The sequence below is a fragment of the Schistocerca serialis genome, chromosome 12, assembly GCF_023864345.2.
Source record: "Schistocerca serialis cubense isolate TAMUIC-IGC-003099 chromosome 12, iqSchSeri2.2, whole genome shotgun sequence".
Taxonomy (NCBI): Eukaryota; Metazoa; Arthropoda; class Insecta; order Orthoptera; family Acrididae; genus Schistocerca; species Schistocerca serialis.
Window position 1 is genome coordinate 67,060,099 of NC_064649.1, and position 144,179 is coordinate 67,204,277.

Consider the following 144,179-nt stretch of genomic DNA (forward strand, 5'->3'; position numbering starts at 1 on the left):
TTTGTCATTCTGATAAATCTCGCAAGACAGCAATTTCCTGTTTGGTGACAAAAGTCTTCTTCTTTTTTTTTCTTTTGATTTTGTCACCGAAGGATGCAACATTGTAACATATTTACAATAAAACAAAAAGCTTTGTTTTTGAAAACCCAGGGTTAGTGGAGAAAATCAGAAAGGGAGCGGACAATAAATTACTGGAAAATAGGTGACAGAAAGAGAAGACTGCTTGCGTTTGATAACAGTAAAACCATGTTAATTACGTTGCGAAACAAAAAATTTGAAACTTTACTTTTAATTTCATTTTACTATATGCTGTTATTTCCACACCGTAATGTTAATATACTGAATTTAAACAGACTATCGGGGAAAAGTGATATAAGTAATATTTTATAAGTGATTTGTTGGCGCCCTTTACGGCAAAACACTGTAGTTTTCAAACATGATTCAGCGACATTTTACCATTATCGCTGGGCTTTCAACAGTATGAAAAAAGAAAAAAAAAGCGAAACACCGAAAGACACATAGGCAGATTTACTTTATTCTCGCTGTCGCTTGTTATTAACTACGTGCGTAAGTGTTTCGCTACATCAAAAAATTAACACCATACTTTTACATGATGTATTTCATAATACAGTTATTGATTTTATGAACATCAAATAATTAAAATGCGCGCCAGAAGCTGACAATACAAAATTAACACTGATTACTACCGTAGGTGCCGCAACATAAACATACGCACGTCGTAAACTATATTAATTAATAATTGTTACTTTGTGATTGTAGTCTTTCTCGGCGTATTCCGGCGTTGTCAGCCAAGTGGTGGCGTCGTCGCAATGTTTCGATGAGTTTCGACAGAAGATGATGGGTACGAAACTCATCGAAACGTTGCGACAAGACGACGCCACCACTCTGCTGATAACCCGAGAAGAATTTATCAATTGTTACTTTTCCTCGATTAACTGTTTCCACACGACATCATCACGAAGGTTGTGTTAGAAGTACTACGCATTACGTAATGTGCGTAATTTGTTCCACTGGTAATTTACTCTGAATCAATGACTGCAGATAAACGCTGTGTGTCTACTGAGGGAAAGGTATTCTTTGTTTATTCTGATATACTGCAAATGTTAGCAGTTGTAGTGATGAAGCGAGGACGATACATGAATTGCCTTGCGAGTAATCGCGTGCTGATTTTTATTGGTTATCGTGTATGATTAATACTTAAGACGGAGTATGGAAAAGCATGACTGATGTGTGCTTGTTTTTGTTTAATATTCCTTTACACAAATTTAGATTTACCTTAACACAAATTTTTAATAAATTCGTTATCAAATATAAGAAGTGTGCTGAACAGGAACGAAAAACGAAACAGAAACTAAAAGTAACAAAATTCTACATCATATGCATAAAATTATACTGGAAAAGAAGTTATGCTAGAATATTGGAACACAGGTCACATTTGATGGAAATGGACGGCTCATAGCGTAACTTGTGTTGCGGTAGATAACTAGAATTATGCCCACAATGGTCGCTTCGTTGTAGAAAAAGTGACTGCATGTACACCGTTACTTCCAAAAGTATTCTGATTTTAAGGCTGAACCTGTTTATTAAAAAATTCACGAATTTGATAGGAGGTGACAGTTATGCACATACATAAATAAGTTTTTATAATGTTTCACTATACATGGGGCATGATGACAATGGTTCGCTGTAATTACCCAGAATAATTCAGTTACGTTTGACCAGATGTGGCGAAAATGCATTGGAACTAGTCGACGAATTAACCACCCACATAAGGCATGGGACAGACAGAAAGGAAATCCTTCGTTTCCTTCTTTCTTCAGGATCTTCCACGTCTAACCACTGAAGTGTTTAGTTACACGTGCACCAACGTCTCGTATGTCGCTAAAAAGACTCGGACCACAGTATATGCTACATTCCCCGTCATGTGCTGGAAGCTTTCTGGCACTTTCATTCTTTGAATAGCGTCCGACACTGTTTCTGGTGATAAGACTACCAGCCTTCTCTTTCTGTTATCTACTTTCCAGTAATTTATTGTGCACCCTTTCCCTATTTTTCTACACTGTCCCTGGCTTTGCAAACAAAGACAAAGCTCATTGTTTTATCGGAAGTATGTTACATCCTTACGCGCCAAAGGAAACAATGACTGTTGTTACCAAACAGCAAACTGTTGTCTTGCGAGATTTATCACAAAGTAAGTTAGAAAATTCCTAAAACAACGTATTTTCTATGAGTCCGCATGTAAAATGTAGTGTATGGCGACCAGTGCAACACCGTGCACTATTTCCATCTGTGGCGACGGAGGCCTAGAAGACAACCACGGGCGCGTGTGACCCCAGCCACTAGTTTCTTAGTGGTTGACATTTCAGAGGAAGACCCGTTATAAAATTTTATCAGCTTTTGATAAATTTTACGTTGGAGACAAAAAGTCCAAGCTAAAGAATTTTACTATAGCGAAGTATCCCAGTTTATTCATATGAGCGAATAGTCGTACATCATTAATATTTCAAAATGCGGTACAAACAGAACTGCTATGCACATTGACATGAAACTTTCCTCAAATTCATGTGCGAAGTGTATCTACGGAATAAGAAGTTGAGTTTCATATGCCTCAACGGCATCTCTATGCCGAGAAATACCTTCTTGCCCAAATTTTTTAATTTAATTCATCTTGTTCGATGCGACCATGTCAGCCATAGTTACTTTGACATGGAATGAGTCATTATATCCAAAGAGAATGGTTCAAATGGCTCTGAGCACTATTGGACTTAACATTTTAGGTCATCAGTCCCGTAGAACTTAGAACTACTTAAACCGAACAAACCTAAGAACATCACACTCATCCATGCCCGAGGCTGGATTCGAACCTGCGATCGTAGCAGTCCCGCTGTTCCGGACTGTAGCGCCTAGAACCGCACGGCCACCGTGGGAGGCCATATCCAAAGAAAGCTAATAATGTGCTTATAAACCAAAACATAAGACCATGAGATATAGACTACGTTACTATAATACATTAAAAATTTGAACACACGGTATTTCAGAATAATATTTATTTAATGGTTTGTTATGACGTGGCCTTCGCGTTCCTAGGTCATCGTCAGATAGCTTAATACTAACCAGATAGCCCACACAGCATCAGCGAGAGTTGATAGTTGTACAAAGGTCGTTCTTCAAACATATGAGACATTTTACGAGTACTTATCGATACATATGCAAGCATTGTGTAATTCACAAAGAAGCTCTGAAAAAATAATCTTATACTCGAAGATTAAAAGTATAGGCATGTATAAGCCAGAAAGAAATCTTTGTAATGAGGGTGTGGGACTGTCATAACAAGCGTATTATCTTATGGTGAGAAAAATATTAACTAGTTTCTGCTAATTAATGGTTAAAAATGAAGCTGTGTTTCGCTGGTTTGGGTCCGATTAGCATTCTTTGACTGGGGCGTATTAATAGCCAGAATTTCTAGTAATGTTGATTTTCTGTCTTTGGTTCTTCTGTGGAGAACGTGACATTTAATGTCATACGAATGACATTCATTCAAGCATATTCGTCAAAAGTGGAACCTTTCTTTTTTAGTCTTGAGCTCCTTTCTTGTTCGGTCAGTCTAGTAGCTATAGGTCTACCTGACCTATAATTTGCCATACAGATTCCAATAAATCCTATAAATTCCCATATTTTGTACTGATGGAATCTTGAATAGAATGTGGGCAACAGTATTCCTAATGTAAAAAGTTGGAGTATATTTCCTGGGTTTTTAAGTGGCTGGCAAGTACTTGCTTATAGCTTGCGGGCTCATTTTTTATCAGTGTGGTTTAGTGCTTTCTGAAGAGGGATCTGCAGTAGCTGTTATCCCCTGTCTTTTCTTTCAACTTAGTTTGGTGTGAATTACGGTAGGGCTATAACCATTACTGTATGCCATTTCATTAATTATTTTCGCTTCATTTTCAAAATTTTATTTGGTTTGAACTATAGATAGCAGAAGATGAACCATGGAGTGCAAAGCCGCATGTTTGTGTTATGCGATGCTGGCAGATATTAGTGTGTCTGTAGATGTTACTGTCCTGTATATATAAAATAAAAGCTGTTGCTTACTAATGCCAATGGTAGGCCTAAGGTCTAAAATGTTGGTTGCCTCCTCCCAAATTCATTGTAAATTTACCGTAGTGTGAGTTTAAATGTTGAAAGAACTTATTTAACCGACTTGTGGTACCTATCCAAAAGCACAGTACATCGCACACGCACATACTTCAGTATTGTATTTGGATATGTAAGGGACCTTTATCTAAAAATGTTTCTACAAAATTACCCATGAACATTTCACCTAATAAGGGGCTTAGTGGAGATTCCACTGCTAACACATCCTATTGTGTGTACAGAGCCTGTTGAAACTGGAAACAGCTTTGCTTTAAGGCTGTCTCAGCTGTCCGTCTTGACTGTCCCTCTCCTTTGGATTCGTTATTGTTTTATACAACAATTCTGTTAAAATTCCCATAGCCTCTCCAACTGGAGTATTCCAAAATAGGCTGCTGACGTCAAGTTACCATAGCTTAGCACTAGGTGGAATGGGTAGATCCATTAGTTTTCACTAATGCAAGCGTTATCAGGAGAAAGAAAACTGGCGTTCTACGGATCGGAGCGTGGAATGTGAGATCCCTTAATCGGGCAGGTAGGTTAGAAAATTTAAAAAGGGAAATGGATAGGTTAAAGTTAGATATAGTGGGAATTAGTGAAGTTCGGTGGCAGGAGGAACAAGACTTCTGGTCAGGTGACTACAGGGTTATAAACACAAAATCAAATAGGGGTAATGCAGGAGTAGGTTTAATAATGAATAGGAAAATAGGAATGCGGGTAAGCTACTACAAACAGCATAGTGAACGCATTATTGTGGCCAAGATAGATACGAAGCCCACGCCTACTACAGTAGTACAAGTTTATATGCCAACTAGCTCTGCAGATGACGAAGAAATTGAAGAAATGTATGATGAAATAAAAGAAATTATTCAGATTGTGAAGGGAGACGAAAATTTAATAGTCATGGGTGACTGGAATTCGAGTGTAGGAAAAGGGAGAGAAGGAAACATAGTAGGTGAATATGGATTGGGGGACAGAAATGAAAGAGGAAGCCGCCTGGTCGAATTTTGCACAGAGCACAACATATTCATAACTAACACTTGGTTTAAGAATCATGAAAGAAGGTTGTATACATGGAAGAACCCTGGAGATACTAAAAGGTATCAGATAGATTATATAATGGTAAGACAGAGATTTAGGAATCAGGTTTTAAATTGTAAGACATTTCCAGGGGCAGATGTGGACTCTGACCACAATCTATTGGTTATGACCTGTAGATTAAAACTGAAGAAACTGCAAAAAGGTGGGAATTTAAGGAGATGGGACCTGGATAAATTAAAAGAACCAGAGGTTGTACAGAGATTCAGGGAGAGCATAAGGGAGCAATTGACAGGAATGGGGGAAATAAATACAGTAGAAGAAGAATGGGTAGCTTTGAGGGATGAAGTAGTGAAGGCAGCAGAGGATCAAGTAGGTAAAAAGACGAGGGCTAGTAGAAATCCTTGGGTAACAGAAGAAATATTGAATTTAATTGATGAAAGGAGAAAATATAAAAATTCAGTAAGTGAAACAGGCAAAAAGGAATACAAACGTCTCAAAAATGAGATCGACAGGAAGTGCAAAATGGCCAAGCAGGGATGGCTAGAGGACATGTGTAAGGATGTAGAGGCCTATCTCACTAGGGGTAAGATAGATACCGCCTACAGGAAAATTAAAGAGACCTTTGGAGATAAGAGAATGACTTGTATGAATATCAAGAGCTCAGATGGAAACCCAGTTCTAAGCAAAGAAGGGAAAGCAGAAAGGTGGAAGGAGTATATAGAGGGTCTATACAAGGGCGATGTACTTGAGGACAATATTATGGAAATGGAAGAGGATGTAGATGAAGATGAAATGGGAGATACGATACTGCGCGAAGAGTTTGACAGAGCACTGAAAGACCTGAGTCGAAAGAAGGCCCCCGGAGTAGACAATATTCCATTGGAACTACTGACGGCCGTGGGAGAGCCAGTCCTGACAAAACTGTACCATCTGGTGAGCAAGATGTATGAAACAGGCGAAATACCCTCAGACTTCAAGAAGAATATAATAATTCCAATCCCAAAGAAAGCAGGTGTTGACAGATGTGAGAATTACCGAACTATCAGCTTAATAAGTCACAGCTGCAAAATACTAACACGAATTCTTTACAGACGAATGGAAAAACTAGTAGAAGCCAACCTCGGGGAAGATCAGTTTGGATTCCGTAGAAACACTGGAACACGTGAGGCAATACTGACCTTACGACTTATCTTAGAAGAAAGATTAAGGAAAGGCAAACCTACGTTTCTAGCATTTGTAGACTTAGAGAAAGCTTTTGACAATGTTGACTGGAATACTCTCTTTCAAATTCTAAAGGTGGCAGGGGTAAATTACAGGGAGCGAAAGGCTATTTACAATTTGTACAGAAACCAGATGGCAGTTATAAGAGTCGAGGGACATGAAAGGGAAGCAGTGGTTGGGAAGGGAGTAAGACAGGGTTGTAGCCTCTCCCCGATGTTGTTCAATCTGTATATTGAGGAAGCAGTAAAGGAAACAAAAGAAAAATTCGGAGTAGGTATTAAAATTCATGGAGAAGAAATAAAAACTTTGAGGTTCGCCGATGACATTGTAATTCTGTCAGAGACAGCAAAGGACTTGGAAGAGCAGTTGAATGGAATGGACAGTGTCTTGAAAGGAGGATATAAGATGAACATCAACAAAAGCAAAACAAGGATAATGGAATGTAGTCTAATTAAGTCGGGTGATGCTGAGGGAATTAGATTAGGAAATGAGGCACTTAAAGTAGTAAAGGAGTTTTGCTATTTGGGGAGCAAAATAACTGATGATGGTCGAAGTAGAGAGGATATAAAATGTAGGCTGGCAATGGCAAGGAAAGCGTTTCTGAAGAAGAGAAATTTGTTAACATCCAGTATTGATTTAAGTGTCAGGAAGTCATTTCTGAAAGTATTCGTATGGAGTGTAGCCATGTATGGAAGTGAAACATGGACGATAAATAGTTTGGACAAGAAGAGAATAGAAGCTTTCGAAATGTGGTGCTACAGAAGAATGCTGAAGATTAGATGGGTAGATCACATAACTAATGAGGAAGTATTGAATAGGATTGGGGAGAAGAGAAGTTTGTGGCACAACTTGACCAGAAGAAGGGATCGGTTGGTAGGACATGTTCTGAGGCATCAAGGGATCACCAATTTAGTATTGGAGGGCAGCGTGGAGGGTAAAAATCGTAGAGGGAGACCAAGAGATGAATACACTAAGCAGATTCAGAAGGATGTAGGTTGCAGTAGGTACTGGGAGATGAAAAAGCTTGCACAGGATAGAGTAGCATGGAGAGCTGCATCAAACCAGTCTCAGGACTGAAGACCACAACAACAACAACAATGCAAGCGAATTAGGTATTTCGAATTTTGTTGACATTTGGGTTTTATTTTAAGTGGTAAATCTGCCTCTCGGAAAATTTGTGGGAACCATCTGAAACTGGAGATACTACGTGGGTATATATTAGGTAACCTCTACAATTTGGGAGCTATTATATTCATGCATGTGGGGTATTGGGAATCACTATCATAAAATATGGATTGGCTCTGAATGAATGCCATTATTATGATACTAAATGTGATTTTCTCTTTAGAGGAACTAAAGGTAGAAAGCTAACATTACTCAAAATTGTGGCTGTTAATAAACACCAGTCAAAGAGTCCTGTCCTGATCCGTAATGACAAGACACAGTTTCATTATTCTCTTACTAAGGTAGCAGCAGCCAATCAATATTTTTCTCATCGTTAGATAATATGCTTGTTATAACTGTTCCACACCCACATTCCAGGCACCACTTTCCCTCCTATATCTACCCCATCCCCTCTTTTTTTCAGTTGGTTCGCGTGACATAGTAATCTGCCCTGTTACACACTGTACAAAGTTTTTGCCTTATATATTCCAATACTTTTAGTCTCTGAGCTTAAGATTTACTTGTTCAGAGCTTCTTTTTGAATTACATTATGCTTGTGTTTTTGTATTGATATATAATCGTAAAATGACACATTTCTTCAAAAAACGATCTTCGTACCGCTGTGAACTCTTGCTGAAGTTGTGTAGTCCATCTGTTTACTATTAAGTTATCTGACGATAACGCAGGAAGGCGAAAGCCAGATCATAACGAACTATCAAATAAGTGTTACTATAGAACATCAATACTGCATATTCACGTTCTTAATTGGCCTTTGTTCCTCCAAGTACAGACTAGATATTATGTGAGTGAATTTTAATACCACTCTTTGACTTTTCTGTCTGGTGCGTATTGCAAACCGACGAGCAGTATTGAAGTATCGGACGAGTGAGTATTTTGTAAGTTACTGCCGTGGTGGGTGAGCTACAGTTCTTCACTGTTCTTGGAATTAGTTACTTAGTTTCATGTTCCATCGATCATATGTAAGTTTAAAGGGAATAACGGGGAGCGAATCATTTTACGTTAACACATTTGTTTGTAAATAAGCTTGTTTTCAGCTTGTTTGGTAGCTCCAAATATATGTGGCAAGAGCATGTCATTAATGCTTATTTTCCCCTTGGGTAGCAAGTCAGGTGTTGAAGTATGCACACGTGGACACAGAACGATTAGTCTATATTGACAGGCGTAGTCCAGTTGGTGCTGCTGTTATGGCCGTAGAGAAAACATCGGGTAGTAAAGTTTGTGACATGTCTGTGGTAAGACTGTTAGATGTGGAGAAAAAAATAACCAACACACAGACATGCATGCATGTTAAAATAAAAAAAATACACAGAAGAACGAAAAAATTTTTTAAAACTTTTTTTTCCTTGATAGGTGATCTTTATAGATTTTTATGAGATAAATCCAAATCTAGTCATAGTTTTTTTGTACCACCCACACCTTTCGAGCAGTATGATTTTTATTATGTAGTATAAAATCCTATGCTATACAGTAAACGGGGAAATTAGTGAAACGCTTTGTTACAACGTAAGCATGGTTTGTATTTACAGTAAGCTTCTTGAAATAGTGATATGTGTTAATAGAGATTTCTCTTGTCAGCTGGAATTGGTTTCTATTCTCTTTCTTTTTTTTTCTTTGGAGCTTCTTGTGTAGCTTTTTCTACGATTAGTTACTTGCTGAACTTATCGTTGGAGTGGCCAACAGTAGCCCCCCATCATGTTGGTGTTCCAGCGGCCTTGGTAGCGTTTTTCCAACACTTTAATGCCCTGGTGAAAACGCTCTCCTTGCTCCTCACTAACATCTCCCACATTGTCCGGGAAGTAATCAAGGTGACTGTTCAAAAAGTGAACTTTTAGGCTCATTATACATCATAAAGCTTTAAACTTCTTTCACATTGTAGCTATAATAGAAACATATTCTGGGTCTTTTTCATATCCTAAGAACTTTGTAACTACTTGCTTGAATGATACCCACGATTCTTTCGCATTTAAGGTCATTGTGGATTCAAAGTTAACATCAAACATAAATTTTCTAATGCCCGGTCTGAAAAAGACGCCTTCTTTTAGTTTAGCTTCTGAAAGGTGTGGAAACTTTTGGCAGAGACACTTCAAACACGGTCCATCTTTAGGCAAAGCCTTTACAAACTGTTTCATTAGGCCTAACTTTATATGCAGAGGTGGTAGAAGTACGTTGTTTGGATCTACAATGTTTTTGCGTAGAATGTTCTTCTCACCAGGTTTTAAAAACTCCCTCACAGGCCAGTTCTTTCTGCACCAGTGTTGATCCCTACGCCTATTGTCCCATTCATTCAAGAAACATGGAAATTTGGTAAAGTCACCTTGCTGGCCAAGGAGCATGCATGTTACTTTTAGGTCGCCACATATCATCCAACCATAAGCAGAATAGCCTATTTTATTTAGCACTATTTCTAGGTTTTCATAGCATACACTAAATCACCTTCTTTTTGAAAAAGCTTGGAAAATTGCTGCTCTCTCTTTCTATACGTGTATATGCAGGTTACAACTGCCAGAAACTTCTTTTCTTTTAATCTAGAGCCAAGCAATTCAGCTTTTCCTTTCGCACTAGCCAAATCGTTAAGCTCGGTCTGAGTAAACAATTTGGGCTCTAGACTTTCTGTATTACAATGGAATTCATCATCATCTGGTTCATCTAAAACAGATTCTACATCAGAAAATATTTCTGTTGGAATAGAATTTAAATCATCTGGTGGTCCAGGAACTGGGAAATCTGCACCATGCTCTACTGGTCGGATGGCGACGGAAGGTTGGGGAAGCTTATTACCTTCTTGTTTTTCAAATTATGTCCAGTTATATCAACACTGCAAAAGTAGCAATCATCGGAATGATTTCTTGGCTCCCTCCATATCATAGGACAGGCTTTTTTCTCCTTTTTGGACCATTTTCTCAGATCTTCAACACACATATTACATACCTTATGCGACGCCCAAGATATGTCTTGATCCCCAAGTTTAGATACAAAATATGACAGACAATACTGTTCCACAAAGTCTATAATGTTTCTTTGGTGTTTTTTAAACACAAATTCACCACAAATATAACAAAAACTGTCAGCAGAATTTTTACGACCACGATTAGACATTGTACTGAACACATGTACAGGAAACGAGAAAGTGAGGTTAGGTTGGCAGTAAACAAAACACCACATGTTAACACAAAACTAGAGTCGACCTCTTTTTGCCAGCAAGTAATGTTCAGCAGTGCTACCAACGTCATCTACATTCATTACAACTCCTTTTTAAATTATCTTCACTATATAAAAGCTGTTAAATTCTTTTAAAAAAAACCTATAAATTTAATAAATTTAACTGTAAAATGTGAAGAAATGGTGGGTGATACAGTTTTTAAGTATCATATTTAGATTTCCCACCCTAAAAAACATAAGGTATTTTCAGCAAAAATTTTTCCATCGTTGGCCTCTGTTATCTTTGCAGATACCCGTTGCACCCTGTATGTATCGTCAAATCCTGTAATACGCTCTTCTGGTATACCAGGAATTAGTTTCCCAGCTGAAGATTTATCTCCATTAAGAATGACATGCTGTGTTCTGTTTGCTAGGAACTCTTCAGTCTAATCAGACAGTTGGGAAGGTATTCCGTACTCTGATATTTTGTTCATTAGGTGACAGTACGGAGCTGTGACGAAGTTCTTCTGGAAGTGAATGAACACGGCGTGGACTCGGGCGCCTGCATCAACTGCTTTCTGGGTCTCGTGGACGAACAGATCGTTTTTAATTTCACATGATATATCTTTGCAGGATCCTCGTTCTATTCTACAGAGGAGATTTTCGGTCTCCATAAATGTCATCAAACACTCCCATGTACAGTCATCTCATATTATACAAGACTTCAGAAGTATAGACGTGTAGTTTTTCTCACGTCTGTTAAACTACCATTCTTAAAAACGGACGTTGTTACATCATGAAGCGGCTATTAGATATAAAAATTAAAGTTATTGTTGAAAGTCAGCTTACAACCGAATCACAGGCGTTTGTGGTGCCCTCGCAGCGAAGCATGCTGATCTTCAGACTAGTGGTACACACGCCTTCAAAGGTGTTCTTAACATAGTCTGCCCGTTTCCGATATTGCTTCTATAAGTTGTTCTACATCATACAGCACAGCACAGTAAAAGAAAGGTTTTGACAGACACATTAAACTGAATGCAATTAAGAGCAACGACGAGAAGGAAGGATTAGAGGTGATGAAATAGAATCAAGAGCTCTTTCTGACTATTACTTGTCCCGAAGAGTTTGAACGAGTTCACCTTGATAAAAGTAGTACGAAAAGGCTTAAGTTGTATCTCATACATTTTTTAAACACCAGTTTGTCGTTTTACGTGCCGCTATTACCAAGTTGTTTTCATGTCAAGCTGCTGATTGTTTTGGCGAATCTCTCCGTTTCAGACTAACTCTGACATCCTCAGTTACCTCCTAAATCATTTCTTGGGTTTGTTGCAAATTCTATCTTCCCACCGCGAGGTCTAAGAGCACCTTGCCACGGTTCGCGCGGTTTCCCCCGTCGGAGGTTCGAGTCCTCCTTTGTGTGTGTGTGTTGCCTTAGCGTAAGTTAGTTTACGTTAGATTAAGTAGTGTGGAAGCCTAGGAACCGATGACCTCAGCAGTTTGGTGCCATAGGAACTTACCACAAATTTACAATTTTTTTTTTTTACCTGTGTTCTCCTACAGCTTTTGTATCGCTCCCTCTACTACCATAGTAGTTATTCCGTGATGCATTGGAACATGTCCTGACATCTTTTCCCTTCTTTTGGTCAGTGTTTTTCCAAAATTCCTTCACTTTCGGGCTCTCGTTTTCCATGTATGACTTGCCTTGCAGATCCAGCGGAGCCGGCCGCTGTGATCGAGTGGTTCTAGGCCCTGCAGTCCAGAACCGCGCTGCTGCTACGGTCGCAGGTTCAAATCCTGCCTCGCGCATGGATGTATGTCATGTCCTTAGTTAGGTTTAAGTAGTTCTAGGGGACTGATGACCTCAGAGGTTATGTCCCATAGTGCTTAGAGCCATTTGAACCATTTTTCAGTTTTAGTCCATTGTGTATTCTGTGTCCTTACAAAATACAAATTGCGTTTTATAAGTAAGAAAAATTTGTTGATCGAGTAACTTCTGCGCTTTCTAAGTAACCAAAGCAATTACTTTTGACACAAGTCCAGTTTGCATGCAAAAACGTAAAAAATCTATATTATTATTGTTGGTGTTTTTTGTAATCAATTGAACGGTCTTCATATTGATCAAAGGCAAGAGATTCCTGTTATTATTGATAGCTATGAAAGTTTCTTATTAATAACAGAAACGTCAGATACATGTTTCAAGTAAGCTCGACGAAACAATGAAGTAATGTTTGATATGTCTTTGTTTAGTGGTATTTTGAATGCAACCCCCCTTTTTTTAAAAAGAATTTGAGTTTCCGAGCGCTATGTGATAGATCGTCTTTTTTATTTTTACAACATCATCTCTTTGTTTTACGTTTCAGATCAATAATTTTCGAATAAACCTGAATTAAATGTTGACAATTTCAATTTTGCTATACATGTTGTTTATTTTTAAGTAACTGGCAGGAAGATAACTATGTGGAACAAAAATGTTCTGTCCCTTTATATAGCCTTAATCATTTTCTAACCTGTTCGCCGCTACTGGTTACTCGGAAAATCTAGTAAGATACTGAACGCATACGCAAACAAAGCGACTCAAACAAGGGAACGCCCGATAGGTATGCAACACACCCGACGTAAGGGTGACGGTTACGATCTCAACTGACCGAAGCTACTAGGAAAACTATCGCAGTCTGCAGTTGCTTGTGATAGTCTGTGGTAGCATACAGTTGTTTTATAACTCTGCGTTACCCAGAACAGACCGCCGTCGTTGTTACTTCACTTGAGTTCCGTGATCTTGACATTTCCAGAGAGGTGCAGGTCCGCTTATTAATTGATGCACGCGGCGAAATAATCGCAATCGCGGCGGAGGTGCTTGACGGGGGTGGGCAGATGGCGTGAGCCAGATAGGCGTCTGCAGGAGTGAATTAAAATGGGGGGAGGGGGCGGGAGGGAGAGGTGAAGAAGTCGAAGAGCGCGGCGGTCACGGAGCGCCAATTGTTTCCGCAGCAAAGAAGCCGCGGGCGAGATTGGAGGATAATTCTCGAGGACCACCGGCGGAGGGGTCTCCCGTCCATACTCGGAGAACGTCTGCAGCTCCGCCGTCAACAGCATCCGGAGTGAAGTGGCCGTTACAGGTCTCATTTACTGCAAGAGAGTGTGTGTCATACCGGATCTGCCCATATAGAGCGCTATCTTGCGAGACAGGGAGATCCGCCAGATACGATTTGAATGGTGTGGTGGATTATCAGTTGCCCTGGTACACAGCTCAACCTGAGTGCGGTTTTAGGCGGTTTTCCACACATGTTCAGACGAATGCCTGGCTAGTCTCCAATCTCGGCCTGAGAAGATACAACTCACAAATAGTTCTAGTAAAAACAGAACAACTTAAATGTGTCATGCAGGTAACAGAAATATCTTTGGAAGTGAATGTTTATTTTGATTTTATCCAAACATGTTATGCCTTTTTATGCTAACAGAGGAGCCGAACGAACTTCTCCTCCCGTTTCCTTTCCTCCCCTCTTAGTTTAGGTAGAACTGTTGGGATAGGTGTAGGTAAATGCCAAAGCCTAAACTGGCGCGGACATATATATATAGGGTGAGTTACCAACGATTGCCGCCTATGATGATAGTAGCTGAAAAGTTTGTGGGACAAAAGTTGCATGGGACAACGGGGGCCATAATATGACGTTGGTTTTTTGTTGCTAAGTGGGGTCGAGTCAGATATATGAACGTCAATTTCGTTTTTTTAAATGGGATGCTATAGTTTGGTACTTATTTCCTAATAGAGGCTATCGAGACGAACCCAATGACGTGTAACACTAAGGCCTTTGAAGGTCAACGAAGGTCAAAAACGTGGCATGAACGTCCATTTACAGAAGGTGTTTGAGTTGATGACCATCGGTGTCAGTGCAGTGCTGCAATCTTATCATGGATTGAGTGGTATTCCTTGTCACTGCGGCACTTATCAAAGCATATGCTCTGACAATTCTCTCTCGTACATCGTGAAAATAGTAAATATTCGCAGAATACAGCGTATCTATATAACGTGCCATTGACATGTAACACCATTCGAAGGTTTCGCAATACAACAGTAATGGGAACGGTAGGACTAGTATCGTCGAATCAAACAAATGTGAATGATGTATTCCTTCGAAGAACAAGTCGATATGCTTCTCGTATACGGAGAATGCCAACGAAATTCAGTGAGAGCTAGAGACTTATGCGCTGAAAGATACCCTCAACGTACTAAACCTACACGTCGTAGATGTAAATGTGTGTATGATAAATTGAGAGCAACTGCATCTTTAACGCATCGGAAAAATATCCGCCAAGCAAAGTTACTAAAGTTAGACCAGTTAGGAAACACCGTTTGTCGGTTTGAGACCCTCAGAAAATTGAATTGACAGATGGTAGAGACGAAGAAGATTTAATGGAAACGTGCACGCTTCGTGAGAGTTTTGCTAAGCCAGCGTCGAGTATCACAGAAATGCTCAACAAACCGTAATGGGGCTATAACAAAGGCGCTGTACATTATGGAGACATCTACTCTGTAGGTAACAACAGTACACGTTGCCATACGAGTACCTCCAACAGTTCTCTCCGCATCTCGATTGAACTGTGCTTCTAACGTATTGTAATTTCGGAGTCACTACGGTCACTGAAGAGCGAAAATATGGTGGCCGTATGCTGAATACAGCGTTGGTCGACCTATCGACCGCAACAGAGCAGTCACAAGCGCGGCATGAATTCGACGAGTCCTTGCTATGTTCGCAAGAACGTGCGCTTACTGCACTGCTTTCGTGGTGCCTTCAGTTATTACCACGGGTCCCATGGTAGCCGAGGTTAATGTCCCCGATGGCACCATATCGCCAACATGGAACTGCATCCGTGGCGCGGTGCATGTATCGAGGCGCCGTTCGGCGGGATGACGTCGTCTACGGTCACGACCATCGGCTCTCGCGACCAGGTGGCACGCTCCCACTGATCCAAGGTCCAGTCGCCACGGGCCAGTGACCATTGCAATCGCAGTTGGCTATGTCGTTCGAACAAATCTGAACTCACCTGCTGCGCAGCCCCGTGCTCAACAGTGGAAGCTGAGCAGTGTGCTGCGAAACACTTCTCGATACACCAGCATCTACCGTCAGATCAGCCACAAATGTCGTCTATCCCGTCTTAGAGACACGGCGAGTCTCCGACCTCCACGCACTGTCATGAGACGAGGACGTCCAGCACGTCATCGCCTACTCGTGGTTTCATCGTCCTTCAACCACTTTCCCTAGATGCTCACGGCAGTACCACGGGAAGAACCGACTAGCTTCGTTGTCTCCGAGGTGCTCGTTCCCAGTGGCCGAGAAACAATGTTTCACATACTAAAGCCGCTTACGTCAGCGAGTTTCCTCACCAGCGCCCCGTATCGTCAGTAGAAGTATTTCCAATTTTTTTCTGCCCCGCATATACACTTTCATTAGCACGACATATGCCCGCAACCTGACAAGACGCTCTTCAATCTTGTGGTGGGCAGTGGTCACAATGTTTTGTCTCATCACTGTACGTCTTGTTCTTATAACGACAACGAATGTAAGATTATAGAAATTCGAGGCATACAGAAGCTTACTGACAACTGCTTTCATCTTTGGCTTAGGAAAGAGGTAAAATTCCTTTGTGAAACATTTCTCTCTGTCTATGTCTCTCTCTCTCTCACTCACGCCACGCCCGCGCGCGCGCGCACACACACACACACACACATTCACGAATTCACTGTGTGTTGGCTTACAGTGTGTAGATCCAAATGCAGGCTACGATAAATGCTTCATCTAGAAACTAAAACTATGCTAAACTCCCTCCGAGCAGGTCTCGTAAGACCCAACAGTACCGACCGACCGCCATGTCATCCTCAGACGATACGCATCGTAGAACACAGATTTGGAGAGACGTGTGGCCAGCACATCGCTCTCCTGATTGTTGCCAGTTTTTTCTGGCCGGCGCTACTACTTCTCAAATTGGCCTCACAAGGACTGAGTGGTTCACAAAACGGTTCAAATGGGTCTGAGCACTATGGGACTTAACTTCTGAGGTCATCAGTCCCCTATAACTTAGAACTACTAACCTAAGGACATCCATGCTCGAGGCAGGATTCGAACCTGCGACCGTAGCAGTCGCGCGGTTCCAGACTGTAGCGCCTAGAACCGCTCGGCCACCGCGGCCGGCAGGGCTGAGTGGTCCCCGCTTGCCAACAGCACCTGGCAGACCCATATAGTCACCCATCCAGATGTTAGCAATGTCCGACAGCGCTTAACTGGCGTATCGTCAAAAGCCAGACGAAATTCTTAGACCAGTGGTTTGTTGGTTTTCCAGCTCTTAGTCTGACTCACACCTAAAGGCTAAGCATTTTCCTGTGCTACTAATGCGACACGATCAACTGAAGACATTCGCGAAAAATGCGTAACCCTCAAATGCAGAGATAAGTAGATAAGTATTAACAGGGTGAGAGCAGTGTCCATTTTGATAATTCCCGTACCCAGGAACAGATGGCAACACTTATCTCCCAGGTTTTGCATTTGAGGGTTAGCCCATTATTCCGCGCATGTCTGCAGTTCAGCTAGTGATTTCATGACGGCTTTCCACGTTGCGGCACAAAGTCAGCTGTCAGAAAACCATCAGTCAGGAGCCCGCTCTGTCCCTGCCGACCGACTGCAGCCCTGGCGTCGCCTTGAACCGCGGACGGCTGATTGCCGCCAAGGCGAACTGCAAAGTGTTTCCCGTTGACGTAGGCACGGCCAGCCCGCAGACTGTCTGCTGTTTCTGCAGTGCCTGGGCCCTCGCGTACTACTTTAAGTACACAGCGGAGGATGAATTATTCCATGTAATGGATCCTGTCAAAAGTGCAGCTGTCTGTTTCGTCTACATTTACATATTTAAACATAAACGGTGGACCCAAACTCGAAGGCGTTTGTACAGGGATATTTTCACCTTTGGTATCCAGTGGTTAGATCATAAACTGTCCGCAGGCCCTGTTGGACACATCGGTACAGACCGACCGCCGTGTCTTCCTTTGCCAATGCCACCAAGTAACTCCTCAATTTATCGGCACCACGAAGCTGGGGACACCCCGTTCCAGTCTTCTCACTAAGAAAAAGTCCTGACAGTACCGGGAATCGAACTCGGGCCTTCCACGCTGACAACTCTTCTACAGAGGAAAATCACACAGTGGGTGTTGTTTTGAGAGGCACTACAGTATTCTAGAACTGGTGCGTAATTTTTTCCCACCAAAGGTTAGAGAAGCTAGCCGTCAAAGTTACAGTAGTGTCCTCCATTTGACGTCATATGACTGAGAAGCACTCGCTGCCTTTTCATGTTTCCGAGTGCAGTTTCTGATAATATTACAGATATATTACAGTTACTTTTGTTTGTGATAAAATATCTTCAGGACCGTAAAAAAGACGGTAGTACGCAACACCGATATGTACGACACAAAATACAAAGCTCTACAACGGCCTTCAGACAGGTACAGTACTACTGTGATGTGGTTGCCGTCGCTGTGGGTAGATCTGAGCACGCGCTTCAGTTCCGTTTAGTGAACCCAAACACCAAATGTGTATCGAGTAACACTTTATCAGAAAACCTGCCCGTACTACCGGGTATCCTTACTGACGTACAACAGACAATGCCGAAAAACAGAAATGCGAGACAGAATAAAGCAGTACTGAACGCAAGCTCAAAGGCGATGAGTAAAGTTGGTATTACTGCTGTCAACAGCACGTATCGTGACTTAGTTAAACGAGTTTCCTTCCAGACAAGACACGCACCGCGTACTATCGACATTTTGCACTGTTTTGCTGATATTATCGGTGCAATATAGAAATAATTTATAATTTTGGGTAATAAATCAGAAATCGCTAATACCAAAACACTCAGAAAAAATCCGTGAACAGCCCCCTAGGTCGAACAAGCCAATGCACAGCACATGGCGGAGGGAACCTCGTACACATATTATTCATTTTTTGGTTTATTTGCGTGCTGAGCGAGCGAGACGTGATTAAATGCCACTGTACTCGAAATTGTTCTTAGCTTATTCTCGTTACCCGCACGCCAGATACACAACAGAGGCAGCGTAATGATCGACAACTCCTCTTAGAGTGCAGGTTCTGCGGCCTGAATTTCATATGAGGTACTTTCTGCTTTCAAAAATCACTTTTTTAACACAGTTCAGTATAGGATAGGCATTATTCTTTCGGATAGTATATTCTGTTGTGTTTTGATGTAACGGCTATAAGTGGGGTTTTCATAAAAGTACCGAGAAACGCAACTAAGTGAGAAATCTGTAACGGACACTCGAATGAAAACGAGACAGATGGAAAAAGGAACTAAATTGTACATTTCAAAAGCAGTTGTGATAACTGTTAAGACATTTGTCCCACTGTCAGACGAGACGGCCAATGCCTTCATGGAAAAATGTTGGCGGTTCGCTACGGAACCATGACTCTACTAAGACGTGCTCGTCTTCGCCCGAAGCAAATTGAGGGAAACGAATGTCTTTCTTCAGGGTTCCAAGAACATAGGAATCAATACGGAGATGGTTCGAATGGCTCGGAGCACTATGGGACTTAACACCTGAGGTCACCAGTCCTCTAGACTTAGAACTACTTAAACCTAACTAACCTAAGGACATCACACACATCCATGCTCGAGGCAGGATTCGAACCTGCGACCGTAGCAGTCGCGCGGTTCCAGACTGAAGCGCTTAGAAACGCTCGGCCACTCCGGCCGGCCGCATACGATCTGGACTGTATGGAGGATGTGTAAGGGCTTCCCAGCGAAACTTTTGCAGCGTCGTCCAAACAACATTGGATACACGTGCAACAGAATAATGCTGTTTGTCAACGTTCCTGAGTGTTTGGACTTAATGGCGAGCTTCATTTTCTTCGAGGTGTCCATGTACCACTGTGCGTTAATTGTGGTGCCGTGTTCCATATTGTCAATGAGCGGTGGGCCCAATAATCAAAGTAAAAGGTCATTATGATTTTCCCGCAGCTGACGTGCCTGTTCTTTCGACTACAGAAGTTCCGCTGGGAAGCCCTTACACATATTCCATAGTGTCCCTATCTCTCCAATTCCACACTTTTGGAGCCTTGAAGGAAAACATTGGTGGCCGTCGATTTGCTTCGGAAGAATAGGTGCACACCAGAGTACAGTCGTGGTTCCGTAGTTAACTACAAACAGTTCTCCGTGAAAGCATTGACTGTATTGTTTCACAGTGGATAAATTAATAAACAGTTATGGTGATTGCTTCTGAAATAATAGTTTACTTACTTGAACTAAGACAGTCTTGGTAGCAAATTGTTTCATATATTAACTGGCAACAACGCGTTGCGTTTGCAGCCACGACTGCCTTATTTCAAGAAGTTCATGGCCAGTCGCCGTAGAAGGCGCCCAGCATGGAATGGAAACAATTTTACAGATTACTTAACTTTCTTCCAACTTCCATTTTCATCTGACTGTCCATTATTATTATGTGCTTAGGAGGATTCCAGCGACGTTCGAGTTTCTAATAAACTTAAAATACTTGTGCTAAATCTGTCTCAAAGCAATCCAAAAGACCAATACTAATTGCAGAAATAAGAAAAAAATTTTTTTGAGAATGTTTCGTTGTATGAAAATTGAGGCGTTTTTATGTTGTTTCACTGGGTTAACGTATCGTCGTTAATTATGTTGTTTTGAGACGCAACACAGTATTCTAGAACTGGTGCGTATTTTTTGCCCACAGAAAATTAGAGAAGCTAGCCGTCAAAGTTAAGGGTAGTGTTCTCCATTTGACGTCATATGACTGAGAAGCGCTCGTTGCCTTTTCATGTTTCCGAGTGCAGTTTCTGATAATATTATCGTCGACGAAAGTTCCTTTGTCTGCAGAAAAGCGAAAATAGTACTACGTTCTCTCGATAACTAATGCAAATGGTTTTTTTTTTCTCTTAGATGGTAAACAGAATTCAAATGAAGCTAAGAAACGCAACCATACTTTCTAAGATACTGTTGAAACTGCGCGGGATTTTACCATCGCGCACGTTTGGTCGATAGGAGCTGCTACTGCTGATGAAGGATTTGAACAGGCTAAACATCTAAGATTATCAGTCTCTCATTCCTAGGACGTATTTTGTGTACCCGATCAAACTACGTCTAGAGATACTCTTGTGCGCAAAAAATTATAATGTTTTCTAAATGTTTGCATATCGCTTATCTGATGAGGAGTACACTACGAGTGCCATAATCAGATTTCCCAGAAAACTTCCCTCAGTGGAAGAGAGGTCAGAAAAATCGGACACGTACGGTCTGAGTTTTTCGAGGTACATCTCAAACCTCCACTTGGAAAAATTAATAAATTACTGTGCTGGTAAACCCCTTACGTTATTTGATTTTCAAACAGCTGTGCAAAACTGAACGTACTCAGACATTTCTCTCTTTACTTATTCTGATCATCACTAAAACTGACACACAATATTTTTAGCGCAACGCAATTTGACTTTCAATAATCCCTACAAAAGAATGGCCCTGACTAACAATAACCTATACCTTTCATGAATCACTTACTTCACAAAAATCTTCGTTACTCGAACTACTGCAATACAGCTAAATAATTCTAACTACTGAAGGCACTATCTACTGAAAGGCATACTTAGCAAATGAAAGATTTTGATAGAGAACAAACAGCGTATTAAATAGTATTCAAAAGTCATTATATATATATATCCAGTCTTACAAATTTCGTTTTTCTAACTGACGCACGTCCAGATCGTCCGCTCTCAAAACTCCGCCATCTCATTCCCCGCGTCCACCACTGCTGGCGGCTCACCTCCAACTGCGCAACTCTACGCGCTGTTCCCATCCGACTGCCCAACACTACAATAGCGAATATTCCAACAATGCCAACCAGCCACAGACTGCACACAGCACAGCCAGTGATTTTCATACAGAGCGCTACGTGACATTAGCAACATAAAAACCTAAACACCCTACTTACACGTCATGTGCCTTTTAACGAGTAAGCAACCGAAGCGGTGGCAGGGTGGCTGGCGTCGCCGTTTCACACTTTTGCGTGCAGTGCTCGAAACGTGATTATTATTTTTATTTTTGTTTTTCGTTTTAGTAGTCATGTCCGTAGAAAATGACTATTCCAATGTTTTCTAATGTGTATTGAAATAACGTAGTTACTATACGTTTAACAATTGTATATCTGGTGACTGAATTTAAATCATGAATAAATAAATGAGAAAATTGTTCGAAATAATAGCTTTCCGTGGAATTCCTGTAGTTTGATTCATAATCAATTGTAAGCGCCAGTTGTCAGTAAGATGATCCGCTATACGTAGTTTGCCGGCCGGAGTGGCCGTGCGGTTCTAGGCGCTACAGTCTGGAGCCGGGCGACCGGTACGGTCGCAGGTTCGAATCCTGCCTCGGGCATGGATGTGCGTGATGTCCTTAGGTTAGTTAGGTTTAATTAGTTCTAAGTTCTAGGCGACTGATGACCTCAGAAGTTAAGTCGCATAGTGCTCAGAGTCATTTGAACCATTTTGAGCTATACGTAGTTTACCGCGAAATTATTGCCAACGTATGAAATCTTCAGCAACGTTACCGACTTTTCTTTCCAGAATGATATTCACACGAAGAAATCTCACTGTGGCAAACCTGCCTTCGCAGGAATTGCTGAGTTTCGAATGTTTCTACGATCGGTATCATGCAACGGAATACATAATATCTTCCTGCAGAACAAACCCAAGAATACAATATAAGAATTAACTATAAAATGAGAATTGAGAAATATTTTAACCTCTTAAAATACCATACACAGACGTCTTACAACTATATGACACTTATTACGAAACCCAGTTGTAATTTTACAAGTAATATAGCTCCCTAGTATCCCCTAACTTGGTAAGAAACATTGATATAGTAGCCTTATACGGAAATGGGTAGGTAAATGAAAAAAAACAGTTAATTACATAAATAAAAACAGTAATCGGGTTTCAAACACAAGGCGCAGAGTTTAAAAGCCGCGACGCTAAGCACTGTGCCACAGCTTCCACTGAAGTATTTACTTGTAAAAAGTACCTCGAAAACGTTGATCGTCGATGTATCAGAAAAGGTCAAGTTCCACGGGTAAGCCGAGATACGTGTTCGCTTATTTTGACCCCTCTTCCACTGAACGAAATTTCTGGGAAATGGCGTTATGGCACTGCCGTGTTCTCCTCCTGTGGCGGGACGTTAGTACCAGTCCTGTATTCACGTAGTTGTGTACGGAAAACCGCCTAAAAACCACATCCAGGCAGGCCTGCTGCTTCATGAGTCCTCTTTGGAAAGGTACGAAGTGGATTAGATTCGGGCCAGGCTCACCTCCCCGAGTCCCGTAATTGGCGCGTTAATGCGCTCGTCAATACGGACGGGTTAGCAGAAACTGACGAAAGGGGATTTGAGGTATATTCTGCGATCAGTTCAATTGTAATAAATGTTTCTGTCGTCTCGAGCTATAAAATTTATAGTTCTTACCCTCTGTACAAGTGAAGTATACGTCTACTGCATTGATCTCAGTCACAACAAATAATCTAAAATGACGAAGTTCGAGTTATTGTTAGGTTATATGTTTTGGGTATTCCAGTTAGCATGATTATCGTCAATCCGCTAGGTATCCGAAAAGTTAAGCCTATCTATTGCACTGGGAAAACCAATAAAATGTGTGTGTGTGTGTGTGTGTGTGTGTGTGTGTGTATGTGTGTGTGTGTGTGTGTGTGTGTGTGTGTGTGTGTGTCGTCTACAGCTTATTTGTGATATTGTTGTGCCTATCTGCTACTCAGCATCTACGGTGAGAAGCAACCTCCCTTTTCATAATATTGTTACATTCCATCGTGGATTTTCCATTAAGAAATTACAGAGTTATTTAGCCTCTATTTATTTTAATTTCACGTCGTTTTACTTCGTGTAGGAGCTGTCCTAGTATGAAGGTTGAAGGACGTTTCTCGGGAGAGAAACGTAACCATCACGAAACCACGACGAAACGAGTTCGCCTGGAACTGTTTTTTATTCTTTCAAAGTTACGTACCATCTCTCAATGTCAAGCTCAATTTGTCACAGACATAAGAAACTGTAATGATACATTGCTTACTTTCGCAATGAAATGTGTTCGTTGCCTCCTTTTCTGTATATTAACTGTTTGCAAATGTCGTCATCAATGTGGGTCAAACATCGTCAGTAGGGAAGCTATGAAATAACATTAACAAGATACTTTTTTGTACTCTGTAATCCAGGGGGCGGAATACAATCCACGTGCTAATCCCTATCCATCTAAATTTCCATATGTCAAGGATACCATAAACTACTTGCGCAAACAAGCTGGTAACTCGAATGGCTGAGTCTCACGCTACCGATACGAAATGATCGCACTTCCATACGAAGACAGTCCAAGCACTGATTGTGCAGTAGAAAATTACTTTAATCTATTTCAGTAATTTTCTACGCGAAGAATACAAACGTAGCTTGTTAAGATTCTGCTTTCTATCGGAGTCACATATCGCTGAGAAACTACTTTGTCTTACTTAATGGAAAAGAACAGAACGAAACTAAATGCAGTTCAATAGCGCTGTAATATTTCCTTCGTTAACAGCCGAGAAACAGTAGCGCATTTCTCTGGTGTAACGTGGAAGACGTGTTGTCCTGTCAAGAACTAAAAGTATCTCTAATTCATGTCGCGCGCGCCTCTAAACACTGCAATCCTTACTACATCAGGACTTCGGTGGAATGTAGTTCACAAAGACAACGCTTGTAAGAATGGTGCAACGACAACCTTGTATTGCCGCCACGCGTATTGTGCCACAGTTGTAAAATGCAAACGTCATTGTTCGTCGGAGATTGTGTAACCTTGGCAAAAGCAACGGGTTATCAGTCATACATGTAGACTGGGAGACTCCTGAACAACTGGTTTTAAACAAACGTACATAGCAGCTCTCAGGCCATCACACCCATTTTTCTGAGGTGATAACTGAATGAAAAACCTATTAATTATCATTAAGTAGTGTGGTGCATCCTTCATAAAGTCTATGTGACCCTGTTATTGGATGAGATGTTCTAAAATAAAAAATAAACTCAGAAAGAAACTTGCTTCTCATATTTCATCCAATGGCGTATCATTGGAGGAACCAATAATATTTCTGTGCGTTATTGTATTCCTCTACAGTAAGATTATCATGATTGTTATGTAGCACCAAATCAGTTCAGAGAAAGGGTAGTAGTACTGGCAGCTAAGCTAAGATGTGTAATTGCACGTAACTTAATCTACTCATAATACATTCTACACAAGTAACGGCATGCAGTGTGGTTCATGTCTGAATCACATTGCTCTACCGAATCTCGGTAAGAAGCAAATCAGCAAGTAAACATACTTTGTTACTTTCATTGAGTAATGTCCTATGACATTATGTACTGAGCCAAATTATACATAAGAAATAAAATGTTTATTGCATAAAAGCGGGCAGTAGGTATAATATGTGATGGCCACCGAAAGTTATCTTACAGATACCTGAATAACGATTTCTGTATGGTAGCTATTACTTCGCCTCCACGACATTTGTTGTAAATTAACTACAAAAATTCCGAAAATACGTAGCTATGATATCCATAAGAACAATTCTAACATAAATCACTTACTTTTCTATTCATAAAAATGACTTTAGCTCAGGAAGTAGTGAATAATATGGTATCAGCGTGTTTAAGTAGATACCTACTGATATGAAATAATACAAATAGTAAATTTAAATTTGACGGCAAGCTAAAAAAATTCTTCCCCTCGAAAAATTCTTAATAATCCTATAAACAACTTACAAAAAATTTGCAAACATACTTGTGAATCTAGACTCAACTGTTTCACTGTACACAAAACTCGTTTCCAAGCGGTCAAAAAGCATCGACACTGAAATGCAAATACATGCGCTCATGCGGTAGGATTTTAGGATTTACAAACACCTTCCTCCCCCCCCTCCCCCCCCCCCAACACACACACACACACACACACACACACACACAGTCTGTGAAGGAACTGTGACTTTATAATGGCGGATGACAAACTGTCCTCTGTAACCTTGAAGCAGAGGATCAAAAGTGCACAAGTAGATACGAAACTTGAAAGTAATTTGTTATTTAGTAGATATCTGTAATTACTGCACATGAATGAAAAATCACCTCATTTATATGTTTAGCGTCTCAGTAATATTTCTGTAATTATTTTTGTGGTTTCTTTAAGTTACACTTTTCTGGTTATAATATCATGAGTGCTGACTGGGGAAGTTTTGAGGTAAGAAATCCACTTTCAGTAACACTTACGCTCAATGCATTTCAAAGCCTGTTGCACCATTATTCAGGTGCATGTTTTTGGATGTTCCGGGAAAGTAGGAGCTGGTTAGCTCACATATACACTGTTACACGAGATTGACGAAATGAGAATAAATAACGTGGATATGTGGCAGAATTGCCTATCACGTGAGCCTTCGATGAGCAGGACTTACTAGTAATGACGTAATTTGTGGTCCGTTATTTGCGAACTCGCAAATCCGAAACATTCGTAAATGGGAGTATTTGAGAGAAATGCTACCCTGTTACCGCGAAACGTCATTGGAAACATTTACAGAATAACAAAACACAATTCACTCCACTAAAAAAGCTTCGTTCAGGAAATAAACTGAAACCAAACTAGCTGCTATCCTTTACTGACATTCAAAGTGCAGCAGCTAGAACTACCAGAAGCGGAAAAAAAAGCGTTTAATGAAGTTGTCAAAGATGGAATCGGTGATGCGTCAATTGCAGCGTTGTGTGAGTGGGGAAAGAAATTCAGAAACCAATTACTGGGCAACTGCTTCTGAATTCCTTGAGCTCGGTTTTTGTGTATTCTGAGGCAAATAACAGCTTCCCGCGCTGTGCAAAAACTCCTACTTCTCCTTCACTTACAAGCTCTACGTGCAGCGCTTAAGTAAAGAGCTGAATGCAATTTATGATAGATAAGTAACATTGATTATGCAGGCGAGGTTTTTGTCCGCTACATCGTTCCCTTTTTTTTTATAATTTCCTCCACTTAGCTCTTTACTTGATGGAAGATGTTAAAATGTCTTCAGATGAAACCTGCTCTTTACAAATGAGAACATAGCGATAACACACACTTTTAAACTCCCCGTCGGATCTTTAGAGATTTGTCATGTATGTCACTTCTATAGTGGCTCCCTCTTCCTTCTACATTCAGACATTATCTGGGAGAGGCCGACATAAGAATTGCGCGTCGATGGACTGTAAGCTGAATGTTGCTGAAACTTGTTGACGCAGGTTACACTTTTTGTGCACTATATTGTAGGCGACCCCTAAGTTTTTAATTTAGCTTGTATTAACTCCTTCCAACAAGTTCTAACACGTTATTCTGAGTACTCTCAATGGGGTCTGCCTAGCTCTAAATATGGACGCTAAACAGATGACTGTGTCTATCCCTTTCATGTGTCTTCTTCTTTATCGTCTGTTGACGACAAATGAAACCGAGGCGGCAGCAGAGATGTAATTACTCAAGTCAGCTCTAATCTATCGCGAAGCAGCCGAATGCAAAAACATAAACTTTATGCTGATTCGCAAAACTAAATGGATTAATTTAGGTCACAGAGGAATATGTACTATAAGAGAGAAACCACGTCAAACAGAAATTAAGCATTTGTTGCAGATTATTGAAGGTCTTCTATGCTGTAGAGAATCTCCGTATTCTTCTCGCCAACTTCCGGGCCTCTTCCCGCTGTCCAGCCGCTGGCGTGTTTATTCAATTCATACCAGTTCCCAATTTTGTTTCACGTGGCCTCTCGTTTTAAAGCAACCTTACCAAGTCTTTCCCATCGTCTCGGAAGCATTTGTCTCTAACTTTTGTTTTGTTAGTCGCTTCTCGTCCTTCCTACAAAGACGTCCGTAGAATACCTGTGCAATTGCACTCTTTTTTCTTTTGGCTTGCACTGGTCATCCACAGCCTTTGGAGCTCTTATTGCGAGATACACCTTTCTCCGAAACTTTTTTCCTCGAATAATTTTACCTGTCTACTTCGAGAAAGAAAATAGGAAATTTCTGTGTAGGTGCGTAAGTACTGGTGTGTCCACCCTGAGTTTAGCTATTATTTTCATTTGAACTTGCGATTTATATTGTAAATAACTTTTTTAATGTGTCACATCATGGATTTAAAAAGCGTGACAAATAATCAGTAATCGTGCCATTAATGCTCTGTAGCCGTCTGAAGATGTTGTTCGAAACATAAAATGAGAAGGTACAACAAACAATTTAAATTTGTCGACAGTTTAGTCGTTTGAAGCTGTTCAACAACTTACAATACCGTACAACCTCGAAAACACCAACGTAACACCAGTTCAAAAAATTGCATTATAGTGACGACCCGAATGAACTGCCGCAGCTAGTTGCAGCAAAATGTTCGCAGGAAAATCTCCAAATATCGACCAACGTAGTTGGGATTTATTGGAACACATTGTCCCGCGTGTGTCACCCATAATGAAGAACCATTTGTTTCGAATAGGACTACTTTGTTCATAAAGCAGCCATTACTTCTGATGACGACTTACAAGACTTACTCGTCACCACCGATTTCATCCATATTTGTGGTACGGGCTTGGGCAGAAATGTGAGAAAAGTGGGCGCTCCATATGGTCTAGCGTTAAGAAAAAATAACATTCATGGCGCGGGTCATGCGAAGCATAAGCCATTTGTGCTGTAGTTAGTAGGAAGCGGGTGGCGCAGCGGAAAGAGCGCAGAACGGTAATACGAGGGTCCTGAGATTGAGTCCCAGTACGGCAATTTTTTTCAATTTCTAAGTTACGTACTCTGCGAATTAGTCGAATTAATGTTCAGTATACTGCGTTTATTAATATTTTCATAGAAGGTTTGAAAAGAAGAGGCAAAGGCAAATTTAGGACTGCAAATAAATTTCGAGGAAAGTGTTGTAAGGAGTAAACGAGACTTTTTTATGTAAAATTACATATTTTTATTATTTTACAGTTGATTTACACATCCAGGGAGTACATTCATCGCAAAACAGAGGAAGCAATAATTTTCTCGACATCTGGCACACGTTACGAACGCCAAATTTTTACAATTATACGGCTGTATATACCATAAATATGGGCGAAATCAATGGTGGTAAGTAGGCGCGGTCCCCTTCTGAGATTTTTTTTTTTTTTTTTTTTTGCAAATAGCGCGTTACTAAGGTGGAGTTTCCGTGTGAGTGGAGTGCGAAGACCCCGTCTGGCTATCAAACTTAAATTTTCCGAGGTTTTTCTCATCGGCTTTAGGCGAACACCAGGTCGATAATCTTCAGTTAGTCTACATCTACATCTACATCTACATTGATACTCCGCAAGCCACCCAACGGTGTGTGGCGGAGGGCACTTTACGTGCCACTGTCATTACCTCCCTTTCCTGTTCCAGTCGCGTATGGTTCGCGGGAAGAACGACTGTCTGAAAGCCTCCGTGCGCGCTCTAACCTCTCTAATTTTACATTCGCGATCTCCTCGGGAGATATAAGTAGGGGGAAGCAATATATTCGATACCTCATCCAGAAACGCACCCTCTCGAAACCTGGCGAGCAAGCTACACCGCGATGCAGAGCGCCTCTCTTGCAGAGTCTGCCACTTGAGTTTATTAAACATCTCCGTAACGCTATCACGGTTACCAAATAACCCGGTGACGAAACGCGCCGCTCTTCTTTGGATCTTCTCTATCTCCTCCGTCAACCCGACCTGGTACGGATCCCACACTGATGAGCAATACTCAAGTATAGGTCGAACGAGTGTTTTGTAAGCCACCTCCTTTGTTGATGGACTACATTTTCTAAGCACTCTCCCAATGAATCTCAACCTGGTACCCGCCTTACCAACAATTAATTTTATATGATCATTCCACTTCAAATCGTTCCGTACGCATACTCCCAGATATTTTACAGAAGTAACTGCTACCAGTGTTTGTTCCGCTATCATATAATCATACAATAAAGGATCCTTCGTCCTTGATTACCTAGTTGTCGACTGGACGCTTGAAAGTTTATACTCTCTTCCCTAACGTTCACCACGTCTCATAGAATCCGTTGTTTTCATTATGTGACTATTTTTTATTATTATTTCAACATGAACGGCTGATGGCGCTCCTGTTGCCAGAGTTCCCAGTTATCCCAAGGTGGAGAAGTCGCGTGCGCCTTCTGCCTGTGAATAGTGTAATCTTTATTCTTTGTGTTATTGTATCGTTTTCTCTGAGGGCCGGCCGGGGTGGCCCAGCGGTTCTAGGCGCTACAGTCTGGAACCGCGCGACCGCTACGGTCGCAGGTTCGAATACTGCCTCGGGCATGGGCGTGTGTGATGTCCTTAGGTTAGTTAGGTTTAAGTAGTTCTAAGTTCTAGGGGACTGATGACCTCAGAAATTAAGTCCATAGTGCTCAGAGCCATTTGAACCATTTTTTTCTCTGAGGCAGGAATTGAGGATGAGCCCAGCTTTTCCCTAAACGAACGATGAGAACCGTCTCACAACCAAATTCAGGCTGGCTTTATAACACCAACTTGCCGTGAAACACGCTAATGTGACCCTCTGACAGGATTTCGGAAATTGGCCGCGCGTGTGTCTAATGGACAAAGGTATCTTACTCTAATTTTGGTTTTGGTGAAACTGACAGCAAAACCAAACGGACTTTAACCTTGGGAGTTAATGAAAGTGGTAAAATTGTAAATGAATGAAAAAGTGAACGGTCGCCAGCCCAATTAGGCACATTAATTTGGAAATATATGTTTAAGAAAATTGAATATCGGTTATTGAAGTTACTACCGTTGAGATTTGCCTTTGAATAGCAAAAAGGATACAACCTGACACAGTACACTCTGAGCTGTGTGTAGCAGCAGTTACCAATAACGCACACACCAGTATTTTGTAGGAAGTAAATTAGCGCCGAGCTCATAATATTGACAGCTACACAGAAGAGCATTACTTAATCAAATGCTGAAATGTTACTGCATGAATTGCAGAATTACTATGGACATGAGAGGCTTTTATCTTAACTGACATGAAAAAAAAAACAAAGATGAATAAATATACTGTTTAAGCTCCTCTACGTATATTGGTTTTCCTCAAGAACAGGAACGGTTTAATTTTAACTGATAGGTGGAGAATGTGATGGGGCCCGATAAACTAATATAGTTTCACTAGTCAACGCTCTTTGATTATTACAGTAGCAAAGACTAATTGAAAAAGCTAATAATTCACTTCACTTGGAGTAGTTCATAATGTACTTTGCAAGACAATAAAATACAACACTGGGCTTAATTAACTTCAGAAAAGGAACCATTCATGATAGGAATCAAAACCACACTAATTTTGAAAATTATCTTAACTTTTTTGCCTTTTATCACTTCTGAAACAGGTATTTTAGACAATAATATTTACATAATCTTGCACTGTAATCCTTCAAATCTATATTTTGGAATAAATTAATGATACTTTACCAAAAGCCTATCCAACTTCACTTTTGTGATTTTAACTGTAACTTTTACTGCTCTTTTTATGTACATTAGACAAAAAATCACTTTTAAACACTTGAATGCTAAAATTGTTCATTTAAATCAGGATACTCGGTTTGAGTAGCACTTAGGTGAGGACCCTGCATAGGTTCGTGATCAGCATAGAAAATATGGTTCCGGACACTAATTTATGTTTTGTGAGTGTTACTCAAACAACACACAAATTAAGCGACATGGCGGGTACTTGTACTCACGGCTCTTGATGTTCGAATGCTCTATAAAATCTCTTCTTGGCGTCGGATTTTCAACATTATTGGAGCCATTCCTTTATGCTGAGAATACCAAATAATAGCCAGGTTCACATCCTAGGCAAATCTTTTATAAAGCAGCTTCGAATTGCCTCTCTTAGCAGCGTCGAAGTGTACCGTGCTACGGCTAGCCACATACTGTGTGCCGTTCACATAAACGGGTCGCTCAGTTCGACCGCCAAAACAACGTTTTTCATCGCGACATGGACTTCCGTTGCCGGAGGGACTTACTTACAGCTTTTACATGTTACAAATACAAGTACCCTAAGCATGATCCAGCTTTCAATAAACATTTTCTTTTTATGAACATACACACAATAATTTTTCGTTTTAAGATATGCTTCTGCTTTTTGCATATATGCATTACAAAACACTAATTTCCTCGCCACATATCAAGGAGCTTAAATCACACAGAATACACACTTCATAATTGCAGATACACAGTTATATAATATAAACCTACTTCTAATCGAAATAAGTGCTACAACCTGTGTACCACATCAACAGTTATTAAAACGCTGCTACGTCTTTCGGAATATTTTTTGTTGTTCACGTTTTTCATAATTTTTGAGATACCTTCTTCCCTTATATTCCTCAGTCAGCGCCTTCTCCGCTTCCGACTTGGCTTCTTCGGCATTTAATAAAAAGGGAGGTCTTCTTGTGTAAATAATTTTTCTTGTTGCATGACTTTTACCTTAAAAATAAAATTCGTCTTGAAAGTCTATCTGAAAAGCTGTCTTGTGGGAAGTAGAAACATACTGTGAAAACTGAAATCTCTTGGTCCACAGAGTCATCTTGAAAACTAATATGTTTTTGGAAACCAGAATCTTCTCCCAGCAAAAAAAAAAAAAAAAAAAAAAAAAAAAAAAAAAAAAAAAAAAAATTGGAAAACTAAGAGTCTTGTTTCCAAAATGAATAACCCAAAGCACATTTTTGGAAACAAAAATCCCCTTGCGAAACCAGCGTTGTTTTCAAATTAAGTGAACCAAAAACACATTTCTTCAAACCTTAAACAAAAAATAGATGTAAAAATAACCCTCTCATTCTCCCACCTTGAGAATTCAATGTTCAGATTTTTTTATTCCATATAAATGCTTATAGCAGAGGTTTGCAGCTTTGAGTGCGCTGGGCGAATTCAATACACACATACCTGCTATAAGAGAATGTAGACGTCTCAGACGGTAAAGTGGTTCAGTGGCTAGCTTTGCACCTTTGCTTGGGATCACGAGGTTCCGGGTTCGATTCCCGGCTCGGTTCGGGATTTTCTCTGCTCGGGGACTGGTACTCCTTTCGTCATCATTCCTGAAAGTGGTTAGATTGGACTCCGTAAAGATTGGGAATTCGTACGTACGCTGATGACCGCGCAGTTGAGGAGACCACAAACCGGACACCATCATCATCAGACGGTAAACATCCTACGTTATTTGCCGGCGAACGCAGTTTCGGCAGCAACAAGCGCGCACCGGAGATGAATTGATTTCTTGAACTTTTCAAAAAAGTAAATGAATAAATCCTCATGAACTGCGTTCCTTTGCTACGGCAAGGCGATTCGATGTGTTTGTGTCCCCGCACTTATCTCACACAAGTGTTTTGCTTTCTATCCTCCATCCGTACATTGGCTTGTCATTCTCAGAAGTTAAAGCTACATCATAGTTGAAGACTTTCCGGTCACAGTGCGGTGCCCAGACAATTCTGTTCCCTCTATTCAGAGTATTGTTTTAGCTTGGAATACAGGTTGTTTCATAAACTTGTTATAAAAAGTATATTTTAATTGTGAAAAAGCTAAATAACTTACTGAAATATTTGTTACATTACTCAATGCAGTATGTCATAAAGTTTTATGTACGAATGTTCATTGTGGCTACCTCTCGTTACACTACAAATGTCTCATTCGAAATAAATTTCCTGACAAATCCTGTGAAGCAAGTCTTGATGTATGGCGACAGCTGCTTGTGTTATAAGTTGTCGCAGCTTGCTGACGTTTCCGGGAAGCGGAGGAACAAACACTCTTGTCTTTCATATAACCACGTACACAGATGTCCGTCTGGGTTAAATCGGGTGACCTTGGTGGACACGACATTGCTCCATCATCATATCCAATCCAAGTAGATACATCCTTGCAGAGATACGCGACATGATAATGTGGTGACGCACCATCTTGTCGGAAAATAAATCCTGTGCCCATTTCCTGTTGAAACTGAGGCGTTAGATAATGATCAAGCATGCCAGTTACAGCTGTATGGACAAAAAAGGAAGGACGATAGATTTTGCTACAGCTGAGAGCTCAAGAAACATTTACCTTAAGTGAGTTCCATGCATGTTCGATCAATTGTCATTGTTTCTGCTCACCCTATATCTGAACATCATGGCGGTTCACTTTACCGAATGTGTATAAGGTCGCTTCGTCATTGAACACGATTTTATTAAGGAAGTCATCTTCAGCCTGCATATTGTCAAACATTTCTCCACTTTGTCACCTTCTCTTAAAGCTTACAACTTCCAATTCGTAGGTCTGAATAACACGCGTTTCCGTAATACCTTCCACACTGTAACACTAGCCATACTCAATTCTAAGGTGCCACGTCCCACTGATTTACCCAGGCTACGAAGGTAATACTGCTGAACTTGTTTCTGCGTTAGAGATTTCTGTGCGATCCTGACCTGGCGTCCTATGTGATACACAGCTAGTTTCGGTGAAACGATTGCACTAATTAATACCAGCTGTCTTTGAGGTGATGGCTTGCGAAGTTTTGCGTTGGACTGTCTCTGAAGTATAGTAGCGGATATGGATTCGTAAAATCATAAACAACATCGCACAAGCTGTGCACCGTTATACGACTCCATGATGGCTGTTGCAATAATTCATCCGTGTATGCCGGCTAGCGGAACATCAGGAACTAACTGTGCAGGGCAGGAGGAAAACTTGAAGATATACTTCCTTCAATGCTGTATCAAACATTTCTGTAAGTTATTTATCATCTTTACAATTAAAGGTTACTTTCGTCTAACTAATTTACAGAAACTCTGTATGAGGCGCTTAAAAACTGCATGTTACTTACGTACGTGTGCAGTTTGTTTTCAACTGAGTGAAACACGAACTGTGCTAGTAACTAAGTGACGCTATTGTTTCTTACTCAGTGGTGTCACTGAAACTCCTGTTTGATGATAAGGTCTTTTCTATTAATAATTACGTCTAGAGCACAAGCGCTGTATGAAGGTGAATGACGGACTCTGGGAAAAATGGAAAAGAGAGAATCGATGCTTCAGAGGTGTGGTTTTATGAATAAGATGAGAAATTTTGAGGTTTTTTGCAGAATCGGCGAGCAGGGGAATTTGCGGAAAACAGTGACAAGAAGAGACGGGATAATGGGACATGTGATGAGACACCAAGAAAATATTTGCATGATGCTTAAGGACGCTGTAGAGTGCTAAAGGTGTATGGGAAGACATAGATTGAAATACATCGAACAAATGATTCAGGACGTTGGTTACAGGTGCTGCTGTGACATGAGCTAAGGAAGCTGGCTCTGAAATTCATGGTGAGCCGGACTGGAACAGCGAGAACACAGATATCAAAATAATAATGACAGTAATAATAACGGTTTCTTTCGAAAATGCTTTCCATATTTTTCTGATCCATTTCTGTGGTCTGAGTCGTCTCTCGCAACCACATCTGTGGGATTAGGAGTTAATTATTTGCTATTCGTCGCATAACAGTGGTTATGACTCGTGTATCTACACGAAAATGCATTCGAAGTTGCGAATGTGGACGATGAATATAATACAGCTAAAGGTTGTACATTTCATGTATTCCATAAGGACTGCAGTCGCCGCAGTGCATGTTCCTTCGGATACGCCGGCACTGAAGTATCGTATTTACGTATCGATACCGACCAAGCAAAAAATGGTTCAAATGGCTCTGAGCATTATGGGACAACATCTGAGGTCATCAGCCCCCTAGACTTAGAACTACTTAAACCTAACTAACCTAAATACATCACACACATCCATGCCCGAGACGCGTAGCAGTCGCGCGGTTCCGGACTGAAGCGCCTAGAACCTCTCGGCCACCGCGGCCGGCCACCGAGCATGCAACTTTCAGTTAAAATGTGTCTCCTGTACGGAAATGTACATAGTGAATGTACGAGTACAGGTTGTAGACACATGCAAGACGACATATGGAAGTTCGGGTGTGGCCGTGAAGCGAGCTCGTGTAGCCGAAGTGATTAAGGAAACTGCTAGCTACGGGCTCGGTACGGCACAAATTTTCAATGTCGTCATTCCTTCATACAGCTGATAGCGGTTCGTACTCGCAACTACGAATACACTACTGGCCATTAAACTTGCTACACCACGAAGATGACGTGGTACAGACGCGAAATTTAACCGACAGAAAGAAGATGCTGTGATATGCAAGTGATTAGCTCTTCATAGCATTCACACAAGGTTGGCGCCGGTGGCGACACCTGCAACCTGCTGACATGAGGAAAGTTTCCAATCGATTTCTCATACACAAACAGCAGTTGACCGGCGTTGCCTGGTGAAACGTTGTGATGCCTCGTGTAAGGAGGAGAATTCGTACCATCGCGTTTTCGACTTTGATAAAGGTCGGGTCGGATTGTAGCCTATAGCGATTGCGGTTTATCGTATCGCGACATTGCTGCTCGCGTTGGTCGAGATCCAATGACTGTTAGCAGAATATGGAATCGATGGGTTCAGGGGGGTAATACGGAACACCGTGCTGGACGCCAACGGCCTCGTATCACTAGCAGTCGAGATAACAGGCATCTTGCCCGCACGCCTGTAACGGATCGTGCAGCCACTTCTCGATCCCTGAGTCAACAGATGGGGACGTTTGCAAGACAACAACCATCTGCACGAACAGTTCGACGGTGGTGCAGCAGCATGGACTATCAGCTCGGAGACCGTGGTTGTGGTTACCCTTGACGCTTCATCACAGTCAGGACCGCCTGCGATGGTGTACGCAACGACGAACCTGGGTGCACAAATGCCAAAACGTCATTTTTTAGGATGAATCCAGATTCTGTTTACAGCATCATGATGATCGCATCCGTGTTTGCCGACATCGCGATGAACGCATATTGGAAGCGTGTATTCGTCATCGCCATTCTGGCGTATCACCAAGCGTAATGGTATGGGGTGCCATTGGTTACAAATCTCGGTCACCTCTTGTTCGCATTGACGGCACTTTGAACAGTGAACGTTACATTTCAGATGTGTTACGACCCGTGGCTCTACCCTTCATTCGATCCCTGCGAAACCCAACATTTCAACAGGATAGTGCACGACCGCATGTTGCAGGTCCTGTACGGACATTTCTGGATACAGAAAACGTTCAACTGCTGCCCTGGTCAGCACATTCTCCAGATCTCTCACCAACTGAAAACATCTGGTCAATGGTGGCCGAGCAACTGGCTCGTCACAATACGCCAGCCACTACTCTTGATGAACTGTGGTATCCTGTTGAAGCTGCATGGGCAGCAGTACCTGTACACGCCATCCAAGCTCTGTGTGAGTCAATGCCCAGGCGTATCAAGGCCGTTATTACGGCCAGAGGTGGTTGTTCTGGGTACTGATTTCTCTGGATCTATGCACCCAAATTGCGTGAAAATGTAATCACATGTTAGCTCTAGTATAATATATCTGTGCAATGAATTCCCGTTTATCATCTGCATTTCTTCTTGGTGTAGCAATTTTAATGGCCAGTAGTGTACATTTCATGCGTTCCGTAACAGCTGTAGTAGCCGCTGTGCCTCTTCCATTGGACATAGTTTTTCTTTGCTTGGTATGGGTTCATTAACAGCCCCATATCATTCTTCCCTTTACTGGATTGCAGGATAGGATTGTGGATGTTCCTTCACACCGTTTTGCATTCGATATACGGATATTATTTGTTTGGTTCCATACGTACGTATTTACCCGAAATCTGAAACGTTGAGTGGTGTAGGCAGCTACATTCCAGCTGTGCGAGCAGGTAGTGCGTCTCAAACTGTAAACACGCCTCGTTATTTGCTGGCGGACGCAATTGTAGCAGCAACAAGTGCGCGCCGAGTAATTAGAACAGCAATTTCGCAGAAACGGGGTCACACTCTCGTCGCAAGGCGGCAATTTGCCTCTCCGCGAAGATAACTGCGATCAGACAAGGCGTTCTCTCAAGCCACGCCAAGTCAAGCCTGGCCGCCGTATCGCATCTGACGCAGCCACTAGCTGTACGTGTACCTAATTCCAATGCTACGGCGTCTCTCTCTCTCTCTCTCTCTCTCTCTCTCTCTCTCTCTCCCCCTTCCCTTGCGCGATCACCGCACTGTTCCTCTTGCTCTCTTTTAATTGATCTGTCCAGCGGAAACAAGTGCCGGCAGCGGATTCCGCCGAAAGACAAGTGACTGTCTCCGCCGCCGAGGGAGCGCCCCAGGCTTTGCGAAACTCTGGGCGCGCACACACACACACACACACACACACACACACACGTGCACGCTCGCACGCGCGTGCCCCTTCTCAGATTAAAAGCGCTCTCATGAAATACGCGCGCGCCCGCCCACACGCATTAAGCGCTCGTAAAATGAGATTCCCGTCTCAGCGTCTCGGGCTCTCCCCCCCCTTTTCGTTACTTTCTTTTTTGTTGTTGATACAGTAATGCAGCCGACTCTTAAAAGGACACCGTTGCCAGCTACGGACTGGGCCGCTGGGTAGAGTGAAAATCGTCTCGAGGCAGTGTCACAACTTCAGATTGAGATCAGTTCTTTACGAGTCTACCGGCTTTCGTAGCTGTTATCATTCATGGTTATACCTTGTGTTAGGACGGGTCGTAATTGTCTTCAAGCCAATACATTGCTCGAAGTTTCCTACTCCTGCTAGGAGTTTCTTCAGAATTCCATCGGTTGTCTCGGACGCTGAGCACTATCGGGAAACAGTCATTTCCAGTTTCAGTTGTATAATTGCTAAATCTCCCTTAAGGAGACCGCCAAAATACACTCAATTTCCATTACATTTTTTTCTGTTTTTTTTTTTCTTTCCAGAAACATATATTCACCGCATTTCTTCTTCTTCTTCTTCTTATATTCTGTACTATTCTTTCCTGTTTTCTTGTCTTTGGGCGTTGGTTGAAATTGCTACTTTCTGATTTTTTTTCTCTGTATTTTTCCCTGTATCATATTTTCTAGATGTTCAGTTTTTTGAAATCTTCCGTGGCTCCATTACCCAGTTGGTTTTCATTGTATTAGTCTGATTTCGTTCATTCTATGTACGTGTTCGGAATAATTTCCTGGTGTTGTTTGTAATCGTCTCCGTCTGTTCGTACAGTTCTTTCTTCGGTCTCTGTATTCAGAGCCGCTTTTTCTGAACAGACCCGTAGATCGTCCTCTGCCTTTTCCTTTCTGTTTTATCTCCTCGATTTTCGTTCTTCCCTTGATTACTGTTGTTTCTGAGGCATACAAAGGCCTTTGGTAAGACTACTGTACTTTAGTGTCTTAATTTGTCATTGATGGAAATACTTCTTTTGTTGTAATGGTTCCATGTTGGGTCTGTATGCTTTTTGTAGTTTTGTCATCCTTCCTTCATTGGATATCGATTCAGTCCTATTTACGTATAACGTCTCCCAGGTATTCGAAACTTTCTACTTTGGTATGTTTCCGTACTTTCTTACTAGTGGGTGCCTGTAGATTTTCCTTTCATGGCTCTGAGCACTATGGAACTTAAAATCTGAGATCATCAGTCCCCTATAACGTAAAACTACTTAAAGCTAACTAACTAAGAACATCACACACATCTATGCTCGAGGCAGGATTCGAACCTGTGACAGTAGCGGTCGCGCGGTTCCAGACTGAATTGCGTTCATGTACAGCGTTTTGCTGTATGAGATTTTTAGTCCTGTTCTGGTTTAGATGTCGTTTAGTGACTCTAGAACTTCATTGGTTTCTTTTCTGTTATTTGTTCTGATGGCTAAATCATCAGGAAAGGCCAGACATTTTATGTTGACATTTCTACCATTGTGTCTCCCCAGCTGTAATCCACGGATTCCTTTGCCCCATGCTCTGATCATTTTCTCCAAAACAGAATCAAATAAAATGGCTGACAGGCTATCTCCCTGTCTCACTCCTGTCTTGATTTCAAATGGCCCCAAGATCTCTCCTGTAAAATTAACTTTGAATGTTGTATTTGTTGATGTTTCCTGAGTTAACTTTCTGGTCTGGTTCTCCACCTTTATATCTTCCGGTTTGTTGAAGAGTATTTCTCTATCTATGAAGTCGTAGGCCTTCTTGAAGTCGACGAATGTATTGTGATGTTCCTGGACTTCCTTGTTGTCAATAACATTTTCACGCACAAAATCTGTTCACTGCATGAACTTCCCTTTCTAAACCCTCCTTGGTATTGCTATGTCTGTGGATGTATCTGAGGCTGTAGCCGATTTAAGGGGGAAGCCACATCAGGAGGCTGTTTGACACAGATTTTTTGGGATTTTTTTTGCGTGGGAGGAATTAATTAGAATTTAATTAAATTTTCACATCATTTCATTCATATTTCCAACAGTTTTTGTGAAATTTTTTGAATAATTTTAGCCAAAAATGACAAAGTTACGCCGTGATGTCCGCTGAAGGTTGTGAGCATAGTTCTCCAATTGCGTGCAGGGTAGCCATTCCGATTGTCATCTGAAATCAAAAAGGTTTTGATTTTACATTAATAACTTATTTTCTAAGAATATGAACCTCAGTTCAGGTGAAAATAATGAAAATTAAAGATTTTGCAAGCGTTGGAACAATTTCTTCGATTTCACAATTTTTTTCTCTAATTACGCAAGAGAAAAATGCCTTTAAAATCATGATATCATCTTACAAGTTGGTTCATGCAATTCGTAATTTTGTAAAGAATCATACTATCAATTTTCATAGGGTTCGGTTCTATACTTTTTGAGTTAGACTGCGCACAAATGCGAAAAAAAAGTCATTTCGAGATAAACGTCTTTGAAAAATAAATTCTCGGAAACTAGAAATTCAAGGAAGTTAACAACAATGTAAAATGCTTACCGATTAATCTGCGATTCCAGCGCCATAAAATAATCCTTCTTCCTCCTCATAGGCTTCATCTTTGCGCTTGCAGCAGTGCTTTCCGACCTTCCTTCGATTCCAATAAACTACGTCGATTGTGTCGGCTGACGCGCTGTTTATCCATTTGTTCGTCATAACTGAAGCTTTGCGTGCCTACTACAATTCCTGCCTCGTTCATGACCATCAGAAGGAATCAATTTCCTTTATTAAATAAATTCGCTGCAAAATACAATGCCAATGGAACGACTTTTAGTCCGGAGTTCAAGTGTTTAGGAGCTAATCGCCAAATAGTGGAATTAAAACTTTCAATCGCATTTTGTGTGGGGCCACCTAAACAACTCTTCAGTAATTCATCCCTTAATAAATCTTCATATATTGAAAGAATTTCCTTCTGTGCACTCGGTTCTATGCTCATAAAATCTAAACGAATGCCCATTTCGCTTTGAAATTGTGACAGCGTACTCCTGTATAGTTAAGCTAGCAATTTATGCAAAAAACAAAAAAAAAAAAAAAGGTCAGCTTTCTTAAACATACTAATGTGGTTTCCCACCTTAACAGGGTTTTTGTATGCCACAGGCACTCGTGAGATTCCTTTGTAGTTACTATGGTCTGTTTCGTCTCCTTTCTTGGGGATAAGGTGTATTAGCGTTTCTTATGGAACCGATTCAGTTTCCCAGATGTTTTTGATGATTCTGTTTATTTTAAGTGCAATGTTCTCGTGATCTAATTTCCAGATTTCCGCCATCAGACCCTCTTCTCCAGACTCTCTGTTATGTTTCAGTGATTTTATTATTTTCACGATCTCCTCGTATGTCGGCAGTTAGCAATCGATGTTAGGTTCTGGCTTCTCGGGCATGGAATCTGCATCGGTGTATCACAAAAATGGTTCAAATGGCTCTGAGCACTATGGGACTCAACATCTTAGGTCATAAGTCCCCTATAACTTAGAACTACTTAAACCTAACTAACCTAAGGACATCACACACACCCATGCCCGAGGGAGGATTCGAACCTGCGACCGTAGCAGTCCCGCGGTTCCGGACTGCAGCGCCAGAACCGCTAGACCACCGCGGCCGGCGGTGTATCACAGTTTAATAGTATGTCGACATATTGCGCTAATATTTCACAGTTCTTTTTCCGATATGCCTCCAGCGTTCCGTCTTGTCTTCTGAAGCATAAACTCGGTGGTTGACATCCTGTAATATTTTCTCTTAATGTTCTGTAAAAATTACGTGTGCTGCTTTCGTTGAAGTCCTCTTCCATCTCTTTCAATATGTTATTTTCTCTACGGATTAGTTTCGTAGTGGTCGTCCGTACAAAGTAGGCCGGTAGTGTCTTCACTTAAAACTTCTGTGCTGATAGGCTGTCGTCGATGTATAAAACTCTCCCATGATGTTTCGTCTCCGACTGCGGGAGGAATCCTCCGAGGTAAGGCGACGAACTGCAAAGAGAATTCAAGGAAGCGCCGATTATATAGGCAGTACAGATGGCGCCACTGTCCATTACGTGGCGTCGGCTATGAGACTGTCTATGTTAATGCCAACATTCTCGACTGAAAGTAATCGATCGTCACGCTTGCAGTGCAACGCTGACATCCAAATTTTATCCAGTTTAACACCTTCGTCTTTCCTGTTAAAAATATTACGGTGTTTATCAATCTCAATAGCCTCTCCTTACATGCGTGCGTAATAATGCGAGGTTTTAGATATGACGCTCGTCTCGCTGATCTTTATTTCATGATCACCTTCCTGGTAAACATGATCCGCTACGGCCGTTTTATCCGTGTGACCCCAGGCGGCAATTCCTCTTACGTTCAGCAAGACGGGTGTTCACACTTCTCTTTGTGGTACTGATGCATATGTTTACCAGGAAGGTGATCATGAAATAAAATATAGCGAGACGAGCATCATATCTAAAGCCTCGCATTATTACGCATGCACGTATAGAGAGGCTATCAAGATTGATAAGCACCATAATAATTTTAACAGGAAAGACGAAGGTGTTTAAATGGATGAAATTCGGATGTCAGCGTTGCACCGCAAGCGTGACGACCGATTACTTTCAGTCGATAATGTTGGCATTACCAGAGACAATCTCATAGCAGACGCCACGTGATGGACAGTGGCGTCCTCTGTACTGCCTATATAATCAGCGCTTCCTCGAGTTCTCTTTGCACTTCGCCGCCTTATCTCGGAGGATGTCTCACGCACTCGGAGACGAAACGTCAGGGGAGAGTTTTATACATCGACGAACGCCTATCAGCCCGGAAGTTTTAAGTGAAGATGGTCTGTAGCCTGTTGGAATTGTCAGGCGTATTTTCTCTGGTATTTCGGCGGATATATGCCATTTAGTTTCTGCAGTGTGTAGCTGGAGTCATTTCTACGTCTGTGCATTGACGTCAGTTGTTTGCGATACACGAAACGTTGCACCGTACAGGGACGTGGTCGCCGTAACATCTTTGGCTTATCGAAAGATGCCTCCGAGACATATCGAAACTTCCAGATATCAGGTAGTCAGTGGCGGTGTGACGTCTGAGACTCTTCCCTACCAGCCCGACCCATCTTTCAGTAACTTTTCGAATAAAACTGTTTTCTCTCCGAATCGATTGTCCAACTCTTCACCAGTTATCCAATTTACACACCTGTTCTTCAGCGCTGTTCTCTAAAACAGTATTTCAAAAGAGGCTATTTCCTTCTTGTCTTCGCAACTTATCGTCAACGTTTCATTGCACTCCAACCAAACACCATAAAAAGCGTTGAAAGATTTCCTTGTGTCTTACTCCTTCCATTTTATGCAGAGGTTTATCACAGTAGTTGAAAACGTTTCTCTGTAATGTGTTATTCGTATAATCTGTCACATTCTGGTCGTGTTTCATTAATTCTGTAATTGATTTAATAATACATTCTCCATTCAACATTTTGTAAGTTATATATGAAATTCACAACAACCTAATATCTAAAACAAAGTGTTTCGAATACATAGGAGAATGGATAAAAAGACAGCAGTAGGAAATGGAGTACTTGAAATGAAAAGAGATCCAAGTGGCTAGAAATATGTATAACAAGAAATCTTTCTCCTGAACACAAAACTAAAACTCTGTCAATCAGTGGTAAGGCTTGAAACAGTGTACGCAACACAAACATTTAATTTTGCAAAAACTGACATAATGTCTGATGGGATAACAGCAATCAGTGATTGTATAATGTTACTTATAATCCGTCTTGATTGCAAAATTTTTTATTATTCATATGACCGGTTTCGGTTCATTCAGAACCATTTTCAGAGCTGATATTTCAGTTAAAGGAGTAACCCGTCCAAATCCAGCAACTTTCACATGCTGCGTCACAATAAAAAAAAAAGAAAAAATGTGAAAGTTGCTGGATTTGGACGGATTACTCCTGTAACTGAAATATCAGCTCTGAAAATGGTTCTGAATGAACCGAAACCGGTTATATGAATAATAAAAAATTTTGCAATCAAGACGGATTATAAGTAACAAACATTTAAACTGTCAAGATTTTGGAATCTTGAGAAATTGGAAAAAGTTGGAAGAAGAACTATAAGAAAATAATGGCACCTAAAAGTAAAAATAATGCTGAATATAAATTAAAATCAAACAGAGTTCGATGTGAAAATGTAAATGCTAACTGATGTAATCGTAAAAAGAAAAGTACTGCTTTTCGGACACACTTCCCGAGAGGGGAATAGCATACTGACGAAGCAGATCTTCCACAAACCAAACAGCTGAAACTATCAAAAATGGTTCAAATGGCTCTGAGCACTATGGGACTTAACATCTGTGGTCATCAGTCCCCTAGAACTTAGAACTAATTAAACCTAACTAACCTAAGGACATCACACACATCCATGCCCGAGGAAGGATTCGAACCTGCGACCATAGCGGTCACGCGGTTCCAAACTGAAGCGCCTAGAACCGCACGGCCACACCGGCCGGATGAAATTATCAAAGATATGAAAAACATTGGAATTAGAACGGATAAAATAGATAATAGAATACCTATTAGGAACGAGGAACTCTGGGAGCATCGAAAATTAAACACAAAGAAGCAGAACTAAGGGGTTATTCGAGTAAATAAGTAAATGAAAAAGAAATAAGTACCTGTTTCGTGCGTCAGTGACGGTTCCCCAGTATGTAGTGATAATTTTCCACTCGTGACTTGACCGCGTGCAGACATCCACATAAAGTTTAATCACGATTTTCTTAAATTGATTAACGTGAAGGCCAGGATGATACATTCGAAGACGACACTGCCCGTATCGTTCCTCGTCAGCGACCCATCTGAGTTTCCGTCGTCTCTTACACCCTAGCCGTAGATCTGACATTGAACCCTAACCTTAATATTTTCCACTCGGATAAACTAAACATGAGTGCGTGTGAGTAACCAGGATTCATGAGACTTAGCGCAGGACAAATAAGGAGATAGGGAGAACTAATTCAACATGGGGGAGGGGGGGGGGGGGAAATCAACGGAGCAAATGACTTTGGCAACAGCGGTTGCGCAGTAGACAATGCCGTGTTAACATCGGCAACAAGGCAAGCGACAGTCAGCTGTCTTGAATATAAACGACAGTAACAGCAGCAAGTCGTCACAATACGTAGCACACTGGCATAGGTGTGTGTGTGTGTGTGCGTGTGTGTGTGTGTGTGTGTGTGTGTGTGTGTGTGTGTGTGTTTCGAGTTAAATTGCAAAAATGTCTGGGGTTTGAGAATTTTTTGACTGACGAGGACTTTTTTGTTTGTTTTAGACCTGGATATTTGACACTGCGTCTTTGAGCATTCTCTTACGCCAGTGCCACTCTCAGCATACCTTGGAGCAAGCGAACGTGTGGCTACTGGCTCCGCCACAACTTTTCTCTCTAGTCATCTGGCAACACAACGCGCGCAACGTGTTTGTGTTGCTTCTGTGTGTGAAGTAACTCGTCTACACGTTTTTGATCATTTTATCTCTATTGGTTTTTTATCTCATCGGTTAGAAATGAGCTAAAAATGTTGGTTTAATGTTAATCTGCGATAGGAGTACATATTTTTGAAATATTTTAGTTACAGCAACAATGAACTATGTGCTGCAAAATTTTCTGTTGCACGTAAGCGAAAGAGTTATATTAAAGACCACTTCAAAACAGCAAAACGTAGAGGTGGTACTAAAGCTACTGCTTCGACAAACGTATAAAGTTTTTCTTAAAACCAAAGGTTAGGATAACAGTTCTTTGTTATAAAATTAGTAGGTTTCAGTGGATACATTTACTAATAAAAACTGCCCGATCTGATTCAGAAGAGAGTGCACACGTTGTCAATGAAATTGTAAGGGATTCCCTAAATGTTGATTCCCAGTTTCATGAACGTACGTTGTGGAACCAGGTAATTCAAAATATAAGGACGGGTTGTGGCTAAGTTCTCAAAAAGTACCAGAAACTGTTGCAGAGAAGTGTAAAGACTTTTTGACGGTGTTTCAAAAGACTAATATTTCGTGTTGGAATAGTTCTAATTTCTTTGCCCAGGACACCTATTCCTGTTGAGAGAGTTTTTTCATCTACGGAGAACATTTGGTCTACAGGAAGGGGTAGACTTTCAGTATCTACTATTAAACATCTACTATACGTCAGAATTAATTCGGAACTTTCTTGTTGCAAATTTTATTATGTAATTAAAATTAAACAAACAATTTCTGAAGAAAGTCGTTTCTAGTGAAAAATACAACTGAATAATCAAAGTTTAATGTTTTAGTAAACTTAAGAGTTTTAAGTAATTTCATATACATCTCCAGGGCTAGACCCAAAAAAATCTGGTATTATGTCTTAAATTGGACCACAGAAAAAACTATGGTAATATGTCTTGGTTCAAAATGGCTCTAAGCACTATGGGACTTAACATCTGAGGTCATCAGTCCCCTAGACTTAGAACTGATTCAACCTAAATAACCTAAGGACATCACACACATCCATGCCCGAGGCAGGATTCGAACCTGCGACCGTAGCAGTAGCGCTGTTTCGGACTGAAGCGCCTAGAACCTCTCGGTCACAACGGCCGGCAATATGTCTTGGGTTGGACCCAAGAAAATGTGGCAAGCCTATTTCAAGTATAAATACTCTACCGTCAAGTATATTACAGTAACAAAACAGATTCTCATTAATCTGCGCAGGATTTTACCGCATATGTTCACATTCTTCGTGCTTTTAGAAAACGGGTGTTAGGCCATGACATAAACCATGTTTCTGTACCTGATATTTCGTCTTCTAATGATGTAGCCATCATCAGAGACTGTAACACACATCGGACGACTCCACAATCTTAACGAAGACGTCGCGATCCGACAATTGCTTGGGTACATACAAACAGATCAGCTTGCTGAGTTTCTTAACATCGCTTGCTTGTGGATCCGCTTCAGACTATTTATTTTTTTTGTTTTTCGTCTTAAAACGATGTTTAAACCCTTTTCAACAAAATGATAGTTAAAAGAATGAAATGGACATCGGGAAATAACTCGAAAATCAACTTGAAAATCTTTCGGTGTGCGGCCACACCCATGTTTCCGCTGCTTTCACGCGTCAAACGTTTTCATTAGACTTCCGTTCGAGAAAGACATACTACACAACTGTTTCTCGAGTTGGCAGTCCTGTTAGGAGATAAGTTTTGCGATGGTCTTTCGTTTTCACTTATTCGGTTTTCTAGAGGAGTTTTGCTTATTAACATTTCTTAGTCCGAGCTTTTGCTAGTTTGTCGCAATCAAAAACTATCACCCTTCCAAAAAAGTGTTTCGCTACTGATATGAAGTTCTAGAGTTGCCAGGAATATATTCTGGGTTCAGTATGGGGCAATCACTGGTGGTAGTAGATTCCAACAGAGTAGCCGAAGCTGAAATGTGGGTCCTTGAGGCAATTAAAGAGGCTCCAAAATAACAAGAAGAAAGAAGGATAGGAAGAGAAATGATAAGCCAAGAACAATAGGGGTGACCGTCAGATCAAATATGTTGAACAGAATTGAATTTCCTAAGAATTACTTTTTCTGAGATGTTTATTTTATGCACAAATAAATCTGTTTGAGGAAGGGGTTTGAGATTTTTTGAGATGTTTCAGGAAGCTTTTTGGAGTGATTAGTTATACAAAAGTAACGTTAATGCTGATTATCAGATTTAATAATTAATAGAGTAAGTATTTGGGGCTGAAATGACATGGTTGTAGTCAGCTTCTTAGGTGGACACGTTATTGCCATGTACGTAAAGTTTCAAGCATTTAAGTAATATAGACAGTGCATAGATTCCAAGTATTGACCGCCAACTAGAGCATACAATTTGTTGATCTTCACAAAAAATATTGTAATAAAGTCAGTATGAAAACTTGATGTGATTAATTGTATATCAAAATGTTGAGCAAGAACAACTCCTGCTGTCGAATTAGTCACGAAACTTTATAAAAATTGTTAGTACTTTTCCAGGCGTTCACAGAAAGTCGCCATAAAGTAAAGTAAAAGGAACTCAGGGATTATGCTTTAGGCTTGTTCCGACTGTACGAATGCTACCTACAAGGCGGTACCAGGAGCAGTCGATGATCGTGGGACGTGTGATTGGTATATCTGTAGTCCCCCCAGCTGTTACTACCAACAGACGAATCGTGACGGTGCCGGGGCTGTTTGATTCAAACAGCTCTTCATTTCATCTCACAAAGGCTGAGTGAACCTCCCTATATCTGAAAAAAAAAATCTGACTAGGTACAGGGAATCGAACCCGCACCGAAGCCAACGACGCCACCGATTGGCCTACAGAGATGTTCACTGAGCTGCTTCCAGTCTGAATGTACCGTCAGGGTGTATATAGCCTCTGGTACCTCCAGCATTAGGCGACAAAACGATATGCACTGTGAAATACGCCTTAGATCACATCCTGATGCTCGTACAGCTAAAATCACGAGCTATATGCACAAGCATGCAGTCTTGGTAGATACTAGGATTGGAATTTGCCCACACATCTATTTTCAGTGCTAGTGTAATAATCACCGAGAGGCTCCGTATGTATTAATACATGAAGAGTACTTCGTGATGGAAACGCGGCGCAGGGAACTACACACGGTAACTAGATTCTCTGCACCGAACCGTACTTCGTCTACACCTATGATGGTCAGAGAAGAGGTTCTGAGACCATGAGTCTGTGGTGTCTCAGAAATGTTAGAGATGACAGCAGCTTTGAAAAAAATAGTGAGAGATTAAGTGGCAAGCAAAGGAAACCTATTCAGATAGATTCTGTGGGCTCCGTTATCGAACATTGTTGCAGCAGTTACACAACACGATATTGTGGTCTGTCTTAGTTGCGCGGTAAATAATATTTCAGTAGCAGCTTTGATGAATTTTGAGATGTTATTCTTTAACGATCTGTAAGGCTTGCGCACTGAGATGACGAAGTGTCGTGCAATAAATTCTATCATTGCAAGGAACCAAGTCTTTTGGGAGCCATAAAAGCTGGAGCAGTTTTCGAAACATTATAAACAGTGTTCAAGAGTGGATACTTTCCTAAGAAGTGACTATTTAAATACACAAAATTAAAACCATATCCGACTACGAAAAATTAAGTTTCTCCTCATTTCTGAAATCTATAATAATGGTATAAAAAAGAGAAGAAATAAAATTGAAATTACGGGTGGACGATATCGTGGAATAAACTGAGGGCTGTCATATTCCCCAAAAAATCATCTTGACATGAAGGACAGCAACGCATTTTCAGAAATATGAACGGTATCGAAACCACTGAAAAGCACACTAGAAAACAACGAGGAAATAAGAATGGATAGGTTTGAAACCCACGAAGGTTAAAGAGCTGCATGGGGGATAATAGTTGATGTTTCTGATGTAAATCGTGATGATGGTGGTCGTTAGCGATGCACTTTATCAATGTTATGTTCCTTGCGGTTTTATTCCACTCAGAGCTGTGTGGTAATAATAAACCGGTCCCACAGAACGTAACTGTGATAGAATGAGATAATTACTCTTTACTGGTACTGTTCTGTGGCTCTTACGTAACTGCAGTTTTCTTGCGCACATAGACTCATTATTTTTAAATTTAGATAATTAAATCCGTCCACAAAACACATAAGAAACGTAGAAGACTGCCTTATTTTGCTGCTGTTTATTTGTTGTTTAATTATTCTTTCGTTGTAACTCTTCTCCTTTCCAGACTGTGTTTTTATTTAATTATCTCTTCTCCGGAATGTTTGAGTTAATTACAAGTACTTATCTATGACAGTGGTCCCAGCAGTCGTATTAAGCTGGAACAACTGTTCTGAAGTGTAAGAGTTTACCAATCGTTCCTTACTAATATCCAATATCATTGACTGTTCAGTATTCTTTGCCAGCTGAATATCTGCTGTAACTTCACATGCTTGTTATTGCGTTCCATAGAAAGCACGAAAACCAAACAGGGCATACATAAATTTCCAACAAGACAGTGCATTCATTACGCCATGAGTCTCTAGCAAGACGCATTCTACTCCATCGAAATTTGTGTGCTTCATTGGGGCGTTGGCAGGAGAGGGTAGAGAGACACGGGCTGGAACGTCGCATTACGACGAAGGGTTCAGGCATTGAAGGTTCCGTACAAGCTTAATTGTGTGTGAAGAAGTTTATCCATTTCTATTTCGACATTGACACTGACAAGATATCCGTCCCAGGAATTACTGACAAGATATCGATCCCAGGGATCCAAGACTTTCGAGAATATTTTAATTTCAAGTTTAAAGCCTGATAACAAATGACCGATTAAAGATTTTTTTGTATAGTATCAATATAAATTAAAAATTTAGGATTGTTCCCTCTATTTGTACCCTTAAACTTCGCTTCTTACGAAATTTCGCGATTCTTGATTAACGGGGAGTAACCTATAGGCTTTGAAGTGAGGTTTTTCGAGTATCAAAACACATGACGTAAATGGCCGTATCTTTTGACTGCGTTGACTTAGAAGCTTAAACATTTTACACCACTAAAGGACCATAGACCTTACTTTGTGATTAAATTTGAACTTGATACTACTCGTTCCTGAGGAAAAAGGTTTGTAGCAGTAGGACAGACAGACACGGACAACAAAGTGATCTTAGGATGGATCAGTTTCTACACACTGAGACGCAGAACCCTAAAAACGTAAGATTAAGTAACTGTAGATATGTGCGCGTGTTTTGTGCACAGTAAAGGAAGGTAGTGGTTTTTTTCCCTCAGGAGGAAGATAGGAAAGAGTTAGGAAAAAGGGCTACATGAGCAAGCAGAATCAAGTCAATAGCACACGAATTACATAGGTGCGTTGAAGTCCAATCTAATTACTTCTTTTTGAGAGGTGGGGGGGGGGGGGGGGGGAGAAGACGAGTCAGAATGAAGAAACGTTGTTGCAAACCAACGTAACAATGGAAATAGTACTGAAAAAATGAGACATTTTATATAAAGTAGCCAATTTTTGAAAATGTTCCACATCTCTGAGCAGAAGTGATTGCAGCCATTTTCCTCGTTTTACTAACTACCTCATCTGTGCGCTAATCAATTTGACGGGTTATACGCAAATTCTACGCGCTATAATTCTACAGTCAACTTGTGACTGAATTATTGTCCTAATGGAGAATAAAATATTCTGTTCATAGCCCTTTTCGAACTAGATCAAGTGTAAGAACACACTTTTTATTGCACATGTCTTCAAAACTGTAAAAAATAAAACACAAAAAGATCATAAATGGATTAACAGGGTTTGCTTGAAATATTTTTATAGAAAAAATTATATAATTACTTAATTTCTTAAGGTATTACAGGTGGCAAATAATAACAATTTCAATAATGATAATAATGCAGATAATGTTATTATCATATTTTTAGCTCGCAGCAAAATATTCTTGATAGTAGAAAAATGATAAAAGTATAAGGCTTGATGTTACTGTATGCTATTTAAATTACTCATAATGCCTGTTACAAATGCAGAGCGGTAGTTTAAAGGCAGACAGCCCCTTTTAAAACTGCAAGTTTTTATTACGATTAATTAAACTTTTTTTCACACCCAGAAACAATCACAAATTGTTGATTCTGTTGGCTTGCTATCTCTTTGCATTATGTTTTGTGGTTTATGGTTCATGATAGGATGCTTATTAATATGTGACAGAAATTTCTGATTGTATATTCATATTTGTAAAATATGTAAATATGTAAAGTTCCCGCTATTACTGATTATGAAGAAAACATTCTCATCAAATGCTGCAAGACTTTGAGACAAAACTGCTCTTTTTCCACATACAAATAGTCCTCAATTAAATTTTAGAGCAAATAATTTAACAGACAAATATTATGAAAAGGGAGACCTTCATATTTTGCGCTATACAGGTACATATATTTTTGGGGAAAATATCCCGAACGATTTCGCTCTAAGCCTGTGGGTCATCCATTTATCACTTGCTTTTCTTAGAGTTTTTGAGATGATCTTCGTCTTCATTTGCAGTTTTATTTATTTTCAACTACTTTCGTCTGTAGGGTGATATGGAATTAAAATGTTTTGCAGAGAACGTTTTTTTTTATGGCCTCTAACAAAATCCGTTATAGCGATGGGATGGAAATATTATTAATTTCACAGATTCTACACATCTTTAAATGTTAATAACTAGTTTCGGGCCACTGTGGACACGTTCGTATCTGAAATATTTTGAAACACGAAATACATATTTTACTAAAATTTTTTTAGCATTTTTCAAGACCGAAGAAGAGCATACTAGTTCAAAACAAGTAACCATTTGTAACAAGAACACCGTGTGCCATCTGTGTGTGTGTGAAATAAACAAAACTCTGGATAAAAGTATCGTTCGTTATTGGTAATGCCAGAGGACAAAACAATGATATAACTTTTTCACCAATTTAGTGATCGGCAGCTTTTTCGCAACGCAACTTACCGTATAGCCACTATACCCAAACCGTATCAACTGTTGACTGGATAACTTTAATTTTTGCTTCCTTATTAAAGCCGACTGACGTTTACTCCTCAAAGTACGCTTGTTTAGAAATTTAAGTAACAAGTTCAACAAGCTGAGTGTGACCTAGTTACTGTAGTTTGTCCGTCAGTCCCGAGTTAATAGCAATGTTATACTAACGATTTTGTGCTTGCATCTGTGCAATTCTGAATAGGTGCAAGTCATATTTTGCCATCGTTTCGCGCCAGTGTACTGAATCATTTAAAAGTATACAGCATGAAAACTGTTAATGTGAAACTGCTACTGAAGATTTATGAGAGTTTGACATGGATTATTTCAGCGATTAGGATCGTGAGCAATTAGTTAAAGAAGACGTTTTTAGCAGGCAGTGATGTGGTGATACACAAGCGCATGAGCGTTTGTTTTCATATGTTTTGTATATTGAGTATGTGTGTGTTTGTGTGTGTGTGTGTGTGTGTGTGTGTGTGTGTGTGTGTGTGTGTGTGTGTGTATGAGAGAGAGGGAGAAAGAGAGAGAGAGAGAGAGAGAGAGGGGGGGGGGGGGGGAAGATAGGTAAACAGAAAGAGAGAAAAGCAGATAATTTTTAACAGGGATCTTTTAAAACTTTGTTTCTGAAGACGTATTCTGTAGCTTATTAGGTATGGCAAAAATGTTATATGGTGTCGTGTATTTAAAAAAATTGGCTCTGAGCACTATGGGACTTAACTTCTGAGGTCATCAGTCCCCTAGAACTTAGGACTACTAAAACCTAACTGACCTAAAGACATCACACACATCCATGCCCGAGGCAGGATTTGAATCTGCGACCGTAGGGGTCGCACGGTTCCAGACTGTAGCGCCTAAAACCGCTCGGCCAACCCGGCCGGCGTCGTGTATTCGTTCGACATTCTCATTTCTTGTGTTAGTGTACTGGCTGTTGCTTTAATCGGCAATTTTGATCCATATGACGGGAGTATCTGGCTATGTGGACTGCAGAACATATTTTAGTAGAGCTCGCGTATCAGTCCAAGTGAGTGCTTGCCCACGCAAGCTACTGTGTCAATCACATTAGATTATTAATTTGTTTCATACGGAATTTTCTGTATTCGAGTAGGAGATGGCTGAATGGATGATGTCAAGGCTGAAAATAATCTTAAGAAAGTTGATCATCAGGCAGAAAACAGTGAAGTGCAGATGAATTCGTAATAATTTCGTAAACACGTAGCGAGTGATGCATGTAGTGAAGACCGAGGGGGGGGGGGGGGGGGAGAGAAAGAAATAAGAAGTCATTACTGTGACGGATACGCGTCGCCAGCACCGCTGACTCGGACGTTGACGGAGCCAGCGGTTCATGAAGTGCGTCTTCTAGTGGTCCGGAGCTGCTGGTGGGCGCGCAGTATATAAATTTTGGCCGGAACGGAGCGCAGCGCCTCCCGCGGCCTGTACATAAACTACTGTGCGCGCCGGGCGGCGCATAAAGATATCTATCCCTAACTGCTTTGTGAACACGGGGTCTTAACGTCACGTAATTGGCCACTAACTCAGCCGACGCGCGCGCACACACACACACACACACACACACACACACACTCACACTGTCGCAGACAAAGGTACCGCCGGGCCGCTAACTCGTCGTCAGCTGTTTATTATATAACTCGCTCTCCCTCTTTGCTCGCTCGCTTTTTATCCCCCCCTCGAGTATTCTCCTCCTGCTGTATTCAGATCTTCCTTTTTTTTCTGAAATTTAGTTTCTGCCGGAAAATACGAGCGCCGGCGGCCAGTCCCCGTGTCGGCCGTGTAGCGAGTGGGCGCGCGCCTCTTAAAACGGATTCCGATCGTAACTCGCGCTAAAGCGGCGCGCTCAGGCCGTAATGTGTGTCGGCGGCCGGACGCCGTGGCTGAGGTCTCAACAGGCAGCGGACGCGTGCCGCCGATAGCCCGAGAAACACACACACACACACACACACACACACACACACACACATACAGGACAGCAGGCAGCAATTTAGAAACCATCCTTTAGGTCATCAGGGCTTCCCCACCTGTGGTCCGCGGAGCCCTTAGGGGTCCGCCGGCTCTTTCTATGGGGTCCGCGGCCACCTTTCACCAAATCGTGTAAAATAATGAGTAAAATTACTGAATAAAAATGTGAAAATCAAATTCATCACTTTTTTTTTCGTGTGATCCCCAAGCATCCTTTGCGGTTCCTAAGTGAGAACGTATACACAGTTTAGTGCCGGAGAATGCGGCTTCTGTGATCGACTGTTTCGCAACAATACGGGGGTTGTTTGTGCGCCGTCTCACGGCGCTAGATGCGCTGAAACCTTTAACGCATGCGCGGAGCGAGCTTTGTCGACCAATCACAGCGCTCGCTGGCACGTATGCAGTCCCAGGCATCATTAAATGTTAAACTTGCTTTGTCAGTGCACTGCCTATTTCATAAGTCGATTTCTGACCAGTTTATTACTTCTAACATGGATCGGTGGTTGAAGGTAGGATCACTGAAGAAGGGTGCAGTTTCTCAAAAAATGGTTCAAATGGCTCTGAGCACTATGGGACATCTTCTGAGGTCATCAGTCGCCTAGAACTTAGAACTAATTAAACCTAACTAACCTAAGGACATCACACACATCCATGCCCGAGGCAGGATTCGAACCTGCGACCGTAGCGGTCGCTCGGCTCCAGACTGAAGCGCCTAGAACCGCACGGCCACTCCGGCCGGCGCAGTTTCTCCATCGCCTTCACAACAAGGGAAGTTTCCAGTTGAAATGAATGAGGAGGAAGGACCACATTTTTCTTCGGATTTCACGAACCCCCCCCCCACACACACACACAACACACACACACACACACACACACACGACTGTTACGAAATATGCATGCTCCTTACACAGCAGTAGCCAAATAGTGGAAGTGAACAGACCATAAGCGGCAGCTTCTCAACATCGAGCAGTTTGGACGTGACGTTGATTGCTCTTGAAGGAAGACAGCTCCATCGTGTGAAATGTCAATTACCAAGTAATTTTAATCAGGCTATAGTGTGTTGAACAAAGGGAGTAAATCTGTTTGTAAGTGTCTGGATATAGTGAGAATTCAAATTCGATCGTTAATTTCAAGTTGTTTTCATTCATCTCTAAACCAAAGACTGATGATACTTCGAGGTGGGAGGGGGAGTCATTGGGAACATGGCACTTGCATTAAGAAGCTTTCGGTTCCCATGCGTTTCGCTCTGAAATTTGAAGTTACTGTGCTCTTGACTGACTAGGGGTCCGCCATGGATTTTCGACTGAAGAAGGGGTCCACCAGCTGAAAAGGTTGGGAAGCCCTACTTTAGGTAAAACGTAAGCTCACCGGACAAAATACACTGAGGGGTAAAAGTCGTGGGATACCTACTAATATCGTCTAGGACCTCCTTTGGCCGGTGTAGTGCAGCACCTCGACGTGGTAGGGACTAATATAGTCGTTGGCAGTCCCCTGAAGAAATTTCTTAATTACAATTTATTAGTGAGAATTCCTGACAGGTCTTAAACGGAATATGTCGTTCTTTTGCCTGTCATGGTTCAAACTGGCTCTAAGCACTATGAGGCTTAACATCTGAGTTCACCAGTCCCCTAGACTTAGAACTACTTAAACCTAACTAACCTAAGGACATCACACATATCCTTGCCCGAGGCAGGATTCGAACCTGCGATCGTAGCAGCAGCGCTGTTCCGGACTGAAGAGTCTAGCACCGCTCGGTCACAGCGGCCGGCTACCGGTCATGTATTGGCGTAATATTAACGATTACGAATACATAACTTTGCGAACAAAACAAGCTAGATCATGTTTCTTTACTTCTGATAAGCAAAAAAAGTAAAAATAAACGTGATCTAGCTTGTTACGTTCACAAAATTATACTCTAACATTACTGTCTCCTGCGATATAATGCCAAGTTCCCAAAAACTTCGTTAGTGATACGGATCATTAGTAATGTTGAATGCATGCACTCTCTCTTCTGTAAGCAGTGTCCATGCTTTTTTTGGTGTACAATAAAAAACGGTACTGTACATTAATTAATTAATTTATTTTATAATTACGAAACTGAGCTATACAGCAACAAAAGAGAAAATAATGTCAGCAGCAAGAGTGGATCAACAAAAAGTAAAACGATGTATTAGTAATTTTGTTAATACAGCAGCTGTTATTCATTCGTCTTGGCACAATAATAATTGAATTTGTTTAGCAAACAGAATGAACTCGATGGATGTTACTTTTCACCGTGTTCTATCACACAACGAGCGCTAGTATAAATTGAAACCGCCGCTTGTATTAGAGTCTGTAAAATCGAGACATCTCCTCACAGATTATCGTTACTGACGAGCGAAAATGTTAAGAGCCATTTCAGCTACACTGTGTTTTATTTGTGAGACGCTCATTTGTCTCACGGAGAAACCGCTAACGGCCTTCCAGAGCCAATAAACAGCTCCGTTGCGTCATAGCTCTTACGTAACGTAATCGATCCACCGCCAGCGCTTAGCAAAACTATGTAAAAACGCACCCTGAACTCGTGGGTAATTTACGTATCAGAATGTTTTTTTCACTTTCAGATTTGTTCATCCAAACTGTTGCTATGTACACGTGTAGTCTTCGAATTTTCATTTCATTTAAATCGACATGTATGTTCACAGAATTACAAAATGAATATTCAGTGAGAAACATCCGTACAAATAATGCTTTGAGTGAAGGGATTTTTCTTTTTCTGTGTTCGTACGTATTATTATTTACATTTCCATTACTTCGCTGCCGTTTCTAGTGCTTCTCGTTCATGTGTGTTTGCATGTATAACTGATCCGCCGTTTCTAGTCAACATTTCTATCGCAGGAGTAAAATGACGCAAATACATTATTAGATAGTCACCTAAAGTTCTGTTGTTAAGAAAGTTAATAAGAAGTGATTGTTACACTCGTCTCATCAGTGCACAAAAACGTTCCATGGTCATTTCATGACACTTTCACATACGAATTCTGCGTTCTATACCAGTTGGTAGTGGCTCATATATTGCTACCGTTTCGAAGAGACATTATACTGTACAATACATTGTAGAACTGTCATTGTTCACACGTTTCTTGCAAGTAATATAGGGTTTGTTAAAATATTTTGCTAGTTATAAGAGACTGTGAGTATCATATCGAAAGGCCGTGCCTACAAATACCATCTTAATCATCCCTCGACTATAAAGCGTTCGCTTTGTAATTCGCACTTAAAAACGTTTTTAGATTATTATCGGTGTCATAAATTCAGTGGTGGTAATAGTAGTTTGTTTATGAGTCGCCTTCAGACGCACGGCGAGTGGCGAAGGGTACATGATACACGTTTTAATTGCTTCCTGTTGCCGGCCGGTGTGACCGAGCGGTTTTACGCGCTTCTGTCTGGAACCGCGTCACCACTACGGTCGCAGGTTCGAATCCTGCCTCGGGCATGGATGTGTTTGATGTCCTTAGGTTAGTTAGGTTTAAGTTCTAGGGGACTCATTACCTCAGATGTTAAGTCCCATAGTCCTCAGAGCCATATGAACCATTTTGCTCCCTGTTTCTTCATACACAGGTACTGCAAAGGAAAACTGCTACCTCCACATCTGTGTATATTATGCCCTCTTTTTAGTAATTTTATCAAAGAAATTCTTGGGTGACGTTCGTTTTAGTAATGTTTTTGTGCCATTATAAGCTTCTGCGTGAGTCATGGTGATTATGAGAGTCCCTATTTCACGCTGTTGAGACGTCCAAAAGAACACGTATCATGCGAATTTCTACAATTCGTTCCATAATTCGTCCTTAATTAAAATACTGCACAGAATGCTGGCATCCAGGCATGGGTAAGTCAAGTGTTACTTTGGATATAATCTGACGAACGCGTTGCCCATTGAATATTCGTGTGGTGATGTCATTGTACTCAAAACTTTACCTCTTATTTACCACCGATCTGTTGGCTGCGCAAATGTTCTCCGCATTTGCTTTAAGTTTTCTTTTTTTCTGTTTTTGGGTCATGTATAGGATTTTACTCATCACTGCAGCAGCAATCGTGATAGTATTATTACCCCACAATCTGAAGACAGCTCTTCTTATAGTGACTCAGATTTTACTTAAGCTTCATTCATGGCAGGAAGTTCGCAACAAACTTATAGACCGCTGTAAAGATTCGTTCTGTTATTTGTTTGTTATATGTTTCATGTATGAGTCGAACGATTCTTTCTTCGAAATGATATAGAACGAGTCTCTTTACGGGATATATTTATGTTTGCTGATGACACTAGCTTGGTAGTAAAGGGTGTTGTGTGCAACATTGACTCTGTTTCAAGTAGTGCAGTACATGACCTCAGGCCATGGCTTGTAGAAAATAAACTAACGTTAAATCACAGTAAGACTCAGTTTTTACAGTTTCTAACACACAATTCAACAAAACCTGACGTTTTAATCTCACAGAACGGGTATATGATTAGTGAAACTGAACAGTTCAAATTCCTAGGTGTTCAGATAGATAGTAAGCTGTCGCGGAAAGCCCACGTTCAGGATCTTGTTCAAAGACTTAATACTCCCACTTTCACTATTCGAACGGTATCGAAAGTGAGTGATACTTCGAGACGTAAATTAGTCTACTTTGCTTATTTTCATTCACTTATGTCGTATGGTATTATGTTTTGGGGTAACTCTTCCCATTCTAGAAGGATACTTTTGGCTCAGAAACGGGCGGTTCGGGCAATAAGCGGTGTGAGTTCACGAACCTCTTGTCGACCTCTGCTCACGAGTCTGGGTATGTTGACATTGGCCTCTCAATATGTATATTACTTATTGTCGTTTCTTGTTACCAGTATTAGTATATTTCCAACAATAAGCAGCTTTCATTCGGTTAATACTCGGTAGAAATCAAACCACCATTTGGATCGGACTTCCTTAACTCTTGTGCAAAAAGGTGTGCAGTATACTGCTGCATCCATTTTCAATAAGCTGTCACTCGAATTCAAAAATCTTAGCAGTAATCCACGCGCTTTCAAATCGAAACTGAAGTGTTTCCTCATGGGTCACTCCTTCTATTCTGTCGAGGAGTTCCTTGAAAAATTAAGCTGATTCTCATTGTATTGCTGACAGCGTTGCTTAAACTTATGGACTGATTTTCTTTCAGGTTCATGAACATTTATTTTTATCTGTTATTACTTTTATGTTGTAAGTTCATGTACTTACACGTTCCATAGCCGGCCGGTGTGGCCGAGCGGTTCTAGGCGCTACAGTCTGCAACCGCGCGACCGCTACGGTCGCAGGTTCGACTCCTGCCTCGGGCATGGATGAGTGTGGTGTCCTTAGGTTAGTTAGGTTTAAGTAGTTCTAAGTTCTAGGGGACTGATGACCTCAGATGTTAAGTCCCATAGTGCTCAGAGCCATTTGAACCATTTGAACACGTTCCATGACCTTGGAGATTTGCTCCTCAATTTGGTCCTACGGAACTTGACGTGTAAATAAATAAACAAAATAAACTAATTTATGAAAATAACTCCAAAGTCTCTGGCTAAGATATTTTTGAAGGCGTGCTAGTCCTGCAAGGTATACGGCAGATATCCTGCTGAGTTTCGCAGGCGGCAGATGAGGTACCAGAGGAAGTAAAACTCAGAAGGTGGGTCTTGAGTCGTGCCGCAACAGTCGATCAGAATACCAGTACCCGTCCGCACCACCCTCCACCCCATTTTACAGATACGTTGGTGCAAGTCACAATGTGTGCTCCCATAATTAAACATAGGATGAGTATAGTCTGGGTAATTTCCCCTCCGTTTTAAGAAAAGCTAGTTTTTCATGCATCTCGATATTTGTGACGTCATATATCCTCAGCTATGAGTCTTTTAATGATACAATTTTACAGATACATTTACTGGCACATGTTGATATTGTCTGCAAACTGTATTCTGAATAAAGTTGGCTGTAAAGGAAAATAAATTAAAATGTCATGCCTAACACTGAGGTTTAATCGCATGAGCAGCAAGATTGTGGTAAGCGAAAAACTTCTTTTCCTTTCATCATTTAGTCCGGGTGTAGCCGAGAGAAAGTTTTGAGAAGGTTTGAAATCCTTAAGTTTTTTGGAAGTGCCCTGTATGAAATCTGGATGACCGCTGTCTCAACACAAGTGCGCAGTTTCTGACTTCAACATTTGATTTATTGTGTTAAAATTTTATGTAATACTATAGCTCTTAATAAGCTGATTATGACAGCGATTTAAATTTTGTCATTAATTATATTAAATACTGAAAATCCAATTTTTTTTGCTGTAGGAAGCCATTATATAGGCGCCCAGCAACAGGAACTTTACACTGCTTTAGCTCTTTAGTAATAAAGATTGCACACGAAAGAGAAGGTACAAGCCTCGGTCGGGAACATAGTTTAAATCAGTCATGAAGTTTCTATACTAAATGTACTGAATACCTAACGACATGCTTCTAGACACTCGGAGTTAGGAACACGTCCTATCAGTAAGCTTTCCAGTAAAATTGCAGTTGGAAAATATACTGGGTGGTTATAAAGCTACTCAAAGTGATCCAGTGTGTGCTGTAATTTACTGTACGGCAGCGAAGCTTGGTAGATATTCCAAAGCGTTAACGCGGACCAGATTTACGGTGGAAAAAAGTTAGTTCCACTTTCAGCCACAAGGTGCAAATCTGACGCTGTGAATATGAGAAAGAAGGATACAAATGTATGTAGCGGATTAAAAACGGGACGTGGAAAGGAAACGTCAAGTAAGTGAGAAAGGCATAATGTTGATTTTGTTATTAACCGCCGCATACACAATTTGCCAGTATAACCACCGAAGATGTCGACGAGATGCAGCATCCGTGCAACGACGCGATCAACAGTTCCTGTGGAATTTGAGCAACGTGTTCTTGTATACTGACCGAAAGTGCCCTGATAAAGTCTTTCTTTTAGATATCCACAGAGACAAAAGTCCCATCGATTAAGATCAGATGATCTTGCAGACCATGCATCTGGAAAACCTCAGGAGATAACACGTTTGTGGAAGACAGCATTAAGCTGATCTATCACTGGGCGACCCACATGAGACGTTGCGCCATCATGTACGAAAGCAGAGGCTTCCACGCAGTTGCGCCCTTCCAAAGGACGATTGACATGGTGTACAAGGAGGTCTGGATAACATGCAGACGTCGAGGTGCGCCTGCCAGGCACACTGGTTGTATTCTCTTCAAAAAATAAAGGAACTTGTGAACCCACACCACACACTCACACACGGCCAGTGCGGCGGCTCTTCGTACACAACACAACACACAATTTATCAGTACCCCACATTCGACTGTGGTGTGTATTCACTGTAACCCTTCATGTTGAAACCTCCCATTAGAAAAATTAATGAATTACTGTGCTGGTAAACCTCTTTGATTTTCAAACAGCTGAGCAGTACTGAACGTACTTGGACATTTCTCTCTTTACTTATTTTGATCAACACTAAATTGACACACAATATTTTTTGCGCAACGCAATCTGACTTTGAATAATCCCTACAGAAGAATGGCCCTGGCTAACAATAACCTATACCTTTCATGAATCACTTACCTCACAAAAATCTTCGTTACTCGAACTACTGCGATACAGCGAGCGTCAATACTGCCAGCTAAACAAAAGATTCTAACTACTGAAGGATGGGCATAGTTAGCAAATGAAAGATTTTGATAGAGAACAAACAATGTATTTATCTTAATAGTGTTCAGTATCAGTTCATGAGATCCAGTCTCACAAATTTACTCTCTCTGACGGACACACGTCCAGATCGTCCACTCTCAAAACGCCACCATCTCTCTCCCCACATCCACCACTGCGGGCGGCTCACCTCCAGCTGCGCAACGCTACGCGCTGTTCACATCCAACTGCCCAACACTACACAAGCGAATATTCCAACAATGTTAACCAGCCACAGACTGCACACAGCACAGCCAGTGATTTTCATATAGAGCGCTACGTGATGTTACCAACAGAAAAACCTAAACAGCCTAAACCTAAACAGTCAAATATGCCTCATCACCTCGTAGAATATCGGCCCGGCATGTATCATCAATTTCGATCCGCGACAGAAACCGAAGAGCAAATTCAGAACGTTGCTGAGCAGTGTGAGGTTTCAGTTATTGTACAGTCTTGATCTCGTACAGGTACCAGTGTAAGACCGCAAAACTTCCCGTCCTGTTTACCGTGGGATGGACAACTCTCGCGACGCCGCTCGAGCATTAGAACTACTTGGGCCACGTGCTGTAATGCTAGTTACAGCTACGGCAACTTCATTAATAACTTCTACGGGACCAGAACGCCTTCCTCTTGCAGATGTCAATCAGGCTCACCCGTGTTTTCGTAATCCATTATCATCTTCTTTAAACAATTTAATGACATCAGGCTTCTACTCAGATCTTCCAGTCGGTGATACTCTCGTAACAGATCACTGTGATTGTTGCCGTCCACATAAAACAGTTTCACTACCTCTTCTCTAGAGAGCCATACTGTTCACTCACGCTACGATTTGTCAGATGTCAGCGTCTATGTCATACCATCATAACTGGGTACAGCGCCAGATTTGCATCTGGTGCCGAAAACTGAAACTTTTTTTTTTTCCAGAGTAAATCGGTTCCGCATTGACGCATTAGCAGATCTACCAACTTCTCCTGCTGCAGCATAATTACGGCCCACAATGAATCTATGTGGGTATCTGTATTTTAATTTTAACGAAACGGTACTAACGGAAACACAGAAGTAAGTATTAGTAAGCCACTTGACTTTTACGACCATGCTGGACGGCGGCTCCTATAGACTTTGAAACGCACCTCGGTCTCATTCCAGGTGTTACAGGGTGCATGGTATTTGAGGGTGTGTTCCTTCCACCTTTCTCCAGTTTAATATCTGAAAAATTCTCTACGACTGCTGAGAAAGTTTTGACAGTTCACAGATCCTCACCATCCTGGAGAATTCTTATGGAAGCTGTTGTTGTTGTCGTGGTCTTCAGTCCTGAGACAGGTTTGATGCAGCTCTCCATGCTGCTCTATCCTGTGCAAGCTTCTTCATCTCCCAGTACTTACTGCAACCTACATCTTTCTGAATCTGCTTAGTGTATTCATCTCTTGGTCTCCCTCTACGATTTTTACCCTCCACGCTGTCCTCCAATGCTAAATTGGTGATCCATTGATGTCTCAGAACATGTCCTACCAACCGATCCCTTCTTCTAGTCAAGATGAGTCACAAATAGCTCCCCAATTCTATTCAATACCTCCTCATTAGTTATGTGATCCACCCATCTAATCTTCAGCGTTCTTCTGTAGCACCACATTTCGAAACCTTCTATTCTCTCCTTGTCTAAACTATTTATCGTCCATGTTTCACTTCCATACATGGCTACACTGCATACAAATACTTTCAGAAACGACTTCCTGACACTTAAATCTATACTCGATGTTAACAAATTTATCTTCTTCAGAAACGATTTCCTTGCCATTGCTAGTCTACATTTTATATCCTCTCCTTCGACCATCGTCAGTTATTTTGCTCCACAAATTGCAAAATTTCTTTACTACTTTAAGTGTCTCATTTCCTAATCTAATTCCAGCAGCATCACCTGACTTAATTCGACTACAATCTATTATCTTCATTTTGCTTTTGTTGATGTTCCTCTTATATCCCCCTTTCAAGACACTGTCCATTCCGTTCAACTGCTCTTCCAAGTCCTTTGCTGTCTCTGACAGAACTACAATGTCGTCGGCGAACCTCAAAGTTTTTATTTCTTCTCCATGGATTTTTATACCTACTCCGAATTTTTCTTTTGTTTCCTTTACTGCTTGCTCAATATAGAGATTGAATAACATCGTGGATAGGCTACAACCCTGTCTCACTCCCTTCCGACCACTGCTTCCTTTTCACGTCCCTCGACCCTTATAACTGCCATCTGGATTCTGTACAAATTGTAAATAGGCTTTCGCTCCCTGTATTTTACCCCTGCCACCTTCAGAATTTGAAAGAGAAGCTATGGTTTTCAAAATCAGGCCTTTCGGCCCGTGTCCAGCACGGGGGGGGGGGGGGGGGAGGTCTCCAGAAGTGGCGACCCCCGGAGCGTGTAGAAGGTCCCGGTGCGAGGCAGGGGCGAGCGTCGGTTTCTCTTTACTTTCAGCGCCGTGGCGAATGAACAGACGGCAGAAATAAAACGAGCAGAGGAGAGCATCACACGGTTCGCGAATTACAGGTTGCGCGCTCAAGGCGATGTTCCCGCTCATTGACCAGGCTTTCCCATCAGCCGAGAGCAGAGCGCGCATCCGCATCGGAGGCGATCGCGCAGCAGAACGACACACACAAACACACACACACAGCACTGCCGGGGCCGGACCCTCTGTGAATCCTTCGACCGGCACCACTTTCCACTCCGCCAACTCATGTAAGTGAAATGAAACCTGCCGGTCAGGCATTTCTTGTTTGTATATCATTTTCCCTTTCACTGCGTCAGCCCGCTTTGCCGACTCCGTAATTGATGATACAGTCCGTCTGTGTCTCAAATATTTCTCTGGCGAGGTGCTTTTTTCCTGACATCACAGGTAATCCTTAGTCTTCAAGTCATTGAGCAGGGAGTGAGCGTACTATTCTTTAGTGTATTGTTAGTATTATTCCAATTTGGCCAACTCGGGATCTCGTTTGCAGCTGATTTATGAGACCATATTCTTTCCATTTCCCCAATACATCTTCATTCTTGTTCTGCTGCTCTCCTCGTTTTTTGTCATTGTCCAACCTCTTTGATTTTGTATTTTCTTCTGAGAATTCTCGACTTTTTATGGCTTTTCCCTGCAGTAATTTCTGTTTCCTATGTTTCTGTATGTTATTCCTAACTCTTGTAGGTATTTGTTAACTTCTCTAGATCATGACATTCGGGTTTTTGAATTTTTGACAAAGAAGTTGAACATTTTTTTGTAAGTTGTTCGTTATCAATTCTTATTAAGTGGCCATAAGATATTATCCTTCACTTTCTCCTCGTGTCTTATTTTCTCAGTCTTTTTATACATCTCCTCGTTGTTTCCCCATTTTCAACCTTTCGAACCATACTTCTTTCTTTCTTCTTGATATTATTTAACTACTTGGCTGTGTTTATGGTGAGGCACTCTGGGGCATAGACACACCCGATTTTAATCACCACACTATAACGCCCCAGTTTTCTATTAATATATACAGATTCTATTGTTTCACGTCCCAATTGTTAGTGAAATTCAGTTTTCCATTTTTTGGCTCTGTTTAAGTCAGCTTGTTGTCCACGGTATTTGGCTGGATTATTTCTCCCAAGTATCTAAATTCTGAAAATTACATTATTTTTCCATGTATTTTGGTGCAGCTTTAACATTAGTCATGTGTATGATTATTCCTAACAAAATTTGTAATCCAGTCTTTTGCAGCTACTTGTTGGAGAAAGTTTATCTGTTTTTTTACATGTTGTACGTCCTCTGCTAAGACTGCCAAATCATCAGCAAAAACTAGGCAGTCCGTTTTAAAGTTCTCTCTCTTTCTACCTAGTTTCACTTTATTTATTCCCTCCTCTTCTTTTTCTGCAGTGTCGTACTAGTTTCTCCAAAATGCAGCTGACTAAAGAAAGAGACAGTTCATCCCCGTGCCCCATACCCGTTTGTATGCCGAAATAGTATTTCAGGTATAAATTTAACTTTAGAAATTGTGTGAGCCAAGATTTGGTTAAAACTTACAACTGTGTCATTGTTAGCTCCCAATTCTTCTGGGTAATAGATTAGTGTGGCTCTACCTGTCACGACCATCGGCTTTTTTAAAAATCAATAAATGATAGACGGATATTTGGCTCTAAGAGAGATTAGGCTCTTACATACAGGCGTTTACTCCAGGTTACTCCTAGCTCTCTGAAGAGTAAACCTGATAACTTGAGTGGTTTTATAATACTTTATGCAAAATATGGGCGTTTCAGACAGGACCAGACTTACGAAAAAAAAAATCGCAACACCAAAAACTAATTCGAAGTAATGAAACTTCAGGAATACAACTGGGCTCCTTGTAACCAACACACGGCCATTGAAGTTAAAATGCACCGAGGTAGTTCCAGTTTTCATCAGAATACGTAATAGACCTTTACTCTGCCCTCCAATAGTCCGCCATCTTATCTGAGTGGTAACGTGTTTCCATGCAGCGGCCCCGGGTTAGATTCCCGCCCGGGTAGGAGATTTTCTCCTCTCGTGGACTGAGTGTTGGGTTGACCGCATCAGCCTCTCATCACCATCATCACCGACGCGCAAGTCGCCCAATGTGACACCACCTGAAATAAGACTTGCAGCTCGGCGGGCGAACTTCCCCAGACGGGGCCTCCCGCTCGTCAATACCACACGATCATTTTTTTCTGGCCTCCAGTGAGCTCTCGCTTTACACCACTGAAGCAGACGGCGGTAGTTTCGGTTGAGTGGAATGCACGCTACACAGCGTCTGGCTCGGAGCTGTCCTCGACGTAACTAATTACTGCCATAATCATCTTGTGGTGCAGTTCTTCTTGTTGTCTCCGTGCTTGCTAAGAAAATGGGATGACAAGTTCCGCCTTATGCAAGCCACCTTTTTTCTTTTGTTTCACCCATACATGCTTCAGCACTTTTGTGCTATCATCAGTGGGTTCTATTTTTATTTTTCAGTGTAAGTTTGTTGTTAGCATATTAACATTTGTGTCGTTTACAACATTATGTAAAAGTTGCATTTATAACTTAATTGGCGAAAAGTAACGTACCTTACATTATGTCATTGTCCTCTTGTTTTGGTAGCTGTTATGCTACACAATATACAACATGTCATCTGCAAACATCAAAACGTAATTTATTTTCTATTTGTTATGTATTTACGAACGGAAATAAGACTGTATCACGTTTTCTTTCTGTAACTTGCAGTTTTGAAGTTGTGGTACGTTTTCCTGTTTTGTTGGCGAAGTAAATAGGCTTACGTCTTTGCCTGTGTTCGCGTGGCAATGCAGTTTTTCGATTACTCAGAGCATAGGCGGAGTTTTCGCTGCCATTACGTGTTGTGGCTGTGTGGCGTTCATTTGTTTCGTGGCGTGTTCTGCTGGGTGAGGCGCGCGAGTTGTTAACAACAAATTTACGGTTTAAAATAAAAATAGAACCCACTGATGACAGCACAAAAGTGCTGCAACATGTATGGGTGAAACAAAAGAAAAAAGGTGTCTTGCATAAGGCGGAACTTCTCATCCCATTTTCCCAATTACTGACAGTTCGCTGCGTCACTTCGGCTCCAGCTGCTGCTCAAACTGTTGCTGCATGTTCAGTACGATACGCCACAGCCATATGGCGAACACGAGGGTCTTCCCTCTCGGTAGTCCCACGTGGCCAACCGTAGCCCGGTCGTCTTACGAGGGTACTTTCTTGTGGCCGCCCCTACCAGCAGTCATGTATAGTGACTACATTCCTGCCAAGTCTTTCTGCAGTACCGCAGAAGGAACATCCAGCTTCTCGTAGTCCTATTCATGATTCAGAAGCATCCGACCCACCTTACATTTCAAGGCGGTGGGTTACTCCGTACTGTTACTTACTTACTTATTGATGTAACTCTTCAGGCTTTCCCGGCGTTCTAATGACATCTTGGGTTGTCGGGTGTTCTGCCGGATATCAGCGTCGTACTTGCACGATATTTCGGTCACGTAGCTCGAGACCTTCATCAGGTGCGACCTGAGACTGCTCCTCGAGTTTTTTTTTTTTTTTTTTTTTTTTTTTTATAAGAGGTGGAGCCCCTCCACGCCCACACCGGCATGATGGCCAACACAAAAGGTCTACTGCCATCTCTGCATAAGGGTTAGTATTCACTAAAGTGAGGTGTCGCAGGATGTGGGTACTGCGATGTTTGCGTACGTCTGGTTAGGATTAACCATTAATACGCGCTCATCTGGAGATAGATTGGTCGAAATCTGACGAAGGGTAGCGGTTTGAAGGGCAGAGGAAAAAAAGTGCCAAGGCAAGAGCCAAGGGAAAAAAACCTCTGCGAAAGTTAGGTCGGGCGGCAAGAGAGCCTCGAGTGGACCTGGTCCAGTATTTATGCCTATGGCCTTCCCCCTCCACCAACGGCTGCAGGCGCTTCCTCTGTGGTCCGCGCCCATTCTTATTGGTCATACCGGACTCGAGAGTCTGTTACTGCAGGAACGTATTTTTGCCATCCGTCCCTGTCTTGGGCTATTTCCTTCCACTCACCTTCAATACCTAGGCTCCTCAAATCAGCCTTCACATTGTCCTCCCACCTACGCCTCGGTCTCCCCACAGGACGTTTTCCCTCTAAGTGCCCTACCAGTACTCTGCGCGCTGCCCTGCCCTCAGCCATTCGAGCTACGTGACCCGCCCATCGCAGCCTACGTGATTTAATAATACTGATTACGTCAGGGCTTGAACAGAGTTCGTGAACCTCTTCGTTATGCAGTTTTCGCCACTCTCCGCTAATGTCATCCCTTTTTGCTCCGAAAATTTTCCCCAAAATTTTGTTTTCAAATACTCGAAACGGCTTTTCATTTTGCACAGTGAGAGACCATAACTAGTAGAATAATAGTTTTTTATATTCTAATCTTTAAAATCCTAGACAATATCCGTGATGAAAGTAATCTGTTCAGTGAGAAGTAGCACGCATTTCCCGCCCTTAATCGCTTCTTCAGTTCGGATTCAATCTCATTTCTCGAAGTGATGTCCACTCCTAGATACTTAAATGTGTTCACTTTTTCAAACTGCATGACTCCAACTCTTAACATTTCCTGATCTACTGCTGTTGGCATTCTGGTAGTAACCAGGTATTTAGGTTTGTCTTCACTTACCCTTAGACCTAAATCTTCACTAGCCTTGATTAACGCATTCGCATTTGCTGTTACAAATTCCTCCCTATCGCTAATGATGTTTAGATCATTTGCATACCCTAATATCTTAATATTTCCATTTAACTGTACTGTTAATGAAATAAATAAATAAATAAATAGTCCTATTACACGACCTCGTTCAAAGTCAGTGAGGTGTTTGTAACGGCGTCTTTGCCACCTTAAAGATATTGTTGACTACCATCAACTCGTCAGGCCCAATCTCGAAGGTAGGTAGCGCTGACGACAGTCTGAGCGTGTATTTAAAGAAAATTTGATTTGCATCGTGATAGTGGCCCTACTAGGCTACTACCGCCACTCTTATGCGACTGGCGCGAAATTCGAATAGACATCATGTTTAAGATGCACAGTCACGCCTACCAACTTTCGTTTATGTTGCTCAACGCCTTCTTGGTGTTGCAATTTTTTTACCGTTAATGTATGTGTTTTACTGTAATTACTACATTCATAGAATTCAAAACAGAGCGCTCTTCAAGTTAGGCGGAGTTCATTATCGGGTTCAAGTGATAATGCGGGTGAAATCAGACGTCGAACGAAGTGACGGAGGCGCTGTTACGATCGTAACAGAACGTTACAGCTCAACTGGACGTGTTGCGCAGATGCTCGTGGAACTTAAATGCAAATGCTTGGAAGTTACCACACTGTTGGATAAAATTTGAGAACTTACATTCGAAGAACACTGAACATTCTTCTGATTAAATCGTGTATCTCGCAATCGTGAGTATAGGAGACCTCACATGTCACACACTGATTAATGTACAGACAGTTAAAATTAATTATTTGATAATTGATATTTAAACTCTCCTCTGGACTCAGTAACCCTTTTGATGACGCTTTTGTTGTGCCATCAGTACTGTTTCTTTTCTGTATTAACAAGTTGTGCCGACACACGAAGTTAAAAAAAATGATAATCTGCAGCTTAAAATTAGTAATTGTTGGTCCTTTCTTTCATTTAATCATTTACCCACAAATCGTTACCAAGGAAGCAGCGAAGCACTCAACCATGGCTCACAACCACATTGCCGGCCGTTGTGGCCTAGCGGTTCTACGCGTTTTAGTCTGGAACCGCGCGACCGCTACGGTTGCAGGTTCAAATCCTGCCTCGGGCATGGATGTGTGTGATGTCCTTAGGTTAGTTAGGTTTAAGTAGTTCTAAGTTCTAGGCGACTGATGACCTCAGATGTTAAGTCCCATAGTGCTCAGAGCCATTTGAACCATTTATTGAACAATCCCACTGCTGGTAAAACAATGCGTAATCGCATCCCTCGGATACAGTTCTCTAGATTTAAGAGAGATCTTTGAATATAAAAACTGTGGAATTCAATGCTGAAGAATAAATACTGCTTGTCGCAGTCGTAAAATGTACAAGAGATGCGCGAATAAACAGTAAAATTGATACGTAACAGACGTAAATATGAATAGTAAAACAGTATTATAAGTGATCATGGCGTTACGGAAGTATACATTCATTTTTCCCCTGCTCAGTACGCCAGTAGAACAGAAAATAAAACTGACATTATCGGCACAACGTACGCATCTGCCATGTACTTTATGGTGCCTCACGGAATACGTAAACGTAGACGTAGTACATTATACAGGGTGACTCAAAAAGAATACCATAACTTTAAAAATGTGTATTTAATGAAAGAAACATAATATAACCTTATGTTATACATCATTACAAAGAGTATTTAAAAAGGTTTTTTTCACTCAAAAACAAGTTCAGAGATGTTCAATATCGCCCCCCCAGACACTCGAGCAATATCAACCCGATACTCCAACTCGTTCCACACTCTGTGTAGCATATCAGGCGTAACAGTTTGGATAGCTGCTGTTGTTTCTCGTTTCAAATCATCAATGGTGGCTGGGAGAGGTGGCCGAAACACCATATCCTTAACATACCCCCATAAGATAAAATCGCAGGGGGTAAGATCAGGGCTTCTTGGAGGCCAGTGATGAAGTGCTCTGTCACGGGCTGCCTGGCGGCCGATCCATCGCCTCGGGTAGTTGACGTTCAGGTAGTTACGGACAGATAAGTGCCAATGTGGTGGCGCTCCATCCTGCTGAAATATGAATTGTTGTGCTTCTTGTTCGAGCTGAGGGAACAGCCAATTCTCTAACATCTCCAGATACTGTAGTCCAGTTACAGTAGCACCTTCGAAGAAAAAGGGACCAAAAACTTTATTGGCTGAAATGGCACAGAAAACGTTCACCTTAGGCGAGTCACGTTCATACTGAGTTGTTTCCCGCGGATTCTCAGTGCCCCATATACAGACATTGTGACGGTTGACTTTCCCGTTAGTGTGGAAAGTTGCTTCATCACTAAACACAATCTTTGAAATGAAAGATTCATCTGTTTCCATTTGAGCAAGGATAAAATCACAGAAATCGATTCTTTTAATTTTATTAGCTGCAGACAGTGCTTGAACCAATTTCAGACGATAAGGTTTCATAACTAACCTTTTTCGTAGGACTCTCCATACAGTTGATTGTGGAATTTGCAGCTCTCTGCTAGCTCTGCGAGTCGATTTTCCTGGGCTGCGAACAAATGCTTGCTGGATGCGTGCTACATTTTCATCACTCGTTCTCGGCCGTCCAGAACTTTTCCCTTTGCACAAACACCCATTCTCTGTAAACTGTTTATACCAACGTTTAATACACCACCTATCAGGAGGTTTAACACCATACTTCGTTCGAAATGCACGCTGAACAACTGTAGTCGATTCACTTCTGCCGTACTCAATAACACAAAAAGCTTTCTGTTGAGCGGTCGCCATCTTAGCATCAACTGACGCTGACGCCTAGTCAACAGCGCCTCAAGCGAACAAATGTACAACTAAATGAAACTTTACAGCTCCCTTAATTCGCCGACAGATAGTGCTTAGCTCTGCCTTTTGTCGTTGCAGAGTTTTAAATTCCTAAAGTTGTGGTATTCTTTTTGAATCACCCTGTACATACGACTCACTTCGATGCTCACGGCCTTAATTATCAATTTCTTCTGAGACGCCTTGTCATTAACGTTGCAACCATATAAGACTGTGACACTGATTAAGATCTTCCGTTTGGCTTACGCACTATTATGTCAGGCTTACTAGCGCCTACCATTGAGTCGGTATGAATGTTTTGTTTTTTTTTATCGCTCTGGACAGTGGTAAGAGTAGTCGCGTTAGGTGTCAGGTCGTACCATTCGTAGGACGGACCTGGAAGTATTCATTCTTCGCCAAGGTAGCGCAGCCTGACACTATGTTCGGTATTGTATTACCTGTTTTATTCTTAATTACGATTTAATGTACCTTCTGACCTGATTCTGGCAAATGCGTTGCTAAAATTGGTCTTATGTGCTATTTCTCCGGACACGCACTCTTAGAAACTTTACAGCCATGACTGTTTCCAGTGATTGATCGTCAACCGTGAAATCAATGTTGGGCATTACCGCGTACTTACGAGCATACAGTCCGCTGGAAGCAACTTCAATAGATACACCTAAGTCTGCATTTATATTCTGCGAATCACTGTGAACTGCATGGAGAGTACTGCCCGTTGCACCATGGGTTTTTCTTTCTGTACCGCTTGTGTTTGGAGCGCGGGAACCCCTCTTTGCTCGCTGTAATTGCTATAATCCCATCCTCTAGATCAGTGTGAGAGCGACAAGTAGGAGTGTGCTCTACATTTCTAGACATTTCCTTTAATACCGTGGTTGAAACTTTGTAAGCACGCTTTCGCGGTATAGTTCACGCTATATTCAACCCAAGTCTGCCACCAGCTTCACCTACGACTGAATGTAACTGAGCATTCCATTTCATATTCCTACAAGTAGTTACACCAAGTTGACTAATTCACATTGTGACTATTTAACACTGTAATCATAGGTTGTTGTTGTTGTGTTCAGTCCTGAGACTGGTTTGATGCAGCTCTCCATGCTACTCTATCCTGTGCAAGCTTCTTCATCTCCCAGTACTTACTGCAACCTACATCCTTCTGAATCTGCTTAGTGTATTCATCTCTTGGTCTCCCTCTACGATTTTTACCCTCCACGCTGCCCTACAATGCTAAATTTGTGATCCCTTTATGCCTCAGAACAAGTCCTACCAACCGATCCCTTCTTCTAGTCAAGTTGTGCCACAAACTCCTCTTCTCCCCAATTCTATTCAATACCTCCTCATTAGTTACGTGATCTACCCATCTAATCTTCAGCATTATTCTGTAGTACCACATTTCAAAAGCTTCCATTCTCTTCTTGTCCAAACTATTCCATACACTTCCATACATGGCTACACTCCATTCAAATACTTTCAGAAACGACCTCCTGACACTTAAATCTATACTCGATGTTAACAAATTTCTCTTCTTCAGAAACGCTTTCCTTGCCATTGCTAGTCTACATTTTATATCCTCTCTACTTCGACCATCATCAGTTATTTTGCTCCCCAAATAGCTAAACTCCTTTACTACTTTAAGGTACGCATTTCCTAATCTAATTCCCTCAGCATCACCTGACTTAATTCGACTACATTCCATGATCCTCGTTTTTCTTTTGTTGATGTTAATCATAGTTTATTATAATACTATTAATCATGAGCACTTAACGTAAAGTGCCAACCTACGCATCACTCTGATATTGAACCAAGATCTGAAGAACATTTGGGTAGCTTTTTTTTAAAGATAATCCTCCATTACAGATAACGGTATGACGAAAAGTATGATGGCTGCAAGGCCAGTAATACAGACCATGAACAGCAAGGGTCCCAATACAGTTTCATGGGGCACCTCACTTCGAAGAAATCCTCACTCCAGTGACAAACTTCGTTTAATACCGCATATGATCGTATTTTCGTTCGTGTGTGTTGGTGTGATACTGCTTCAAATGTCTTACAGAAGACAAGGAATATCTCAGCCACCTGATTACCTTGGTCCAGGGCTTTCAGAAAATGAGGAAAAGGCGAGTTGAGTTTCGCAAGATCGATGTTTTCGAAGTCCATCCTGGTTGACATGGAAGAGATCATTCTGTTCGATTGTATTCTCTTGATTTCTAGCCGTTCCAGAATTCCGTAAGTTCGTATTTCGTTCTCAACACCCACGTTTTTCAGTCTTCTTTTCCGTTGAGGCAGGCTAGCGTACACTTGAAAATGTCGCGGCACCCCTACATGTGATTTTTTCCTAAATGCAAAAGAGCAAACACTTGAAGTACATACAATAACTTTTTTATTGTGGAAGAACTATGAGACACAAATTTTACAAATTTATTACGGAAGACTCTTGAATAGAAACATATGAACATAAACATAAGGCATGCAATAAAAGAAATTTATTGACTATTACAACGATTTAGCGATACATTTGGCAATACATCTACATATTTCATCTACGGAAGATAAGAAGATATCAAAAATCTCGCGACACAGCTGACGTGTATTTGTGACATCCAAGTATGTCACGACGGAGCGGTTGAGAAACGACCTCCACGCATTAGTGTGAAGTGTATCAAACGGCATCGGCGCTCGTCCGCATTCTCTCAGAACTACGTACAACAAAGGAACGTTGCCGGTTTAGTGTACAGGGTCATGCCAGTTCGCAATTGTCTTATTTGTCGTGTAAAATGTTGACCCGCACGTGGTGTCAGCGCCGAGGAAAAATATAGCTGCCAAGTCGTTTCACTGACTGTTGAAAATTGACTGCTACGAGCGATAATGGGTGAAGGAGTCGAGCACATACATTTAGGTGTAGACGTTACACCTTGTCCGTCTGCATATAATGTCGCAGTAACGCCTGTAGGTCAAATGGCGCTGCATAAATTTGAATTCCGATATTTACGATGCAATTTGCAAACAATAACTCTCGCTGATTAGTAACCTGTTAGCACACTGTATCGTGCGTCGAAATCAGACTTCGTGTTACATTCACGATTTGCTTGTCGACGCGTATTAATGGTTTCAGTAGGTGGACACACTTGCTAACGAATACGGGGTGCCAGTAAGGTGTTCCCAGTATGTGTTACCACGCATTATCGCCACACGATCAGCCCGCAGACAGACAGTTCTGCAGTTGTGAATTATTGGATCATTCCGGATGCATATGGACTGTTGACTTAACCTGAGAATTATTACGGCGTACTCATTATCAGTACGAACGTGTTGAGAAGCAGGTAATCACAGACACCTAAGTGGAAGAAAATGTTGTCCCATGGATAGAGAAATTGTTGTAGGTGAAAACTTGATTAGATTCCACAACGTTGGAGTAAATTACCATGTCTCAGAGGACAGTGATAAACGCAGGAAATGAAACTCTCAGCTCAACCGACACATGACGTTTATACCAATGACATTTCGTGTTTATTATGTTGCTTCCATAAATTCCACCTTGATAGGAATAGCTTTTTTCTACGCAGTTTCTATGAGCCTTGTGAGGTTTTTCATTCGAATTATATAAGAGAAACCCCATGTAATGCTAAAATTGTTTATGTTTTACAGTTCGACACCACATTTATATTGTAAAGTTCATTGAACGTGTGGTGAAGAACTCTTACTTGCTGCAAGAGAACATGCTTGCCCTAGATTCCATCAGAAAATCGCGTATAATGGATGTACTTATATACATTTCACGTGAGTACAGACCACTTTATGAGCAGTTGTTCATCACACCAGCAACTGCTACTACACAGGACGATAAGAACGCATGACTAATAATTTTCAAAGAAATGTCATAAGAAATCCTTTCAAAACATATGATTAGTAGGCCTATAGACGTGTTTTATTATAAATGTTTTGCAAGAATATTACTTTTTTTTTATCTACATCTACATGATTACTCTGCAATCCACAATTAAGTGCTTCGGAGAGGGTTCATCGAACCACAATCTTACTATCTCCCTACCATTCCACTCCCGAACAGCGCGCGGGAAAAACAAACACCTAAACCTTTCTGTTCGAGCTCTGATTTCTCTTATTTTATTTTGATGATCATTCCTACCTATGTAGGTTGGGCTCAACAAAATATTTTCGCATTCGGAAGAGAAAGTTGGTGACTGAAATTTCGTAAATAGATCTCGCCGCGACGAAAAACTTCTTTGCTTTAATGACTTCCATCCCAACTCGCGTATCATATCTGCCACACTCTCTCCCCTATTACGTGATAATACAAAACGATCTGCCATTTTTTGCACCCTTTCGATGTCCTCCGTCAATCCCACCTGGTAAGGATCCCACACCGCGCAGCAATATTCTAACAGAGGACGAACGAGTGTAGTGTAAGCTGTCTCTTTAGTGGACTTGTTGCATCTTCTAAGTGTCCTGCCAATGAAACGCAACCTTAGGCTCGCCTTCCCCACAATATTATCTATGTGGCCTTTCCAACTGAAGTTGTTCGCAATTTTAACACCCAGGTACTTAGTTGAATTGGCAGCCTTGAGAATTGTACTCTTTATGGAGTACTCGAATTCCAACGGATTTTTTTTGGAACTCATGTGGATCACCTCACACTTTTCGTTATTTAGCGTCAACTGCCACCTGCCTAAATCGCTTTGCAGCTGATACTGGTCTTCGGATGACCTTACTAGACGGTACATTACAGCATCATCTGCGAACAACCTAAGAGAACTGCTCATATTGTCACCCGGGTCATTTATATAGATCAGGAACAGCAGAGGTCCCAGGACGCTTCCCTGGGGAACACCTGATATCACTTCAGTTTTACTCGATGATTTGCCGCCTATTACTACGAACTACGACCTTCCTGACAGGAAATCACGAATCCAGTCGCACAACTGAGACGATACCCCATAGGCCCGCAGCTAGATTAGAAGTCGCTTGTAAGGAACGGTGTCAAAAGCTTTCCGGAAATCTAAAAATACGGAATCAACTTGAGATCCCCTGTCGATAGCGGCCATTACTTCGTGCGAATAAAGAGCTAGCTGCGTTGCACAAGAACGATGTTTTCTGAAACTATGCTGATTACGTATCAATAGATCGTTCCCTTCGAGGTGATTCATAATTGAATACAGTATATGCTCCAAAACCCTACTGCAAACCGACGTCAATGATATAGGTCTGAAGTTCGATGGATTACTCCTACTACCCTTTCTAAACACTGGTGCGACCTGCGCAATTTTCCAATCTGTAGGTACAGATCTATCGGTGAGCGAGCGGTTGTATATGGTTGCTAAGTAGAGAGCTATTGTATCAGCGTAATTTGAAAGGAACCTAATCGGTATACAATCTGGACCTGAGGACTTGCCCGTATCAAGCGATTTGAGTTGCTTCGCAACCCCTAAGGTATCTACTTCTAAGAAACTCATGCTAGCAGCTGTTCGATGTTGTAATAAGAGGTTTTAATGTCTAGTTCACAATAAGTTTGAAGAAGGAAACAAATCCTTTGTTTTTAATATTGTGATGTGCCCTTCAGAACACCCAATTCGTTTTATCAAGTTACTGAGAGAGGAGCTTAATGTAAAGAATCTCATATAAATGTTTGGGTAAGACAAAATTACATTTAAGAACAGGAGGAAATTCCTTCTAATTCTCCACATAAGTATTCGTTCCCTTCTTCAAATTACCGATTCAGTTCACGGTTTTTCACCGACATACGGAGAGATTTTCATCTTGCCCAGTGAAAGTGACCTTTACCGCACCTCTTCTCAGTAACCTGGGCAGATGATTTCACCGACTGCTGTCTATTATCTCCCAGCTGTAGCTGCTTCTGTCTCACTGCCTCTCGACGCTCGCATTCAGCAGCGCGTAGCGGAATTGCTCAATCTGAAATTGCTACCTTCCTTGTTTGCTGTAGCTTCTTACAAATTTTGCCAGATTACTACGTGGCTGAACGCTACAGCCTCCTCGTGCTATTATGAAAAGAAGTACCAGTATCCGTAGAGAAATGGCAGCTAACGAAGTATTAGAAAATACCTACAGATTCTACAGTGCAAATGGAGTATCGTTAAATTTTGACAAGACACGGTACACAAAATTCAGAACGTCTCACAGGGCTCCATAAGCTATAAAAACAGTCCACTCAAGTATAGAAATACAAGCGTTAGAAAATTTTGGGGGTATAGATAGATCGCAGCCTTAATTCGAAAACCCAGTACCTAGACTAAAGAAGAGCTTTAGTCCAGCTACGATTGAAATGTACATAATTATCACATCGGCAACTTACCAGTGAAGACAACAGTTTATGTTCCGAAAACATTCTGTGGGGAAATTAAACATACAAAGATAATTTCAAAATAATAAGCGTGTCACAAGAATTACACCTGGTGTCAGTTTTAGGAAGTCCTACGAAAACCCCTTCAAGGAACCTTGTATTTTGACAACTGCTTGGAAAAATGTAACTATAATTAATGTCCTGTATCGCAAACGACATTTCCTTTCCCTCAAAGAATGTAGCTCCAGAACTAGGAAAAAATCCTAAGAAGGCTTCAAGGGAGTAATATTAGCATAGGAAGGAGGCAGATACAGGAGTTCACAAGTAATGAGCAATCTGTCAGAGCATGTTAAATCTGTTGTAGGTAATTGGGGTGAAGTTTAAGACTAATTTAGAGAAATTTTTGTTGGGAAATTCGTCGTAATACATTCTAGTACATATTTACAGAAACTCTTAAAATGAACTATTTAGATTATCCAACAATTAATGTTAAGACTGTAATACATCTTTCTTAACGTTACTTCATTACACTGTATATAACATAAGTGAAGTGTACATCTTCGGCTTCTTTCAACATTCCAGCGGCCTCTCGACGGAGTGTATGAAATACAGCTAGTGTAACGCAGTGTGTGTACTGCTAGAGTTTTGTCAAATGTTTTGCTGCTGGATACGTTAGCTCAAGAGGTGCTAGTGGGAATCGGAGCAGCTAAGAAATTTCATATTTCGATCATATCTGATGTAACTTGTCCATTGGTGCGTTTTGATCTCGCCACCTTCAAGTGTTTAACCCTAGAGCTCTGAAGGGGAGAAATGTTTCATTGTACCAACCCATAGTAAATTTTACTACTCCATATTTTATTCAAAGGATGTCATCACTCACATTTTATGTACTAGTTAATTACGATTGTGAGGTCTCCAGTGATGTGTCACATATAATGTACATACAAAACGTGCTGTTTCACACACTCTGCTGAGAATACCAGGTCGGCGGTGAACCGTCAACCGGTTCCAACTGCAATCGTAAATTTTAGGACGTAGTTGTACAGGGTTAAACTCGGACAGCGATGTCGCAGTCAGTGTGTTGATCCAGCGCCTCGTCGCGCTCCTGGAGACGGTCCCTGCTTTGAGACTCGGCGAGGGGAATCTTGTCTGACGTCTGCAGAGTCGCTGCCGGAACACGGCCCACACTACGTGTCAGATTCACACCAAGTCTCTGAAACAAACGGCAAATCGCACCAGAAACTTGAGAATGGCTCGTCGTCAGTAAAAGAAAGACTGAAATCTCGAGGTCGCATCAACAGAAATTGACCAAAAGTTTCACAAAAATTAAAACACTACTGGATTTCTCTTACAACCAAAAACAGAGGAAGCATTTATGTAAGCTCGATGATGCTGGCCTACACGAAGGTTAAGTACCTGGTTTTTATTGTAGTCAGCTATAAGGCGTGTATGGAAGGGTAAAGATTAGTACGATATAATGTTATACATGCTTGACATTTTGTCAACTGCTGCGGGCGATTTTAAGTTGTTAAATTATTCTGAAATACTAGGTACACCAAGACAGCTTGCAGATCATTTATTGATTACCGGTTTCGACAGATCTGTGCTGTCATCATCAGAACTGGAAGTTTAACAAACATTCCAAGTCACAGCGGCTGTCAAAGGCAGTTTTGATGCGATTAGAATGAAGAAAGAATTTGTATTGTGGCACATGTAGTTCGAGATCTGCGTGAGTACATATAGATTGTCGAGTACCGCAGTTTAACCAAATGTATACAGATTCATCTTTGCAACTATCGTATTAGTGTGTGTTCAAATGTGTGTGAAATCTTATGGGACTTAACTGCCAAGGTCATCGGTCCCTAAGCTTACACACTACTTAACCTAAATTATTCTAAGGACAAACACACACACACACACACACACACACACACACACACACACACACACACACATACACACACACACGCCCGAGGGAGGACTCGAACCTCCGCCAGGACTAGCCGCACAGCCCATGACTGCAGCGCCTAGACCGCTCGGCTAATCCCAGGCGGCTATCGTATTAGTACAGACGCCATTGCGGTCTTAGTGAACGAGTAGGTTGTCAGCAGAACATGATTCGGGTTTCATATATGTGGTATTTTATGTCTGACATATTGATCTTCCTTGCTACCTTTTATTGAATAACGACGCAACATCATTGTATGACTTGCAAGTCTGTAAAGATCATGAACTTCTGGTAATGTGTTACAGGGTACGTTTTACTGCTTCATTAATGTATAGTGTTCAAATAAGATTTTAAATGTATAAGCCACCTTGACTTGGAACGTCTGTTTATTAAACTCCCAGATCCGATTATGGCAGCAAAGATTTGTCCAAACTGGTAATCAGTAAAAAAGATTTACAAGCGATCTTACCGTACGTCATATTTTAGAATAATGTACGATGTAATGGAAAGAAGGTTTCTTTTTCCCAAGTAGGTCATTTCTCAAGGTGCCGATCTCAAGAGCGGTGCCGTTTATCTTCGAAATGGCTCTGTAAACTCGGATTCTTATCAAGCGAGAAATTAGTGCTATATCTAAACATGGAAGCAAGATACTGATTAGCCAAGACATTATGAAAAAAGACGCATTGTTACGGCGCGGCGCCTGGGAATGAACGCGTCGGGAACGGAGAAGCTGGGAGGCTGTTAGCGCGCAACTGTCGTGAGAATCTGCGAAAGTGATCCAAGGATAGTGAAACCGCGTGTAGGCGACAAGGTGTTTGGGACGTCTACTCCACCACAGGCTCGACTGCTCTGTAAGATAGGCGGCGATTCGTTGCAGATCTGACGACAAAGTACAGGGCTATTACAGATGATTGAAGCGATTTCATACATTCACTGTAGCTCCATTCATTGACATATGGTCACGACACACTACAGATACGTAGAAAAACTCTTAAAGTTTAATTCGGCCGAAGCCGCACTTCAGGGGTCTGCCGCCAGAGCGCTCGAGAGCGCAGTGAGACAAAATAGCGACAGGACCCGAGAAAGCGTATGTCGTGCTTGAAATGCACTCACATCAGTCAGTCATACCAGTGCAACGACACTTTCAGGACGAAATTCAACAAAGATCCACCAACTGCTAACTCCATTCGTCGATGGTATGCGCAGTTTAAAGCTTCTGGATGCCTCTGTAAGGGGAAATCAACGGGTCGGTCTGCAGTGAGGGAAGAAACGGTTGAACGCGTGCGGGCAAGTTTCACGCGTAGCCCGCGGAAATCGACGAATAAAGCAAGCAGGGAGGCAAACGTACCACAGCCGACGGTTTGGAAAATCTTACGGAAAAGGCTAAAGCAGAAGCCTTACCGTTTACAATTGCTACACGCCCTGACACCCGATGACAAAGTCAAACGCTTTGAATTTTCGGCGCGGTTGCAACAGCTCATGGAAGAGGATGCCTTCAGTGCGAAACTTGTTTTCAGTGATGAAGCAACATTTTTTCTTAATGGTGAAGTGAACAGACACAATGTGCGAATTTGGGCGGCAGAGAATCCTCACGCATTCGTGCAGCAAATTCGCAATTCACCAAAAGTTAACGTCTTTTGTGCAGTCTCACGGTTTAAAGTTTACGGCCCCTTTTTCTTCTGCGAAAAATACATTACAGGACACGTGTATCTGGACATGCTGGAAAATTGTCTCATGCCTCAACTGGAGACCGACAGCGCCGACTTCATCTTTCAACAGGATGGTGCTCCACCGCACTTCCATCATGATGTTCGGCATTTCTTAAACAGGAGATTGGAAAATCGATGGATCGGTCGTGGTGGAGTTCATGATCAGCAATTCATGTCATGGCCTCCACGCTCTCCCGACTTAACGCCATGCGATTTCTTTCTGTGGGGCTATGTGAAAGATTCAGTGTTTAAACCTCCTCTACCAAGAAACGTGGCAGAACTGCGAGCTCGCATCAACGATGCTTTCGAACTCATTGATGGGGACATGCTGCGCCGAGTGTGGGGGGAACTTGATTATCGGCTTGATGTCTGCCGAATCACTAAAGCGGCACATATCGAACATTTGTGAATGCATAAAAAAACTTTTTGAGTTTTTGTATGTGTGTGCACAGCATTGTGAAAATATCTCAAATAATAAAGTTATTGTAGAGCTGTGAAATCGCTTCAATCATTTGTAATAACCCTGTATAATGCGGATTCAGACAGAAGCGTTTTGGACGACACTGTGCAGCGCAAATTGCTGAACCTCAGGCTCTGCAGGAGACGACCGCTACGTGTTCACGTCGAGTCGACGACGTCAACTGCCACTGCAGTGAGCACGGTATCATCGAATTTGGGCGTTGTATCAAGGAAATGTGTCCCGTGGTGCGATGAGACACGTTTTCTGCTACACCAGGACGGTGCTCTTTTTCGGATACGCAGTCAAGAGAGCGGCCGCTTGAAACAAGGGCCGCGCCTCAGACGGCTGTGGGGCGGATTCACCTCTTCTTCCAGGGATCTGTGGTAGCAATCGAAGGCACCACGACAGCTGCAGACGGCGTGAGAATTCTTGCAGACCACTTTCGTTCGTGACTAATGCCTTCTGCGACGGCATCATCCAACAGGATAACTCTCCGTGTCACAAGCCCAGAAATGTGCTGCAGTGCTTTGAGGAGCACGGCAGTGGACTACCACTGGTGTTTTGGCCTGATCTGAACTTGAAGGAACACATCTGGGAGGCTACACGGCGGCAGCTCTACGCTTTTTGCGTGACCTCTGTGTAGACACCTGGTGCAACAAACCTCCATAAATCTGCCGTGGATTCGAGAATGCCTGCTACGCAGAAGCGCTCTTGTTATGCTTTCGAAAGGCGGACCAAAACAGTATTAAGCTGGTGAAAATGTTTTGCTTAGCGCCCGCTGCTTTGCTAGTGTTGACTGTATGGTTGGCACTGATTTTTTTTGTTTTGTTTGTCTTTAATCGAACTTTTATGTTATCCAAAAACTGCAACATTTTCTCTACTATTGACGTAAATTGAGGCCTCAGAAGCATGATGTTTTCCGAATGTACTTACGACCAAAAATAGATACTGGTAGCTGGAGTCGGAGGTCTTTGTTCACCCTGTCTTTTGAGTTCTTGTGGTGATAACTTCCATAGGAACTTTCTCCCATAACACACGATTCTTCAAAGTCAAATACCATCTTTCATAGATTTAGCTTCAAAAATCTTTTAATGTAACGAAATATTTTGATAAAAAATTTAATCCCTATTTCACCAAAACAGTGTAGTAGGCATTTTTTTATTTATAACCGAGCAGTCCAATACAAATTTTCTTAGATTAACCTCACATATTTTCATAAAAAATTTTATGCCCTATTTCATCTCCACAGGGCTTGAACATTCAAAAATATTGAAACATATGTTTTTTTACTTCTAATTATCAAGTTAAATACCACTTTTCGTAAATTTATATTTATTAAAGAACTGCTAAAGTTTTTTAATCATTTTTTTTTTAAAAAAAAGGTTTCACCCACTGTTTCACCCACTGTTCCACCCACACAGTGGTTAAATTTCCAACAATTCTGAACGAGAAACCATATATCAATTTTGTAGCTCTTCTACAAAATTGAGTTAATTGCAATGGCTTTCAAAAAGAGCTTCATCCCCTATTTCGATCGCAACAGTTCTGAGCGCACAGTGAGCACATCAAGATACCTGGCTAAACAGTGTCTCCCACAAAGTATGAGGGCCAAGTGAGAGATTTCGTGCCTGATGCCACGCAACCTACATAACACAGCTGTTTTGCATTTCCTTCTTCGTGAAAGCTCTCGCCCAGACACGGCAGGGGCAATGAAGAGGTCCCTGCAGCTTTTCCGATGGAAAGTGTCTGATCACCCACAACGCAGGCTGCAACTGGATGCCCCTGACTTTCACTTCTGCCCACATGAACCTCTGGCTTTGAAGACAACTTTTTGGCACAGTCAACGAGCTGTAGACAAGCGTAGAGAATTCGCGGGAAGCACAGGCTGCTGCGTTCTATGACGAGGGTACAGGGAAGTTGGTACGACGCTACGACGAGTGTGCTACTCGGAGCGGTGGCTATGTAAAGAAGTAGCGGGAAGGTGTAGGTAATTCTAGCAGATAAAAACATTTTTTTATTTTCAGAGTGGTTGCCATTTCACGACCGATCGGACCTTACTTTCGGAATAGTCCTCGTATTTTTCCTGCAGGGAGATCTTTTAATTTGTACGTTACAATTGATCAGTTTCAAATACTTCGCCATATTCTACAGTATTGGTTAAAAACAGTCTTGGTTCCAATTTTAGTTTTTTATTTTTCAGCAAAGCGTTTCGCCTTATTTAGGCATCTTCAGGTAATCTTAATTTCGTATTTCTTAGAAGAATCCATTAGTCAGTGTAGCCAAAAGGCATCGTCGAATATATCAGGCCAACATCGCCTTCGTTAAACTCAGTAGAAACGTGGCTTACTACCTGAGCCCCCATCTTATTCTGTTACTTACTCCTGTGAATGGGAACGCTTTATGCAGATCTTGGTGTCACTCGCGTCCATCTAGAAAACTGTTTACTGAGTTTAACGAAGACGATGTTGGCCTGATATATTCGACGATGCCCTTTGGCTACACTGACTCACGGATTCTTCTAAGAAATACCAAATTAAGATGACCTGAAGATGCCTAAATAAGGCGAAATGCGTCGTTGAAAAATAAAAAAATAAATTGCAATCAAGACTGTTTTTAGCCAATACTGTTAAGCACTGGTTTGCTGTATGCCACATATGGATTGGAAAATTTTATATATTCTACAGTGACAATTAGGTCAAAATGAGAGCAGTGGGAGTGGAGGCTTTCGCGTACAGGCCAACGTGGTTGCCGCTGATTCTGTAGGTTCCTACGGCTAGTGGCGTGTCGGAAACTGGTCCGTGGAGAGGAACGGCTGGCTCCGTCTCGAGAGCACGTGACGGCCGACATGCGCGGATGCCGCGGCGCAAGTAGCGGCCGGGAGCGATCTGCGCCACGCGTGACGGAATTAGAAGCGCGCCGGCCGCATGCCAGGGGCTCTGTGTGTGAGTGAGTGAGTGAGTCTGTCTGTGCGTGTCCACTGCAGCCGCGGGATGCGTCGCGTAGCGGTTCTGCCGTTTACCGCCGATCACTGCGAAATAGCGCAACTTGCGCAAAGGCGAAACGTATTTTCATGTAACGAGATTTCGTCGATGTTGACCTCTTTAAACTGCTGTGCAAAACATAAGGACGAAAGTAGCTTTCGGATGATGTGTCACCGGCAACTGACGCAGCTCGATGACACACATACACAACTGGCCATTAAAATTGCTACACCAAGAAGAAATGCAGACGATAAACGGGTATTCATTGGACAAACATATTATACTAGAACTGTCATGTGATTACATTTTCACTCAATTTGGGTACATAGATCCTGAGAAATCAGTACGCAGAAAAACCACCTTTGGCCGTAATAACGGCCTTGATACGCCTGGCCATTGAGTCAAACTGAGCTTGGATGGCGTGTACAGGTACAGCTGCCCATTGCAGCTTCAACACGATACCACAGTTCATCAAGAGTAGTGAATGGCCTATTGTGACGAGGCAGTTGTTCGGCCACCATTGACCAGACGTTCTCAGATGGTGAGAGATCTGGAGAATGTGTTGGCCAGGGCAGCAGTCGAACATTTTCTGTATCCAGAATGGCCCGTACAGGACCTGCAACATGCGGTCGTATATTATCCTGCTGAAATGTAGGGTTTCGCAGGGATCGAATGAAGGGTAGAGCCACGGGTCGTAACACATCTGAAATGTAGCGTCCACTGTTCAAAGTGTCGTCAATGCGAACAAGAGGTGACCGAGACGTGTAACCAATGATACCCCATACCATCACGCCGGATGATACGCCAGTATGGCGATGACGAATACACGCTTCCAATGTGCGTACACCGCGATGTCGCCAAACACGAATGCGACCATCATGATGCTGTGAACAGAACCTGTATTCGTCCGAAAAAATGACGTTTTGCCATTCGTGCACCCAGGTTCGTCGTTGAGTACACCATCGCAGCTGCTCCTGTCTGTGATGCAGCGGCAAGGGTAACCGCAGCCATGGTCTCCGAACTGATAGACCATGCTGCTGCAAACGTCGTCGAACTGTTCTTGCAGATGGTTGTTGTCTTGCGAACGTCCCCATCTGTTGACTCAGGGATCGAGACGTGGCTGCACGATCCGTTACAGCCATGCGGATAAGATGCCTGTCATCTCGACTGCTAATGATACGAGGCCGTTTTTATCCAGCACGGCGTTCCGTATTACCCTCCAGAACCCGCCGATTCCATATTCTGCTAATCTCTGGATCTCGACCAACCAGAGCAGCAATGTCGCGATACGATAAACCACAATCGCGATAGGCTACAATCCAACCTTTATCAACGTCGAAAATGTGATGGTACGCATTTCTCCTTCTTACACGAGGCATCACAACAACGTTTCGGGCGCTGATGACCACGCTGTTTAGCGCCCGTAAACCTCAAACACACACACACAACAACGTTTCACCAAGCAACGCCGGTGAACTGCTGTTTATGTATGAGAAATCGGTTGGAAACTTTCCGCATGTCAGCATGTTGTAGGTGTCGTCACCGGCACCAATCTTCTGTGAATGCTCTGAAAAGCTAATCAAAAATGGTTCAAATGGCTCTGAGCACAATGGGACTCAACTGCTGTGGTCATAAGTCCCCTAGAACTTAGAACTACTTAAACCTAACTAACCTAAGGACATCACACACACCCATGCCCGAGGCAGGATTCAAACCTGCGACCGTCGCGGTCGTGCGGTTCCAGACTGTAGCGCCTTTAACCGATCGGCCACTCCGGCCGGCAAAAGCTAATCATTTGCATATCACGGCATCTTCTTCCTGTCAGTTAAATTACGCGTCTGTAGCACAACATCTTCGTGGTGTAGCAATTTTAATGGCCAGTAGTGTATTAACATTCTACGCTTAACATCTACAGCCTTCTTAATATAAAAGTGAAGAAAGAAAGCAGTAGGAATGAAGTAGAAGTATCAAACAGGGTGCGGCATAACTCAGTTTACCACTGCACATTTTTGTCAATGGTCCATTCTATCATGTAAAGCATAGCTGAATATTTTTCACCAAGGTCCTCTTCAAGTGCAACTGGTCTGAGAGTTTTATTCTACCATGTTTTATAGCACTTCATTTTGTACGTTACATTTCAAATTATACGCTAATGCGACAGAAACAATACGATACCGCATAATATCGCGACGGACCTCCTTTCGCCCAACGTAGTGTCGCATCTCGACGTGGCGTGGACTCAACAAGTCGTTGGAAGCTCCCTGTACAGATACTGAGCCATGCTGCTTCTACAGCCGTCCGTAATTGAGAAAGTACCACCAGGGCACGATTTTGTGCACGAAATGACCTCTCGGCCATGTCCCATTAATGTTCGTGGGGTTCATGTCGCCGATCTGGGTGTCGAAATCATTCGCTCCAACTGTCCAGAATGTTCTTCAAACTAATCGGGATCGCTTGTGGGCCAATGAATCTCATCCACAAAAATTCCGTCGTTGTTTGGAATCAAGTAGCCGAACATAACCGTTTCCATCACTTAACACTTCCGGGATGAGATGGCGTGGTCCATACATAAGACTCTCCCCTGACGTTTCGCCTTCGACTGCGGAAGGCATCCTCCGAGGACAATCGCCGATTGTCCTCAAAGGTGCCTTCCGCAGTCGAAGGCGAAACGTCAGGGGACAGTCTTATGTATGGACCACGCCATCTCAGCCCGGAAGTGTTAAGTGATGACAACAGCAGCCGCGAAAGCCTTCATTCTATGATAACCATTTCCAGTCAATGATCGGTTCAGTTGCTCCACAGGATCCAGTCTATTCCATGCAAACACAGTCTACACCAGTTTGGGCCCACCACGAGCTTACAAAATGCCTTGTTCACCCAACCTGAATGCATGGCTTCGTGGGGACTGCTCCATAGTCCAAGCCTACCATCAGCTCTTACTAACTGAAGTCGAGACTCGTCTTGCCAGGTCACGGTTTTCCAGTCATCTAGTGTCCAACCGATACGAGAGGCGCTGCAGGCGATGTCGTGCTGTTACCAAAAGCACTCGCGTCGGTCATCTGCTGTCACAGCCCATTAACGCCAACGTTCGCCGTACGTAGCAAGTGGATTTCTGCGGTTATTTAACGCAATCCTGCTTGTCTGTTAGCACTGACAACTCTACGCAAACGCCACTGTTCTCGGTCGTTAAGTGAAGGCCGTCGGCCACTGCGTTGTCCGTGGTGAGACGCAGTGTCTGAAATTTCGTATTTTTAGCACACTTTTGCCACTGTGGATCTCGGAATATTGCATTCGTTAACGATTTCCGAAATGGAATGTCCCATGCGTCTACCTCCAACTACCAATTCACATTCAAAGTCTTACAAATCCCGTCATACCCCATAATCATATAAGAAATCTTTTCACTTGAATTATCTGGGTACAAATCACAGCTCCGCCAATGCATTGCCTTTTCCTAACTTGCGAGCGCGGTACTATCACAAATGGTTCAAATGGCTCTGAGCACTATGGGACTTAACTTCTGTGGTCATCAGTCCCCTAGAACTTAGAACTACTTAAACCTAACTAACCTAAGGACATCACACACATCCATGCCCGAAGCAGGATTCGAACCTGCGACCGTAGCGGTCACGCGGTTCTAGACTGAAGCGCCTTTAACCGCACGGCCACACCGGCCGGCGTACTATCACATGTGCGTATCGCTGTCCTATGGCTTTTGGCACCTCAGTGTATAGTTTTTAATTTTTGTGACTGAAGACGGTTAGAACTGTCGGAAGCACCGATCATGAACAAAATAAATAGAATATCAATTTTTGGATTCAGGACCGTTCTCAGATTATATGAAAATAAGATCGAAAATGGTAGTATTATGTTTCTCTAACGATACTGACGTCAGTGAGAGTGTGAGCTCCAGTTTAGCATTTTAAAATTGTCAAGAGTGTGTGCATCTTCTCCGCAGCTGCCTATGGTAAGCACCTGCCCCACCCCCTCTGTGATATCTTCGCGCCGTCAACCGGAGTGCCGCAGCAGACAGATCGCCGCAATTCTCGCGTCCCTCCCTGCGCGACCAGTGTTTGCACGCCACCGTAGCGCTGCGGCCGAGCCGGGTGTTTGCGCTGTGCGGCCGGCACGCCGTGTTTGTGTTGGTGTTAGTGTTTGCGTACAGTGTTTGGGGCCCGGCGCGATAAAACAAGCGGCCCGCTACGAGCGGCGGTGATCCACGGCCGGCGCCGCTGATGGATTGTGGGCAAGCAGGCCTCCACACACACACACACACACACACACACACACACACACACACACACACACACACACGCCGCGTCTGGAAACAAAACAGACGCTGTCCGCCGCAGGAATCACGGCCAGGGAGCAGGGCAGGCTGCGCCGAGCCGAGTCAGCCATCTGGAACCAGATTACTCGCCCGCTGTCACTGCAGAGGGGGCAACCGCTATTCCGGCGTCTAGGTCTACACAAACACGCCGTTGGCCACTGAAAGCCATTTTTGTTCCCACCAGTAACCCCCCCCCCCCCAACTCCTCTAACATTTATTTAAACGATCGAACTCCCACGAATAAAAAATCAGTTTCTTGAAACTCACTGAATTCTCTTATTATCAAACACTGGATGAGTGTGGGTGTAGTCTGCATAATTTGCGATACGTTTTAAGAGAAGCTACTTTTTCATGCATCTTAATATTTATGAAGTTATACCTCCTGAGCTATGTCCCGTTCAATGACGTAAGTTTGGAGATGTATTCACTGGTATATGTGGATACTTTCTGCAAAACTGCTGCGAATACAGATGCTGCTAAAATGACGTGCCTGATGCTGGCAGGCCGCTGTGACCGTGCGGTTCTAGGCGCTACAGTCTGGAACTGCGTGACCGCTACGCTCGCAGGTTCGAATCCTGCCTCGGGCATGGATGTCCTTAGGTTAGTTTGGTTTAATTAGTTCGAAGTTCAAGGGGACTGATGACCTCAGATGTTAGTCCCATAGTGCTCAGAGCCATTTGAACCATTGTGAGCCTGATGCTGATTTTTTTTTTCCTGCACCAAGAGCGAAAGGTTCTAAGCTATAAAACTTTCATTATCGTGTGGCCCTCTCAGCGAGAAAAGTTTCGTAAAGGTTTGAAATTACTTATAAAGTTTGTTCAAAATGTTCAAATGCGTGTGATATCTTATGAGACTTAACTGCTAAAGTCATCAGTCGTTAAGCTTACACACTACTTAACCTAAATTATGCTAAGGACAAACACACACCCATGCCCGAGGGAGGACTCGAACCTCCACCGGTACCAGCCGTAAAGTTTGTTGGAAGCCGCTAAGTGCTGTCATTCTCAAATACTTGATGAGTGGGGAGTCATAATTTGCGCACCGTGCGTTACACTGTCTTAAGGCACAATGAGCGTTATTCAGAATTTAAGGAACGATAGGTAGCGAAATCGAAACCACAATGAAAATCCGATGAAGGTTTCCACAGATGTGTTGGTACTGTTTCTGGTATACTCGCCACTCTTCTCAGTTTTGAGCGCGTAAAGATAGCTAGAGAAAATAGTGTCTCCTGCCAAGTATGGGTGCATGCTGGGATATTTCGCGTGATTTCATGCAACACCACTTAGGGTACCTGCCATGCAATTCCTTCTTCATGACAAAATGGTTCAAATGGCTCTGAGCACTATGGGACTTCTTCTGAGGTCATCAGTCCCATAGAACTAACCTAAGGACATCACACACATCCATGCCGGAGGCAGAATTCGAACCTGCGACCGTATTGGTCGCTCGGTTCCAGACTGTAGCGCCTAGAACCGCTCGGTCACCCCGGCCGGCTCTTCATGACAGTTCTTGGCCGCTGACTAAAGGTGTAATGAGAACGCTCCTCTGATTTTCATCTCTGCTGACGAATTGCTGGCTACGAAGACAACATTTGGCACAGTCAGAGAGCTGTAGTCCATCTTAGAAAATTGTCGGAAAGCACAGGAGGCTGCCATTTATGACGAGATTGTTGGAAAGTCGGGTGTGTAAGTCGGAGTGTTGGCACAAAAGCGACGTTACCCTACGGATAGGCCAGTCTTCAGACAGCAAGTGTTGATACATGCGAAAAACAGGCCACACCTCACAAGTTCATGGGAGGTCTAATGTGGATTAATGATTCCAAACTGGCACCAAGTTTTACCACAATTCTGACCAGCACCATCGTGGACATTGCAAGGTCGTCAGACCACCTCTTACCCACATTTGACCCTTCTTTTGAAGTCCCTCCTGTGGAGACCAGAACTGCGTCATCCTTCGTTGGCGTCACGCAATTTCCTTACGGATGGCAGAGAAAAACATTTCAGACATACAGTAGGTTAGAATCAACACGAAGAGTCTTCAGGCAGTGGCATAAAGGGTGTCAACAAAACGACCCGTTCCCTCGGGGCGTTGATTCCCACACTTTTCGCTGCTGAAATCGACAGTTTACAATGCGATGGGCAATAGTGCGACGTTCTTGACAACGCTCGACAGTGGTGACACCCATCGGAAGAGTAAACCCTCCTCTGACGATATCGTAGGGCTACAATCCCATTGAACATCTGACTCCTCTGGTGTGTAGAGTGACCTCAGTTCCATGCTCTAGTAGACAGGGAAGAACCAGTACGGATTATTCAAAAACACTCCGTCTTCAGGTCACGAGTGGCCTAGCGGGACCATCCGACCGCCGTGTCATCCTCACTGGAGGATGCGGATAGGAAGGCCGCTCTCCCGGTCCTTATGATGGTATTCTTGACCGAAGCCGCTACTAATCGGTCGAGTAGCTCCTCAATTGGTGTCAGAGGCTGAGTGCACCCCGAAAAATGGCAACAGCGCATGGCGACCTGGATGGTCACCCATCCAAGTGCCGACCACGCCCGACAGCGCTTAACTTCGGTGATCTCACGGGAACCGGAGTATCCATTGCTGCAAGGCCGTTGCCTAGATTATTCAAAAAAACTCGACGAAATTTGACGTGATCCAAACCAGTAAAAGGCGTTAATGCTCTTGCAGCCCTCGTATTTCGCGCCCTCCTGAGGCCTGATTTGGGAGGGGTGTAACGCTGACATATAGGTGAGTAAAACGAGGAAGACTTTCCCTCGCCCCCACCCTTCTCACTTCTGCAACACCATCGGTGACACCCCTGTACCTTTGTTGTTAAAAATGTACCTATGAGAGACTTGGTCACCAATTCCTAACGGGTGTCGAAGGGGTTCCCTGTCCTGGCATCTAATGTATAGGTCTCACTGGTTGCAGATACAGAGGGGCACGCGGTCAGCTCTCCAGTCCCCCGGCCGTTGTCACTTCTCAGTCAGGTAGCTCCTCAGTTTACCGAGGGTTTGACGACACCACTCGGCAGACGAGAACGGTCACCCATCCAAGTGCCAGCCAAGCACGAGAGCTCTTAACTTCGGTGATCTGACGGGGACCAGTGTTATCACTGCGGCCAGGCCGTTGGCTCGAAAATACATATCACCTCAGATAATTTTGTCAATGAAATGAAGCTCAGGGTAGAACCCGAGTACACTGTCATTTCTCTAGATAAAATAATGACCGATGTATAGTCAGGGGTTCTCCTGCCAAATAATAGGCGAGATGTTCTTGGGGCAGAGGGAATCGCAATGGAGAGTATTTGGAAGGAGATTTTCAGTTTCGGAATTTGCTTTTCAGCAAGGGCAACTTTCCATAAACCTTGGTCTGTACCGGGGGTGAGAACTACTTTTTTATATCATTCTGGGAGATTATGTCACATACCACAGTATGTTTGAAGGGATGGAGGTCGGTGACTTGCTCGACTTGACGAGTGTAGCACTGTACCGGATCGTTTTTTTTTCTTTTTTTTTGGTGCCACCTCTTTGTAGGTAGTCTCGGCGATTTGGGGTCAAGTAAGTTTGTTCTGTTTTGGAACAATTTATTTTTCCAATGATGGAGAGGTCCTGTCCACGGTTTGTACTTACTCCGCTTACATTTCTTTGCTAGCGCTATTCGGCATCCTGGTACTGTTAGTGAAGACCTCAGCGGGAACAGCTGTTTGCTGGCCTTTTGTTTGCTGGAGTGTGCTTTCCCCTGGGTTGTTGCTATCGAAGATACCTAAATAACTAGTCTGTCCTATAGAGACTCTTTGCTTTGGCTAACTTTACGCATAATTTGCTGCCATGGAGCTTTCTTATCATAGATAGTGGAGCTTGTTGACAGTGTGGTTACAAGTGGTTTTTCTTGCGCAGGGTGAGAGAGGGAGAGTTACTAGATATTATGCTAACTAATTGTCTTTCTTGAAGCACTACTCTTCATTCCTCTAATCTCTCTCTACCTGTACATCTATTCATATTAATAAATTAAAGACCCCCCCCCCGCCGCTTTTTTCTGTCCATATGTGAAGACTAATCTCAGGAACTACCGTAGCGATTTTGATACGGTTTTCACTAACATATAGATCGATTCACGACGATGATTTGTGTACATAATTCACAAACGTTTCGTTCAGATTAGCTAAAGTACGACGAATTTTGACGACTAAAGTCCAGCCTCTCGAGAATGTCCCTAGCATGCGCTGCTTAAAGTTATACTAGAATATGGAATTAATATTAGGTACCTAACGTTGTTCTCTGAAATTTTAACTATGACTATACGCAGTGGCCTTACACAAAAGCACTGTTACGCCAGACAAGCCGTACGTCCTTAGATATTAGTGCTGCCCGTAGGAAGTGGGGAGTGCCGTTATTTTTATCCTATTATTAGGTGGAAGAGAAAAGATGCTTTCATTTGCTCTTTATTTACATCTTTGTTTTGTCACCTTATCGATGGATTCCTAGCTCTTAGGGACGGTTTCTTATATTCAGTTTTATTTATTTTATTTACTTTATTTGGCTAAAGCGATAAATTCTAGGGAATATGGACATTTAAATTTCGTATGTTAAATTAATATATTGTTCCTGTTAGTAGGTATTTTATGAGCCTTCGCTTGTCTTATTAAGCCCATAATTTACCTTTTATGTTAGAGTTTAGTCAATAGGGGAGACAATGCTGTTGGGGGAGTACACACTACGAAGAAGTATAGTCTGGTAGTCGAACGCAGCTGCTGTCCTATACTGACTTTCTGGGACTGTCAATACTGGCCATTAAAATTGTTACACCAAGAAGAAATGCAGATCATAAACGGGTATTCATTGGACAAATACATTATACTAGAACTGACGTGATTACATTTTCACGCAATTTGGGTGCATAGATCCTGAGAAATCAGTACCCAGAACAACCATCTCTGGCCGTAATAACGGCCTTGACACGCCTGGGCATTGAGTCAGAGCTCGGATGGCGTGTACAGGTACATCTGCCCATGCAGCTTCAACACGATACCACAGTTCATCAAGAGTAGTGACTGGCGTATTGTGACGAGCCAGTTGCTCGGCCACCATCGTCCAGACGTTTTCAATTGATGAGAGATATGGAGAATGTGCTGGCCAGGGCAGCAGTCGAACATTTTCTGTATCCAGAAAGACCCGTACAGGACCTGCAACATGCGGTCGTGCATTATCCTGCTGGAATGTAGGGTTTCGCAGGGATCGAATGAAGGGTAGAGCCACGGGTCGTATCACATCTGAAAAGTAACGTCCACTGTTCAAAGTGCCGTCAATGCGAACAAGAGACCGACACGTGTAACCAATGGTAACCCATACCATCACGCCGGGTGATACGCCAGTATGGCGATCACGAATACACGCTTCCAATGTGCGTTCACCGCGATGTCGCCAAATACGGATGCCACAGAACCTGGATTCATCCGAAAAAATGACGTTTTGCCGTTATTGCACCCAAGTTCTTCATTGAGTACACTATCTCAAGCGCTCCTGTCTGTGATGAAGCGTCAAGGGTAACCGTAGCCATGGTCTCCGAGCTAATAGTCCGTGCTGCTGCAAACGCCGTCGAACTGTTCGTGCTTATTGTTGTTGTCTTGCAAACGTCCCCATCTGTTGACACAGGGATCGAGACGTGGCTGCACGATCCGTTACAGCCATGCGGATAAGATGCCTGTCATCTCGACTGCTAGTGATACGGGGCCGTAGGGATCCAGCACGGCGTTCCGTATTACCTTCCTGAATCCACTGATTCCATATTCTGCTGCTAACAGTCATTGGATCTCGACCAACGCGAGCAGCAATGCCGCGATACGATAAACCGCAATCGCGATAGGCTACAATCCGACCTTTATTAAAGTGGGAAACGTGATGGTACGCATTTCTCCTCCTTTCACGAGGCATCACAACGACATTTCACCAGCCAACGCCGGTCAACTGCTGTTTGTGTACGAGAAATCGGTTGGAAACATTCCTCTTGTCAACACGTTGTAGGTGTCGCTACCGGCGCCAGCCTTGTGTAAATGCTCTGAAAAGCTAATCATTTGCATATCACAGCATCTTCTTCCTGTTGGTTAAATTTCGCGTCTGTAGCACGTCAACTTTGTGGTGTAGCAATTTTAATGGCCAGTAGCGCACATACTTCATATTCCAGAGACTGGCGAAACGAAAATTTCATAAGGGCTGTTCATCAGAGGAAGAAATGAAAATGAACCGGCGTGTCGCAGACAGACGTGCAGACGATGTAGAGCTCGGCCGAAGCCCGCCACTTGGCGATGTTAAGGGCGCGCAGGAAGGAGCTAGCCGGGCAGGTACCTCCGGCGCGCGCAGCCCACAAGAGGCCATGCATCACGTCAGAACAGCGCGGCACTTGCGCATAATTAGACAAATACCCCGTAAATTTCCACCTGGCTGCTCCGGGGGGAGAGGGCCCGCACCCCCAACCCTCGCCGCCTTCGTTAACCCCGCCGCCGCCCTCCTGCTAACAGGGCTGCCAACCGCTGGGCGAAGAAGGTGGGCGTTGCCGAACACGGCAGGTGGGGGCGGTCGGGTAGGCGCACTTTGTCGCCGGCGCGGCTCAGCGGGGGCTGGATCCACCCCCGCACTTTGGGGGTGAGTTAATTACCCGCCCCCGGCGCTCGCGGCGGGGGGCGGCTCTCGTGGCGGCGGTACTTGCGTTCTAACACCTCGGACGCGCCGGCGCGTGATATAACGACACGCCGGCAATCCGACGCGCCCATTCGTCCGCGCTGAGTTACGTCACCACTTGCCGCCGCCGGAAACACTTGTCGTCGCCGCCAGGCCAGGCAAGAGTGGCCCGTGGCGAAATCCTCACAGAGTGGCTGAAACCTATTTAATTGCTTCATAGAATGTTCAGTAGAAGAAAATTTCACAAAAGGCACGAAAGTCAGTAGTAAACAAGCACACTATATTAGGTTGTAGGATGATATTGCATTGTCAGAGTTTTTTAATAGGTATAAATCATTATGAGTGTGGAGTGACTTAAGGGGAGGTTTACCATCTTTGACCCGAAAAAAAGCATTTTCCTTGAGAATTTTTTTCTCCGGATGTGTTATAAATATCAATGACAGATTTGGTCAAAATTTTTACTGATATTTCCTCTACAAACTGGAATTTTTTCGACCGGAAATGTCGAAGAGCAAAGGCGTAAGTGCCATCGAAACGAAACAAAATTTCGATGTAGACCTCCACAAGCGGTATGTCACTAGTCAGCCGGCTCGTCTGATATCACAATTGAGTCGACGTTAGCGAAGTATATGAGTCTTTCGGAGTTGTTCCTCGCTTAAGTTATTTGGACCACAAGAAACAAAATCGCGGCCATTTGAAAAAAAGTGGGTTTTATCACCGGTTTTTCGACTTTGTCGGCCAAGTAAAAATATTTATAGTTGATGGATCGGAAAAAAGTGGTACAACTACTAGACAATTTCGTTAGCTTCGTCAGAAACAAAGACTTACGCCAATCGGTTCAGTAGATTTGAAGTTACCATACCGCGCGATAAAAAAAAAAAAAGTCATTTCAAGAAAAAAGCTTTTGAAGTTTTGACTACATATAAATGCAATATTATGCAAGTTACGTTCAATCTGCTATTCCGGGTACCTAATCTAGTCCTTCCTCTTCCTCATAGAGTGCGTTCTGCTCGACCTGGGCCATCCTGCGCTGTTCCAGAGCCGCTCGTACGGCCGGTGACAAGCGGGTTTCGGCAGCTTGAATCCAGTGGTCGTCCGAATGCTTGGCGAACTGCGTCGAATAGAGTCCCAGGGTGACGTCCATCGTTGTCACGGTCTTCAGAAGTGCTGAATACCCTTCGTTGAAGCTGCTCACTGCCAGGAAACTCGCAATCTTGTCTTCGCACCAGAATGCAAATGCTTGGGGGCTTACTTCCAAATACACGCGTTCAAACTTTCATTTGAGTTTTGTGTGTTTCCTCTCAAGCACCGGTACAACAACTCGTCCTCCGAAAGAAAAAAACTAGTGCGTGAGAAAGGTCGATTTCATGCACTTCTTTTTTTTTTTTTTTTGTTCAACCGCGAATTCGGTAAACCGTTTCAGGGGTGGATTCTAAACACTTTTATGAATCCAAAAGTGCAATTTAAAAAAATCGACTTTTTGAACCAAAAGATCCTGGCGCCTCAGCTGACTGCGCCACTAACACATCTATACAATGAATGCCTTAGACAGAGAAAATTCCCAAAGAGATGGAAAACAGCAAATGTAGTTATTATAAAGAAAGGACCAGACAAGGACCCCGCAGAAGTGAAATCTTACAGGCCGATTTGCTTGCTGGATGTATTTGGCAAAATACTGGAGAAATTGCTGGCTGACAGATTGACAGCACACCGAGTGTTGTGCGGGATGAGTGACAGGCAGTTCGGGTTCAGGCCGGGGCGGTTGGCATCTGATGCAATCGCCCTGGCGGCCGAGGTCTGTGGCTCGACCCCGCACAAATACGTGGTTGGCATCATGGTTGACATCAGTGGCGCCTTCGACAACCTGTGGTGGCCTTCGCTTTTCTCCTGCTTGCTGGAGAAAGAGTGTCTAGGGCCGCTATACGGTTGCTTGAGGAGCTATTACAAGGATCGGGAGATTTGGCTATCATCCTCTAGCGAAAGAGTTGGAAAGATAATTACCAAAGGATGTCCCCAAGGTTCCGTCTTAGGACCCCTCTTCTGGGACATCCATATGGAGCCTTTATTAAATAGACTACAACAAAGTGATGAGGTGCTAGAGGTGATAGCCTACGCGGATGACCTCCTCCTATTGGTTGGCGGCCGTAGCCGCGAAGACATTGAACCGAAAATAGCGACAGCTTTAGATAAACTCCAACAGTGGTGCCACAAGACTAAAATGACGATATCGCCCAGCAAATCCACTTACCTGTTGCTAAAAGGACATCTTATTAGAAATCCGACTGTCAGAATAGACGGTTCACCAGTTCTCCGACGACGTGGGACACGCTATCTAGGAGTTATCATTGATGAGAGGTGGAGTTTCGGAAAACACATTGATACCGTCACCCAGAGAGCCCTTCAGATATTAAATAACCTCATTTCAATAGGCCATAAAAGATTCCATCTTCCTCCACACCTAATTAGACTCTATCATAATAGTATCCTAACCTCAGTTGTGGGCTATGGCTCGGGAGTCTGGGAGCACAGACTCACGAGGGATGTGCCCGCCATGGCAGTGAGAAGGGTCCAGAGAAGCATGGTATTAAGAGCTGTGGGTGCCTATAGAACATCGCCAGGGAGGGCCCAATTAGTCATAATGGGGCTCTGCCCTCTGGACATTAAGATAACAGAACAGGCGGCATGGTATTGGGCAAAAAAGGGAAATTATGAGAAGATCGTAGATATCATGGGTATTAGGGTGGGGGATAAAAGAGAAATAAGGAAAAGAGGGGAGGAGCTCTGGCAGGAATCTTGGGAAGCAGATGAGGCTGGACGTAGAACTTTCCAGTTTATACCTGATGTAAGGGAACGCCTGGAATTGACATACTTTGAGCCTACACGAGGTTTGATCCACTTTCTCACTGGCCATGGACCCTATCTGACATATTTATGTCGATTTGGGAAGAGGGCTACACCAGCGTGTGACTGTGGCAATCCGGAGGGTACACCCGAGCATGTAGTTTACGAATGTGCCCTCTTCAATGATATCGCAAACACACTACGAGACAGACTACCCAACTATGACACATACCAACTACCCAGACGAGAGGAAACTTTTCAGATCTTAAACACATTGGCTGACGAGGTATCTCGAAAAGTCCTAACTGAATACTTAAGAGAGATACATTAGATAATAATGACAATAACCACCGATTGCGTCCAAGAGCCATATTCCTATGCCGCCTGTGCGTGGACTGGCCGACTTCATCTCAGTTGGAATCCACCACGTGCAGGATTAGGGGGAGTAGGGGTTAACACCACCGATTGTGACACACACCCGATAAGACGTAGGATAAGTTAGTTTGTAGGACTTAGTTATAGGAAGTTACGATAGGAACTGCAGCGAATTTAACATCGAGGCCTGCCCGGTGCCAGGGGCATGGCTCTTCGGGATTAGCTCGAAGAGCAAGGCAGATTAAGTAGGTTTATATCTTTTCACTGGCACACATGTGACGCTGCAGAATACATATAAATTAAAGTAGTTATAGGAATTAGGTATAAACAGTAGATGTTAGATATTAAATGCCCATTGTTGTTAATAATTGTAGCTCACTTATTAAAACTAAAACTAGCTGCAAACTTAATATAAATGTATAACTGTTATGACCCACTAATGAATTTAGGAAATGGGTTAACTTGTATCATTATAATGGTTTAGCTAATAAAGATAGTAAACCTCCCCTTAAGCGACAACATTAAATCTACAGGTTATTAATAAGAACTTCCAGTATTTCAACAGACGACAGCGGGAAAACAACAAAACGTACAGATGATTGATTCCCATTAGTCGATAGAACGTCTCTCCAAGTTTAGTTTCCTAATATGCGCTGTGACGTATGTGCAGGACGTACCACTAGTAGGGTAGGTGTGTCAGAACACACAGAAACATCATTCATTCGATACCGTTGAATCGAATTAGTTTGTACCTGCAAAAGACGCAACCCAGTGACAAGACATTGCACCATTCCAGGCGGTAGCAGCAGTGAATTCAGTAAATTGCACGTTCACCGTGTCATAAGTGGTGTCCGTATTGAGCAACTGTAATGTGAGTTAAAACCTCGGTAAGGTACTCTATTCACTGATGTCTGTCTGCTCCCTATACACTTCGTAGTTTTCACGCAGTCACTTTCTGAAAATCGGGAGGTACTTGCGAATAACCGTTTACTTATATGGCTGATGCAAGGCATAGATTCAGTATAACTCCGAAGGAATGTAATCTGAACTTCAAAGAGGTTGCTTGCACAACCCTCGTTTATACCAATTCGTTAGCATCAATCGTCAGTGAGCAACATGTACCATAAAGGATTAACGGAAGATGAAGTTTCAAATACGAGCTACACGTTGGGTTGCGGTTATGTTTAGTAAGTACAAGAGTGCCACAGAAATCTGGTACTTCGTGTATCACTTTTTCCCCCTTAATCTACATCATTACACATCATAGTGCTCGACAGAAGGTACTCCTGCGACAGACACCACAAAAGAGATTTTGTGCGTAGCTGAGACAGTTTTCTGTAAATATTCGCAAAACGCACGATCCAATAAGAGCTAACAGAAGTGGATTCCGTTTCCCACAGAATCCGTGGAAATTGCATGGCATAACACTTACTGACGGATGCTCTTTCCTACTCAACATTCACATGGGGGTCAGGGATTGTGTAAAATAGTAATGCTGCGCCGAGTACCTTATGTCGAGCATCATGATGTGTAATGATGTAGATTAAGGGGGAAAAAGTGGTACTTCCGCCACAGACTATAAGGTGGCTTGTGGCGTATAGATGTAGCATAATTGGTTGCGGGAGGGGACCAAACACCAAGGTCACCGGTCTCATCGGATTATGGAAGGATGGGGAAGGAAGTCGGCCGTGCCCCTTCAAAGGAACCATTCCGGCATTTTCCTGAAGCGATTTAGGGAAATCACGGAAACCTATATGAGGATGGGCGGACGCTAGTTTGAACCGTCGTCCTCCCAAATGCCAGTGTGCTAACCACTGCGGCATGCACTAGAAAGTGGCTTGTAAACTATTGATGTGGAAAATGACAACGCTATCCGATGGCTGTACCGCATCGCTCTATAAACTTACTTACGGTTTATGGATAGTCTATATTTATATGGGGATAGTTTTAATGGTACTCTTCGGCAGTATGAACGGATGTAAACGGGGACATGATAATGGTACCCAAAGTCTGCCACACACACTCTAACAATACCACCACTTGCAAAGTAGGTTAGAAATCAGATTAATAATGTTGCTCACGCAGCATATGTTCGCTTTATCGGGCAACAACAAAGTTGTTGACTGTGGATGGTATCGTCAGAATGGAAATAATGAAGTCACTTTAAAAAAGTCATTAATTTTGGCACTTATCTTGAATGGATTCCCACGTAAATTTCGTCGACGTTGTTATGGCTCATCTTGTTGATTCTAGGGTGATTCCACTTTGATTGCTAGAAGGTCCAGATCTGTATTTTAGCAATATTTGAAGACCTAACAAATGCGTTTTTCAGGAAATTCTTAATGATCAAACAATCCCAGATCAGAACAATGGTATGGTAGAAATAATTTTTGACTTGGTGTTCACGATCCAAATTTTTTTAAACTTCTTGTAAATTCACAGATCTTAATTGTCACATCATCAAGAAAACAATTTTGTATCAATCTTTATATACACTCCTGGAAATTGAAATAAGAACACCGTGAATTCATTGTCCCAGGAAGGGGAAACTTTATTGACACATTCCTGGGGTCAGATACATCACATGATCACACTGACAGAGCCACAGGCACATAGACACAGGCAACAGAGCATGCACAATGTTGGCACTAGTACAGTGTATATCCACCTTTCGCAGCAATGCAGGCTGCTATTCTCCCATGGAGACGATCGTAGAGATGCTGGATGTAGTCCTGTGGAACCGCTTGCCATGCCATTTCCACCTGGCGCCTCAGTTGGACCAGCGTTCGTGCTGGACGTGCAGACCGCGTGAGACGACGCTTCATCCAGTCCCAAACATGCTCAATGGGGGACAGATCCGGAGATCTTGCTGGCCAGGGTAGTTTACTTACACCTTCTAGAGCACGTTGGGTGGCACGGGATACATGCGGACGTGCATTGTCCTGTTGGAACAGCAAGTTCCCTTGCCGGTCTAGGAATGGTAGAACGATGGGTTCGATGACGGTTTGGATGTACCGTGCACTATTCAGTGTGCCCTCGATGATCACCAGTGGTGTACGGCCAGTGTAGGAGATCGCTCCCCACACCATGATGCCGGGTGTTGGCCCTGTGTGCCTCGGTCGTATGCAGTCCTGATTGTGGCGCTCACCTGCACGGCGCCAAACACGTATACGACCATCATTGGCACCAAGGCAGAAGCGACTCTCATCGCTGAAGACGGCACGTCTCCATTCGTCCCTCCATTCACGCCTGTCGCGACACCACTGGAGGCGGGCTGCACGATGTTGGGGCGTGAGCGGAAGACGGCCTAACGGTGTGCGGGACCGTAGCCCAGCTTCATGGAGACGGTTGCGAATGGTCCTCGCCGATACCCCAGGAGCAACAGTGTCCCTAATTTGCTGGGAAGTGGCGGTGCGGTCCCCTACGGCAGTGGGTAGGATCCTACGGTCTTGGCGTGCATCCGTGCGTCGCTGCGATCCGGTCCCAGGTCGACGGGCACGTGCACCTTCCGCCGACCACTGGCGACAACATCGATGTACTGTGGAGACCTCACGCCCCACGTGTTGAGCAATTCGGCGGTACGTCCACCCGGCCTCCCGCATGCCCACTATACGCCCTCGTTCAAAGTCCGTCAACTGCACATACGGTTCACGTCCACGCTGTCGCGGCATGCTACCAGTGTTAAAGACTGCGATGGAGCTCCGTATGCCACGGCAAACTGGCTGACACTGACGGCGGCGGTGCACAAATGCTGCGCAGCTAGCGCCATTCGACGGCCAACACCGCGGTTCCTGGTGTGTCCGCTGTGCCGTGCGTGTGATCATTGCTTGTACAGCCCTCTCGCAGTGTCCAGAGCAAGTATGGTGGGTCTGACACACCGGTGTCAATGTGTTCTTTTTTCCATTTCCAGGAGTGTATTTAATTTCCACTTTAACCAAACACAAGACTTGACTGTTCTTTTAGGAAGCGAAATAACAACTGAACTTCTGCAAAGTGAAACAAAGAGAGCTCTGTGCGCATTCGCGCCAAAACGGTTACAAGTAAGTGAAAGATTATGACAGTCTCACAGAAATGAATACACACAAGAACCATATCACTGTAAAATATCAATACATTGGAGTACCTATACATTAATAAAACCAAATGTGAATATTGTCACAAAAATATGTCTGTTACTTCACAGAAAAGTAGTACGGTATTACTGGTATCGAGAACTGGGGTTGGAGTGCCGTAATGGTCACGTAAATAAAGAACCATTACAAAATGCTTTTAGAGAAGAATACATTTAGATTACCGTCTGTTAGAAGCTTAGAGGAAGATGTTTGGCAGTTTTATTTAAGAAATCATCTTGGTCTTTAGCTGCACAGATTATGGGACGCGATTGTAAAACTAAATCAGGATGATCGGCTGGAGATGTTAAGCCTGCCCCGATCTATAGTTTAGCTTCTTAACGAGTGTGCGACCTGGCTTACACCGTAAGACCGAGAAGCACAACCAAATGCAATAGTGGAGGGGAACGCAGGGTGGGACGTATGATGACGTCACAGTAGGACGACCAGGTGCGGCGTGGGCGGAACAGTTGGAGGTGAGGTCGGCGCGTCTGCGACTGCTCCAGGTGTAATCGCGGTCCGGGCGGTCAGCCTGGAGTTAATTAGGGGCGCGCGGCCGTGACGGATGGACGGGTGGAGAGCGGCCGGGGGACCGGTGCGCAAGGATGGAGCGACAGCTGACAGCGGCCACACCGCGCGACTCTGCAGCGCAGGCAACTGCTCCTGTCCCTGGGGACGATATGTGAACGCGTCTTGGTACTCGCTGACCGCGGCCCTTTGTATCTTGACGTATCAGGTATTCACCTGAATTAGAGGACTTCCCTCACTCATTCCTGTCGTTCAGCGCAGTGTGTCTCTGGCCCTTTAGAAGATTAGCCTTCTGTCCGCGCAGTCGGCCAACGCACGGTAGTTAAAGGAAATACTGCACCTGCCGGTACCACACGTCTGCTTTGATCATTTAAGCAGCCAATATGGCGGATATAAACCACTCAGAGAAATCCATTATAATACATAAAATAGGCGCTATTACTCTACCTCAGTGGCTGACCAAAGAACCGAAGCTATCAACCTTTTTTTTCCCCCACTTACAACTTCTTCCACTTTTGGTAATGTTTATTGATGTGAAAAAAAATGGTTCAAATGGCTCTGAGCACTATGGGACTCAACTGCTGAGGTCATTAGTCCCCTAGAACTCAGAACTACTTAAACCTAACTAACCTAAAGACATCACAAACATCCATGCCCGAGGCAGGATTCGAACCTGCGACCGTAGCGGTCTTGCGGTTCCAGACTGCAGCGCCTTTAACCGCACGGCTACTTCGGCCGGCGTTTACTGATGTGAAAATCGCCTCGTTGCAGGTAAGGAATCCATATAGCAAGGTAGGTTCCTTGTAACTGGCTGGGTAAGTAAGTCAAAGATGGGAGAAGAACAACGAAGCTCCACATCAGATATGGTTATGTTCAAATGAACCTTCTGTCTGCTGACAGATTTACCTTTAACGGCAACCATAACTGTTCTCCTGACATCACGTTCGTCGTCTTCAACAACATAACTTAGAGTGCTACCCTACAGGCCACTCTGTCGCCAGAACCCACATTGTTGTTGTTGTTGTTGTTGTGGTCTTCAGTCCTGAGACTGGTTTGATGCAGCTCTCCATGCTACTCTATCCTGTGCAAGCTTCTTCATCTCCCAGTACCTACTGCAACCTACATCCTTCTTAATTTGCTTAGTGTATTCATCTCTTGGTCTCCCTCTACGATTTTTACTCTCCCCGCTGCCCTCCAATGCTACATTTGCGATCCCTTGATGCCTCAGAACATGTCCTACCAACCGGTCCCTTCTTCTTGTCAAGTTGTGCAACAAACTCCTCCCCAATTCTATTCAATACCTCCTCATTAGTTATGTGATCTACCCATCTAATCCTCATCGTTCTTCTGTAGCACCACATTTCAAAAGCTTCTATTCTCTTCTTGTCCAAACTATTTATCCTACATTACAAAAAATAAAATAAAAGCAAAATAAATATTTAAGCATTTTTTTCCTGCCTCTGTTTGCTCACATATGACGTCACACGACACTAATTCGGGGGCCTAAGGCAGCGTCTGGTATTTGTAATTTTAATCCACCCATTCCTTTTCTTTCTAGGTCGAGCTGCACGTTGAACTTCGAAACCAACTACATTTGCATCTATGATTACTCTGCAATTCACACTGAAGTGTTTACACAACCATTTTCATTGTATTTCTCAACTTTTCCAGTCTCGAATAGCACGTGCAAAAAAATCAACACCTTAATCTTCGCATGTGAACTCCGATTATTCTTAGCCTATCGCGATGTGGGTGGAAGTCAACACCATGTTTGCCATTTGGAGGAGCAAGTTGCTGACTGAGATGTCGTGAATAGATACCGCGACGACGTTAAGTGCCTTTGTTTTAATGATTGCCAGCACCATAACTCTCTTATTATATCCCTGACACACTCTCCCCTATTTCACGACAGTATGAAACGAGATGCCCCTCCTTGAACTTTGTCGATAACATCAGTCAGTGCCATCTGGTAAGGATCCGACTCCGTGTAGCAGTACTATGGAAGACCACCGACAAGCGAACTGTAGGCAGTCCCTGCAGTACATTTGTGACACCTCCGCCTTCCCCACAACGTCTGCTGTGTGATGATTCCAAAAAATGGCTCTGAGCACTATGGCACTTAACTGCTGAGGTCATCAGTCCCCTAGAACTTAGAACTACTTAAATCTAACTAACCTAAGGACAGCACACACATCCATACCCGAGGCAGGATTCGAACCTGCGACCGTAGCGGTCGCGCGGTTCTAGACTGTAGCGCCTAGAACCGCTAGGCCACTCTGGCCTGATGATCCCAATTGGAGTTGTTCAGAAGTGGAAAGCCTAGGCATATTGTTCAATCGACAACGTTTTTGTAAGTGTGATTTTTCGTGTAACAGAAATTAAACGGCTTTTTTTTTGTAACTCGTCTTGCTCTTCGATGACTTTAATAAACTAAATTATGGCATCATCTGCAAACATTCTAAGAGGCCTTCCCAGAGTGTCTGTTAATTTGTTTATACATGTTAAGAGCAGCAGAAGGCTTTCAGCGCTTCGCTGGGAAACCAGACATGCAGGGCCTGGTTCGCTACATTTTAAAACTCTCCGACTGTTACATTACTCACAGTGCTACACTAATCCTCCTCCCCAAAGCTGTCTCTCGAATCGGTCAAACATAACTAGCTGATTTTGTCTATTTATACGAATAAAGATTTACATGTTCCTTCAGTAATGGATGATGATACAGACAGTAAACGCTTTTACTGCAACCAGTTACGAACGAGAGACAACATTGTTTATTCTTCTTTCTCCAAAAATATTAAGCTACACTTCTATTTAGAAAAACAAATCCGTTATGGAACGAGATATAATCGCGAATTTCTTCACGCTGAAACTTCAGGAATACTGCAACCGCGGCGCGAATGGTTCAGCTGAACTTGATCTCGTGATGGACGCAGTTCCACCGCGCTCGCAACAACACATGCATCTTAACACACTGCGCACTCATCTCGAACAACAAGGTCCGCGTTTCGTGGTCTAGCATTGCTGCCTCTGAATCACGGGGCCCCCGGCTTCGATTCCCGGCCACGTTGGCGATTTTCTCTTACCGGGGACTGGGTGTTTGTGTTGTCCTCATCATTCCATCATCATCATTCGTGACAGTGGCTAAATTAGACTGTGTAAAAATTGAGACTTCGTAGGGTACTGCATGACCGCGCAGCTGAGCGTTCCACAAACCAAACATCATCATCGAACAAAATGGTATTTCACAAAACGCTGTTAGCTGGCAAAGATTCCTTTTTACGGCTGGATATACATTAACCCTGGAGATACTAAAAGGTATCAGATAGATTATATAATGGTAAGACAGAGATTTAGGAACCAGGTTTTAAATTGTAAGACATTTCCAGGGGCAGATGTGGACTCTGACCACAATCTATTGGTTATGACCTGTAGAATAAAACTGAAGAAACTGCAAAAAGGTGGGAATTTAAGGAGATGGGACCTGGATAAACTAAAAGAACCAGAGGTTGTACAGAGATTCAGGGAGAGCATAAGGGAGCAATTGACAGGAATGGGGGAAATAAATACAGTAGAAGAAGAATGGGTAGCTTTGAGGGATGAAGTAGTGAAGGCAGCAGAGGATCAAGTAGGTAAAAAGACGAGGGCTAGTAGAAATCCTTGGGTAACAGAAGAAATATTGAATTTAATTGATGAAAGGAGAAAATATAAAAATGCAGTAAGTGAAACAGGCAAAAAGGAATACAAACGTCTCAAAAATGAGATCGACAGGAAGTGCAAAATGGCTAAGCAGGGATGGCTAGAGGACAAATGTAAGGATGTAGAGGCCTATCTCACTAGGGGTAAGATAGATACCGCCTACAGGAAAATTAAAGAGACCTTTGGAGATAAGAGAACGACTTGTATGAATATCAAGAGCTCAGATGGAAACCCAGTTCTAAGCAAAGAAGGGAAAGCAGAAAGGTGGAAGGAGTATATAGAGGGTCTATACAAGGGCGATGTACTTGAGGACAATATTATCGAAATGGAAGAGGATGTAGATGAAGATAAAATGGGAGATACGATACTGCGTGAAGAGTTTGACAGAGCACTGAAAGACCTGAGTCGAAACAAGGCCCCCGGAGTAGACAATATTCCATTGGAACTACTGACGGCCGTGGGAGAGCCAGTCCTGACAAAACTCTACCACCTGGTGAGCAAGATGTATGAAACAGGTGAAATATCCTCAGACTTCAAGAAGAATATAATAATTCCAATCCCAAAGAAAGCAGGTGTTGACAGATGTGAAAATTACCGAACTATCAGTTTAATAAGTCACAGCTGCAAAATACTAACACGAATTCTTTACAGACGAATGGAAAAACTAGTAGAAGCCAACCTTGGGGAAGATCAGTTTGGATTCCGTAGAAACACTGGAACACGTGAGGCAATACTCACCTTACGACTTATCTTAGAAGAAAGATTAAGGAAAGGCAAACCTACGTTTCTAGCATTTGTAGACTTAGAGAAAGCTTTTGACAATGTTGACTGGAATACTTTCTTTCAAATTCTAAAGGTGGGAGGGGTAAAATACAGGGAGCGAAAGGTTATTTACAATTTGTACGGAAACCAGATGGCAGTTACAAGAGTCGAGGGACATGAAAGGGAAGCAGTGGTTGGGAAGGGAGTAAGACAGGGTTGTAGCCTCTCCCCGATGTTGTTCAATCTGTATATTGAGCAAGCAGTAATGCAAACAAAAGAAAAATTCGGAGTAGGTATTAAAATTCATGGAGAAGAAATAAAAACTTTGAGGTTCGCCGATGACATTGTAATTCTGTCAGAGACAGCAAAGGACTTGGAAGAGCAGTTGAATGGAATGGACAGTGTCTTGAAAGGAGGATATAAGATGAACATCAACAAAAGCAAAACGAGGATAATGGAATGTAGTCGAGTTAAGTCGGGTGATGCTGAGGGAATTAGATTAGGAAATGAGGCACTTAAAGTAGTAAAGGAGTTTTGCTATTTGGGGAGCAAAATAACTGATGATGGTCGAAGTAGAGAGGATATAAAATGTAGGCTGGCAATGGCAAGGAAAGCGTTTCTGAAGAAGAGAAATTTGTTAACATCCAGTATTGATTTAAGTGTCAGGAAGTCATTTCTGAAAGTATTTGTATGGAGTGTAGCCATGTATGGAAGTGAAACATGGACGATAAATAGTTTGGACAAGAAGAGAATAGAAGCTTTCGAAATGTGGTGCTACAGAAGAATGCTGAAGATTAGATGGGTAGATCACATAACTAATGAGGAAGTATTAAATAGGATTGGGGAGAAGAGAAGTTTGTGGCACAACTTGACCAGAAGAAGGGATCGGTTGGTAGGACATGTTCTGAGGCATCAGGGGATCACCAATTTAGTATTGGAGGGCAGCGTGGAGGGTAAAAATCGTAGAGGGAGACCAAGAGATGAATACACTAAGCAGATTCAGAAGGATGTAGGTTGCAGTAGGTACTGGGAGATGAAAAAGCTTGCACAGGATAGAGTATCATGGAGAGCTGCATCAAACCAGTCTCAGGACTGAAGACCACAACAACAACAACATACATTAATTGTTACAGCATGCCTGTAGATACTCAAAATTCTACCAAAACAAATAATATGCTTAAATGCCACGAAATAATAATGTGACATGTGAGGATATAGTAACCTTTCAACTTTTGGTCAGTTGAAGGTTTTCCTCCACATGGCGTGATGATACTGCAACCAGCATGTAGAATGAAGAGAAGAAAGGAGTCTCGGTTGCGATGTTGAGGCCGGCCACTGTGGCCGAGCGGTTCTAGGCGCTTCAATCCGGAAGCGCGCTGCTGCTACGGTCGCAGGTTTGAATCCTGCCTCAGGCATGGATGTATGTGCTGTCCTTAGGTTAGGTTAGGTTTAAGTAGCTCTAAGTCCAGGGGACTGATGACCTCAGATGTTAAGTCCCATAGTGTTAAGAGCCATTTGAACCTTTTTGCGATGTTGATGTAATTGTTTATTTATTAACTGACACACGTTTAACCGAATTCAAAGCATTTTCAGATTGGCCGATAAATCTTGATAAGCAAATTATGGATATCGAAGATAAAACATACGCAAAAATAAATTGCCCTCGTCATATGCTAGAACAATAGTCGAGGCAAAAATATATGTATCAAAAGCATAATATCCGATATCCTTGCCGGAAGGCGTAATATAGTCCAGTGTATAGAAGGCAGAAACGTCGTTCTACATCCTGCGACCACATACACAGTAATGAGTCGTTTTCTTGCCATGACGAGGGCAGTTTATTTTTTTTTTTTTTTTGCCGATGTTTATCACCGGTGTAGATAACTTGCTTATCAACATCGATCATCGATGATAACTTGCTTATCAACGTCGATCATCGATGTCCGTAACTTGCTTATCAACATTTATTGGCCAAGCTGAAGATGCCTTAAATTGGGCGAAACGTGCGTCATTGATAAATAGATGAACAGTTGTATCAACATCGCAGCCAAGACTGTTCTTGTTGTCGTCGGTTGCTACGAACTGTGACCTTTGTGGCGCTAAATTACGAATCCTGTCGTAACACTTCGATGTTTGTGCAGCTTTTGGAATCCGCCTGTACCGGAATGCATACTCTGTGACAGATCCTACTCTTCTAGGAACGGCGGGTAAGGTGACGTCACCGCCGCCAGGTCCGCGAGGGGCTGGCCGTGTTTCATACCTGCGGAGGCGGCACAGCCGACCATAAACTGCGCCTGTTGTCAGGGCGTACCGGGCCGACGCGCGACTTGCGGGGCACCGTGTGGCGGTCTCGTTAGCTGGTCCTGCGTGTGACCCCCTGCTGCCTGCTGCCGGGGCGGAATTCCAGCGCTCCGTTCCAGCCTCCAGACTCGGCGGCTCCAGCCTTTGTCCTGTCTCCGCGCGGGCCGGCCCGCACCCACTCCCGCCCACGCAACGCGCGCATCTCCCTCCCACCGTCCCTCTCCCCCGTGGCCGAAAATGTCCTCTGACTCTGAGGCGCCTCGCGAGACACTCGGGGAAACGATGTGCGCTCCGACGAAACCAGGGTCTTACAAAACAACAGCGGGCAACATTGCCACCAGTACTGTGTTCTGGTTTCCGCTGTCACCGACTACTGTACCGGCCTGGACAACATTCGAGAATGCCGGTAATGAGTCCCAAGATGGAATAAGGCCAGAACCAGTTTTTTGTCCCTTTCTTTCTTTGCATTCAGTTACGCAGTACAGATGACGGGGAAACTTTGCAAGAAGAATCGTTTCGAAATTGCGTAACAGCTAGTGACAAAGGAGGCGATCGAATGATAAGCGGAAGGAAGGGCTATGAGGTTTCGAGGAAGACGTAAAATAACCAAATAAAAATAAGAAAAGTAAGGAAGGAGGAAGAATTCTGGCTAAACGATAAGAGTTCAATCCTCAGCTGCTCCTAGGATTTTTCTTTTAGCTTATTGCTTTTTAACCTCTGGCAAACTGCACTGGAGTCCATGTTAGACTACAGGTCCGCCTATAAGTGAACAGGTTAAGTCCACGGTCGGGCCTAATTTATGGCCGACGTGTGATAACCGACTTTCGTGAATTAAAAGACCCCTCTTAAGTCTTACATATCGCCCAAATATCTTACGGATAACATAACATCAAAATATTAAATAGAGTAACTGAACAGGCTAGACCTCTAGATACACAAGGTAATTTTGAAATCTATGAAAATTGTTTAATAACTCGGTAATGATAAATCACCAAGAACAATGTAACAAATGATTCCTTATGTGAAAGACAAAGTCTCTTTTTTTTACGATGTTTAGAAATGTTCTATGTGTCCACCTTTTGTCACAAGGTACACACATGATCGGAAGTCCAATTCCATCCATACTTGACCCCTGCGTATCAGGAGTAAGGTTAAGAACAAGTGCTGCGATGCGGTGCGGAAGTCTTCGAGGATCTGTGGTAGAGCCGGCCGGGGTAGCCGAGCGGTTCTAGGCGCTACAGTCTGGAACCGCGCGACCGCTACGGTCGCAGGTTCGAATCCTGCCTCGGGCATGGATGTGTGTGGTGACCTTAGGTTAGTTAGGTTTAAGTAGTTCTAAGTTCTAGGGGACTGATGACCTCAGAAGTTTAGTCCCATAGTGCTCAGAGCCATTTTTGTTCTGTGGTAGAGGTGGAGGGTAAACGCTATCCGTGATGTAACCCCACGATTTGTCAAGTCCGGCGATCGTTGTGCTCACTCGCAACACGGCGTATCCAGCGACGTGGCAACGTGTGATTCAGTCTATCTCGTACTCAGTTCTGGAGGGAGGCTATCGTGTTGGAAAATGAAATCCCTGCCATCGGTCTGAAATTGTGACATGAGCCACAAAAAATGGTTCAAATGGCTCTAAGCACTATGGGACTTAGCATCTGAGGTCATCAGTTCCCTAGACTTAGAACTACTTAAACCTAACTAACCTAAGGACATCCACACAAATCCATGCCCGAGGCAGGATTCGAACCTGCGACCGTAGCAGCCGCGTCGTACCGGACTGAAGCGCCCAGAACCGCTTGACCACATCGGCCGGTCATGAGCCACAATTGAACCCTGCCGAGACGCGTGATACCATTGGCAGTGCTCTAGGCGAAGAAAAGTCTATAAACTTTCTTGTTGGACGCGACACAGAACACGTTAAGTTTCTTGGAATACTGGACGTATTCGGTAGCCGCATGTGAATTCTCTACCCGTAATACTGTGTTAGTTGACCTTTTCTGAAATATGAAAAGTGACTTAGTCACTGAAGATTAATTTCCTTGCGAGGTCGTCATTTTGTAAGATGGTTCTGCTTATCAGCTGCAGAACTGAACACGGCGCGATTTGTCTTCATCGCTTATGTTTTTGTAGGAATTGCAATTAGTGCGGCTTATAAAGAAGTTTCCACACTATCGATGGAGGAAATTTAATTCAGCAGTAGCCCGATTGGCAGACTTTGTGGGACTTGGCAGCAACATGTACCTCACAAGGTGAACTGTCTGTCTGTCTCGCCCAGTCTACCCGAACGTTGTGATTCGCACAACCAACCATCCTCGTAGATTTTTATGTACGACTTCACTAGGCTGTTGCAAAGTGATGGTGTCTTGTGAATCTTGCCACAAAGCTCTTGGCATAATCGCTACTAATTGACAGGGGGCAAAATTCAAGCACACAAAATGTTTTCCACCTGTGTCGCCACCATTTTTGGCAACTACGGTCAATGGTGCCCCTGTCGGTGGTTTTTCAAATTAACTTGCCAGCACCAGATTAAAAAAAGAAAACAATTTAAAGTTTGTGCCTTTCGCGTACCAGCTCTGTATCACTTGTTAACTTTTGATTAGCCACTTACCTATGCCGATTGTTCAAAATGTTTCATGGACTTTTCAGTTACACTGTGTTTTGTAAACTAAAGAGGGGACAGTGTTTACGGTACGGGAGGTGGCCTTTCCCCAAACAACGCTACGAATACAGTACAGAATGACTTAGAACGAATATCCCATCTAACATTGCTGTGGTTTACCTACCTGCGTTCTGCTGATGCGCTTTTCTTGCGTGAACTATTTTAGTTACTAGTTTCTGTATTCCGTATATTGTGAACGCGTTTAACGGTAAACGAACACTCGTTCGGCCTGGTAGTACACTGTGTCGCCACTGACAAAAAAGACGCCCCGCGGAAGGATCGGTACAAGCTTGAGAAACAGGCTGTAGTCGCCCCTTATGATGTGGCTCGTAGCCAAGTCTGGGGACTCGCCTGTTCACTCTTCAGTTTAGAGAATGACTACAGTACGCTGAAATGAAAAGACCAGAAATAGATTGCAATGGAATACAATTTGGCAGCAACAGACGGTTCCAACTCACATTTTTCGTCTCTGCCGGTTTCTGGCTGTTAACACAAGTCCATATGCAATTTCTCTATAACCGACTTCAACAAAGAGGACTTCAATTTCGAAGCAGCAGCAATTTCAGCAAGCAAATTTCGCTCGTAAAGACATGGGAAATTGTCTAAAATGGTTCAAATGGCTCTGAGCACTATGTGACTTAACATCTGGGGTCATCAGTCCCCTAGAACTTAGAACTACTTAAACCTAACTAACCTAAGGACGACACACACATCCATGCCCGAGGCAGGATTCGAACCTGCGACGAAGCGACTAGAACCGCTCGGCCACAACGGCCGGCGGAAATTGTCTAGTAAGTGAATGTGCTGCGAAGGCATTAATCAGATACATCACCAACATATTCTGCCTTATTACAATAGTTACAACTGCATATGTTTCCAAGTTCACTCATTTTCGTCGTCAAAAACAGTTTGGGACTGAAGCTATTCAGGAGAAATGTATTACATACCCTCATAGCAAGTAAGGGAATCGTTTTTTTTTTTCCTTGTAACAAAGCAATTTATATTAATTTCTTTCTGTGCAGGCTGACATAAATTAATTGGCACAACAAGCAGAAACACCACGCTTCAGAGAACCTTGTACCACACATGTTTTTAATAAGATTTGACGAGCTAATTAAGGCAGAATAATTATCTAAACGAGACGTGTACAGTAATAAAAAGAGAGTGAGGCAGTAGACAGGTATAGTTTTTAGAAGTTTGTAGGGCTTTCAGAAGCCTCGACCAACTTAGTTGTTATAGTGATAAATTTAAGTATTCTGCCGTAATGAACACAGAAGCAGAAAGCAAGCACATACTTCTTGGTATCTGCTAACTACAGGTTGGATTAACAAGTACTTTTAATACGCAGTAACGATATGTCCATATCGTGGTATAAATGGGCGTAGAGACTTGGACCTTACGAATGGAAACACAATTGTTAAAATAGTTACTCAGGAAAGTCATTTTTACATTTCTATTTTATAAAGATATATTCTTCATGAAAGGCTGGCTGCAATAGTATCATAAAAACACTGCATCAAGTAAATCTGGTTTGTCTGTGAACCTTGCGGCAGGTTGTAGAGGTGCGAAGCGAAGTCTATCATTAATCTCATGGAGTGTTACACGAAGACTGTTAATCTCACAGCTTAAAACACGCTGACATTACTTTTTCCCATATCCTCAAAATATCAGAAGATGCTGAGGGTTGTCAGACTAGGAAATGGAAAAACAAAAAGTAGAAGACCAGGTTTGCTGTGCGTAAAATAGCCGCTGATGGCCGAAGTATAGGCACCATACAAAATGGCGATTGACTACAACAGGAAGTGGGTTTTGAAGAACAGGAATTTAACATCGAATGTAAATTTAAGTCTTAGGAAATATTTTCGGTAGTGCAACCTTGTACCGAAGTGAAACATGAACGAGCCAAGACGAGAATAGAAGGTCTTGAAATGTGGTGCCGTACAAGACCGCTGAAGATTGGGTGGTAGACCATGTAACTAATGAGGAAGCACTGAGTAGAATTGGGGAGAAAAGGAATTTGTGGCACAACCTGACTGGAATAAAGGATTGTTTGGTGGGACACAGCCGGCCGCGGAGACCGAGCGGTTCTAGGCTCTTTAGTGCGGAACCGCGCTGCTGCTACGGTCGCAGTTCGAATCCTGCCTCGGGAATGGATGTGTGTGATGTCCTTATGTTAGTTAGGTTTAAGTAGTTCTAAGTTCTAGGGGACTGATGACCTCAGAAGTTAAGTCCCATAGTGCTCAGAGCCATTTGAACCATTTGGTAGGACACATTCTGAGACATCAAGGAATCAGCAATTTAGTATTGGAGGGGAAGTGTGGGGGGTAAAAATAGTAGAGGCAGAGCAAAAGACGAATTCAGTAAGCAGATTCAGAAGGATGTAGGTTGAACTAGGATGGAGTAACATGGTGAGCAGCATCACACCAGTCTTTGAACTGAAGGCAACAACAAAAATTTCTTAAGAAGAGCTCGTAAGGCCAGTGCTGTCAATTTTAAATGAGCCAAGTTTGTCTTTGGAAAACGAGCAAGACGACTTCGTGAAAGATCAGTTTAGATTCCGGAAAATTGTAGAAACGTACGAGGAAGTAGCGACCCTACGACTTCTGTTAGATGATACGTTAAAGAAAGCTTCAAAAATGGTTCAAATGGCTCTGAGCACAATGGGACTTAACTTCTGAGGTCATCAGTCCCCTAGAACTTAGAACTACTTAAACCTAACTAACATAAGGACATCACACACATCCATGCCCAAGTTAGGATTCGAACCTGCGACCGTAGAAAGAAAGGTAAACTTACTTTTACAGCACTTGTAGACTTAGAGAAAGCTTTTGACAATGTTGACTGGGATAATATAATTGAAATTCTAAAGGTAGCAGAGGTAAAATACAGGGAGCGAAACGTTATCTACAACTTGTACAGAAACCAGACGGCAGTTACAGGAATCAAGGAAGCAGTGGTCGAGTAGGGACTGAGACGTGGTTGTGGAATAACCCAGATGTTATTCAATCTGTACAGTGAAGGAAACCAAGGAAAAACATGGCGTAGAAATTAAAGTTCAGAGAGAAGATATAAAAACTTTGTGGTTTGCTGACGACACAATAAGTCTGTCAGAGAGACAGCAAAGAACTTGGAACTTGGATTGGATCTTGAAAGGAGGATGTAAGATGAACATAAACAAAAGCGAAACTATGATAATGCAATGTAATCGAGTTGAAACAGGTGGCTTTGGGGGAATTAGATTACGAAACGAGACACTTGAAATAATAGATGAGTTTTGCTGTTTGGGCAGTAAAGTAACTGATCTTGGCCGAAGGTGAGAGGATATGAAATGTAGAATGGCAATGGGAGGGAAAGCGTTACTGAAAAACAGAAATTTAATAACATGGAATATAAATTTAAATGTTAGGAAGTCTTTTATGAAAGTATTTGTAAGGAGTACAGCCATGTATGGAAGTGAAACATGGACAATAAACGGTTTAGAGAAGAAGAAAATAGAAGCTTTTGAAATGTGCTACTACAGAAGAATGCTGATGATCAGATGGGTAAATCACGTAACTTGAAACCTCCCCTTTGGAAAATTTATGAATTACTTCGCTGGTAAACCCCTTACGTTATTTGATTTTAAAACAGCTGGGCAAAACTGAACGTACTCAGACATTTCTCTGTTTACTTATTCTGATCATCACTAAACTGACAGACAATATTTTTTTTAACGCAACGCAATCTGACTTTCAATAATGCCTACAAAAGAATGGCCCTGACTAACAATAACGTATGCTTTTATGAATCACTTACCTCACAAAAATCTCCGTTACTCGAACTACTGCAATACAGCAAGCGCCAATACTGCCAGCTAAATAAAAGATTCTATCTACTGAAGGCACTAACTACTGATACGCATAGTTAGCAAATGAAAGATTTTGATAGAGAACAAACAATGCATTTACCTTAATAGCGTTCAAAAGTCATCATATATATATATATCAGTTCATGATATCCGGTCTTACAAATTTCCTATTTCTGACGGACACACGTCCAGATCGTCCGCTCTCAGAACTCTGACATCACTCTCTCCACATCAACCACTGCCGGCGGCTCACCTCCAACTGCCCAACGCTACGCGCTGTTCACATCCAACTGCCCAACACTACAATAGCGAATATTCCAACAATGCCAACCAGCTACAGAACTGCACACAGCACAGCCAGTGATTTTCATACAGAGCGCTACGTGACGCTACCAACATAAAAACCTAAACAGCCTACTTACAAATTAATGAGGAGGTACTGGATCGAATGGGGGAAAAAGATATTTATGGCATAACATGACTAAAAGAAATGATCGGTTGATAGAACACATCACAAATCATCAAGAAGACGTCGGTTTGCTAACGGGGGAAGTGTGATGACTAAAAGTTGTAGCGGGAGACCAAGGGACGGATACAGTAAGCTAGCTCAGAATGGAGTAGCGTGGAGAGCTGCATCAAACCAGTCTTCGGACTGAAGACCACGACGACAGCAGTTAAGAAAAATAATTATTTCTCGCACCAAGGCTAAGACAGTTTTTGGCGTCTTCTGATGCCTTGAGTGCCAAGCTGACTTGAGCACTCCGTCTTCAGGCCACAAGTGGCCCATCGGAACCATCCGACCGCCGTGTCATCCTCAGTTGAGACTGCGGGTAGGAGGGGCGTGTGGAGAGCACACAGCTCTCCCGGTCGTTATGATGGTTTTCTTTGACCGGAGCCGCTACTATTCGGTCGAGTAGCTCCTCAATTGGCATCACGAGGCTGCGTCCACCCCAAACTGACTTGGCCTGGTTGTTTAACCGCACGCTGCACCAAACTGTCAATCCTGCTGATAATTTGTTTCCGTCCCGTACTATTACTAGTGATGCACTATCACTCACTAATTCATTTAACCGCTTGCTTTTTTGGCACCCTCTAGCGATACAACTGTTCTAGCTTTTCCTATTCCACCCGTGATGCTCCATTTCGATTTTGTAACGGGTACCAATTCCAGACCCGTTACGTCAGCAAGTGGCCCAGACTCTTAGGTGCTAGGCCAGGATGCTGGTCGGAGAGAGAGCAGCGACATCGCGTCGATACAGTCTCTCGAGATCGGAATGCTGTGAATGGTCGAGTGCGCTGCCCGCTGCCCTGTCGCCGGGACCAGAGCAGCAGGCAGGTATGCGCCCCCTGTACAATCCCCGGCTCCAGCCTGGCGCTGTGGCACGTCCCGAGCGCGCACGCGTGTGTGTATAGTGGCGACCCCTGGTCCGCTGCCTCCGCCGCCTTCTCGGTTTTGATTTGTGAACGTCCGGTCAGCACGTGTGTCGGCCATGTTAATACGGATTCGGTTTTCGGTTCGCTTTCTTTACGAGCGGCCCCTATCGATGACAGCCGCCTGCCTCGCTCAGCGTTCAGAGTACAGGGAGCTCCCAAAGTTCGGTAGCGCAACCGGCATCGGACTTAACACTGGACGTCTTTGGTCGAACTTGTTTCTTGCAGTACACCGTACTAAGCCGACAAACGGCAACGATTCTGAGAATAATGGGGGATTAAGTTCTGGCTGCCTGAACAGGCAGCTTACAACGTAAACGAATGTACGAGGGTCACTCCGAAAGAAATGCACACTATTTTTGCAAAAATACAGTTTTCATTCTGCATGTGTGAAAGTTTTACAGTGTGTAGATACATTCTTCCCGCTTGTTTTCAAACTTGGTTCGACCTGTTTCCGTGAGTGGCGCCGTCACAGCATGTGTTCAAGATGGCTGCTACACTTGACGTTCGTCAGAAGCAACGTGCTGTAGTAGCATTCCCGTGCTGTGAAAACGAGGCAGTGAGAAACATCCACAAGAGGTTGAAAAAGGTGTATGGAGATGCTGCTGTCGATCGCAGTACAGTTAGTCGGTGGGCAAGCAGGTTACGTGATGAAAGCGGGCACGGCAGTATTGAGGATTGTCCTCGCAGCACACACACCAGACAACGTGCAGAGAGTTGACGAATTAGTGACTGCTGACAGACGCATCACAGTGAAGGAATTGTCACGCTACGTTGGGATAGGGGAAGGAAGTGCTTGGATAATACTGCTGTTCGTGTTAAAAAAGGTTTGTGCCACAAGGATTCCCAGGATGTTGACAGTGACTCACAAAGAAACAAGAAAAACGGTATGCAGCGAACTTTTCGAACAGTACGAGAATGGTGGAGTTGAATTTCTTGGAAGAATTATGACAGGTGATGAAACATGGCTCCATCATTTTTCACTAGAGACGAAGAGGCAGTCAATGGAGTGGCATCATGCATATTCACCCAAGAAAAAAAATCTCAAAACCGCACCTTCTGCTGGAAAAGTTATGGCTACGATGTTTTTCGATTCTGAAGGACTCTTGCTTGTGAACATCATGCCAGGTGGAACCACCACAGATTCTCATGCATATGTGACGACACTGAAGAAACTTCAAGATCGACTGAGTCGTGTACGACCGCATCGGCAAAAGAAGGATCTTTTGCTGTTGCACGACAACTCACGGCCACATGTCAGTCAAAAAACCATGGAAGCGATCACAAAACTCGGATGGACAACACTGAAACACCCGCCTTACAGTCCTGACCTGGCTCCAAGTGACTATCGTCTCTTTGGGAAACTGAAAGACTCTCTTCGTCGAACAAGGCTTGACAGGTTGGTACAGAATTTTACCGTGCGGGTATACAGGCGCTGGTTCCAAGATGGCGTAAGACAGTTGAGAGGGATGGAAATTACGTGGAGAAATGAAAATATTGTTCCTAAAGGACATGTCTACACACTGTAAAACTTTCAGACGTGTAGAATAAAAGATGGATTTAAAAAGAAAATACTGTACATTTCTTCTGGAGTGACTCTCGTAGTTCTTTCCTCAGACCCATTAAACCTTAACGTCCAAATACTACCACTTGCTTCTTTCAAGTTACAAAGCTGGTCGTTTTTTATTATGAATGCAACTAATTACGTACGTAATGTGCAATTACATGAAACAGTCCTCGTCAAAAAACCAGCTGTTTTGTACAAGAGCGTTCAATCAGTGTAAGCACATTACCGTGACTGCGGATGAGACCCATACTGCTTTGGAGTGACAAAATATGAGCTGCTTTATTCGCTTCGACCCCAAAATTTTACCGAGCGAGATGGCGCAGTGGTTAGCACACTGGACTCGCATCCGGGAGGACGACGGTTCAATCCCGCGTCCGGCCTTCGTGATTTAGGTTTTCCGTAATTTCCCTAAATCACTCCAGGCAAATGCCGGGATGGTTCCTTTGAAAGGGCACGGCCGACTTCCTTCCTCGTCCTTCGCTAATTCGATGAGACCGGTGACCTCGCAGTTTGGTCTCTTTTTTTTTTTTTTTTTTTTTAATCTTATGGAACTTAACTGCTAAGGTCATCGATCCCTAAGCTTACACATTACTTAACCTAAATTATTCTAAGGACAAACACACACACACACACCCATGCCCGAGGGAGGACTCGAATCTCCTCCGGAACCAGCCGCACAGTCCAGGACTCCAGAACCTTAGACCGCTCGGCTAATCCCGCGCGGCCGGTTTGGTCTCTTCTCCCAAACAACCCAATCCAACCCAAAATTCTGCGCAACGATTGCTACTGCATCTCAAATCTGCAATGACTGCCTCACTGTCTTGACAGATAATTACCTACACGTTGAAATACTTACACAAAGGACATCACGCCTGTTTATCAAAACAAAGAAGACTGCGATAGAATGTGCGTAAGTGATCTCCAAGTTGAGCTAGGTAGATTGTGCGGCCTTCATTTTCTGTAATCCACATTCAGCGTGTTTCAGGGGGAATAGTAAATAAGGGGAGGTGACATTATGGAGTAATTCGAATAAAACGTCCCATATATACACTCCTGGAAATTGAAATAAGAACACCGTGAATTCATTGTTCCAGGAAGGGGAAACTTTATTGACACATTCCTGGGGTCAGATACATCACATGATCACACTGACAGAACCACAGGCACATAGACACAGGCAACAGAGCATGCACAATGTCGGCACTAGTACAGTGTATATCCACCTTTCGCAGCAATGCAGGCTGCTATTCTCCCATGGAGACGATCGTAGAGATGCTGGATGTGGTCCTGTGGAACGGCTTGCCATGCCATTTCCACCTGGCGCCTCAGTTGGACCAGCGTTCGTGCTGGACGTGCAGACCGCGTGAGACGACGCTTCATCCAGTCCCAAACATGCTCAATGGGGGACAGATCCGGAGATCTTGCTGGCCAGGGTAGTTGACTTACACCTTCTAGAGCACGTTGGGTGGCACGGGATACATGCGGACGTGCATTGTCCTGTTGGAACAGCAAGTTCCCTTGCCGGTCTAGGAATGGTAGAACGATGGGTTCGATGACGGTTTGGATGTACCGTGCACTATTCAGTGTCCCCTCGACGATCACCAGTGGTGTACGGCCAGTGTAGGAGATCGCTCCCCACACCATGATGCCGGGTGTTGGCCCTGTGTGCCTCGGTCGTATGCAGTCCTGATTGTGGCGCTCACCTGCACGGCGCCAAACACGCATACGACCATCATTGGCACCAAGGCAGAAGCGACTCTCATCGGTGAAGACGACACGTCTCCATTCGTCCCTCCATTCACGCCTGTCGCGACACCACTGGAGGCGGGCTGCACGATGTTGGGGCGTGAGCGGAAGACGGCCTAACGGTGTGCGGGACCGTAGCCCAGCTTCATGGAGACGGTTGCGAATGGTCCTCGCCGATACCCCAGGAGCAACAGTGTCCCTAATTTGCTGGGAAGTGGCGGTGCGCTCCCCTACGGCACTGCGTAGGATCCTACGGTCTTGGCGTGCATCCGTGCGTCGCTGCGGTCCGGTCCCAGGTCGACGGGCACGTGCACCTTCCGCCGACCACTGGCGACAACATCGATGTACTGTGGAGACCTCACGCCCCACGTGTTGAGCAATTCGGCGGTACGTCCACCCGGCCTCCCGCATGCCCACTATACGCCCTCGCTCAAAGTCCGTCAACTGCACATACGGTTCACGTCCACGCTGTCGCGGCGTGCTACCAGTGTTAAAGACTGCGATGGAGCTCCGTATGCCACGGCAAACTGGCTGACACTGACGGCGGCGGTGCACAAATGCTGCGCAGCTAGCGCCATTCGACGGCCAACACCGCGGTTCCTGGTGTGTCCGCTGTGCCGTGCGTTTGATCATTGCGTGTACAGCCCTCTCGCAGTGTCCGAAGCAAGTATGGTGGGTCTGACACACCGGTGTCAATGTGTTCTTTTTTCCATTTCCAGGAGTGTATGTGTGCATTGCTCACTAAGTAAGAAGATACAGGTGTTAGAATTCATCCCAAAAAATATTCTCAGAAAAGTGGATAACGGGAGCCTGTAAGACAACGCGTTTGCACGACCGGCCGGATCCATTGATTGTCTATCACGCCACACCACACGTTTATAGAGAAGCGTTATTGAAAAGGAGTTTCCCCAATTTTATGCTGTTTTTCGTCCGATTACCGACGTGAGATACAATTCATGCCGTCACGAGTGAAAGTTGCTTCGTCAGTAAACCGTATTAATGGGATTTCTCGGTGATTTGGAACTAGCCAACGACAAAATTCCATTCGTCTTCCTTCATATCCTTCGCGAAGGTGTTGAACCCGCTGTAAATCATAAAGATAGACGTCGTGCATACGTAATGCAGCCATATTACTGTACGAGAAAAACCGATACGTACAGAAATTCTGAGTGTCATTGTTGAAAGACAGAGTTCTGTCAACGGAAAGTCTTGTACTTCATCCACGCGATTATTCATTCGCACATTCAGAAGAAAGACGAATACTGGACATTCCACCTTAGTGAAAAACTGAGTAGACACTTTTGATTCTGGTGCCCTGTGGTCAGGAAATAGGTTACCGTGTTCTCTACAATCAAACTTAGTGTTGCGGAGAGCCGCGGGAAAAAGACAGGAACCCAGGTAAAGGCAAAAAACATCGCTCTGGTTGTAGAAAGTTGTTTTATTTAAACCAAGACGGGTTTCACGCCAATGCAGCCACATACCCAGTTGATCTAAACAGCGATTAAAGAGGAATATTTTACAATTTTGATAAGAGAGCGGTATTTAGAGTACTTCTGAAAAGACTGCATAGTGTCACCCTATCTACCACCGGTTTCGAACGTGAGTTTCGGGCAATAAAATTTTTAGCAGGCTCGGACGGTTGGGACAACATTAACACGGGCATAACACGAAGGCTAAATGCAAATCACAATGTTGCACAATTTTCATACGAACTAAAGCTCTGTTAACACAGTAGACAATACATCTTTCACTAGAAAAAAGTGCTATGGGATTCCTTTCTTTCGAGACATTTCTCAGAGAATAGGCAAACGCCTGGTTTCAAAAACAATAACTCTGGCTTATTAAATCCCTAAGGCCAACGGCCAAAAATTTAGACACAAAGAAAATATGCTTCATGATACGTTTATCGGGAGTCTACTGCATCTGTTGTCAGCAACGTGAAGTCAAATTGGTTCAAATGGCTCTGAGCACTATAAGACTCAACTTCTGAGGTCATTAGTCCCCTAGAACTAGTTAAACCTAACTAACCTAAGGACATCACACACATCCATTCGCGAGGCAGGATTCGAACCTGCGACCGTAGCGGTCTCGCGGTTCCCGACTGCAGCGCCTAGAACCGCACGGCCACTTCGGCCGGCGTGAAGCCAAATTTATAGGCCAGACCGGAAGATGTTTTTCAACTCGGTTTAAAGAGCATAGTTCAGATTTGGAAAATGAGGGTAATAACCTTAATATTTTGGAAGAGATAACGATTTTTCGAGCCTTACAAAAATCTCCTGAGCTCACCTCAAACAGCCAGACAGAATTGAGACATAAGAATATTTTAGGTAATGTTGACTACGTAACCAGATAGCCCATTCTTATTTTTTTGAGAAATTCTATTGCATGTAAAAGCTTTTATTATTTATAAAATTTCTATTGGTTTTCTAATTGTGTGGAGTAATATTCATTATAAATAAATGTTGTCTGCGTCATACGAGAATTACCGTATTAGTTTTCTATGCACCCATCGTTCATGTTTTATATTAGTTGCTGATTTATTGTAATTTATCTGTATGTACAGCACCTCCACGTCTCTCACGCTTCGTCGTTCGATGCGCTAGCCCCTCTTTCTCCAACGCCATCTCGCTGGGTTTTCGGATACCATAGCCATTGCAGTTTTACTGATGGCTGCTGGTCTAGGGCTCTAAATAGTATAGTGTTTCCTATTGCCGTGCTCGCATCGCTTCCAGATGTTAATACAATGTCTTTTATGTAGTGCTTATACACATTTTCGCACGCTTTGAAGGGCTTATTTTATTCTCTAATACTTGTTTTATTTTGTTTTAGGGACACCGCCATTTTATCAATATGACAAACTCTTCTCGCAGATTATAATGACGTGAAGGACGGTGAGAAGTTTCAGGGCAGCGTAAAACAGTGCATACATAATTTATTTAAGTACCTAATGTTCACCGGCCACAGTGGCCGAGCGGTTCTAGGCGCTTCAGTCTGGAGCTGCGCGAGCGCTACGGTCGCAGGTTCGAATACTGCCTCAGGCATGGATGTGTGTGATGTCCTTAGGCTGGTTAGATTTAAGTAGTTCTAGGTTCTAGGGGAATAATGACCTCAGATCTTAAGTCTCATAGTGCTCAGAGCCATTTTTGAACCTAATGTTCAGGAGCATTCTTCGCCATATAACAATATTACATAATCCACAGTGAAAAGAAAAATTTGAAATATACTTCTTTTGTAATGTGTGTTCAGGTCACCTGAGGATGCGCTAAATTAGCGTGAAACTGGTGGTGGTTTTAACAAAAACGATTCTTCAGCCAGAGTGGTATTTTTCTTGCGTTCTTAAAAACATGTGGACTGATGGCTCCGGTTGCCCACAACTCAAAATAATAATGACTGATTAGGAGGCAACAAGGAAAGCGTCCCATATTGTTAAAGCTATTTGCTGTAACAGCCAGACAGAAATTAATGAAGAAGTAGAGTCTTGGATCAGCTCAGGTAGTAGATGAAATTTTTCAACTACTAAGGGGTACTACACTTGGGAAACACGCTGTTCTCGCTTAACAGGGACACGGCGAGTGCGGCGGTAACCCTTAGAGCGGATATCTTACGGTACAGTTCCCCGCAATTCTTCCCTTCCGGCAGATCCGCCGTTATCTGCAGCAAAACTCCAGACAGATAAATTCACGGTTATGAATGGCCGTTTCGAAGCGTTGCCGCAAATTAGTGTCCGAAGTGCGCTGGCGAGAGAGAGATAAGGCTGTGCGATAACGCACATGCGCGCTGCACCCGGAAACGGCGCGAAAAGGCGGCGGTAATTCCAGGTCTGCAGATAGGGAGCAGGCAACACAACACCTGCTGGAGTCCCTCACTTGCTAGGCCTGGTCTCCTCACCCCAACACACACACACAATTACAGGAGCTTTACTGTTCACATTACAAGACGGGCGTTAAGTAATGAATCAATTTTGTTTTTCTCATCCAGTTTCGGTTGTAGTGGGACATGGCGGAATATTTCCACCTCAGCCCCCATAATTTCATGAAGTTCAGATAGGTGGCTATAAGCAGCCTCTACGTGAGGTGCGTTCAAAGGAGAAAACTGTCATTGAGTCTCTTTTGGTGGTAAACCAGAACTTCACAGAGATTCATAGGCGCCTGGAGAATGTCTACAAACACCTGTCAGTGAACAAAAGCACGGTGAGTCGCTGGGCAGGGCGTCTGTCATCATCCCAACAATGTCGCGCAAATCTATCCGATCTCTCGCGGTCGGCTGCACACAGCTGTGGCTCCTGGAATGTTGGAACGTGCATACGCTCTCATTCGAAGCGATCGACCTATTACAGTCGGACACATCACTGTTCAAATGGACGACTGGACGTCTCTGTTGGTAGTGCTGACACAGTCGTTCTCCAGTTGGGGTACTCAGAGGTGTGCGACCATTAGGTCCCTCGACACCCAACAGAACACTATAAACTTCCATCTGTTTGACGCAATGAAGGATCCACTTTGTGGGAACCAGTACGTGGTTGATGGAGAGGTTCTTGATGCAGAAAGACGTTGGCGCTGACGTCGACTAGTATAGTGGTATCATGGGTGCATACAGCCTCTCCCACTAACGTCGCATACGGCTGTCGCACTGAACGGAGACTATGTTGGTAAATAGGGTTTCGTAGCCAAAAGTTTGGGGAATAATGTGCTGTATTGGAATCCTCAATAAAACCAAAGTGCTTTCCGAAAAAATTTATTCAAGTAATTATTGAACGCCCCTCGCAAACAGGATGTTTGCATCATACGTCTGAGGGTGACAGATAATGTCATGAGGACCAACTTTGGCTAGAGACAAAGTTTTCGCCGATGCTTCGCAGCGATGGTAGGCGCCTTTTTATTGATTTCGAAGGCTCTGGGACGACGAGATTCCACGGAACTAGTACGGTATACTAACCACGTGTACTGCATCTACATATTACCCATCCCAGTAAACTGACAGAGTGATTTTCCAAAGAAAATCTCAAGAACGTGTGCCGCTAAGAGGAGAATATATTTTACAAGCTCAGCCTCCCTTTTTCACGCGGAGCAGCTGACTGGGTTATAGGCAACAGACATCGCGTACGAAAGCCGCCAGGTCTCTATACTCTGCTGTCTCTCAGAGTTACAGCATTTATAAGAAGACGCCTAGTGCAGCAGGGGAACGTAACCTAACATTTTGCCTCTAACAAAAGTACTTCCTCATGACGTGACCTTTCACCCCTAGAAGTTTGATGCAATAGCTTGGAAATGCCCTGTGCACAGTATGAACTAAAATTCCCCAACTCGGACGCCACAACACGCTTCCTTGCAAACTAAGAGTACAAATGTGTATCTTATATAATTTCGCCTTGTGCATATTCTCGATAGAAAATGTACGCCAAAGAAAGGCAATCTGGAAACGTTGTAAACACACGTCCGCCAAAACGCCAGAACTAGAATTTACGCCCCAGTAGGAGTAAGTTTTATTGATACTAATGCCGATCACTGATTTACAAGTAATAAGCGTTGATCCGATGACAGTAGTAGCCGGATCGACGTAATAAAGTCATACACTAAGCAATCTAAATGGGACTCATGCAGGAAATTTATTTCCTATTTTAATAAATCGAGAAAAGTATTGTAGCATTTTTGAGGTTCTAGGACGACAAAACATTTTAACGTTTAGTTGTGTTGTTGTACTTACGGCTACCTAAGTAGATTTGCGCAAACGTATTCTGTTACCTACTAGGTCACAACATCTCCATCTGGTGACATTAGTTGAGATAGAGGTAGCTCCGTCTTCACATACTTCCCCATTAATGTTTGTAAATTTATGGTTTTGCAAAATGCTGTCTTCGCCGTTACCATGCACTACTGATTATTACTGTACACACTGCTAATCTGCCTTCAAACGTTGATGGTGCCACAATGAACTAGCTTATTTATTATGTTACGTAGATGTTATATTTGGTATTTACCTGGCGGAAAGAACTGAAAGCTAGAATGTAGGAATTACTTATTAACTTAGCCGGCAATCAGGGACCATGTGCCGACCTTATAAACCGCCTACACCAGATCATGTACCGTGGACCTCCATCCAGGTCCCTGTTAATCCAAATTGTTGCATGTCTTTCCGTAGTTCATCCTCCCATCTTGTTGGTGGTCTTGCCTAGGGGCACTTTCTTCTAGCCTTTCTATCAACACTACTTTTCGACTAGCATTAATGTCATCCTCGCATCCTGTGCAGCCAATTCTAGTCGCTTAACCTCTGCTTTTCGTGCATATTATGCTGATTCATCACAGCATATATTTCTTTACTTTCAGTTCCCTCCACCCTTTTTCTTTATATACTGACCCGAATATCTTTTTCATAATATTTCTCCACCATCCGTTTTCTCTATCACTCAAAGTGTACTCATTGTTTCTATGCCACATAACAGCAATGGGAAGACATATTATATGCCGTCATTTTAACTTTCATTCAGATTATCCTTCCTTTCATAATTGGTTTCAGGCTGTTGAGTCATTTGGAGGCGTAAACGATTGGTTGATTTATTTGTGACAGGACATTATTCCACCATTGAGGTATGATCCAAAATATTTAAAGCCCTTAACTATCTTCAATTTCATCTCACCCAACTGTAAATCCCCAGGGACGTTGTGGTTCATCCTACTATTTAGTTCAATCATTTCAATCATTTCTGTCTTTTTCTGAATTTATTCTCAAGCCCATCTTGCCTGCTCCACTGCTCAGGTCGTCCACTGATTTTATCATTTCTTCTCGTTGATATAGCTGTTATATCATCTGCATATGTCACCATCTGCAGATTTCCATTCTGACTTACTCCCTTTCCTTTTTTTTCCAACTCGCGTACAACTTTTTCTGCTTGTTGTGCTCAGTTTCGCACCTCCACATTCGTCCTCGATAGCTTTAGCTTTGGTATCTGTTGTAGACCATGAGTGTAAGGTTACAGATATGTTGGTTAATGTTTCGGGGGTTGTATGAAAGATGTATAGCCTTAGCATCTACTATAATTGAGTAATCGTTCATAATTGGCGTTCAGCTGAGTTCAACCAGGATTATTACCGTTAGTTAAGGTACTGAGACGATTCTGGGTTTGTTTTGAAGTTAAATTTTTATATTCGAAGTACTCCTGGGGCACTATGCGGTGACAAAAGACACCTTTTAGAAATGTTTGAGTCATGGCAAGTAGTCGCATAAAATTTGCAGCGCCGCGCGTGGCGCCATTCAAGCTCCCCCCTGACGAAATTCCGTAGTGTCTGTCAACTCAGATATAAAAATGTAGGGTAGTCCGCATCTCGTGGTCGTGCGGTAGCGTTCTCGCTTCCCACGCACGGGTTCCCGGGTTCGATTCCCGGCGGGGTCAGGGATTTTCTCTGCCTCGTGACCACTGGGTGTTGTGTGCCGTCCTTAGGTTAGTTAGGTTTAAGTAGTTCTAGAGGACTGATGACCATAGATGTTAAGTCCCATAGTGCTCAGAGCCATTTTTTGAACCATAAAAATGTAGAACGAAGAAAAGAAGAGACTCTGACGACAGAAATTCGTCAGACGAGATGATCTTGTGAGACGATTATGTTGTGATCTGAGTTTGCGTTGTAGCCTGGGCTATAAACCAGATTGTCCAGAATACGTATGTTGTTGTTCTTTATAATAAAAACATTTTTCTGAGAAGAGCAATTGGAAGAAGTCGAGGTTCTGTCTGGTACAAGACAAAAGTATACTTCAACGCGGCTGAAACACCCACACCAGCATGATCAGTTTCTTAGATTCTCCAAACTCCCTAAGGATGACGTATAGGCTGACTCTATGCTTATTATCGCATGTCTTTGAAACAATCTACTAGTATGGCGAATACTGGTTTGTTAAGCTCCCAGTACTTTCTTCATACCTTACTCACGGTAAACATACGGTAAATTGACTAAAATTTCCTCATCGTATGCCTTACGTTTGTCTAGTATTATCAAAGATAAGACTTCTTAGGTTGCATTCAGCGCTAAGCTCTCCTTTGCTCTGCTTCCTGCGTATTGGTGCAATGACGGATACCTTCCATTCTGCTGGTATCTCTTCTTTCTTTCGTATCATTTTCATTAGTACATTGAATTTCTTACGAGGCCTTTCCCATCCTCCTTTATCATCTCTGATATTATTTACTCTTCTCCTGACGCCTTCTTCTTGTTGTTCTTCTTCTTATTATTTTTATTGCCCTTCTTACATCCTCTTCAGTAATGTCAATTGCATCGAAGATCTTTACGTGTTCTGTTTGCTAGAACATACCCAGGTCTTTAGCATTTAATAGACTAGCATAGTAATCTGCTCATCCTTCTAGAATAATTTCTTTGTCAATTATCATCTTCCTGTCTTACTGATCAGAGACACGCCTCTCCTTCCACGTCTCGTTTGCTTGACATTTTGAAACGACTGTCTACTTTGGTTTCTTTGACTTGCTTCCGCAATTCGCTTTAACCACGAAAGTGTTGGAATTCGGACGTGTTGTAATTTCAGTTACACTGGGTGAGGGTGGGTTGGAGTCCTCGTCTTGCATGCGACAGGAGTGGGGTATCATATTGCAGCTGGTAGGATGGACAGGTTTATGGAATTATCTCATGGGAAATCGTTCCCAGCTAGTCTTCTCGTACAATAGTGAGCTCCTCCCCCCACCCCTCTCACGCATTCACTGCCAGGTAAATTACGGAGATATTAATTAATATTAATTATAAGGGGCTGTAGCGAATATGCAACGTAGCGCGACTCAGGCAAGCAATTAGTGTGGTATTCGTGTCTTTCCAATGTGCGTGCGTTAAATGCGGAAATATGAAAATGACGAGCTTATTACCAAATGCATCCAAACAGGACCAACGTGCTCTCATTCTTTTCCTGGCCGGTAGACATGCGTTCGAGAACGAAGAACGTGTATGGGGCAACATATCTGTCGAAATTCACCGTAGTGGAATGCTGCTGCGTCTGATAACCCTCGCCCCATATCGCGAATGTCGAACTCAGAAGTTACACAAAGTCAGTGAGAGACGGTCGGCAGCTTGTGGTCTCGCGGTCGCGTTCTCGCTTCCCGAGCACGGGGTCCCGGGTTCGATTCCCGGCGCGGTCAGGGATTTTCCCCTGCCTCGAGATGACAGGGTGTTGTCCTCATCATTTCATCATCATTCATGGGAGTGGCAAAATTGGGCTGAGCAGTGGTTGGGAATTTGTACGAGCGCTGACAACTGCGCAGTTGAGCGCCCCACAAACCAATCATCATCATCATCATAATCATCATCAGTGAGAGACGCTCTTGGACCTACCCTACAGTCCAGATCTCTCCCCATGCGATTATTACTCTTTCAGTTCCTTAAAAGAGATCCTGAGAGGTCAAGATTTCGGTCGGAGGAGGATGTGCAGTAGGCAGTTACAGATTTCTTCATGCAGCAGGACACCGTGTTTTCCAAACGGGCCTCTTCGACCTTTTGCGTCGGTGTGATATTGCCTCCACGCTAAAGACGATTTTGGCTGATTAGCGTACCGGTTCTGGAATGTACGGCCTCCGAATGGAAACATTTTCGTTGCCCCTTATAGTTCAGCAAGCTAGAGAAAGCAGTCAAGTTCCTCACAAGGGAATCTCCCCATCGCACCCCCCTCAGATTTAGTTATAAGTTGGCACAGTGGATAGGCCATGAATAACTGAACACAGATCAATCGAGAAAACAGGAAGAAGTTGTGTGGAACTATGAAAAAAATAAGCAAAATGTACAAAACTGAGTAGACCATGCGCAAGAGCGGCAACATGAAGGACAAAATGAGCTAAGGAGCGCCGTGGTCCCGTGGTTAGCCTGAGCAGCTGCGGCACGAGAGGTCATTGGTTCAAGTCTTCCCTCGTGTGAAAAGTTTACATTCTTTATTTTCGCAAAGTTATGATCTGTCTGTTCGTGCATTGACGTCTCTGTTCACTGTAATAAGTTTAGTGTCCGTGTTTTGCGACCGCACCGCAAAACCGTGCGATTAGTAGACGAAAGGACGTGCCTCTCCAATGGGAACCGAAAACATTTGATCGCAAGGTCATAGGTCAACCGATTTCTCCACAGGAAAACACGTCTGATATATTCTATACGACACTGGTGACGACATGTGCGTCACATGACAGGAATATGTTGTCGACCCACCTAACTTGTACACTTGGCGAATGGGTAAAAAGATTCTTCTACCTTGCCCGATTTAGGTTTCCTTGTGGATGTGATAATCACTCCCAAAAAAGTGATGAAAACATAAGAGTTTGTCACATAAACTGCAACAAATGAATGCAACAGTTTCACAGTCGCACAGTTATCCCTGTGCTCTGTCAAAACATATGTTTTTAACGTTTTCAAATTTTTCCGTGTGTAGACAGTCAAATCCTGCATATGTCCAGGCAAATCTGAACATGTCCTGGAATTTTGGAGAGCGAAGTTGATTATGTGTGAGTGCCTGAACTTTGATAATTGACACACGATCACGTAAACAATACTGCTCTGTGTACCTCGCATCGGACGGACGGACAATAATTGTCTGAAAATAAGAAATTAAACTTTTCACTCGAGGGAAGACTTGAACCAAGGACCTCTCGCTCCGCAGCTGCTCACGCTAACCACGGGACCACGACGCTCCTGGGTTCAGTGTATCCTTGATGTTGCCTGTCTTGCGCATGGACTACTCAGTTTGTATATTTTGCTTATTTTTTTCATAGTTCCACACAACTTCTTCCTGTGTTCTCGATTGATCTGTGTGTCAGTTTTTTATGGCCTATCCACTGTGCCAACTTATAACTAAATCTGAGGGGGGGTGCGATTGGGAGGTTCCCTTGTCAGCAGCAGGTGTAGCAGAAGATGCCCGGTGTGGTCTGCAGCGCTGCGGACTCACCCGCCGCTGAGGCTGGCTCTATTTGTGCCGCGTGATAGATGTCGCTAGCGGCCGGCGCTGGCGCGGGCGAAGGCCGGCAGCGCCGCATTTAGCCCGCGTCTTCAGCAGGCCGCGGAGGGCAAGTGCTGGCCCACCGCAAGGTCGCGCCGCCACAGCTGGCCGCCTAGCCTCTAATATATCTGCAGCCAGCTGCCCGCTTTTGTTTATCAGAGAGGTGGAAGAACGTATGACACACTTACAGACTTATGTCCCTAACGTACGTCTGTTTCTATGTGTACATACATAGGCTTTGCAAGAGGACGGATATGAGGACACCAGGGGGCACTTGCCATCTCCTGGTATCTGTGTTAACATATTACATTAATTTCGAAATTCTCACGTACATACACAACTGACCATCTTTGATTCTGCTCAGCCGCATGCCAGGGGTGACACAGTGACAGGAAATACTGTAAGTAGGCTGTTTAGGTTTTTATGTTGGTAACGCCACATAGCGCTCTGAATGAAAATCACTGGCTGTGCTGTGTGCAGTCTGTGGCTGGTGGGCATTGTTGAAATAGTCGCTTTTGTAGTGTTGGGCAGTTGGCTGTCAACAGCGCGTGGCGTTGCGCAGTTGGAGGTGAGCCGCCAGCAGTGGTGGATGTGGGGAGAGAAATGGCGGAGTTTTGAGAGCGGATGATCTGGACGTGTGTCCATCAGAGAGAGTAAATTTGGAAGAGTGAATGTCATGAATTGATATATATACTATTAAGGAAAATACATTGTCTGTTCTTTATCAAAATCTTTCATTTGCTAACTATGCCTATCAGTAGTTGGTGACTTCAGTAGTTAGAATCTTTTATTTAGCTGGCAGTATTGGCGCTCGCTGTATTGCAGGAATTGGAATAAATAAAATTTTTGTTAGGTAAGTGATTCATGAAGGGCGTAGGTTATTGTTAGTCAGGGCCATTCTTTTGTAGGGATTATTAAAAGTCAGATTGCGTTGCGTTAAAAATATTGTGTGTCAGTTTAGGGTTGATTAGAATAAGTAAAGAGAGTAATGTCTGAGTACGTTCAGTTTTGCGCGGCTGTTTGAAAAGCAAATAATGTAAGAGGTTTATCAGCACTGTAATTCATATATTTTTCAAAGGGGACCTTTCATAATACTACGGTGTTTATGAAGTTCAAACATAATGCACGAGCCGGCCAGGGTTGCCGAGCGGTTCTAGACACTACAGTCTGGAACCGCGCGACCGCTACGGTCGCAAGTTCGATTCCTGCCTCGGACATGGATGTGTGTGACGTCTTTAGGTTAATTAGGTTTAAGTAGTTCTAAGTTCTAGGGGACTGATGACCTCAGATGTTAAGTCCCATAGTGCTCAGAGCCATAGTGCAAGGACCAGCAATTTGCATTCTAGTACAAGATCGAATGATTTCACAAAGACAAGAAATGATAGCTCGCTCCAACCACTTTTGTTACATAGACGACTCATTTTATGACCATGCTGTCTTCGATACAGTCTAATCGAGTACTTGCTAACGCAATTTGTTGTGCTACCGAGTAAGATGCTTTCCGGATGTTAATAAATACAGTATCTACATGATTACCTTACAGAACGTCACGTGACAACAGCGCAAGTTTGATTTTGCACGACACATGTTTTCGCAATCCATGTTGGTTGTCAGAGTCGTGATCGTACTGTTCGAGATGCTTATTCAAAAAAATGGTTGAAATGGCTCTAAGCACTATGGGACTTAACATCTGAGGTGATCAGTCCCCTAGAACCTAGAACTATTTAAACCTTACTAACCTAAGGACATCACACAGATCCATGCCCGAGGCAGGATTCGAAGCTACGACCGTAGTAGTGACACGGTTCCGGACTGAAGCGCCTAGAACCACTCGGCCACCGCGGCAGGCTTTGTCCCGTCTCTAATGACATCGTTGCCGACGGGACGCTGCAAACTAGTCTTCTTCTTCTCCTCCTCGTACTCTGAAAGGTGTCGCCGTCTGTCAACTGATGTACACGGACGGAAAAAACCATGCTCGAGAGCTCACGTGACAACAGCAGTCAGTTGGGTCTGCGCACACCAGTAACGGCTTCTAGAACACACAAACCCAGTATAAATAATTAATGTAGAGTAATGAAATTTTGGGAATACGTGTGTCTAGGGAACATACTTAAGTGATTAACATTGAAAAAGCAGAGATGAGCTATTGGAAATGTGAGTTTCTGGTACAATTAATAACCAGTGTAACCACCAAATCTTGAATGCAAGCATGCAAACGTGCTTGCACTGTGCTGCACAGGAGCCGGATGTCAGTTTGTCGGATGGAGATCCATCTCTGCCGCTCTTGGTCGGTCAATGCAGGGACGGTTAATGCTGTTTGTGGATGACGTTGGAATTGTCGTCCCATCTACATCTACATTTACACTCCTCAAGCCACCGAACGATGTGTGGCGGAGGGCACTTTACGTGCCACTGTCATTACCCCCCTTTCCTGTTCCAGTCGCGTATGTTTCGCGGGACGAAGGACTGCCGGAAAGCCTCCGTGCGCGCTCGAATCTCTCTTATTTTACATTCGTGATCTCCTCGGGAGGTATAAGTTGGGGGAAGTAATGTATTGGATACCACATCCAGAAACGCACCTTCTCAAAACCTGGGCAGCAAGCTACACCGCGATGCAGAGCGGCTCTCTTGCAGAGTCTGCCACTCGAGTTTGCTAAACATCTCCGTAACGCTATCACGCTTACCTGATAACCCTGTGACGTAACGCGCCGCTCTTCTTTGGATCTTCTCTATCTCCTCTGTCAACCCAATCTGATACGGATCCCACACTGATGAGCAATACTCAAGTATAGGTCGAACGAGAGTTTTGTAAGCCACCTCCGTTGTTGATGGACTACATTTTCTAAGGACCCTCCCAATGAATCTCAACCTGGCACCCGCCTTACCAACAATTAATTTTATATTATCATTCCACTTCAGATCGTTCCGTACGCATACTCCCAGATATTTTACAGAAGTAACTGGTACCAGTGTTTGTTCCGCTACAATAAAGGATCCTTCTTTCTATGTATTCGGATTACATTACATTTGTCTATGTTAAGGGTCAGTTGCCACTCCCTGCACCAAGGGCCTATCCGCTGCAGATCTTCCTGCATTTCACTGCAATTTTGTCATGCTGCAACTTCTCTGTATACTACAGCATCATCCGCGAAAAGCCGCATGGAACTTCCGACACTATCTACTAGGTCATTTACATATATTGTGATAAGCAGTGGTCCCATAACACTCCCCTGTTGCACACCAGAGGTTACTTTAACGTCTGTAGACGTCTCTCCATTGAGAACAACATGCTGTGTTCTGTTTGCTAAAAAAAATGATGTCCCATATGCGCTGAACTGGAGACAGATCTATGATCGAGCAGGCCCAATCAACATGTTGCACTGTAGAGCACGTTGGGTTATAACAACCATATGTAACCGAGAGTTGTCCTATCGGAAAACACCCCATGGAATGCTGTCAAGAGCGGCAACACAGCAGGTGGAATCGTGGAATCACCAGCTAGACGTATAGATTTTGAGTCGTGGCGTGTGGGATAATCACGAGAGTGCTCGGGCTGTCATACGAAATCGCACTTCAGATCGTAACTCAAGGTGTGTGTCCAGTGAGTGTAGCACGCAGACGGGTTGGTTGCAGGCCCCAAACTGGCCTCTTCTAACCAAGACACGGTCATCACTGCCAACCGAGGCAGAACCAGCTTTCATCAGAAGAGACCTCCACCCTGCCATCAAACGAGCTCTCGCATGACAGTACTGAACTTGCAAGTGGGAGTAGTCTGGGTTAAGTGGAATGCACGCTATAGGGTGTCTTCATCGGAGCGGTGTCCGCCCCCGGTAGCTGAGTGGTCAGCGCGATGGAATGTCAATCGTAAGGGCCCGGGTTCGGTTCCCTGCTGGGTCGGATATTTTCTCCGCTCATGGACTGGGTGTTGTGTTGTCCTAATCATCATCATCATTTCATCCCCATCGACGCGCAAATCGCCGAAGTGGGCTCAAATCGAAAGACTTGCACCTTGCGAACGGTCTAACCGACGGGAGGCCCTCGTCACACGACATTTATTTATTTATCGGAGCGGTCCTTGAAGTAACCAATACGTAACAGTTCGTTTTCCCACTGTGGCGCCAACCGCTGCTCAAATTGCTGCTGCAGATAAAGTACGATACGCCAGAGCCATATGCAAAATACAATAGTCTTCCCTCTCGGTAGTGCCTCATGGCCATCCGAAGTCCGGTCTTCTTGTAAACGTACATTCCCGTGAGCACCACTGCCGGAATCATGCACAGTGGTTACATTCCTGCCAAATCTTTCTGCAGTATCGCAGAAGGAACATCCAGCTTCTAGTAGACCTATTTATCGTTCAGACTCAGTGAGGTGTCGATAATGACGTCCTTGGAAATTTGTGGTAAGGACTATGGGACTAACATGCTGACCGAGCAGGGCGGCGCTGTGGTTAGCACACTGGAGTCGCATTCGGGAGGACGACGGTTCAATCCTGCGTCTGGCCATCCTGATTTAGGTTTTCCATGATTTCCCTAAATCGCTTCAGGCAAAGGCCGGAATGGTTCCTATGAAAGGGCACGGCCGACTTCCTTCTCCAATCCAATTAGACCGATAACCTCGCATTTTGGTCTCTTCCCCCAAATCAACCCAACCAACCCAACCAGCTAAGGTCATCAGTCCCTAGGCTTACGCTCTGCTTAAACTAACTTACGCTAAGGACAACACACAGCCATGCCCGAGGGAGGACTAGAACCTCCGACGGGGGGGGGAGCCGCGCGAACCGTGACAAGCCGCCTACGACCACACGGCTACCCCGCGCGGCCCTAACGTCTTTGTCGCCTTAGAGGCATCTTGACTAATGTCAACTCAACACCTCCAGTCACAAAGGTAACTAACGGTCACAACCGTTACATCGTGTATTTGCAGCAAACGTGATTTTCATCCTCATAGCGGCGTTACTAATGTCACTCCTATGCGACTAGCGCGAAATTGGAATAGACGTCATCTTTCAGACATAGAAGCACGCCTGCCAACTTTCGTTTACAGCAGACTGTCAAATCAAACACGTTTCAGCCTTCGTATTTCCAAACTCTTATTGTATTGGGCTACTAGTTTCGGCGATTTATTACGCCATCACCAGGCCCCCTGACCGGTGTGTAAGAAGATTCCAATCTCGGTTCCGGGCAAAATACGGACCAGCATTCGAAAACTGGTGTCTGTAGATTTCTGCTTGATACAGCGTCCATTCCAAACATCATCGGCCGAATGTTGAACCGGAACAGAGTTGGGTTGTTTGGGGGAGCAGACCAGTCAGCGAGGTCATCGGTCTCATCAGATTAGGGAAGGACGGGGAAGGAAGTCGGCCGTGCCCTTTGAAAGGAACCATCCCGGCATTCGCCTGGAGCGATTTAGGGAAATCACCGAAAACCTAAATCAGGATGGTCGGACTCGGGATTGAACCGTCGTCCTCCAGAATGTGAGTCCAGTGTGCTAGCCACTGCGCCACTTCACTCGGTGAACCGGTACGTCGGTCAGGGGTCTTGAAGAGGGCGTAATAAATCGCCGGAACTGATAGCCCAATAAAAGAACAGTTTGGAAATTAGACAGCTGAGAGGTGTTTCATCTGACATTCTGTACTGAACAGACGAGTCCCGCAACCATCTCTGAAAAGATGGACATACAGGAAGTTTCGTTTACGCCGCACAACACCTTCTTGTTGTGACTTTTCCTTCCGTTAGAATGCTATTAACAGGGAGTATCTGCACAAATTTACGACTGGCTTATGGCACCCTATACTTTATACTGGACGGTCAAAGTGCTGGAGCTATCAAAATAACATCCCATCTTTACGACCGATTCGTAATATGACCCAATATTCTCGGTAGGCTATACATGAACAGTTACATCAGTACTCAAAGATTGATCGTTGAGTATTCTGTCGTCTACGCGAAACTATCAGGTATGAATGATCGTCAGAAAACACGGCAAATTTGGATAAAAGCTATTATCACGTCCATAACAAAGAGAAATAATCCGACAATATTCGATTACGAGATTAGTTTTCAGCTTGTGGAGCCAGCAGCGTTGAAAAAATATAACGAAGTCATTTGAAATAGTACGCTCGAGTTACGTCGGTAGTAGAGAAGGTGAATGGAACACTTAAACTTGTCGAATAGGTTCCAACAAAGTGTGTTTCACCTGTTAAGGAAATGGTTTCCAAGACGCTGAAGCAGTTAATTCAAGATTACTGGTACAGTTTCGACAATCCTTAGCAAATGAAAATGACAGAAAATAACGAACGAAACTAGTGACGTGTTCGTAACAGGTCAATACAGCCCATAGGGAATTGTGGCTGGATAGGTTCGTGGCTCTCACACGCTACTGGTTGTTCTCGTGAAATCCTGCTGCATAAATTTAGAGAACTGATGTTCTAGCACGACTACAGTGCGATAATTCTACTGCCTCTGGAATATATCTCCCGCAGGCATCATGAGAATAAAATAAAAAAGGCAAATTTCCGAGGTTCAAATTCCTGTCTGGCACACAGTTTTAATCATCCAGGAAGTTTGAAAATAAGAAAAATTACCTTACTTCTGTTCCATTTGCAAATAGAACGAGCCAGAAAATGGCTAGCATTGTTACGATTTACCCTTCACTTGCACTGGACAGTGTCTTTAGTTGTAATGATGTACCTACAGGTAAAAAATATTAGAAAATTTTAAAATCCTTGTCCTCCCACACTCACTGCATGCGCGACACTGTTTGTCTAATGGTAATTGTTACCACTATGCACAAGGTAATCGCTGGGGATTACGAATGTGGATTATGATCCAGTACATGGCCTAATGCACACTTTTTTCTCCTTGTTTCAGGTGAGTCTGCACCTTTGGCTGTGAAACATCACCCGACCGTAAGTACCACAGCAAGTATTGCTATAGCTTTCCAGCGTCTACTTGTACTTCTGCCTGTGGTGACTCAACTCTGTGGCCTGACTTGAGTTCGTTTGGATTTTACCGTAATAACCCACCTCGTGTGCGAGATATTTCTCACGATTGCTAAACACATAACCTAGCTCAAAAATAACTATATTGCATTCACAGTGCTGAAAGTTATATTAAACCACGTTTTGTAGTCTGCTTATGCTAGCGGACCCGTCGTTTGAATGAACGTGGCGGATCAAAAACTCCATATAAGTAAACAAATGCAGCACCTAATTAGCACAAACCTTTCTGACAAGTTCAGATTCAAAATGTACCGAACTGGTTCTTCTGGTATTTCTAGGACATCACCTGTCCCGTACACCTCTGTTAGTCCTATGCTCTGCATCTTTGGTTGCAGTTTTCAAACATCCTTCACATGCATCATCTTCACATTAAGTACGACCACTTTGGAAGCAACCATCTCTTTCTTGCACTGATAGACTCCTTGTAAAGCTTCACCAACACTGGGTGTTCTTGCGTTTGCGACAAACCGATCAAAATCACGAATTTATTTCGACGGCAGTATGTTTTATTTCACCCATTTTAACAGAAAACTGCTACTTTATAAAACAGTAGAACTCGAGAAGAAATATTACCAACACGACGAATAGATTTTATCTCTCTAATACTTTAAGTATAATGTAGTGACATGTGATTCTGAAACTTGGACAATAAGAAAGAAAAAGGAGATCTATCTGAAAGATTCCGAAATCTGACCTGTACCGTTGAAAGTTATACAGGAGGAAAAAAGAAGCATAGGAAGAAGAGAATGATACTCAGCCAGATATGTAGGGAGGACTATGCTGCCAAGGACTAAATGAAAGACAAAAGAATGGAATACTGTGGAGGATAAAGTTCATCTGAAACCCAGCTTCTTATTTATTTATTTTTTTATTTATTTATTTATTGATTTATTTAACCTGGCAAGATTAGGGCCATCAGGCCCTCTCTTACATCTAACCAGGCATTCTACTTATTTTACATTCATACGTTTTAGTAGGCATGTTAAGCTACATCTAGTACAAAAAGTGAAATAAACAATTAGAAAGGTACACCTGGAAAAATACATACATATAGAATTTATATTCGTAGATCATAAGTACTGTTATAATTAGACATTATTGAAGAGACAAATTTTAGATAGGAGTGCTGGCAGCAGGGAGTATGAGGGAGACTCATGGTGAAGGGAGGAGAAGAATAGACATGATGAAACATAATTAAGGAAATATAAAGGAAAAGAAGATTCCCTGGCTAATAGAGATAGATGAAGGGGAAGGCATCTCAGGAGCAAGATAGGAGACGCTAGCTTTGCTATTTGACAGATGAGAGGATTGGCCTGGTACATTAATTTTGTGGAGAACTTAACACACTCATTTGATGATGATGGTGATGAACACTGCGATGATGATGATGATGATGATGATGATGATGATGATGACTATGACGGTGGCGGTGAAACCAATATTTTTTCGCAAATCAAGTGTTACGTTACCCTGAAGTGCGACCCAACGTAATAAAAAGAAAATTTTAATAATATCTGCGTCAACTTTGTACATGGCAGAACACTTTCCCCTTTACCTGCGAGGAATTGAGAGATGTAGTCAGATCACACATTTTTCACATTCACCCACTCGTACTTGCCCAAAGCAAACTACACGATTCCATTCTAACTGCCGATCTTTTTTCTCCAGCACATCTCTCTCTTCTTCAAGTCTGCATTTATATGCTTTCTGGACAACGGTGATTCGTGTAAGGTGGAGAACAGTGTCTTACGAAATGTCATTCTGACAGCAGCTCGTAGATGAAATCCGTGCCTGCGACCTGAAGCAGCACAGATTGCTAAACTGAATTCGTCTCTCTTTCGGGTCAACTGTTGCTGAAGGTTGTATTAATTATCTTAAGTCAAGATACGGCAGCTCCATCTACATGATTTAAGTTTAATATATTTGTTTTAAACGAAGGGCAACTGCAGAAGCACACGGGCAACGAATGTTCCAGTTTAACCGTGGATACCAAAGGGCGGTCACCGCGAGCATGGGTTTATTACTTTTATTAACTTTTCTAGATTCACAGGGCAGTTATTGCCTCATAGTGAAATTGTAAAGGAGCGAAACGGTGGAGGGAGTTTAGTTTCAAAAATAAAATGTAGACAGATATTCACTGCGATGGGGAACAACACTATGAACGTAAAAAGAGAATGGCGGGTTTTGTAGACAAACCGTACCCGAGAAGATTAGATCACAAAAAAGTTACTTTAATCCGGGTGTTTTCCGTATTTCGAAGTAATTTCGTAATGCCGCGATCGCGATCAGCCAGCGAGAACTGCCGACGTTACTGATTTGAGTGGGAGAATATTCTACAAAAACCCTGCCATACTCTTCTAGTTGAAATTCTACGCTCCAACATATACCGGAAAATCTATGTTTCCGAGTTACAGAGGTAACGAAGTTGTATATGGTAATTTTCTGCACCAAGCAGCTCCCAAAATTTATTTATTTTCACACAAGATTCTGAGTGCTGTAACTACGACTTAAACGCGAGAAATCGTTTTAACTTAGCGCTGTAGTAATGACTTTCATTTCCGTTCATCTGAGACAGTAAATAGCATTGTACACTTGTGTGAAAAACTTAAGAACGAAGTAACTTTCGCCTCGTGATACAGCTCGATGGAAGTTGTACTTAACGTAGAAATGACTATTATAGTATAGCTCAGAAAGTAACTGAAGGAAATACGTAATGACACGAACATAAATGATAATCAAAGACAATAGTTACACTTTAGTCACGGCGTTTTGTAACGGTTGCCTGCATATTACAATAGGCGGGATATCGTTCTTATTAGGGTGTATAATCTGCCAGCCAAAAGGTTGGTAACGAGTTCTTGTGGTAGTGTGTTCCATACCTCCACCAGTCGGACGATAACTGCTGGATGGTACGTACTATGTACGTCTCCCCAAGGCACCCCACAAGTCTTCGATGGGATTTAAGTCGGCACAAAAGGGCAGGGCAGTCCATTCGATGAATATCTTCTCTTTACAAGAGCTCGTACACCTGTCGTGTTCGCGTCCCGTCTTGTCATCCAAAAAATGACGTCAGTGCCGAATGCACCCCTGAAAAGACGCACATGGGTAGGGAGTACAGTGATAGCACCGTGTTCAAAGATATGGAGGTCAGTACGCCCATGCAACATTATGTCTCCCTTCCCCATAACACATGGACCACAAAAACGATCATTTTCCATAATGCTGGACGTATCCTCATCTGGAGGCAGGTGGATGATTTATGCTAAAACGCCCAGGTCCATTGTGGAACAAGATCGTTTTTGTGACACAGGTGTTACCGTGTGGGGAGGCATAATGTTGTAAGGGCGTACTGATCTCCAAGTCTTTGATTACTGGTCAGCGTTAATGTACCACTGCACTCTTTTCCCATGTGCGTCTTTTGAGAGCTCCATTTGGCCCTGATTTTATTTTTATCGATGACAACGCGTAACCACATCTAAATGTTCTCGGAACGACAGGATATTCGGCGGGTGGTCTGTTAAACCCCAGCCCCCGGCTTAAGGGGAGGTTTACTATCTTCGGCCCGAAAAAAGCATGTTCCTTGAGAATTTTCTTCTCGGGATGTGTTATAGATATCAATATCAAATTTGGTCAAAATGTTTATT